The 144,179-nt window shown below is 43.4% G+C and overlaps 7 protein-coding genes across 9 annotated transcripts in view; 3 read left to right on the top strand and 4 right to left on the bottom strand.

The window, feature by feature from the left end:
* LOC116895780 (chymosin-like) overlaps positions 1-6,256 on the bottom strand; it is a 20,423-nt gene extending 14,167 nt beyond the window's left edge. Inside the window, exons 1-2 of the mRNA XM_032896929.1 lie at positions 6,243-6,256; positions 5,733-5,869 (exon numbers count right to left, since the gene is read on the bottom strand). Coding sequence (XP_032752820.1) covers positions 5,733-5,869; positions 6,243-6,256 — 151 coding nt within the window. The remainder of the gene's footprint in view (positions 1-5,732; positions 5,870-6,242) is intronic.
* Positions 6,257-10,903: 4,647 nt separating this feature from the next.
* Prok1 (prokineticin 1) lies at positions 10,904-16,208 on the bottom strand. 2 transcript variants are annotated; one of them, XM_032896664.1, is made up of 3 exons: positions 16,137-16,208; positions 13,755-13,880; positions 10,904-11,084 (listed from the first exon to the last, which is right to left on the bottom strand). In XM_032896664.1, the coding sequence occupies exons 1-3, from the start codon at positions 16,206-16,208 to the stop codon at positions 10,965-10,967; spliced, it is 318 nt and encodes a 105-aa protein (XP_032752555.1). In that variant the 3' UTR covers positions 10,904-10,964. The 2 variants fall into 2 exon arrangements, with proteins under 2 accessions (XP_032752555.1, XP_032752556.1); XM_032896665.1 differs by lacking the exon at positions 16,137-16,208 and adding an exon at positions 15,207-15,230.
* Positions 16,209-54,994: 38,786 nt separating this feature from the next.
* Lamtor5 (late endosomal/lysosomal adaptor, MAPK and MTOR activator 5) lies at positions 54,995-60,086 on the top strand. Its single transcript, XM_032897524.1, has 4 exons — positions 54,995-55,224; positions 56,044-56,105; positions 58,171-58,288; positions 59,921-60,086. Exons 1-4 carry the CDS (start codon positions 54,995-54,997, stop codon positions 59,979-59,981), a joined length of 471 nt encoding a protein of 156 aa, XP_032753415.1. The 3' UTR covers positions 59,982-60,086.
* A 7,114-nt stretch (positions 60,087-67,200) lies between these two features.
* On the top strand, positions 67,201-88,098 carry Slc16a4 (solute carrier family 16 member 4). 2 transcript variants are annotated; one of them, XM_032897522.1, is made up of 8 exons: positions 67,201-67,318; positions 73,264-73,396; positions 74,313-74,456; positions 74,585-74,746; positions 76,869-77,384; positions 79,583-79,794; positions 80,664-80,757; positions 87,711-88,098. In XM_032897522.1, the coding sequence occupies exons 1-8, from the start codon at positions 67,232-67,234 to the stop codon at positions 87,860-87,862; spliced, it is 1,500 nt and encodes a 499-aa protein (XP_032753413.1). In that variant the 5' UTR covers positions 67,201-67,231; the 3' UTR covers positions 87,863-88,098. The 2 variants fall into 2 exon arrangements, with proteins under 2 accessions (XP_032753413.1, XP_032753414.1); XM_032897523.1 differs by lacking the exon at positions 76,869-77,384.
* Positions 88,099-101,581: 13,483 nt separating this feature from the next.
* Rbm15 (RNA binding motif protein 15) lies at positions 101,582-109,559 on the bottom strand. Its single transcript, XM_032897521.1, has 2 exons — positions 105,799-109,559; positions 101,582-101,949 (listed from the first exon to the last, which is right to left on the bottom strand). Exons 1-2 carry the CDS (start codon positions 108,662-108,664, stop codon positions 101,927-101,929), a joined length of 2,889 nt encoding a protein of 962 aa, XP_032753412.1. The 5' UTR covers positions 108,665-109,559; the 3' UTR covers positions 101,582-101,926.
* A 1,748-nt stretch (positions 109,560-111,307) lies between these two features.
* Positions 111,308-111,968, top strand: LOC116896390 (40S ribosomal protein S13-like). The gene has a single exon (XM_032897520.1). The coding sequence runs from the start codon at positions 111,483-111,485 to the stop codon at positions 111,900-111,902; it is 420 nt and encodes a 139-aa protein (XP_032753411.1). The 5' UTR covers positions 111,308-111,482; the 3' UTR covers positions 111,903-111,968.
* Positions 111,969-118,009: 6,041 nt separating this feature from the next.
* On the bottom strand, positions 118,010-118,317 carry LOC116895366 (NADH dehydrogenase [ubiquinone] 1 alpha subcomplex subunit 3-like). The gene has a single exon (XM_032896663.1). The coding sequence runs from the start codon at positions 118,315-118,317 to the stop codon at positions 118,069-118,071; it is 249 nt and encodes an 82-aa protein (XP_032752554.1). The 3' UTR covers positions 118,010-118,068.
* Positions 118,318-144,179: the final 25,862 nt, after the last annotated feature.

Here is a 144,179-nt window from a genome sequence, read left to right as displayed (position 1 = left end):
CAGTGTGACCGTGACAGGATCAAGCCGACGACCTTCCTTATTGAGGAGCAGAAAATTGTTGTGAAAGTGTCAAAGGCCCAGGCACAGAGTCAGAAAGCAAAATTAATGTGCAACGTTTTTAAGAAATAAAAATCAAGACTTGGGGAGAAATAAGGAGTTGTCTTAGTTATGGTTCCTCTTTACAGCAGTGGAACAATGACTGAGACTCCCCACCTTTGTTCAATATAATACTCAAAGTGGTAGCTAGAACATAACACAAGAGAAAAACAAAAGAGATACAGACAGGAGAAGTCAAACCATCCCTGTTTATACATTACAGGATCCCTACTTAAAACACTGTGAAGACTCCATTGCAATCTTAGATGACGAGCATTCAGGGGGCTAGGGAAAAGTTACATGCAAGCATGAGGACATGAGTTCAATCCCCAGCACTCACAGGAAAGGCTGGACATGGAGGCTCAGCAGCTCATGCTTGCACTCTCAACACTGGGGAGATAAAGAAGATAGATCTCTGAAGCTTGCTTGCCAGGCAGCGAAGCCTAATCATTGAGGTCCAAGCCAATGAGACATCCTGTCTCAAAAACCAACGATGTCTCCTAAGGAGCAACACCCCAGGTGGACCTCAGGCCTCTACATTCATCTCCATACACGGGCCACACATCCAAATACACATACTGCACTTACACTCATTCGAACACATATATACATACCTGCACACATTCACACACACACACACACACACACACACACACACACACACACACACACACACACACACACACACACACACACACACACACACACACACACACACACACACACACACACACACACACACACACACACACACACACACACACATACACACACACACACACACACACACACACACACACACACACACACACACACACACACACACACACACACACACACACACACACACACACACACACACACACACACACACACATACACACACACACACACACACACACACACACACACACACACACACACACACATACACACACACATACACACACATATACACACACATACATACAGTAACTTTTTTGCCAAATAGTAAACTTGCCATGAAAGTAAAAGTGAAAAAACAAAAACAAACAAACAAAAAAACAACTATCAACAAAGTTAACCAAAGAAGCAAAGAATCTCCTTAATGAAACCTTCAAAACACTGAAGAAAGAAATCTAAAAAGTTACACCCTGTGCTCATGGATTGACAACACTCACATTGTGAACGTCCAGGATGCGGATCCTTGGTGAAGCAGGTACGATACAGGGCACAGGCTTAGGGGACCTATAGTTTCACCCCAATCTAGTCTACTTGCTCTGCTGCTTCACGTAGATGAAAATGTGATTGGCCAGCTCCCTACTCCTGCTCCTGCATATGGCTCCAACCTCTGGAGCTGTAAGCAAAGATAAGCACTTCTAAAGCTCCCCTTGGTCACGTTTCTTTATCACAGCCACAGAGGAGTAACACAGGCCCTGCTTGGTAACAGAAATGATCAGCAGAGTCAAGTGATGGCCAGCTGTAAGTCTGATGAGAAATTAATGTCTAGAATCTATAAATGGAAGTCTAGAAGCTAAATAATTTAAAAATCATCCAACAAAAAGGGCTGGTAAATTAGGTTTCAGAGAAAAAAACACAATGGCCAACACAAGTGGTTTAACATCCTTAACATCAGGGAAAAGCAAATTAAAATTAAAATGTTCTGGGATTTCCTCTCAACCCTCCAACCCCCATCAGACCTATCACCAAGAAATCAAACAATGGGGCTGGAGATACGGCTCAGAGGTTAAGAGTACAAACTGCTCTTGCATAGGGCTCAAATTAGTTCCCAAAACCACAGACACTATACTTAGGTTTACACACACACACACACACACACACACACACACACACACACACACACATTTTAGGGGAGAAAAGAAAACACATGACAGCAAGTGCTGGAGAGGAGATAGGGAAAGAGGGACTGTTATACAGTACTCGAATGCAAGCTAGCACAACCATAAAGGAACTCCCTATGGAGGCTCCTCAGAAAGCTGCATAGAGAATTACCTGTGATCCAGCTATAGCACTCTATACTCTATACTCAAAGATTTCAAGGCAGCATCCATGGTGAAGGCTACACTATTCAAAACAGCCAGCCTATGGGGCCAGCCTCGATGTCCATCAACATGAACGGATACAGAGATTGTGGTATAAATGCAAGGTGGAATTGTGTTCAGTTGTATAGAAGAAGAAATTATGAAATTTGTAGGAAAACAGATAAAACTAGAAACCATACGATAAGTGACACAAACCTGGCAGAAGGGGCTGTGAGAGAGGAAGGAGCCTAAAGGGACAGGGAGGGAAAACAAGAGAGGGTAACAGAATATAGATGTCATGAAAACAGGAGGGGCTACTCTTTGGGATGAGGGAAGAGGACCAATGAACAAGGAGTAGAAGAGGGTAGAACAGTGGGAGGGGTAGATAAGACAAAGTATGATGATAATGATGATGATGATGAATCAAAGTGTCACCATGAATTCCATTTCTAATGAAAACATATATTCCTTTTAAGTAAAAGATAAAGAGTGCTGGCGGACCATCTTCTACCTCCTGGGGTTTTCTCATAACTGATGAGGCCCTAGAAGGTTCCCGAATGTGTTCTGAGCATGCAAGCTCTTCCTACGCTCCACAAAAGCTCTCATCCTTACACTCCTCCTCCTCCTCTTCTCTTATAACTCGTTTCTTTTGTTGTTGTTTAGTTTTGTTTTCATTTTTTAAGACAGAGTCTCGGTGGGAGCCATGGGTTACCGTGCAGACATGGCCAAGTCCAAGAATCACACCACACACAACCAGTCCCCCAAATGGCACAGAAATGGCATCAAGAAACCCCAGTCACAAAGACCCCAAGTTTCTGAGGAACATATGCTTTGCCAAGAGGCACAACAAGAAAGGCCTGAAGAAGACGCAGGCCAACAGTGCAAAGGCCGTGAGTGCATGAACAGAACCCTCAAGGCCCTTGTGAAACCTCAGGCCATCAAGCCCAAGATGACAAAGGGCCCCAGCCGCAAACTCAGCCGTCTGGCTTTCACGGCTCACCCCAAGCTTGGGAAGAGGATTCGAAGCTACATGCCCAAGGGTCTTAGGCTCTGCCAACCAAAGCCCAAGGTTCAAACCAAGGCAGAGGCCACAGCTCCAGCTAAGGCCCAGGCTGCAGCTCCAGCTCAGGCTCCCAAGGGTGCTCAGGCCCCTGCGAAGGCCCCATGGGAAAGGCTCCTGCCAGTGTGAAGACAGACGGACAGCTGGGACACAACCACCTACACACTGTTTGTAGATAAGATGACTTATGCTGTTTTTACAAATAAACTTGAGGCAAGAAAAAAGAAAAAAAAAAAAAAAAAGGACAGCGTCTCATATAGCCCAGGCAGTCCTTGAACTCGCTAAGTAGCTGATGATGGTCTTGAACACCTGCCTCTTTACCTTCAAGTGCTAGTATGGTGTTTGTGTTCCACCATGGCTTTGGCTCCTCTTTTCTGGCCATTAGAAAACTGTGTGCAGCACAGTTGCTGTTCAGTGTAATCTGCAACTGAGAAAAATGACGCTTGTAAGAGTTGAACTTCCTAACCAGCTGGAAAAACCTAGTAAGTTTGGTTCCCTTCTTTTTTAAATTAAATTAACTCTTTAAAGTATATCACAAGTAAACACCAGGCAGACCAAGATATCCGCAGGTCTGCCCTGCTCTAACACCAGCACAGCCATCGGATAGCAGACACCAGGTACCGGTGGACTCAGGAACATGGAGACACGGCGTTAGCTCCATGAAGGCAGCCTGAAACAGAAATTTCTGGGGCTTGCCATTTTCCAAGAAACACCAAAAATGTGGACTTGGGGGCAAATATGTATCTCTGAAATAATGGTAGACATTAAGTAATATTATACAGACAGAATAAGGTGGGTAGGGCAAAGCCCTCATCCCAGTAACAACCTAGTAATGGGCTTAGCAAACCTCTACTGAAGAAATGCCTTTGGACATGGGAATCAACTAGGTTTTCTCTAGGAGAAGGGGTGGGTGAGAGGGAGGCTGTGGAGGGCAGGCCCAGGCTGGGCCGTCGAACACCAGAGAATCCAACATCAGACTACAGCTATTGCCTTCTGTTAGATCTTTACCTGAAGAGGTTCAATAAACCCCCGTCAGTGAAAACACTGCTCACCACCATTAATTAAGAAGGATTTTTTTCCTGAGATGTACACGTGTTCAAAATATCCGATATTAACCTCCAACATCATTAATTAGTAATATGCTTGTTTCCCTCTCGATGTCTTAGCTGATATCTGGCATAAGTACTTTGAAGCTAATGCTTGCTGCCCTGTGGGAGTCGCAAACAGCCTTGATTATAATCTTCACCCTAAACTGAACGGACAGACCCCACGGGGCAGGGCACAGGATGGAGGGGCTGCCACATAAAGTACTGGATGGGTCTATTTGGGGCAAAGTCTAAAACGTTAAAGCAAAACAGAAATTCAGATGCGATGTTGCCCACCTGTAATCCCAGCACTTGTGATGTGGGGCAGTAGGGTCAGAAGTTCAAGGTCATCGTTGGCTACACAGAGAGTTTAAGGCCAGCCTGGGCACAGGGTGAGTTTGAGACCAGCCTGGGCTACATGAGTTGAAGTGCTCTGTCTCAAGCACCAAGGAGGAGGAAGGATTATGCCCCATTCTTTCTGTCTCCTTTACTATCCTGGTACTTCTTAGTGTGTGTGCTCATACAGGGGTGTACATGTGTGTGCTCATACAGGGGTGTACATGTGTGTGTGCTCATACAGGGGTGTACATGTGTGTGTGCATGTAGACACCGGGGTCAAACTTTGGTTGCTTTCTACCTTGTTTATTCTCTCTCTCTCTCTCTCTCTCTCTCTCTCTCTCTCTCTCTCTCTCTCTCTCTCTCTCTCTGCGTGTGTGTGTGTGTGTGTGTGTGTGTCTGTGTCTGTGTCTGTGTCTGTGTCTGTGTGTCTGTCTGTCTGTGTGTACACACCCATGCACGCACGTCTTGTGTGAGTATGCACTATTGTGCTCATGGAAGTCTGAGGACAACTCTCAGGCCTTGATTTTCTTCTACCACCCTGTGGGACCCAAGGTGTAAACTCAAGCTAGCAGACATGCATTCAAACGCCTCTCTACCCACTGACCCATCTTGCCAGGCTTCTGCTTTGTTTATGAAACAGAATTTCTCACTCTTACCGGGAGCTTGGTAACTCAGCATGGCTGACTGGCCAGCTAGCTAGCCCCAAGGGTCAGCCTACCTCTGCTTACCGAGTCCTGAGGCCACAGGCATTCACCACCACACCAGCTGTTATGGTTTTGGTTTTGGTTTTTGTTTTTTTTTAATGGGAAACAAAATCATGTCCTCCAGCTTGGCCAACACAGGTATTCCTAACTGAGCTAGGCTGGCAGTTATGCTGACCCTTGCTCAGATATGAAGTCCACATTCTAGATAGACTGGAGTTCTAGCTAATGGGAGCCACTTCTGTTTGCAAAGCAGTGTCGATTTTTCATTATTTGTTGAATTGGTTTCCTCCGATGGTTGGGTTGACAAATGTCCTGAGGTGGAGCTTATCGAAGAAGGTAAAAGGTACAGAAGTCCCATATGGGAGTCACAGCTAGAGAACCAGTGAGGGGCCGGGTAAATGCAACTGAAGCCTGCTGGTAACCCCACAATCCACCCTGTGCCATTTGGCATAGCTGGAAACTGCAGGGAGGCCTATGCCAATGTGTGCTCGTGATACAGTTGTGCTGTCCACAATCCGGGAAAAGCCAGGGCGGATCAGAGTCCACTGTGTGGACAGCTCCGTGCTAAAATCGCAGACAGAGCAAACATCGTGCTTCACTTGCAATTGATGCCTCTCCATTTAATAGGGTCTCGAGGCACCGGGAGATACCGAGAGTATATGTCTCTTTCTGATCCCGGCTGTTATCAGGCTCCGCCTCCAGGAACCGGTGTGTGAACTTGAACTTGGCAAGGAATGAACACTGTCTGAACACACAGGGGTTTCTTGCTGTTAGGTTCCTATGTGGGGCCTTTGAAATGTTTGGTTTTCCCAACTAAGGAGAGGCATCCAAGTCTGGTGGTTTAGTAAGGGGCGTGGCACAAAAGCCCCCAGAGGCTGGGCCAGGGATCTGAGAGCTGACTCTTGGTGATGCCTTCGTAAGAATGAAAGATAACTACCTGACCATCCCCATGCTGCGTCCATGGTGGACGATCTCCTGAGCACTTCCCATTCACTAACACTCAATCTCCACGGCCACCCAAGAAGCAAGAGCTGCTGCAGCGACTACTGCTAACAATGACGATGACGATGACGATGACGACGCTGTTGCGACTGCTGCTGCTGCTGCTGCTGCTGCTACCACTAATAAAGAGGGAAATTGAAACACATAAACTGACCAAAGTCCCAAGCTACGAAGTAGCTCGTGCAGGCTGTGACACTAAGCTCTGGACAACCTGCCCCTTGTCAGGAATCAGACATGCAGACTGCAGCAGCTTACTGAGGGATACCAACCATCACCGTGAGCGAAGGAAATGAAGACGACTGCAGGTGTGTCTGTTTATTTAACCTTTGGACTTTGCTTTTGTGACAGAATTTCAGGGGCTCCTGAAGCATGCTCACAGCTCCTTACCCTCCAGCGCATCTCTCTGCCTAGGCAGCCAGCTACAGTAGTCACACTTGTAAGCCCAGCATTTGAGAGGCAGAGGCAGGAGGATTGCTGTAAGTTTGAGGCCCATCTGGACTACAGAAAGAGTTCCAGGATAGCCAAGGCTACCTGACGAGATGAGATGAGATGAGAAAGAGAGAAGGAGGGAGGGAAGGAGGGAAGGAGGAAAGGAGGGAGGGAGAGAGACTGAGGACGTTCAGGGAAATGGTCATATGCCACATGATCTCCCCAAGATCCAAGCACTATGCTAGTCTCCTCAGCTAAGCAGGAGAGATAGAGAAGGTTGAAGCAGTGCTACCTGCGTGGAGTGGGGACACATGGTGCTTTCTTCACAGATGTTGAAGGTAAAGCCATATGGAGGTTGGGGGGCTCACCCTCACCCATCTGAAATTCATTTGCCTCCGAGGTCTAGTGGCTGTCGGCTTCTAGCACTAAACAGCCCCAGCTGGGGAGCAGACAGAGAGGGTACAGCACAGCCTCCCTCCTGCCTAGTGCTCACCACGCATGATGCTACCCTAATGGGTACGACCATCCCAGAAATACACACAGGACTGGGTGCCCATTAACTGCTCCTGCCGAGGTGGGCAGGGCAGCGCCCTCCAGGGAAGGGGAAAAACGATCCTCATGTTCATTTAAAGACACCACAGTCACAGCAGGTTGGCACCCCAACCCTGGCCTACTACGCGTGGTCTAGTACTTTGGTACTACTGATCTCTCGTAGCCTACTGCATCATCAAAACTTCCATTCGGAAAGTTGTTGTCTGAGGCTGAAAACTGAATATTCCAAATATGTAAGGAAAGAGATAACAGTATCCCTGGAGTCCATGGGACTCCCAATGGATACCAAGATCTGAGGATGTTCAAGTCCCTTATAGAAAACAGTGTGGGATCACCATGGACCTGTGCACACCCTCCCACGTGCTTTAACCCTTCTGAGGTTATTTATAAGACCTGACACAATGCCATGCCACATGGTCGTGTGTATGGTTCAGAGAATAACAAGAACAAGCTCAACGCATGTTCAATGCACATGTACTTTTTAATATGTTTGATCCCCAGTTGGTGGAATTCCCGTGAAGAAGCCCCAGGGTTCGGAGGGCTGACAAGCTGTAGTTTGGTTTGTATGATACTATATGTAGCTTTAGTTAATGAGATAAAATGAGTGCTAAATAACCATTAAAAACCATGCTCCTGTTTGCAGGGAAGTCAAGCCACTTTGCACTGCACAGTGCACACATTCTGTTGGGGTAGAAATCTTGGCTCGCATCCGGACAAACCACAACAAGCCAACATGGTTCCACATGGAAAGGTCTAATGAAAGAAGAGGAGAAGATGAGAGGAGTAAAGGTCGGCCATGAGCATGTGGAGGAAGGGGGGAGGGGAATGGCGAGAGAAGGGAAAAAGGAGAAGGGGGTAAGAGCAAGTGAGAGCAAAAGAACAAGAGAATGAGGAGGGGGCAAGCAGCCCCTTTTACAGTGCCAGGCACAGCTGGCTGTTACCTGTTGTAACTGTGGAGGGGAGCATACCTGCCTGTTGCCATGTAACGGTGGGGGTGGAGCTTAGACAAAATGCCAACACTTAGTGTGCCCCAGGCCAGCATGTGCTTCTTCTCTACCTACATGGTAGGGTACGATTTTTTTTTAAAATAAATTCCACACAAAGCCTCAAGGTTGGCTCTTTGGGTCAAAGGTTGAGCTGACCTTGGGTCAACGATTTGGGTCCACTCTGCAGGCTCATCTGTGGGTCAGTGTCCAACCCTGCAGCCTTTCTTCCCTCTCTAATGTTTCTCTTCAACTTTAGGAGTCTCTTGCTCCTCCTTGGTCCAGGCTCGCCCTTGGCTATGGCCTTCAGGAAGCCCTTCATCACCAGGTAGTAACTGGACAGATCAGTAGCTGGCTAGTTTACCAGGACCTTACTCAGAGCGCTAAGAGCCACACTGGGGGAGTTTAAGGATGAACAACAGAAAGAGGAGGCTCTGGCAGCAGATCTGGGAGCACAGTCCCCACACAGTCTCTGCTCTGGCCGTATGTGTCTGGCCCTTTTGTCCTGGGGATATGGGGGAATCTCTAGGCCCTGGCTACCTAGAGACTTGTGGAGACAATGGAGGCAGTCACTCAAATGAGCCAGGGATGAGGAGGAGTCCGAGTGATTAAGTTTCAAAAGCGGCTCTGCGGAGTCTGCTACATCCTGGTGACTCACAGCGGGAGGTTGGGGTGAGGGGCTTATCCACATCTGCTCTCTCATTCTAGAGAACCTGTGAGCAGGAAAATCTGGTCTAAACTCAGCAGGAAGGAACTGAGGCTTCCGTGACCGTTTGTAAGGTGGGGCAGGGCAGCGTGTTAATAAAGCGTTGTTTTTGTGGTCCTTCGTACGGCAGGCTTCTTGGCAAGCACTGTTCCGGATCTCCGATGGAGTCCAAATCATGAAAAACTCCCACTTCTAATTCTGGAAGCACACAGTCCTCTTCACGTTCCTTGCTATTTCCATTTTGTCCACGAGATGGCGCCAGAAACCAATAGTTGAAAAGGAAAGAGTGAGCTTAAGCACAGTCGCTTAAATTGATAATCTTGAGAGAATATCAACTTCGCCTCTCATTCTTCTAAAATATATTCTTCTTAGGTGCATACTAGCTCTGTAGGTAGTTTTTTTATATCCATATTTCTGAAGAGCATATTCCTGAATATAAATATATTTTCTAAGGTTCCTAACCTCTCCACTGTCCTATTTTTTGCCACAGCAGAGAAGACGGGAGACTCATTACACAGTCCTCAAAATTAGATTAATAATGAAAACGAATACAGTCGCATTAAATTGTTGTTTCACCCTATAGTTCTGTGGGTGGCCTGCCCTGAGGCTAGGATGGACAGCCAATATGACAGTGTGCTGGGGGTGCCATAGGCCACCCCAACGTCTTATCTATGGAGCACTGAGGCACTGGCTGTAGACCACTGCACTCAGAGTTGCTCTGTGTGCTTCGAGGGACACAATCAGGACCCGAGGACAGTAGTGAAACCCAGAGACCTGTGAGACAAGGAGCAGCATGGGCCCACAGACTTGGAAGGGAACTTCACACCTAGGAACCAGGGCTGGAACCTGGAAGGAAAGAGATCGTGGTGCGTTCAGGGAAGAGCTGCACAGGTCAGCAGAACAGGTGACAGTGTCTGTCTAAATGAACAAAAGCTCGGAAAGGACCCTGTGCTGGCCAGTGCCCAGGCTAGTGGGCCCTGGATCAAGGACTGAGCAGAGACGGGTAGAGGGCAGGATGGGGGGCGGGGGCGTGTAGCACCCTGTCTTTTCACATTTTACGTTCTTTTAGTGTTTCTTCATTCATTCGTTTGTTTGCTCCATTGCTTGCTTTGGAGAGCTGTCAGTGTGGCCCAAGACAAAAGTGTAAGCTTACTGAAAAAGAGATTGTGTTGTCCTGACTCAATTGCTCCTCTCTGAACTTTGTAGATGGCAACATTTTGTCACAGTGTTGTTGGACACCCTGTGTGTAGAATAAGAATTAGGTTGGGAAGTCAGAGGTACCAGCGACCTGCATGTAGAGAAAGCTCCCAGGCCTGCTTCAGGCTCTGGGCCTTGCCAGCTCCGTTCCTGACACAAATTACTGTCACTAGGCACACGTGGCCTGTGGGTCAAATATTTCACATAAACCCAAAGGGCCTGGACTTCGGCTCCAAGAGTTGCAGTAGGCCCATGCTAAGTCTGCTCCATGGTTTCCTCACCCTCCCATCCCTTCCCAGCCCACCTCACACTCATACCAGAGCCTCTGAGATGCCTCTCACCCAAACTCAAAGAGACCCTGAAATCCTCTTGCTTTAGAATGGTGCCCTAAGAAGTGCTGACTTCGGACTTACTCCTAAAACAAGGAGCTAGCCAATGAAAGAAAATGAGAATGTTGATCTTCCCCCCATGGACCCCGCGACTTAGTGATGCACCCACAGGCCAGTGCCTGGGAGGTGTGGTTTAGGGAGAAGGGCACATGCAGGAAGGGCAGACAATGGAGGAGGTCCCAATGTCATAACTTCAGGCGGTCTGGCCAGGAAGGCCAGGCTGGCCCACTTCTCAAGGCTGCAGACTCCTCTCTGCACGCTGCTGGAGTGTTCCGTATGGAAGATATGCTGGTCTGCACAGACATGGACAGGGTGGGGAGTGGAGAAGTTGCAGGGAACTAAGTCACACAGATGTAACACAAGAGGTCACCCAGTAGGGACCCAGACAGAGTCTAGACAAACTAAAAGTTGACGTTCTTCAAGTCCTGGGAGCAGCGGTACCTGCCATCTGGGAACCTGGAGCACAGCAGGCTGGGTGAACAGGGACAGGTATGGTGTTGGCGTTTCCTAAAGAAAGGGATCTGGAGAGAGAAGAGGGTAGTATGTTAGCCACAGGACAGTGTCGGGGACCGGACGTCGGAACTAAGCAAAGCTAGAGCCCTGCCCTGAGCAGATTCCTGAGAAGGGCTTGACCTTTTCAAAGAACTTGTCCGGGAAGACTGTTGCCTCAGTGTCTAAGGAGGATATCTTGCAGTTTAATGATTCACCTTATGTCCTTGGGCACTTCCTAGTACTCCCCCACCCTAAGCTTCAGTTCCTGCTTCAATTCCTGCTTCAGAGCTGTAAATGCTGTACGTTCCTCTCAATAAACGAGACCTTGACAACAGAACCTTGCTTGGCCTCCTTTTCTCCCCACCTTGACCCTCAGGTAGCGCCTCTTTGGGACCCTGAATAACTGGACCTGCTGGACGGGTCAGGACAGCCTGCAGATGTCCCCTCCTACTCAACAACAATGGTGACTATATTTACCTTGGCACAGAGTGGCTCAATGATATGCCCACATCACACAGCTAGTTTGTGGAGAAACCAGGATTTGAACCCAGATATGGCCAATGCTCCACACTCAGAACACCTGTGGGCCCGTCTGCACACACACGCAGACACTCTCACACCTCTGCTCAGTGAATCTCTCTGCTTCCCTGAGGTGTCCTCAGCTCTGTGGCCAGGTTCTTAGAGCTGTGAAGGGACAAACACCCTCTCTGTCCACCAATTCACGTCAAAGAGCACTGCTAAACACCCAAGGTTTCCTCGAGTTTTGAAAAGTTTGTGTGTATGTGTGTGTGTGTGTGTGTGTGTGTGTGTGTGTGTGTGTGTGTGTGTGTGTGTGAGGGCATAATGGGGAGAGCATATCTGTGGAGTTCATAGGACGTCTTGTCTGTTCCTTTTCCTTCCACCTTTACATGTGTTCCAGAGATCGAACTCAGGTCACCATGTTGTCATAGCAATGCCTTCACCTGCTCAATCATTTCACCAGTTCCCCAGTGGGTTTTAAACAGAGCAATAAGGAGACTAGGTCCAGTACCAGACTACATGGGTTCAAATCCCAGAGCAGCTGTTTACCAGGTTTGTGATAACTGACTACCTATTTTCCCTTGCTATGCTTTGACCTTATCATCCATAAAATGGGTTAATAGTACCTGCCACATGCGGCTATAAAGAAACTGGGACTATATATATATATATATATATATATATATATATATATATATATATACTGAAAACTTACTGCGGAAAAAATGGCATGTAAGAAGCGTCTAGCATTTGTTTTTTATTAATGCTGCTGTCCCTATTGGGACACTAAATCATTCTGAACTGTCTCCCACAGCCCAAGGCAATGAGGATGACAGAGTGTTTCAGCTTGCAGCTTCCTGAGCCTAAGGTGGTTAAGAACAAATCCATGGCTTGAGGGAGATTGGGAGAGAGGCTGCTGGAAAATTCTCTGACCCAAACGAGCACTGGAGCTATGTAGACAAGCCAGCAAGAGCCTGAAAGACGCTAAGAGGAACTGAATGTGGCTGCAGGCCCTGCCCAATAAGATCCCTGCCCCTTAGTGGCCCCACGCTCCAAAGACTATAGGCTGTGGCTTTCTCACCTAACCCTACCAAAACCAAGACCCTCTTGACTGTCCTGTGCCCTCGGAGGCTAGAAACAGACCAAGAGCTAGCTGTGGCATAGAAGAGGGAGTCCCAAACCTCTACGCAAAGAGTACACATGGACAGACCCATGGCTCCAGTTGCGTATGTAGCAGAGGATGGCCTTGTTGAGTACCAATGGGAGGAGAAGCCCTTGGTCCTGCCAAGGCTGGACCCCCCCACCCACCCAACCCAGTGTAGGAAAATGTCAGGGCAGGGAGGTGGGAAGGGGAAATGGTTTAGGAGGGGGAGCACCCTTATAGAAGAAAGGGGAAGGAGGATGGGGGCTTATGGACGGGAAACCGGGAAAGGGAATAATATTTGGAATGTAAATAAAAATATCCAATAAAATATAGGATGAGGAAAAAAAAAGAAGACAAGGGAGTCCCCCTTAAAGAGGTGTGTTGCTCTAAGCTGCAGCCCTGTATAGGAAGCCATTTTCTGTGCTTGAAGAGAGGCCATTCCTAAAAGTAAAGGACACTCACTTCAGGGAGCTAAACTGCTCCCTTTGGTTTAACAGACCCGTTAAACAAGACAGACAAAGAGCTGAGAGTGGCCAGCCTGAAGGACTAGCAGCTTGTGTGATTGGTATCACCGCTCCATCAAAACCAAGGAGGCTGTACCCCCACACCAATGAGCTAGGACTATGGTTGACTTCAGAGAACTCAGTTCTAGTCCCAGCTGTGTGACTTGAGCGAGTCACATGATTTGTTGCTCCTCAATTTGCTATCAAAACTCGGGAATACTTTAAATGATAACTGTGTTCCTTCCGCCTGTCTAGAAGGGGGCAGGTGGACAGTGTTCGAACCAGAACCAGTATCCAAACGAGGTTTGCAGGCCTGCGCGAGGCAGCCGCCTGGAGCAGCACCACCAGGGCTGCTTGCTGGCCTTCCATCAGCCGGAGTCTAGATCCACTGTGGGGGAAGCAGCATTAACCTTCCCCACATCGCCCTCAGAAGCCGCAGACTCCCTGCTCTAAGCTGGCCCCACGCCCCAGGATCCCTGTCTGCTGAGCCCATGCCCATTCACACCCTTGCCCATCTGATGCCAGCACAGTACCTTGTGGCTTCCAGGGTGGCACTCCTCTCCTTCCCGCCCCAGAGGGGTACACAGCCGCAGGCCCCGCAGCCACAGGCTGATAGCACAGCAGGTGCCAGCCCCACACTGGACATCTCGTTCACAGGCCTAAGGGAGAGAGAAAGGGCTAACCCGTTAGCGTCACCCAAGGAAACGAAGGAAAAAGAAGCGCTATGCATCCTTGTCAGGATCTGGAGGAGGTAACTAAGCACCTCAGATCAAGAGGACATCTTGGCCTGGGTCTTGTCTCTTGAGAGGGGCACTTGGGGCTCAGCAGAGCACCAGACTTCAGTGGTGAGGCAGTCCCTGTTCCCCGGGAAACCCTGTGTTAGAAGGCATAGCTTTTCTAATGCCCGTCGACACTGGTAGAATACGATGAGTAAGAACTCTGTGGTGAAAGAGGGACGGTCCTTCATGGTCCAAAGCCCCTGGATGTTCACCGCTGAGCTTGTGTTGTCCTCTGTCCTCCAGCATCCATTATGAGCTGCCTTTCTGTGGGTTCCAGGCAACCCACAGAAGCCTGGTAGACAGTTATTCCCCCCTCCCACTCTCCCACGCTTGTCTGCTGGCCTCCCTAGACCCCTGACATGGATGTACCCTTCTAGGTTAGGCTGCTTGGACCTGCTGGGTTACCAGGTAATGAAAAAAAGTTTCAAACAAGTTAACTTTACACCAAGACCAGGGTCAAGAAAGCAGGCAGAACCAGTTAACCTGGCCACTAGCCAGAGGCCAAGTGGCCTCAGAGCTGAAGTCTGAGGCTGAGGTTTTATTCATTTTCCTCCAGTAGCAGACCACAGAACACCATCAGGCTACCAGCATGGGACATGACAGGACCCGGAAGCTCCAATCTTTCTATTTGGAAGGATGAGGAAGGAAACAGATAGCAAACTTTTCATCACTCAGAGAAGGTATGGGTGGCAGTCACCAGCAGATAATCTCTAGCCCAGCAGGGATGCTTCTCATATCCAAGCCAGGCCCCCTGAGAACTGAGGAGAGGGAAGTGGACCCCACTTGGACTCTTCTCCCTCCACAGTGGTAGGCATGGTACTCTGGGAGGTTGGTACTCATGGTACAGCTGGACTGTCACTAAAGAGCAATGGAATGCAGCAAGGTCAGGAGCTGACTTCTTTCTGAGAGTCAAACAAGGAACATCAAAAGAATATGGGAAACAGAGGCAGCTGGGCATATCTGGCTTCCTCCCCTCGATGTTCAGACTGCGACTGCTCATCCTGCCCTTCCCTCACTCCCTGTGACTGACCCCACCTTCTTCTCTCATTGTGCTCTTCACCTCCATTAGGCCTCTCTACCTGTTGCTATTCTGGAATAGATGTTGGAGCTGGCTTGGTGACACTGTGACTGAGCAGCTCACTGGGTCCTCCGTGTACCCCCATCCCTCACTGTGTGAAGGAATCCTAACCTCTCCTGGATCTGAACCCTGGTCTTCATGATGGCTTTCATCAGTCACACCTGCTGGAGGCAAGCCTGCCCTCACAGCGTTCGCTTGCCCTGCGTGTTATTTTGAATGGAGTCTCTTTCCTGTGAAAATGAGGTTGACTTTTCTGTGAAAATTAATATTTATCCAATTCCAGGAACTGGCTGGCTTTACCTTCCATGTAGAAGGTTGCAGAAAGCTGAAATAAAACTTGATTCTCTCTTTTTCTTCCTGACTTATACCTGGGAGCTCTTAGGAGAAGCACTGTGTTTTGGTTTGTAAATAGGTCCATCACAGGACCGCTGTCATGGAGCATAGGACATCCGAGAGGACACTGTGCTCTGAGTGCCCCTGCGCTGAGCCTCTACTTCAAGGTTAGCATGTTTGGAGTGCGTTCTGCCAATGTTGGTGCCACCCGTCTTCCCCTGGGAGGTTACTAAAGAGTGAAAGGGGGTGTTTGAGCATCCTTTCTAATAGCCAAAGTGGGACTGAAGAGGGACCCGGTGTGCTTGCTGCCCTGAACTCATAGAGTGCTCTGTGCGTTAGCACGGACAAGTGAAAGCCAAGGTGTACACGAGACAAACGGTGCCGGGAGAGCACTAATCTGTCCTGTAGAGGAATTTCCTATGGCACACACCAAGGAATCTCCATTTTACTGAAGACTCAATGTCAGAATCCGATGCCCTCCTAATGTATTTAAAATGCTATTATATTTACCCACAACATCCCAAAGGCCGACTCTGTCTGCCAGAGTGAGGTCTAACCCATCCGAAATCACAGGCAACCCCACTCCCAGGCAGTGACCACCTCCAAAATCCCCCTGGTTTAGGTGAATTGGAGCAGCAAAGTCTTTGTGGTTCTCAGTGCACACCCTGTGCAGAACCCCGATCTTGGCCCCCAAGCCAGGTCTATGGAGAATGCTAGAAACTTACCCCTGTGATCACCGCACAGTCAGATACAGTTGCTAGAAGGAGCATGATGAAGACTTGCACAGCACCTCTCATGATCACTTGGGGTGAAGGCAAACACTGTCCACTCTGGTGTCCCTCACTTCCTTCTGCACTGCCTTGCACTAGACAAGCTAAGAAGGCCAAGCTGTCCTACCTTACCTCCTTCAGATTTATATAGTCGGATCCAGGGCTGCCTCTAAATGCCTCATCTCTCTTCCTCCCATCACCAGCATTATTCAGATGAGCTCAGAGGCGAAGATGAGACCTGAATCTCCAACAGCATCACATCACCATCAGAACGGATACAAATGGACACATTGGGGACTTTGACAGTTGCTCTAACTCTTCCAAGAGCACCACACTTCAAACAGTTGAGTGAGATTCACTTGTTATCCATTTCTGTCTCTGCATCATTCTTCGCTGCTTGGGCTGCTTGGGCCAGGAGGATGGCTTTAGTGATGAATTAAGAGATTTGCAACATTGATTTTTTTTCCTCGCCCACACTGTACAGCCTACAGGAATGTAATACTCTCATACTCAAGCCATCAAGCATTATGTGAGCATTTACCCTGGATTCAACACAGAGGTAGTTGAGAAGACAGAGAGTGAGGTAGTGTCAGTTGCTGAACTTTGAAAAGTTAAAATTCCCAATATAGAGACAGGAACTACATCTGTGGTGTAGGTACTTCTCACAGATACACAGGTGGGGCTGCTCTCTAACAAGTTCTTGACAAATACCTGTGTGATGTCTAATTGATTGGATTCAGAATCACTATGGCAACACACCTCTGGGTACACGCATGAGGGTATTTCCAGCAAAAAAAAAAAAAAAAGAAAGAAAAAGAAAAAGAAATTGAGGCAGAAAGCTCTACTATGGCTGTGAGAACCATCCTGTGAGCTAAGGACTCAGATTAATGAAAAAATGACTGAGCACCAGCAATCAGTCATCTCCCCATACTTCCTGGCTACAGATACAATGTAACCTGACAGCACCTGTTCCTGCCGCCTTGATCTCCCTGTCATGATGGGCTGGACACTCAATCTGGGAGGCAAACTTAAGCCTTTGCCAGCAATGACAAGGTAATTAAAACAAGCAGTAAATGCCCTTGAAACATTTACCAGGACGAGGAGCAGAAGATAAGAAAGCATGCAGATTCCACCCTGGCAGTCCCTGGTAGTGAACTCAGGCCATGCTGGTGATCTTCCAGTAGTGTGGGTGAGCATAAGGGTGGCCTTATCTGCAAGCAAACACACACAGTGGACTCAAATAGCTGGTCAGAAGGTGACTCTGTACATGGCCTTTCTTGCTGTAAGGAAGCCCTCCAGCTTTCTCTACTACAGAAAACCAGAGAGACACAGCCATGGATCTTCTATTGGCCCATTCATCTTCTCTCCACAATAATAAAAGATAGTGTTTCCCAAGGAGTGTTTCCTAATATGTCAATACAGGATGAACTTCTCTAACCCAAAACTCTAAAATCTAGATGTCTCCAAAATAGAGAACTTTCCGACATAATGTGACCCGTGCAAAATTCTACACAGTAGAACCTGGTTGTGTGCACAAAACCATTTAAAATACTATATAGAAAATAGTCAGGGGTTGGGGATTTAGCTCAGTGGTAGAGCACTTGCCTAGCATGCGCAAGGCCCTGGGTTCGGTCCCCAGCTCCGGAAAAAAAAAGAAAAAGAAAATAGTCTTTAGGTATGTGTGTAAGGTGTTCATGAAACAGACAGAATTCAAGTTTAGATGTAAGCCCCATCTAAGATACACCATTGTGTATGTGCAAATATCCATTTTTATGGTGGTTGTGGGGGACCCTCAAACCTGGGACACTCAAGGTCCCTAGAATTTCAGAGCAGAGAAACTCAATCTACAGTGTTGCACGTGCAGTTATTTTCCACAGTCAGAGATTTGGGGGACAGAGTACCCCAACCTAAAGCGTTCCTTTCTGTAGAATTTTTCAGGGTCTTTCATGGCTGTACGGGAAGCAGCAAGTGGGAAACACAAACTGTGGTATTACTCAGATTCATCCACAATGCCATTTTCTCAAAGTATTTTGTGAAAATAGGGTTCTCACATGCAAACGTCAGCAGGCGTCCATGAATAGTGAAAGAATCTGGAGCTCATGGCTGGGAGCCAGAATCCCACAGGCAGACACACTGACTTTTGAACCAGACTGCTTGCTGGCGTCATGACTTCGAGAATATTGCCAGTCCTCAGAGCCCCAGTTTTCTAAGGGCCTCCAGTTCCCACCATCCTCCCTGGTTCCTTCCCAGAACACACAGTTACCATGAGGAAATTGTAACGAGGAAATCTTATAAAGCAGTGGCATTGGCTGAAAGCGTTTTCCTCCCCTTAGATGGCAGTGCTTGAAGAAGCGCCAACTTCATGAGCTGGGCATGAGTGACAGCTGGTGACTGGCACTCGCAGAAGAGACCCTGGGAACTTAAGGGCGGGCTGCCATTGCTCCTTTCTTCAGAAACTCAATTAAGCAGGAACTCATGAGACCCTCCCCTGTGTCAGGACCTGGAGCTGCTGGGCATGGCATCAAATACGCCAAGAGTAACCCTCTTGGCACTGGTAGGGTGGCTTTGTGGCTAGCAGACAGAGAGTGTAAGGTGACCATGGGAACTAAACTGGCATCACCTCAAGGATTCAAAAGCAAGAAGATGAAGATGGAGGTGAAGTGAGTTGAGAGGCGAGTTCGGGGAAGTAGGGGGAATGACGACAGAAAGTGCTAAAAATATGGCTTCCCTTCTGAGAGAAGCAAGCTGATGGAGAAGGTGTGCTGGACAAATTGTTAGCAGATCTCTATGCAGCTGCAGACATGATAGGAGCCGTGGGCAGCAGACAACACGCAGAGGATTTGTGCAAAAAAACCATCCGTATGTGTGCAGATCACAGAGACAGAGAGAGAGGGAGGAAGAGAAGGAAGGAGGGGGGGAGAAGAGAAGGAAGGGGGGAGAAGAGAAGGAAGGAGGGAGGGAGGAAGAGAAGGAAGGAGGGGGAGGGGGAGAGAGAGAGAAGGAGGAGGAGGAATATGAGTGTGTGGTACACTGGTGCGTGTCTGGCTGAAGGATTGGCAAGTATAAACCCTGACCTGGTTTAGGCTCCTGAGATGGTCTTGAGGTCATGGTCACTGGTTTACAGAAACAAGAAGTCTTCCTTTAGGGACCTTGTTTCTTCAGCCTGAACTGTGCCCTATCTCGTACAACATGTCTTACAATGTATCATCTCTGTTATTGGTTCCTTATAGTGAGGTGGCTGTGATACATTTTACAAAAGAGATAAATTAAAAACAGGACAAAGGGAACTCCCGCATCCAGCCTTGAGTTCTTGACCTGGGGCATCTGTCCCCTAAGCAACACAGGAGAACCTTGAACAAAGAGGAAAAAGTCTTCAGTTTCACTAAGTTCCAACTGCATTTTAATTTTTTTCCATTTTAACTTCAGGCCAGAACCTACAAAATGATTCATAGAACCTATGATTTCATCACCAAGAAAAAATATCATTTTAATACCATTTCTACTGCTGCTAACAGCTCAAAATACCCCTTCTGCTCATCACTACATGGAAATTGTGGTGCCTGTCAGACCATTTCTAAGTTCCTGACATGTTAATAAAAAATATTACCCACTGCCACATTACAAATATGTTTTAATAGATACTTTTGATAACTGTATTTCAATATAATTGAGTTCCTTTGAAATCTTACTTTATATATCTAAAACCGTTAAACCAAAACTTTGACAGATGGTACAAACCAGCAAGAACTGCTGAGGTAAACGGCGTAGACTTAAAGAGAAGGAAAAAGGACTTGGCTTATTGTATATAGGATCGTGAACTCAGGCTAGTCATCGGAGAGAATCTGGAACTACACAAAGAAGAAATTGTCAAGAAGCAAAGAAGTGACGGGAGATGGGGAGGAGCCAGTTAGAACAAGAAGGGACCAGACAGGGACCAGACAGAATAGGGACGGAGAGCTGTGGGGTAACTTAATGTTCTACAGCTATAATCAAATCAACCTTAGACTGTGTGATTTATAAACAACACAAACCTACTGCTCCCAATCATGGACTCTAGGGCATTCAAAATCAGGATGCTGGCAAATTCAGTGTCAAGTGAGGGCCCACTCTGCCTCACAGCCAGCACCTCCTTCCTCACTGCAAGCTCTCCAGCATCTTTGTAAGGACACTACCCCATGTCTGAAGGCTCCATGCACCTATCTAAATCACCAACCAACCGATCCACGTCTTTAACTTCTCCCATTGAAGATTTGGTTCCAACATAAGATTTTGAGAAAACACAAACACTGAGACTGTAGTTGAATACGGCATCCACATGGAGAGGTCATGGAAAATACCCCTGGTCTCTGAGCTCCCCACCCCTGGTAGGACTCATGATCCCATACCACCTTATCTTTAGCATTCCTTAGATTTCAAAAACTAAGGACCAAGTATGCTTCAGTCCTTAGAACCTGAGTCCCCACCCACATAACTTTCACCCCACAACCTACCTGAACTTCAAATAACTGCAAGTCTTTTTTATTCTACAATATGCAAAGAGGAGACGGAATTACAGTAGTATTAAAGAACATCAATTTCCTACCAGTGAGAAACCTAGCGACCTGGACTGCCTCCTGGATATTGCCACCCGGCCTACACCTCAGGACCAGACAGTGCAACTCCTCCTGAGCCTGTGGATGCTGTCGGGCGTCTGTCCTGTCCCTGGCACTTCTTCCTTGTATCTCTGCTCAATGGATTTCTAGATAGAACAAGCCCCACTTCCCCTTCCCATTTCCTCCTGGACCTCTGCCAGCTCCACTGTTCCCATTCCCGGGGCAGCTGCCTGTATCACCCTTCACCTTGTTAATGCCTAAAATGCCATTTTCACCATCTCCTCCCTCACTCTGCCTTTTGTGCCCTTCACACAAGTGCCTCCTCTGTCTCCTCGTGCTAACGTTTCCTCTAGGTTCTCTTGTTTTCTCTGAACTCTCCTCTGCTTCCTTCTACCCCTTAAATGACTTTCCTGAAGTTACAAACTCATCCCAAAGCACTTCATAGCCCCCAACGTGCTAATGATCTCAAGCCTGTGTTCCCAGCCACTTGGCCAGAAGCCCCTTGGACATCATCCCAGGTTAGTACCTCTCTGACACCTCTAATAAACCCCTGTCCCCTGGCGCCTCTTCCCGTCTGCCCTCCTAAGGTTGTTCTCATGGCTCATAATTGTAAATAACAGAATACAGCCTGCCTGGTTTAAGTGGAGAAGAAATTTAATGAGGCCCTTAAGAAGCTCATTGAATTGCTGGGTGTCTTGAGAAACAGGATGGAGCTCCGTGTCCAGAACAAAGCCCAGAGTCAGAGCACAGAGCTGCCCATTAAGGACCACATCTTCTGAAGCCAGATCTCTGTGGACAGCCAGGCCAGCAGCTTTTCCCTGAGTGTTGCTCCATTCCTGTGGGAAGCTCTTAAGTATACAATGTAACTTAATGTGGGTCTTGGTTCTCAGCCCTGCCTTGGACAAGGCCAGCCTCCCAGATGTGTGCAGGGAGTATACAAAGCTCTCAGGCAAATGCCAATCATGTTTGCTAGTGCCATGCCTGCTCTGCTCGATTAGTGGTCCCACCGACACTGGTAGATGGATTTCCTAGACCCCTGAATTTCCCTGCATTCCTTAGTCACTGATCTCATCGTATAAACTCCCCAACAGGACCACCCCTCAGCCAAGCTCTTCTGCCATCCATCCTCCTAGAAGCCCAGAGATCTGCTCTCATCTCCCGAAAGCAGATGTCTCGTGGGCTCCCCACTGACCTCAATATCAAACCCAGATCCTGAGCACATTTTCTCCTAAAACCCAGCCCATGGTTTTGAACTACCTGGTCAGACTCTCCTTTTGGCTTCATCTCTGTCTTTCTACCATAACACTCACCTTTCAACAAGATGAAACTGACATCCCTGATCTTTCCCCATCCTGTTCCCCATCTCCAATCCTGGCCAGAGTCCAAACTCTAAGTTTCTGTCTTGGTCCAACCCCTTACTGGTGATGTAAATGTAAACAAATTCATCTTTTCTCTCTAAACATTAGCCATTGCTTCCCCAAAGTATTTGGACACTATAGTGACTGAATAGTAGTTTTCAAAAAAGGTCTTTATGCCATTACAAACTGTGAATTTTTTTTTAACTAATTCCTTTTTTAAAGACAAAGTCTTAAGCCCTGGCTACCATGGAACTCGCTATGTTGATCACGCTGCCTTCAAACTCACAGAGATCTGCCTGTGTCTGCCTCCCAGTGCTGGGATTAAAGGCATGAGCCACCAAGACCAGCTTAATTTTAAGTTTATGTGTGTAGGTATTCTGTCTGCATGAATGACTATGGGTCACATGTATAGAGTACCCTAGATCCCCTACAACTGGAGTTATAAGCTATTGTTTACTGTCATGTGGATGCTGGGAATCAGACCCAGATTCTCTGCCAGAGCAGCATGTGGCCTTAATCTCTCAGCCATCTCTGTCTACACACCACCTCGACCAGTGAATCTGGCCTTCTCTGAAAGTAGTGTTGAGAATCCTGAGAGGCCGCACAGTCTAATGATCTGAGTTTGATCTCTAGAACTCACAGTGTAACGGGAGAACCTGCTTCTCAAAAGTCGTCTTCACATGTGCTTACATGCACACACGAGTGCACACACGCACACACGCACACGCAGACACTAAAAATAAATACAAATAGTTTTTTAAAGCATGGTTTGGGGCTCAGGAAATGGCTTAGTAGAAAAAGAACTCACCACATAAACAGGACACCTGAGTTCAGATCACCCGCTCCAGTGTAAAACAAAACAATGGGCTCAGAGCGCACTGCAACCCCAGAACTGCACAGGCACAAACAGCCTAGCCAAGGTGACAAGTTCATGCTCCAGGATGAGTGAGAGACACTGTCCTAAAAAAGGTGATAGAGAGTGATTGACCTGTGGCCTCCTCATGCATATGTATGTACATATCCACATGTGTGCTAGCACTAATGCACATGTACACACATGCACAAGCACACACACACACACACACACACACACACACACACACACACATCTCACTAGTGGCCTAGAACTCTTATTGACCACAAGAGAACTTCAGCATCCATGTACTCCAAGGACTCCAACTCCTCCTCCAATGATTCCCAGCCTGGTGGGAAGACTCCTAACCCTAGAGGCCAAAGGAGAAAAGTGCTAATGTGCAGGAAGTGTGGAGCAAGAGGAACACAAACTCTTCTGAAGCCATTGGGAAAGATTTCCCCCTTTCAGTGCTGCTGAGAGAGGCCATGTCAGCACTCCTGGGCAGGCTTACCTGGCCCTGCTTCTTCCTAGGTACAGCTGGAACTTGAAGCAATGAAAACAAGAGTAAGGGGGAGGGTGGGCAGAATGTCCCCGGGAGGCCTGAGCCACAATCCCTGCTTCTGGATCTGTATTATGTGTGGTCAGACCCTTCTGACCCTTGGTTTTCCATCACAGCAATGTGAACTCTCATCTCTAAAACCCAAAATGCTTCAGCCGGAAGAAGCTTCGAGATCACCCATGTAGGGTCCTCAGCTCGAAGGAGGCAGAACTCTCACTTGGCTGCATAGTGACCACCATACTCAGGACTCGGGAGGCTTAGTACTGTGGGGACAGCCCTTCCCTCATAGCAGGGACCCTTCTGTGTCAAACCAGGGCTGATGTAGCTTGTCCTGTTCGCCCAGGACAGGTCACAAGCAAAACAAAGACAGACAAGCAGGCAAGGAGACAGACAGACAGACACAGAGAGAAATAGTTCCTGTGTAGCTTCTAGCACTGGATTAATGCCATCTAGTTACTAATCCCTCTGCTCTGCCCTTAAGCAGGGAAACTGGGCGGCCAGAAACCGTAGCTAATTTTTGGAGGCTCCCTGGGTTGAGTCACTGTGGTACATTGTGGAAACCAGTTCTTTCCCCTGGGAGGGAGGGGAGCAGTTATTCAAATTCCTTTAGAGAGGCTTTCTTCTTAGCCTATAAAGGAAATGGCTTTTACTGTTCTACCATTGGTTGGGCCTGGTTTTTCTTGTCCTTTGTTTAACAGCCTCCTAGAGGGAGGGGAGGGTGAGCAGATACCCTTGGAGTCTGTGTTGGTTTCCTCTGTTTGTCATAATAATTTAATGGCTTAAGAGGCAGAAATTTACATTTTTTTCTTTTTGGCGTTCTTTTGTTTTGTTTTTAGATAGAGTTTCTCTATGTGGGCTTAACTATCCTGGAACTCGCTCTGTAGACCAGGCTGGCCTAGAACTCAGAGAGATCTGGCCTGCCTCTGCCTCCCTAGTGCTGAGATTAAAGGTGTGTGTCACCACTGTCAGGCCAGAAATTTATTCTTATACAAGACAAGAGGCCTGACATCTGAAGTCAAGGTCGCCTGCAGCCTCCGGGGAGAATGTTTCCTTGCCTGCAGCCTAGCGCCTCACCTTTGCAGCAGTATCTCTGTCACCTCAGTTCTGTCTTCCCCGTGGGTCACCGCTCTTCTCTTATCATAAGGGGACTTACCATTGGATTTAGGATTCATTTATAATCCAGAGTGACCTCATGTCAGGATCCCATCTGTCTGTCTGTCTGTCTGTCTGTCTGTCTGCAACTCCAGCAGCTCTACGACTGGGTGCATTAGTGTCTTAGCTAACTTAGCTAAACCACCCTCAATTAGCATCCTGACATCTGCATCCTGACCCTGCCACCACATCCAATAAGGTCTCTGTGACTCTGTGGCCTTTTAAAACTCTCTAGGAGCAGGTCTGTAACACACACACACACACACACACACACACACACACACACACACCATTGCTGCCCACTTAATGCCCCAGGCATCTCTGTGTTAGAGAAAACCAGCCTACCCACTGGCTCAGCCTGAAAGCTCAGGAAGTGAATCCCTTCTCACACAGGAATGATGGGCGACAGAGAACAGAGAGTAATGAATGCAGCAACCTACAAAGCCTCTGACCCCTTCTCCTGAAGGTCCAGAAGGAATGCGCCCCCAGCATGAAGAGCATATTCTTTGTTGCATTCCAACTCAGGTCTAGCCCCATTCAAAATGGGGCTTCAAGGTATTCCCAGGGGAAAGTGGGGCTGGCTCTAGCTCAGCCATTCTCGCCTCGACGGTCATGACCAGTCATAAGGTATAACTGACACCCATAAGCAGGAACAGGTTCACAGAAACCACCAGAAAGAGTCGTGCAGTCATATTTGTCCTTGTCTCATGGAGTAGGCTCTGTTATTTCCTGCTCTAGTCTAACCCAGTTCATCCTTTCATACAGTACACAGAAGGGTCACTGTATGAAGGGGACCGTTTACCACATCTCTCTTCCCAACAGAAATCAGTGTTTCCTCTGCTCAGTATCACCTCTCCTCTGAGGAGAGCTCCCCCGGGAGCCCATGAGCTGTGACTGCATTCCCAGCACCAGTGCTGACTCTTGATCAGAGTCGATCAAGCACACAGGAGCTGGATTGGCTCAACCATCAGCAAGTAGAGAGTTTAAAGTCCGAGCCCAGAGCAGTGACTTCTTCACACAGTTGGATGAATCAGAGGAGGAAAGTGTGAAGTCCTATTCTTCCACGGCACCACGAGACATTAGAGGGCTGAAACTCTCTAGAGAGGAAGTTTTAGGGAAAAGTCACTGTTGAAGATAACAAAGCAAAAAAGATGAAAACAGCCAGGCCGGGTAGGTGGCTTGGTTGGCAGAGTGTTTGCCTCAAATGCCAGAAGCCCTGAGTTCGATTCCCTGAACAGTTTGACTCTTGAATCCCTTATTCCCAGCAAGCGAGACACAAGCCCTTCACCTGCCAACTGCTGTGCCCTCCCCAGGTAAGGGTTACAGACTGGGCCCTCTTTTTGTGCTGTCTAAAGCAATGTGGGGCTGGTTACGAAGGGACATCGTTTGGGTGGCTGTCTATTCTGACGGCTAGATTGGGTCAGATATTCATTTCTCCTGCTATTCATACCAAATCCTACCTTTATACATTCCTACGTCTCATAGTGCGTCTGATTTAATCCTGCCCATGCCCAGTTATGCATAGGCATGTGTGGTAAATGGGTGATTCTTCCTAAAAGTTCACTTGAAGGCCAGAATTTGCCTGACTGCAGCAGGCACCCAAAGCAGATTATTTGGAGAGGTGAGTGCACATAGCCTGATGCAGGTAGAGGTTGGGGGTGGGTCCTGAGGTTCTAAGTCATTTGTTTGAAGAGGAGTATACAGATGAAGACTGACAATTACACTACTGCAATAGAGGGTTTTATGCAACCCGAACTAAATAGGATCCAGTGCTAAACTGCCTCCCACAATTGCTACCCTCAGTGGTGTTTGGCATGGGTCCAGCAGCCTCTATAGACCCATAAAAGCTAAGATTAGGTGAGCACTTTCTAAAACCAGAGCCAACCCACTTTGATGGTTGTGATAAGAGCTTCCTGTTAGACTTTGGTTGAGGGAAGACAAATTCAGTAGGAAACTCACGGTTAGCAACAGAATGGGTGGTTGGAACTGAAATGTTTACCCATGTCTGGGCATCCAAAGGAATGGGAAGAAATAAATTGGATCACTGTCATTAGAGGCCTGGAGCCCAGCAGCTAGAAGGGAAGAGAGTATTCAGTGCAGCTGAGGTGTATACCCAGACATGGTTAAAATGACAGGATATGGGGCTGGGGGTGCTCAAATCCTAACAAACCCCCTTGAAAATACAGGCTGACTTCCAAGAGGACCTGAATGGAGTTTAGCACCAGAGGCTGATGGGTTGGTCAAGTGAGAAAAGACCTGAGGCTGATAAGAACAACAGAGCCAGCAGGAGACCACTTCCCTGCCCCCTAGTCCAGCCCCACCCTGGGTGATAGAGTCCAGAGTTCTCCTGTGCAGTTACTCTCACGGGAAACTGTAATGCGTCCGTTAAGTGGCAAGGAGACCACACCTTCTGGGCCCCTAGCTAGGGCTAGGAGGCACAGTAAAGGAAAAATGGTGCCGGTACATCTAGGCACCAGGAGGCTTGGGCTGCAGGACTACACACACTACAAACACACACACACACACATGCACATACACACACATACACACAATACACACAATACACACATACACACATACACACACACAACTACACACATGCACATACACACACACAACCACACACACGCACATACACACACACACTACACACACACATACACACACACACTACACACACACATACACACACAACTACACACATGCACATACACACACACATACACACACTCAACTATACACATGCACACACACACACAACTATACACATGCACATATACACACACACACACACACACACACACACACACACACACACACACACACACACACACACACACACACACACACACACACAGCCCTAAAGATGTGAGGAAGGTGAGAAAGACTACAGGAAGGCATTGTCTCCTGGAGAACACTAACACAGTGGGGCACTAAGCAGGTGTGCCCCTTGGTGTGGGAATGGTGGATGTGGCTGAGCTTGGGAATTGTTTCTGCCTGTCCTTCCTTTCTGGGTGCAGACAAGAGAGGCTGGGTGCAGCAGTTGTCTTATTACCACCCAGCCAGAAGGGAGAGCCCCGTAAATCCAGATGACTAGAAATCCACCCTTTCCTTCAGTCTCTGCTGGCCAACCTGAAGTAAAATTCCACCACAACACCTCAAAATCTACAGGGAATTGGGGCTTCTATTGAAATGAAATGTACCAAGTACGTAGAAAATAAGTGGATATAAAATAAATGTTTTTAAAAGTTCAAAAATATGGGCAAAGAGATATGAGCAGCTCAGCAAGACTGCAGAGACAACAATCTAGCTTCCTGCACCTTATAGCTAGTCTTTCCTCACCACAGAGCATGAACATCACACGTGCACACATAGCACACACACTATACACACACAACACACACATACATACACACACACACCACACACACTACACATACACACACTATACATATACACAATGCACAACACACATACACTACACATACACACACCACACATACACTACACATACACAAACCACACATACACTACACATACACAAACATACACACCACACATACACTACACATACACAAACATACACACACATACACACATACCACACACACACTACACATACACACACTACACATACACACACTATACATACACACAATACACAACACACATACACCACACACACACCACACACACACCACACACACGAATACTACACACACCAGTAGAGCTGCCTATCAGGGACTTTAATCTTTCGAACTGACAGGCTTGGCTTTTTGACAACTATCCCTATTTCCTATCTTTCTTGACAGAAGCCTCATCTCGACTGTAGCCCCGACTGTCACAATGCCCAGGAAATGTTTCAGGTTAAATGCTGAAAGCCAGAGGACAAGGAGACTCATTGTAGACAAGAATTGAGATTATTCCCAACTATATTCATAATTGAGCACCTTCCTTCTATTGTCTCATGCAACCTTCTCAATAACCTCTATGAGATAGGTAGCCCCATGGAAGCCGGGTTCAGGGCAGTGGAAAGAACATCAGCTTTGAAACCAGCATTTGGCTACAACTCCTGGTCCACTCTACACGGCTTAGGAGGGAGGTGGGCCAGCAGATCCCTGTCCAGTAAATATATCCATTGCAGAGACATCAAATCCCATGGTGAGCAAAAGGAATGTTTCATGGAAGAAGGCTACTCAGATAAAAGTGTGAGTGGAGACCACTCAGCAGGCCCAGGAGAAATTGTCCCAGCCTGAATCAAGGTGTTCACTATTGTGGGGGGCACAAGCCCAGCTCAGTGCATGTTGTGGGTGATGAGAATGCATCTTGGAAGTGAAGAACGTGGGCACAAGGCTGGAGGCCTGTATACTGCACTGATGGATTCAGACTTGATGTTGTGGGGGATGAAGAAACACTGGAAGCAGTTAGTGTATTGAGAGACCTGGGGTGGTGAGATGGCCCACAGGAAAAAGTCCTAGCTGCAAACCTGATGACCTGAATGCTGTCCCAGGAACCCATGAGGTAGAAGGAGAGAAACGATTCCCACAAGGTGTGCTCTGACCTCCATAGGCATCTTGCATCTGTACGCATGCACACAGAGATAAATAACTGCAGAACATTCTAATTAAAATAATACATCAAGAGACCTTCAGCCAGAATAAGGTAGACGGATAGTCCAGCCTGGAGATTCTGGGCCAGCTAACATCTCTTTCCTCAGATGGGATAGAAATGGAGAGAGCCCAGACATGACAGAGCAGGATGAGGCTCTAATGGATGGACCTGGATGGCATCTGGGCCCCAGAATAGGTGAAAATATAAAGTGTATGCTTAAAGTTGGGCTGGGACAGCTTTGCAGATGTGGGTGCCATTTGCCAACGTGACAGACACAGGAAAAGAATGTATCGCCGCGTCCCAGCAGGAAACAGAGCCCAGCTGAGCTGGTTACTTTCCTCATTGCTATGACAAAGTACCTAGGAAACGCAACTTAAGGAAGGGCTTGTTTTTGTCTCACGATTTGAGGACACAGTCCATTATGGTACACATGGAATGGCAGCAGGGGCAGGAAGCAGCTCCTTATGCTGAATCTACAATGAGGAAGAGAAGAAAACACTGCAGTTCCCATAGCTTTCTCCTCCCCTCTCCACCCTCTCTATTCAGCCCACCACCCCCATCCATAGGAAGGGGCATGGTATGCTTATGTCTGGCTTCCAACTTCATTAGCCTTAGGCTTCATGTATAAGTCGCCTCTGTCTACCATTCACAGGCATTTTGTTGAGTCTCAGCGTGGGTACTGCTTCTCTCTGGTGGGTAAGGAAGCAAGCACAGGGGAGGTCCCTGGAGGTCACTGAGATTAATCATGATCTAAGTGAAATCTCCAGGAGCTGGTGCAAGTGGCTGCAGCCAGGCCTCCCAAAACAGAAGTCATAACTTCGGTAGCAGCCTTGATCACAGTGGTCTTCATATCTGGAGTACAGATTCCTTGGGGTCATGGAGGCAGCTGGGCTGCTAGCATGACAGTCTAGCTGCTGACCAAAGAAAAACTACTTGATCGACAGTCTCCTCCCAGGGCAGTCAGGCACAAGAGGAGGTCTGACAGTCAGTTAGCCTATGAAGGAAAGATTGAAGGATGCTTACAATAAAGACCCACCATGACATTGGCAAGCTTAGTAGTACTAACAGCACGTAGCTCCTGTTCAAATACTCTTAGGTAGGACTGCCTGGCTCACTCCTACTTGTGTGACCTTGGTCCTCAGAGGGATGTTGGGAACTGAATAATCAAGAATCAGCAGTGGGGGGCTGGAGAGTTAAGAGCACTGACTGCTCTTCCAAAGGTCCTGAGTTCAATTCCCAGCAACCACATGGTGGCTCACAACCATCTGTAATGGGATCTGAAACTCTCTTCTGATCTGTCTGAAAACAGCTACACATAAAGTAAATAAACCTTTTCAAGCGCAAGGCCCTGGGTTCGGTCCTCAGCTCCAGAAAAAAAAAAAAAAAAAAGAATCATCAGTGGAAGTCGATGTCATACAAGGGTGTGGCCGTGATTCCCTATCACATGGCAGAGGGAAGCCTGGGGGAGGTTGAGGAGAGAGAGCTGGTGATGGAGCTGAGATGAAGTCACTGTAGACAGCTATAGGCTCCTTTCTCTGGTGCTAAAGCGTTCTCCCTTCAACTTCTGTCATTAAGACTCCCTTTCCTCTCCCCCCCACCCCCAGGTCTCTGTTGAGAGAGCAAGGTCTCATGTAGCCCACGTTGGCTTCAAACTCACTACGTAGTGGAGGCTGGCCTTGAACCACTGATCCTTCTGCCTCCCTCTCCCAAGTGCTGGGGTTTCACATGCACCACTGCACTCTCAGATTATGCATTTCATCTGCCTTGCTTCCCATGTTCCTCACTTGCAAATGCAGGCACCTTTGTATGCCAGCCTCTGTGAGCTGACATGTTTCTGACCCTACTGGTGGAGAGAATGAACAAATAACACTGAGAGTCCGCCTCTGAGAACCAGGACAGCCACTGACAGGTGACGGAGGGCACAAGATAACCTGGAGGAGGAGAAGAGATGGACTACAGAGCAGAGAGGTGGCTGGAAGACCCTGAGTCAATTTGCTGGACATTCAGTAGAGATCACCATGTGTGAGGTTGTGTTTGGGACTATAGGCCAGAGAATGGAGTAAGGCTCAGCCTTCATACACAAGGACAGTCACCTAACAAAAGCACAGGGTCCCTCCTCAATAGAGCTGCCCAGGTGCCTAAGTACAGACCTCTGTGAGTGTGATGATAAGGTCAGGTATGTTAGAAGTTGTCAATTAGCAAAGACTTGCTTGGCAGGGAGGGAGGGAAGAGAAGAATGCTGACCCAGCGTTTAGGGCCAACTTTTGAAACAGGGAGCAGTGAGACACAGCTCCTTAAGACAGATGCAAGCAGACAGGAGCTGGAGGAGGTGTGAGTGTCTAGACTTGAACTTCTAGATGTTGGGCACTGTTCCTGAGGAGGAGTTGTTTGAGAAGAGCATGGTGAAGTAACTTCTGAGGCAAACGCTGGTGAGGCCTCTTCTGTGTGAGGCACTTGGGTAGTGTTATCACAGTGATTGTGACAAAACTGCTTCTGGGGTCCCAAACCACTAAGCAAAGTCAAAGCCCTGGTTCCCAGTGAAGGCATGAGTTACTCTGACGAACAAAGCCCCTGAAGATTAGACAACCCAGCCCCTACGAATGCAGCACACAGCAGCCATACCCTCTCCTCCTTTTGTGGATATGAGAAAGCTAAGAGGCATACCAAGGCCAAACAGCCAGTTCCTGTGCTCAGTAACAACAAATCCAAGAGATCACCTGAGGATTACAGCATGGGAGCTGCCATGCGGGAGAAAATGATTACTTTCTAGATCCTAGGAAAGTGTTCCAGAACTGCAGGGCTTCATAATCACCCTGGCTGAACCACACGGACACTCAGGGGTTAAAGGCCAAGCTGGTCTTGGTATGATGCAGACAGAGTACCAGGGCAGAGAGAACCTATTCACCTGCCCATCAGAACTCCAAGGTCTTACCCAGGGGAGGACATTACTTCCTTCCAGTTCTGATTGAATGCAGCAATAAACAAAGCTGCCCAGGGAGCGCTGAAATTCAGTGCTTTAGACTAATGATAAATCTGTGCTAGCCAATATCCCACTACGATTACTCAGCCATGCCCCCGCAGAGTCCTCTGGGGGAAGGGGAAGCTTAGTTCAGGAGCTTCACTACCTCTCATTGAAGAATAATCCATCAGTTCCTTAAGCTGCATAGAGAGCCCGTGGGTTAATGTCGATGATGTTATTATCTACTACAAACTTATATGAGCTTTCATACATTTGAAACGTTTCACTAAAATAAATACAGGCAATTAAAAACAATTTCCTCAGTGACAGATTAGAAACCTTCCTCGGAATATTGGTCTTAGCTACTTGCCTTTTTTTCTCTCCACACAAAATTTGGCAACTGAATGTGTATTTTCTTTAGGGGGTGAGACTGCGGGACCTTTCCATTTAGGCTGCATTTACTATGTGTCCTGAAATCCTGAGCCACACACATAGAATCAGTGACAGATCTCCGTCACTTGCTGTCCCTGAAGGAAAGGGTGCTCAGCTCCAGGCTGGAGCTCTTATAGAGGAGGAAAGACTCTCACAATGAACACAATGGATCCCATTACAATGATTGTGAACCACCATGTGGTTGCTGGGATTTGAACTCAGGACCTCTGAAAGAGCAGTCTGGGCTCTTAACCACTGAGCCATCTCTCCAGCCCCAACTCACACAATCGGAAGGACTAGAAACGTCCAGGAGCGAAGGATGTCTGTGCAGTGCCAGCAGATCTGCCCTGTGTCTTAAATCAGAAAATAACAAAGCAAGAAAAAAAGAATCCTCACCTCTCTTCAACACAGCTTCCGCCATCTGCCCCACCCCCTTTTCTCTGTGAGAAAACAAGTGAACAACAAGCATGAAGCCTTCTGAGTATTTTATTCAACAAGAACTTAATGTGCAGTTTAGCCTGTGATTGCAATTAATTCAGAAATAGCAAAGAGTGTCAGTCCCGAGGGCAGTGCCGGTTGGCCCACAACAGATGCTAGAGAAGGAAGGGCCTTGAGACTGAGTCTGAAGCCACCTCTGGGCCCAGTGGGAAGGGTGCCGATGTTAACTATCGATGCCTGCCTGGGGCGTCAACACGCTGGCATACATGAGAATACTCTCTGACCATGGAAATCTACAAAGAAACTACCCATTTATACTGGGGAAAACCCTAATGAGATTAAAAAATATTTACAGGTCCAGAATCAAAGGAATTGTAATTCCAAGTGGCAGCCCCAAGGTTAAATTTTTGCTTAAGATCACAGAAATCAATTCAAGCAATGCAGTTAGCCGCTGGGTTCAGGTTTCCTTGCTGGAGTCACAACTCTTCCTTGGGGAGCTGCCTGCGGACTGATGGTGTGAAGACTTGATTGTCAATGCTTTTCTCTAGGGGTTCCAGAATAAACTAACTTCTGCTTGAGTGTGGTGGTGCATGCTCCCGCACCCGGAGCCCTGAGACAAGTAGGGAGGTTAAGTACCTGGGTTACGTAGCAGAACCCTACTATGCAGGCCTTTAAATACCAGCACTCGGGAAACAGAAGCAGGCAAATCACTGTGAGTTCTAGGGCAGCCACAGTTACATGGTGAGACCTTATCTCAAACAAACAAACACAGTAGAACCCTGTCTCAAAACAAACAGAAACAAGAAAATCAATTGCTTCTTTTTGGAAAAGCCTTTTGGCAATGAGCCAAGATTGGCCTGGGGAGAAAGCCGCTTAGGGGACAGCAAGATGATGGTGACGCAGGGTTAAAATGCTTGCTATACCACCCTGGTGATCTGAATCTAAGCCAGGAACTGCTTTTCTAAACAACGATACAGAGATGCAGGGGCACACCTCTGTGTCCCCAGCACTCATGCAGTGAAAAGGGAGGTGGAGACAGGAGACCTTCCTGAAAGCTAAATGGCCAGCTAGCCTGGGTACACGCAGGAAGAAACAAGGAAGATCTTGTTATGATGTGATGGAAGGCAAGAACTGATTCCCAAAAACTTATTCTCTGCCCTCCACACATGTGTCATGGCACATACATGCCTGCAGTCACACATCATGACATATGAGAGATAGGGATGTGGAGGGTAGGGTGGGATTGACAATACTTCTTAAAAGAATTTTTTAAAAGGCTGCCTAGTGATTCCATCTTTTGGAATATTAGTCTCATCTAGGTCATGTGACCCAGACTCGTGGACCAAACAACTCCTGTAGGGCCTGAGGTTTTCTTTTTTTTTTTTTTTTTTTTTTTTTTTTTTTTTTTTTTCGAGCTGGGGACCGAACCCAGGGCCTTGCGCTTCCTAAGCAAGCGCTCTACCACTGAGCTAAATCCCCAACCCCTGAGGGTTTTTCTTAATGCTGATAGTCTTCATTCTTTCCTGAGTTGATGACTATTCTCTCAATGTGTTTCATTACATCTCTGAGAAAAACAAGACCTAGTGGCTTCACATCAGGGTCAGGGGCTCCCGTCATACCCACAGAGGCCCACGTTTGAGAATTGATTCCCACAACAGGATCCTTTTAGGAGCTGAACTAGAGAGGTCGCAAGGGGTTGGCCACCCTGACAGGGCTGTGCACACCTCTCATCTGGTTCTGAATCAACTGTGGACATGCACATGAAGGGGTACTCTGACTGTGGGGTATCTTTCTGAAGACTACTCATACCGTGGATCCATATTTATTTTCTTTCTCTCTCTGATAGACTTTGACCAAGATAGCAATCCTAGGCTAAATAAACTTTGAAGGATCACGGAAAATAAGGACTACTGAAAGAATGTTAGTGTTTCTGGGGGCACAGACCAGAAACCAGGTCCATGACTAGACATAAGGCAAAGAGGTTGGGCAGCACCCTGTGTGGTTCCATGTTTGTGTGTGTGCACCTGCACGAGGGGGAAGGGGCTGAAAGAAAAAGAAAATACTAATCTTTTATTTTGACATGATAAGACTACCCATGGTTGGGTTGTTTTGATTTTCTCGTTTTCTGTTGGAGCACATTAAAACCAATCAAGCCTTATTTTTAAACGATTATAGAAGGGACGAAAATGAACCATAGAACAGAACGTGAATATTCCAGTCATATAGAGCTGAGCCCAAGGTCTCATCGTTTATGTCTTTGTTAGTTGACGTCCTTAGACAAGTTCTTTAACTCTCCCAGGCTTTTTCTTTAGTCTTTCCTTAAGTCACTGAAGTACAGCATGCTTAAAACAAAAGGCCAGATGGATGGTTCTAAGAAGACATTCTTGGGTTAAAACAGAGGCAGAAGAAACACCCATTCAGAGCCTGCCCCTCATGTGGCCCATACATATACAGCCACCCAATTAGACAAGATGGATGAAGCAAAGAAGTGCAGGCCGACAGGAACCGGATGTAGATCTCCCCTGAGAGACACAGCCAGAATACAGCAAACACAGAGGCGAATGCCAGCAGCAAACCACTGAACTGAGAATAGGACCCCGTTGAAGGAATCAGAGAAAGAACTGGAAGAGCTTGAAGGGGCTCGAGACCCCATATGTACAACAATGCCAAGCAACCAGAGCTTCCAGGGACTAAGCCACTACCTAAAGACTATACATGGACTGACCCTGGACTCTGACCTCATAGGTAGCAATGAATAGCCTAGTAAGAGCACCAGTGGAAGGGGAAGCCCTGGGTCCTGCTAAGACTGAACCCCAGTGAACTAGACTGTTGGGGGAGGGGCGGCAATGGGGGGGGTGGGTGGGGAACACCCATAAGGAAGGGAGGGGAAGGATGTTTGCCCGGAAACCGGGAAAGGGAATAACACTCGAAATGTATATAAGAAATATTCAAGTTAATAAAAAAAAAAAAAAAAAAGACATTCTTGGTTTCCTTTGTGGAGACTGAAGGTCTAGAGAGGGATGAAGCTATTCCCAAGGAACCAGAGACTGGAGTTAGATGTCACTCCGCTGCCATCAGAGCAGCCAGTGGGAAGAGAAGACAAAAGCCTGCAGTCCCCCGCAGAGGGGCACCAGCAGACGGCAGTCCTGTTCTGGGGCCCCTGTGCGTGCTTGTGAGCTGGGATGGGGGTGGGGATCCAAGCCGTGCCTGCAGACGAGTGAAGTAGCTAGACTTCCAAGGCACCGGGATGTCGTGGGGCAGGCGGACACGCAGGGACGCAGCCGCGCACCGCTCCAAAGCCTTTTAAGGACACTGCACAGCCTAGGAAAAGAGGAGGCAACCCCCACAGTACTCCAGAGGGGTCTGCCAGAGGAGCAGCTCCAGCAGGCCTCACTCTGCTGTGTAAATCTCCCTCCAAAGCACTCAAATTAATTTCAATAAGAGCTCCCTAGAGCTCCCAACTGTGTCACCCAGACTCCTCCTGTCCTGAAGACAAACAAGAAAAGGAACAGGCAGAATTTGTCAAGAAATTAATTGAAAACAGCAATGAGAGGCTCATGAATTTGTAATAAGCCGGTAATTTGCTTTCTCAAGGGCAGACTTGAATGCTTGTTTCTCCCCATCTGGGGCTTGCTGACCCAGGGCCCCCAGGCTTCTGGGAAGAGACTTCCTGCCACCAACAAACATCTGTTCCTTGGCTAGCAAAGCCCAGAAATGCACATCCTTACCCCTACCCCAGCCCTGCCCCAGCCCTACCCCAGCCCTACCCCAGCCCTAACCCAGCCTTAACCCAGTCTAGCAGCCAGAGTCACAGGCTGCAAGTAGTCTCTGTCTAGGGTGTCTCTTTCAAGAAAAGCTAGAAATTTTTCTCTGGGTGTTGTGTGAGTCTGAAACATCTATTCATTAAGTTTGGATTACAAATTTGCATTGGTAGTGTCCTTTTTGTGCAGATGGTTAAACCAAACCAGAATCTAAGCACTATAGAGCTAGAAGGAAACAGAGAGATTGGATCCCAGACCAAGGGCGTAGCAGAAAACTCAGGACTTAGGTGCGAGCTTATCATTCGATGCAGAGAAAAGGAGAGTGCTGGGAGCTCACAGGACTGGCCAAGGTCACGCAAACAAGGAGAACACAAGGTTGCCACTCCTGACTCACTCTGCCCTTCCCTATTTAACAAGCCAGTTACGAGGTGAGGAAACAAAGATGAACATGAGACACAGTCCCCAGTCCCAAGAGACCAGTGGGGAAAATGGAGCACAAATGACTGTGATGTTAAGAAATAATACTAATAATTCAAGCCCTGGCAGCGGGGCCATGTGAGAGAACTGCTTGTGCTGCCAACCTCATTTGGGGCATTGTTTCACAAGCCTACCCGGGAACTGCTTAATGACCTCGGGGAATGCGTCTCCCTGCGAGGCCATAAAGCCTCCTCTTTATGAAACTGCATGTTACTTTGTATGTCTTGTCCAGTAAAAAAAAAAATTGTGACTAGAATTACAGAGCAAATAACACCAAGGAATATGAATATATATATATATATATATATATATATATATATATATATATATATATATAAATTCTTCAGTTCTGCTGCGCTTTTTAACTGTTTAATTGTGGTAAATGCACCTAACATGAAAGCTCCCGTCACAGCTGCTTTCCATGTGCCGTTCAGTGGCGTGAAGTACATTGGCATCGTTGTAACAACCATCACCACCAACCCTTGTGGGGCTTTTCCATCCTGCAAAAGTGAGACTCACTTCATTGAATAATGTGTCCCTGTTCCTTCCATCCCTCCCTCCCTCCCACAAACAGCCCCGGGAGCCACCCTTGGGCATTGTGTGTCTGTGAATCTGATTACTGACTATTCTAGGTACCTCATGTTAAGGGAAGCTAGACAGTACCCGTTCTAGGTTACCGGTTTATTCTACGTAGCCCAGTGTTTCTACCATGCTGTGGTATGTGAGAGAATTCTCTTCCATTTTAAGGGCTAAAATACATTTCACTGTACATAATATGTCAATTTTGCTTTTTCATTCATCCACTGATAGACTCTTTGGGGTGCTTCTTTTAGCTAGTCTTCTGATTCATTTTTGTCAATTCAACACAATTAGGGTCATTCTGGATGAAAAAAAAAAAACCCTTAGTTAAGAAAATGGTTCCTTGGGGCTGGAGAGATGTCTCAGCGGTTAAGAGCACCGACTGCTCTTTCAGAGGTCCTGAGTTCAATTCCCAGCAGCCACATGGTGGCTCACAACCATCTGTAATGGGATCTGATGCCCTCTCTTCCGGCCTGCAGGCATACATGCAGGAAGAACATTGTATACATAATAGATAGATAGATAGATAGATAGATAGATAGATAGATAGATAGATAGATCTTAAAAAGAAAAGAAAATGGTTCCTTAATATTAGCAATAGGTAAATCTATGTAGCAAATTTTTAAGCTAATGGTCAGTGTGGGAGGACCCATCCCTCTGGAGCCACGCCATCCCGGGGCAGGTAGTCCTGGATGTACAATAAAGCAGGATGAGCAAGTCAGTGTATATGTGGGGGATAGAAGCAAGCCAGTAAGCAGCACTCCTCCATGGCCTCTGCTTCAGTTCCGGTCTCCAGGCTCCTCCCTTGAATACTTGCTCTGACTTCCTTGAATGATGGCCTGTAAACCATAAGTTGAATCAAACTCTCTCTCCCGCAAGTTACTTCTGGTCATGATGCTTCTCACAGCACCAGAAAGCAAACAAGGATGGCTATTATGAGCAATGACTACATACATACATACTAATGTATACATGGTACACACAAATATGTGTACAAGACCTCTTTCAAGTCCTTTGCATATACCCAGAAATGTAGTTACGGAGTCGTCGAGCAATAATCTTCGTTGGATTTTTCTGGAGGAAGCATTATATTCTCCATGGTGATTTATCATTTAACCTCCCCTCTAACAGTTTTTCAACCTCTTTGTAACAGTTCATTGTTTCTGAGTGTTTAGCGCTACAGCAGTGATTCTGACTGTGGTCTTGATTTACAATTCCCTAACCATTAATGATGTTGAAGGCCGGTCCACATTTGCTGGCTCTTTGTCTACCTTCTTGGAAGGAATGCCTATTCAAGCTCTCTGCCCACTTCAAACTGAGCGCCTTGTTGCTGAATTGTAGGGATATTTGGGGGGTATTCTGAACATTAACCTGTTCTTAGATATTTGACTTACACATACTAGCCCCCATTATGGGGTGGCCTTCTCAATTCCGTGGAGTGTCCTTTGACACACTAAAGTTCTTAGTTTGGCTGTGCTTCCGCTCACCTATTTTCTCTTCTGTTGTTGTTCTTTCTCTCTCTCTCTCTCTCTCTCTCTCTCTCTCTCTCTCTCTTCTGTTGTTTACACAAAACATTGGAGCTCACGTGTTGGATCAGTGAGACCCAATGTCATCAAATTTTCATTGTTTTTATTTTTTTTTTGTAAGAGTATCATAGTTTTAACATGTTCATCTTCGATTCATTTTGAATTTAGTTTAATATACAGGAAACAGGTCTGACTTGATTCTTTGCATGTGGAGATCCAATTTCCCAACACTGCGGTGAAAAGACCATCTTTCCTGCCGAATCATCATGCCGCCCTTGTCAAGATAATCAACTGCATGTGCAAGGGCAAGCAGTTTTGGATTTAAGCTGGAAATTAGTTTCTAACAATTTCCAAATGCACCTTGAACCCTTACCTTCTCATGCCTTCATCAGTCCCTAAGCCCTTGCTAAGCCCTTGTCACGTATCCTGTTCATATCTGTAGGAGAATTGTATCTTTAAATTCTGGCACAGTGCTGTGGGAGTCGGGGCAAAGCTCACTTCTTACTGGCAATTTGCAAAGCTTTCCCTTTGCGATCAGCCTTGTGAGTAGGGAGAAATGGGGTTAGGGGCATATATTTCAGATGCTAGGAATGGCAGAAAACTGTTTCCATCCTATGTTTTCCTTGTCGTGCCCAGTGGAAGCCAACGGCCAACAGAGATAAGCACTGGGGTGGCTGCTCCTCTCCCGGCCGCCATGACTTCCCCTAACCCACAGGCTTAAAAGGGCCCAGTCCTTTCCATCACAACTCCCTCCAACTCCCATTCGGCTTTAGCTGGGGAACCACATTTCCTGGCTGTTTCTACCCACCACAGAGAGCATCCATGAAGTATTTCCTGACAGACTCTAAATGTTACCAACATCAATCTCGGGATAAGCAGCAAACAAGCGTGAGACAGAGCAACCATCTCTGTCTGGTCCAAGGTGGTAATAATTAGGAAACCAGGATGAGACCTGTAGTGCAGGAGTGACCTTGGCTTTGGCCCTAGCCGGGCCCTTTCCTCTGGAGGGAATCTCTCCCCATAGTTGGTATGAAAATCTCAGGTATGCATATTACTTGTTTGTTTTATTTTTAAATTCACAATGTTGCAGTCACCTAAGCTTTTTATCCCATGGCCACAGCATTTCCTCAAGTTCTCAGAGGCCATTGTCTTCTGTGGCTAGTCGTGCTGGAGGCTCAGCTGCCCATTGCTCCTGGTCTCTATTCTTCCCCTAGGAATCCATTACATAGGCATCAGGAAGAAGCTCACCTCGATGAACCCGAAAAGCTGCTGAAATCCTTGGCCTGTGGCTTACCCCTGCTGGAGCTTCTGCTGTGCAGGGTCCCTGCTAAGGGACCTGACAACTAAGAAAGGGCATCTCCTCCTTGAGCTGAGTGAAGCTGGCTAAAGCCAGCCAAGGACAAATGAGTGGAGTGGGAAGAGGACGCAAGGTTCTCCACTTTGGGAGATGCATCGTTTTCACGACTTGTGTGTGGGGAGTGGCAGGCTCACGGTCGACCATCTTTGTCTGGTTTTACTCTTTACTATATGATGAACCTTGGGCAAGGTAGCCTCTTAAAATCTGTTTCTTGGGTCTTAAAATGGTGCAATTAACACAATAACACAATACACGAAGCTTCTGAAACAAACCCCGATGTATGACACAGCGACAGGGAGATAATAAAGTAGCCCCACAATAATGATGGGCTTCCTGTTACCTGCTACATCATAGCCATCTTAACATCTACAGAACATAGAACATGTTCACAGGCCTGTTGTGGTGCTGGTGAGACAGGCTGGAAGTATATGATGTTGGTAGTCCCACAAGATTATACCAGAGCTGAAAGTTTCCTAGTGACATCATCGTCACCTTAGCATTTGAATACAGCATGCATGTTTGTGGTGATGCTGGTGAAAACAGGCCGCTGTGTTGCTAAGCATAAAAATACATACAGTTTGTACAGTAGGTTCTACTTGATGAAGGGGATAGATGAGCGTGTCGTTAGCTTACATATGCACTGCATCATACTTTCCCTTATTTACTTCATTTATACAGTCTGTAGTAAGAGGGCGTCTCTCTTGCTCTGCCTGTTGGGCTCCATGCACCTGGCATTCACCTCCCTTTTGAGCACATCACTTTCCCTCTTGCTTGGTTTAATCCCACTTTATTTTGTTCATCATGTCCCTATATACAAAGGACACTATGAATGGGGCCCATAAGGGGTCATATTATGACAAAGTTAAAAGTGACTTAGGACAACAAAAATGAGTCAACGCGAATCATTCACCAGTCACGCACATCCCACGAACTTTAGCTCTGATCCTGAGGATCGAGAGAGTATCACAAGCCTCGAAGGGCCATGACACCGAAGGACCTGTGTCACTGGACAGTGACACAGACACAACTTAAGAAGGGCCCTCATCAGTGCTGGCAAGATGGATCAATGGGTAAAGGCCTTTGCCACCGAGACTGACAACCTGTGTTCAGTCCCTGAGCCCCACACAAACTGATCTTTACAAGTTGTCTTTAACCTCTACACATATGCAAAGGCATGTGCATGCATGTGTGTGTGTGTGTGTGTGTGTGTGTGCATGTGCAGTGCTTGACAATAATCACCACTTCACAAGTGCCAGCTATTTCCTTAGTGTCACAGAGTCGTTTTTCTTCTATCTGCATGTGTACATACATTAAAAAAAAAAATGTCGGGCAGGTGTGATAGCTCCTGCCTGTAATCCTAGAACTCAGAAAGCTGAGACCACACACACACACACACACACACACACACACACACACACACACACACACACACACATGAGGGGGGGGGCTGGAAGAAAGAAGGAGGATGAAAGGAAAAGAGGAATAGAAGGAAAAGAAGAAAGAAAAATAGCATAGTGCCCATCTTGAGAAAAGTGGAGAAAGGGCCAGAGAACTTGCTGTGTATCTCTGACCCAACTCATAAAAGAGGTTGCAGTATGCTGTTGGAGGGCATGTGCTGAACAGAAGAATACTTGCTGCGGGACACAACAGTGAATGATTTTGTTCTGTGCTTACACTGTGAGTATACAAACCGAGAAAAGCACAACCCTGAAATGATTTATTTATTGCATATTCTCTTGTCCATGGAATGAAAAACTCTCTTTAAAGTGATCCACAGTTCCAGGTCAGCTCTCTCCACCTTGACAGATGGGATTATCCTCGTCTCCCTTCTCCTCCAGCAACTGAAATACCAATGAGACATTAGTCTCCTTGCTTCTGACTTTCTCCTCAGGTAAAATGCCAATGGCCTAGAATTAATGTGGCAGTTGATTTACTGTGTGGTGTCTGAAGGCACCTGCTCAAATCCTCGGATTCCTGGGATGGGAAATGAGAAGGCAGGTCTTGATCGCTTTATGGGACTGACTCACTGGCCTGTGATATTTAAGCTGGCTGAGTAGACGCAGTCAAGGAGAGGCTGACTCACCTCAGATCAACATCCTGAACAGTAGACAGTCCCAGCCTCTGAGTCCCAAGGCCAGGGGCACATTCGCGTTCTATGCCCTTGCCTGATAACCTTTCCATACCTCAGTTAATTTATCCACAATTCAAAGGTGGATCTCAGGGAATGACTGTAGGCTTAAAATGAGATGAGAGGTATGAACAGGTCTGCTTTGAAAAAATCGACTTTCCTCTCTAAATACAAGAGTGGACACCAAGTTCACAGATACTAAGACGGAGACCTAAGTGTGGAAAATCTGTAGCCATTAAACATTTTAGAAAGAGTGTCTGCCTTACTGGGCGTGGTGGCACCCGTCTCTAATCTCAACACTTGGGAGGCAGAAGTAGGAAGATTGTTAAACGTCTGAGTTCAACCAGGTGAGCCAGGGCTACATGAGTAAACTCCTACCTCAAAAATAAAATAAAACACAGAATATTTGTGCTTCTCTGCTGTTGACCCTTGTGGTGGCTGCCCTGTTTCTCCTGGTTCCTAAAAGCTTAGAGAATGCAAGGTACCTTGTGTGTGTTAGGAGCATACAGTTATCTATATTTCCTTGTCGGGACAAAATCTCAGAGAAAGGTAGGTTAAGGAAGCAAGACAGCTAATTTTGGCTCTGTTTGGAGGTACAGTCCGCCATAGAGAAGGCTCAACAGCAGGAACATGAAGCAGCAGCTCACACCACATCTTCAGTCCAGATGTGGGGAGAAGAGCACTGCTGCTCAGCCCTTCCCCCTTTTCCTTCAGTCTGAGACCTTAGCTTATGAAATGGTGATGGCCACATTCAAGGCGGGCCCCTCCTGTCTCAGTTAAGTCTACTCCTCCATGGTCATCTCCTAGGTTGACTTTAAATCCTGTCAGGTTGACAGTGAAGATTAACTGTGTCACAGGCAATAGACAGACACTTCAGTCCAGAAGAGATCTTGGGCCAAGATATCTCTTCTTTTTTATTCCTCCTTATCCCTTCTGTATCCCTCCCAGAGGCAGCCCTGTCCTTGAAAAACAGAGGTCCTGAGCAGCACACCTTAGAATCTGGTGCCTGCAAACAGCTTACTCAACGCTCAATGGAGGATTTGTTTTCATTCTCTAGCTTGCGTGTGCACACATGTGTATGTATGTTTGTGTGTGTGCACACATAAAGGTCATCCACTACCTTAGTGTGGTCCCTCAGGAGCTGTACATTTTTCTGACACAAGATCTGGAGCTCAACAAGCAGTCTAAGTTGGCTGAGCATGGAGTCCTAGAGGCCTGCTTGTCTCTGCCTCCCTAGCACTGTAATTACAAGTGTGCACCACCACTCCTGGCTTTATGTAGGTTCTGAGAGCTGAACTCAGGCCCTCCTGTTAGGCACTTTAGTGACTGAGCCATCTCCCAGCCACATCTCTAACATATTTACTATGTAGAACACAAGCTCCTTGAGGAAGAAAATCTCACTTGCTTTCCTATAACCCAGCACGGTACTTGGCAAACTAGGAGCAAAAGATCCATAAAGTAATTAAGTCTGCAGCGAGGCCACAGCATGAAGCTGGCTCTTTGGCTGGACACACCACTCAAAATGACCAGCTCTATTGAATAGGAGTACTCTCTCTCCTTTGCCTGCTATGCAATGCTGCCCAATAAAGTTGCTCCCTAAGTAGTGGACAGACAACGGACATCCAACCTGAGTTCTCCCCTTATCAATGCAAACATCCCTTTGAGGTGACCCTTAAAGTTTTCTTTCTTAGTCACCGTTCTATTGCTAGGAAGAGACACCATGACCAAAGCAACTCATATGAAGGAAAGCATTTAACTGGGAGTTCAATTCCAGTGTTAGAGGGTTAATTCATGATCATCATGGCAGAAAGCAGATAGGCATGGTGCTGGAGCAGTGGGTGAGCTTAACATCCTGATCCACTGAGCCTGGCATGAGCTTCTGAAACCTCTGAACCCACCCCGTCCCATGACACACTACACCCAACAAGGTTCCCTAATAATGGTTCCTGGTGACCATAAAAATAAGAGTCTACAGAGGCCATTATCATTGAAACAACCACATTTGCTGACCGGAATCGTGTAAATGACATGACGATCTGTGTCCAGGACCTCTTAGAAACATTTGCAGAACGAAGAATGTCTCCTTCACCACCTCCTCTGCAACTGAAGCTTGAGTTTACCTACACTGGACCTCAGCCCAGAGACTCTGGGAGCTTTCTGCTTTGCTGGCAAGGGCTGTAGCATAGAGAGGGTTATGTCCTGGCTGCAGAGGGGCTTCCAGTGCTGAGGGTAGATGTGAGCAGTGCCACGCCTGTGGCGAAGGTATGCCCTTCACATGTAGTTTGGAGTTTTGTGAGTAGGCATTCAGGCTGAGCTCTTTAGTGCTTCCAATATTGCCTAGGCCGACAAGGTCATTGGAGAGATCCGATTCTGTAAGCCACAGCCAGCTCTTAACTGCTTACAACCAAGCCTGATTCAGTTTGCCTCTGCTAGATTTCTTAAGATCCGAACAACAAAAACAGCTTTCATCTACTCTGAATGTGTAAAGCCCTTGAAACTGTGCTTCTGTGTGTACTCTCTCCTGGAATTCTAGAATATCAAGAGATAGGTAGCAAGTTTTGCAGGACTTGCCCAAGGTCTCACAAGAGGGTAACTAGATGCTGCGATGCACGTAAAACCCCTTGACACAAAATGCAGGTTGCAGCGTAGACTGGAAGTCAGGAAGAAAACATACTCTGCTCCATGTTGGAGTGGGTAGAACTGAGCAGGTCATCTGTCTCTATAGCAGTGGGTCTCAACCTTCCTAATGCTGCAACCCTTTAATACAGCTCCTGTGTATTAAACTTATTTTCATTGCTAATGAAAATAATAATTTTGCTGTTGTTATAAATTGCAATGTAAATATTTTTGGAGATAGAAGTTTGCCAAAGGGGTTATGACCCACAGGTTGAGAACCACTGCTCTACACCACCCTTTCCTCTGAGGTAAGAATCAGTAGTTCTTTACTGGGTGGGGAGGTAGGCAGTGAAATAAAGATGTGAAGATATTTCCCTGCCAACAAGGACTCTGGCAGGGCAAAAGTAAGGCTGGATGGCAGTGGTATCCAATTGTTACCCCACAGACAGGGTCTCCGGAACCACCTTGGGCTCACCAGAGTCAATGTCATTGGGTAGAGTGACACGTAGCCAATGCAACATAAGCCTGCTTTACCTAAAAGCCTCACTGCCCAGGCCAGCCCTGAAAATATATTTAATGCAGGTAATTTCTTTTCCATTTATTTTCAAGAACTCATTTCACTTACCCAATTCTAAGCCAATAAATCTTAACATTAAGTCTGATTTGATGTGTGATGCAGACAGTCTAATTAAGGCCAAGGTATTTTATCAGCTCCTCTAAGCTGTCTTTTCTCTGGTCTGCAATTTTTTTAGGCTGGTGTTGATCATCTTTTTATTCATAAGGGCTTCATTCCCATTTGTCATGGTTGCATTAACTGGGCATCTAATGAAGGCTTGGATATAGAAGGATGTAGCTCATTTATCCTTGGGAGCAAAATTAATAAAGCAAAGGGAAAATTGCTTCCTGTTCCAAAATGTTTTTAGCCTACCTTGACTCATCTAAAATATATTTCACTGTGTTTTCTAGAATCAGGACTCAGCTCAGCTTTAGGACACAGTGGCTAACTTTATCCTTTACTTACTGACAGCTGCATACCCTATGCCCCTGCCTACTCCATGGCTGGAGAAGCTTGGATAAGAGTGGCCATCACCCTATTCTGCCACTCATTTGCTCAATACATATTCATTGAGTTCCTTCTATAGCTGAGGCTCGGATATAAAATAGGTTCAAAGAGATGAGGGAATGGCTCATTGGTGAAGCCTTGAAAGCATGACGACCTGACATGTGTAAAAATGCTGGGGGGTGTGGTGATACATGCTTGCAATGAGTGGCAGAGACAGGAGGATTCCTCGGACTTGCTGGCCAGGTAGTCCAGCCTAGTTGGTTAATTACACAACAATGAAAGATGCTGTCTCAAAGTAGGTAGAGAAGGTTCCTGAGCATGATAACACACACACACACACACACACACACACACTATGCACACATAAGCACATGACACATATGTCAATAAAAATTTTCAAAGAAGATTCAAAGCCCAAGTTAAATAGGTTGGCCAAAGTCCAATGGAAGAAAACTATCTTAGCCATAGAACTATACTGGGAGCAAAGTGGAAAACTCATCTGTTCTCTTTTTGCCTCTGAGAGGGTGATCCTTCCAACTAGTACTTTTGTTAACAAACCATCACCAAGTGTCTATGATCCTGCTTGACTTGTGGGCTTTCTGGATTCATGAAGGCCCTCATTCCGCAGGGATGCCATAACAATGAAGCACCAGCTAAGTGGTTTACCCACAAGTCTGGAGGATAGAAGCCCCAAATCAAAATTTTCGCAGAAAAGTTTCCTTCTGAGGACTGTGAGGAAGAGATACGTTCTAGGCTTCTCCTCTTAGCCTATAGACAGCTGTTTACAGCCGGAGTCTGTCTTTCCCTTGTACGTGTCTCTTTATATAAGGATGTCAATTATATGAGGTTAGTGCCCACCCTAATGTCTTCATTTTAACCTGATTGCCATCTCTAAAGGCCCTGTTTGCAAACATGCCCACATTCTAAGGCAGTTGGGGGTTATAGTGCTCACGTGTGAATATGGCAGAGATAAAGGTTTAACTTACAACAGTGACTCTCTCTGAAGCAGTTTAACTGCAGCTCAATAGCATCTGGCAGCACGACGAGGACACTTGGAATACCAGAATCCCATGTCGAAATGAGGTTTACGCTGTAAAGTAGACACCTCTCTTCTCTGAACCTCAAATGTCATGTTTCGAGTAAGAGACGTAGACTGGGTTCCCACAGGCTCTGTACCTGAGTTCCAGGACTGTGTTCAGAGCAGAGTCCGGCAGTATAGAGGGGAGGGTAACAGTTTAGCCCCATCACTTTCAAGCAGGATGATCTGGTCAATGTTTTGTTTAGGTTTAAACAAAACTTACTGTGTAGCTCTGGCTGGCTTGGAACTCTGTAAGACTGCACCCAGCTCACACGCTGTGTGGTTTTCTGAGCTTTGCATCTTTAACTGTAACCAGAAGATAGAAAAATTAGCTTCTACAAAACAACAAAAGGGGGGGAGAGGTGATTAAGAGGGCGTCGGTGGTCAGATGGTTGTCAGCTCCTATACATAAACCACTAATTTCATTAAAACTATGAACAGGAGTCGAGTTTACATCTGGTCTCAGGTCTCAGTGGTGTCCACTCCTGACCCCAACTGCTGACATCCACCAGAGCCCTACAACTTAGAGTAAGACGCTTGAGCTGGCAAGACGTTGGCATCCTTAAGACAAGTCTTCCCTTCTCCACCTCTCCTACCTTCTCTCCTGTCCTACTTGACCCTTTCTCCTTAGAGTCAGGGCCGGAGCTTCAGCTGGTTTTTCTTGTTTTTGTTTTTGTTTTTGTTTTTTTGCTCATTGTACTTTATAATTTTACATAAAACATGTAGTTTTATATAGAAAAATCTAACAATACAATCAATGTAACCATCCCACCTGGCACAGCGTTATAATGAAGCTATGTAGATTCAGCTTCTCCTGTAGATATGAGACTGATGTCTACAGCAATCTCTTGGCACTGTTATTTTCTCATGTGTGTCATCTCGATCATCATCACCCTGAGGAGACAAACAGATTTTCTTATTCAAATTGGCTCTTGTAATGCGCCAACCTCTCTTACATAAGTAATCCATGTAATCCTCCCTACACCTTGATGAGCCAGAAGACAGCACCCCCATATCAAAGGCTCCCCAGAGAGAGATCCCATGGGTGGCCAGTGCCCTGGCCAGAATTCAAATGTATGCCTGACTCCAAGGCCATCCACATTTGATATCTGACCCTTTCCTTACCACTCTCTAACAACTCAGCCGGCTTATACATCCTCCTTCTAGCCCCCACCTCCTACACATGCATATTCTCTCTCTCTCTCTCTCTCTCTCTCTCTCTCACTCTCTCTCTCTCTCTCTCTCTCTCTCTCTCTCGCAGTTTTCTGTGGCCTTGATGCCCCCTAGTGGCTCATTAGGGTCCACTGCACTGAAGGCTTGTGACCAGGACTTGAGTTGTCCACAAGTCAATGAGGTTGGGCCCGGGATAACACATCTCTCTGTACCTAGCTGGACCCATCATTAAAGATCTCTCTGTCTCTCTGTCTTTTATTTTTTTTATTAATTTTTCTGTGTAGCTCTTCAAACTTACTAGGTAGTTGAGGTAGGCTCAGATCCATAGAAATCCCGAGTGCTGGGATTATGGTGGTGAACCATGGCCCACCAATACTGTACCTAATTGAGTCCCTCAGGAAGGCTATGCAGGAGTCAAGGCAGAAGAAACAGCACCAAGATAGTAAGATTGGGTTTCTGATCCTGTACCACTCCCAGGGGGAGCATGTGGGCTTTGGCATTCTCTGTTGTGCCTACTGGTGACTCTCATTTCTCAGAGCTTGTTTGCAGGAAAGGGAGAAACAAAAGAAACTGAAATTAAAGATTTGATAGTCTTTATATCAATCTCACTCTGCAAAAGACACCATCTAAATTCTCCTCTAGAAAGGAGAATGAAAGACCGTACCCCTAAACGGGGGACGTGTCTCTCGCTCCAATTGTGGGATGGGGTGCCCCCAGGAACCATGAGTAGCCATTCTTGATGTAAAAGCACGAGGTAGCTTTATTAACGAGATCCCGGGTCTTAGCGGGATCCCGGGTCGACACGTATCTCACACAGGAGACAGAGGAATCGACCCCGAGCTTCCAAACTCCGGGGTTTATATAGGGGAGGTTAGGGGCATTCGCGGGTTACACATGATTGGTCATTTCAAATGGTGCACAGTTACTTTGCTCAAAATTACATCAGCAAGGAGCACGTGTCTCTAGCAGCTCGGCAGGCAGGTAGGGTGGCTCATCTCACTCAGGGGGGTGGAGGAAGGGGAGGGGGTGGCTACAGATGGTCAATGTCCTTGGGGCTGATAGCTGGTTTGGCAAGTCCTATCTCTGGCTCTCCCTCAGGCATGTCCGGCCCTGCACATCCGGACTCTGACAATGAGTAACCTTTTTAAAACTCTAGTTCTACAAGATCATGGGGGTGGGGGGGATAGGTTTAAAGGAAGGGGGGTGCGGTATAGAATATGCGACTTAAGAGTAGACATTGGAATATTGAGGGTAGAAGGGTACAGAGAGTAGGAGCAAAGAAATGGGGTATAGAAGTTGGGAAGTTGACCAAAGCAAAGTATTGTTACAATACCACAAAGAACCCTGATGCCCTGCATACAAAGATGTTAACAATGAAAAGTGTCCCAGGAAGCCTGTTGCGTTTTATGCCATCCCTTCCCCGTGAAGGACCAGTCACAAGACGACGGTATAGTATGTGGAGGGGAGTTGAGAGGGTAGTAGAAACAGAGAGAAGCAGAGAGACAAAGTAGAAGAGTAGAGGTCAGCCATGAGCATGTGGAGAGAGGGGAGCCATGAGCATGTGGAGAGGGGATGGGGAAAGAGGGAGAAGGGGCAAGAGGGCAGAGCGATAACAAGAAGGCAGGAGAGCAAGAGAGGAGGGGGCAAGTAGCCCCTTTTACAGTTGAGTCAGGCACACCTGGCTGTTGCCAGGTAACTGTGGGGCGGAGCTTAAACAAAATGCTAATATTGACAGCTTCTGTTCCTTCGTGGCCTCACTCCGGAGATGGAGAAGGCATTGTACCCATTTCTGCTAAGTAAACATTCGGAAAACTCCAACCTATCGAGGCCGAAGCTCCTCTATGGTAGGTGCCTGGAATTTCCAGCCACCACTCCAGAACCGGCTTTCAGCATTCAAAGCTGAGGATAAAGAGACATCAAGTACCAAGAATGCTAACGAAAACGGAAAGCAACGCAGTCACAGCTCCGCTGTAAGCACCTCCCATGTTCCCAGCACAGGCTGCTTCCACAGCTTTACTTCCCCTCCACCCTGCTGTGCAGGACAAAAGAAGCAAGACAGAGACAACAGCCTGTGCCTGCCACTTCTGAAATGCCAAATCCCTCCCTCTTCCTGATTTCTTCTCTTCCCCTGAAAGGCCTACCTTAGACTTTAAGAAGCAGCTTAATCCGTAGGCTTTCCCAAAATCCTTTAATCATTTTTCTGGCTTCGAAATCATTTGCGATACCCTGAAGACATATTCGACAATACTGGAGCCAGTGTTCACTCAAGGGACTGAATACTTGAAATGTGGTCAGTGTGAACTGCAATGTGTCAAAGTGCAAAATATACTTCATATTTAAAAGACTTAAGACAGGAGAAAATAATATTTTTTTAATTAATAATATGTTGAAATGACTTCTTAGATACACAAAGTTGTGTTAAAATTAATTTCTTCTGTTTTCATATGTGGCTCCCCGGCTGTTTAAAATTACGAAGATGGCTCACATTGTATCGGTTTAGACAGTAATGTGGTTTAGAAAGCCAGAACTGGGTACTACCCCTCTGGAAATCAGTCTGGAGGTTCCTCAGAAAATTGGCCAGAGTACTACCTGAGGACCCAGCTATACCTCTCCTGGGCATATACCCAAAAGATGCTCCAACATATAACAAGGACACATGCTCCGCTATGTTCTTAGCAGCCTTATTTATAATAGCCAGAAGCTGGAAAGAACCCAGATGCCCTTCAACAGAGGAATGGATACAGAATATGTGGTACATCCACACAATGGAGTACTACTCAGCTATTAAAAACAATGACTTCATGAAATTCATAGGCAAATGGATAAAACTAGAAAATATCATCCTGAGTGAGGTAACCCAGTCACAAAAACAAATAAACAACACCCCCCCAATAAAATCACACATGGTATGCACTCACTGATAAGTGGATATTATTCCTAAAGCTCGAATTACCCAAGATACCATCAACAGACCACATGAAGCTCAAGAAGAAGGATGCCAAAGTGGGGATGCTTCATTCCTTCTTAGAAGAGGGAATGAAAGACCCCCAGAGCGGGGAGACCCTCACTCAAGTCTCGGATCAACAGACCACATGAAGCTCAAGAAGAAGGATGCCAAAGTGGGGATGCTTCAGTCCTTCTTAGAAGAGGGAATGAAAGACCCCCAGAGCGGGGAGACCCTCACTCAAGTCTCGGGATGATGTGACCCCCCAAGAACTCACGTAAGACCGTCCTTGCTGTAATAAACATGAGGTTTATTGATAGGAACCAGTGCACTGGGGTCCAGACTCATATCCCACGCAGGGGCAGTAGAGTTCGACCCCCCCAGTAACTAAGACAAGGGGAATTTAAAGGAAGAAACCTCAACCCCAGCGGGTAGAGAGGGTATCATTGGAAAATGTCGAGAATACCAGTGAAAAATCACAAGGAGGAGCTTCCTGTTTCTCAAGATTGTTTACTTTATGGTCCATCAGTTCATGGGAGAAGCTTCCTGCTTCTCAAGATTATTCTCTAAGATTTTAATCTAACTTTATGGTCAGCTAGTACAGGTAGAGGGCAGGGTCTGGAATTTGAGGTATTTAGGGCTTTTTTAAACTTCTGACTTCTGACTTCTTAGCTGCATTTTTTATTCTTTCAGGAACATTCACAGGAGGTAACACAGAGACAAAGTTTGGAGCAGAGACTGAAGGAAAGGCTATCCAGAGACTGTCACACCTGGAGATCCAGCCCATATACAGCCACCAAACCCAGACAATATTGCTGATGCCAAGAAGTGCATGCTGACAGGAGCCTGATATAGCTGTCTCCTGAGGCTCTGCCAGAGCATGACAAATACAGAGGCGGATGCTCTCAACCAACCATTGAAAGGAGAATGGGTTCCCCAATGGAGGAGTAAGAGAAAGGATTGAAGGAGCTGAAGGGGTTTGCAACCCCATAAGAACAACAATACCAACCAACCAGAGCTCCCAGGGACTAAACCACCATCTAAAGAGTTCACATGGACAGACCTATGGCTCCAGCTGCATATGTAGCAGCAGATCAATGTGAGGAGAAGCCCTTGGCCCTACCAAGGCTTTAAGCCACAGTGTAGGGGAGTGTCAGGGCAGGGAGGCAGGAAGAGGAGGATGGGTGAGTGGGGGAGCACCTTCGTAGAAGCAGGGAGGAAAGGGAGATGGAATGGGAGGGCTATGAACGGGAACCGGAAAGGAGATAACATTTTGAATGTAAATTTTTAAAAATCCAATAAAAATAAATTAAGAAAAAAAAAAAAAAAAAAAAAAAAAAAGCCAGAACTGGGCTGAGGGTAGAGCTCAGTAAACTCCTCAGTTTCTGCTTGGAGCTTAACAGAACAAAACAGAAAGGTCAAACTGAGCAGTCTCAATTCAGTAACATTTTAACCACTCGGGACCCCAGGGAGGCAGAGCTGATACTGTTTCCTTCTGCATAGTGTTTGCAAGGAGCAGGCTTTCTCTGAAGAGAAAGGTGGGTGGGGGGTTACGCCAGCCTCCAAAGGGCTGGGATTACCAGCATGCTCTATGCTATGCAAGTCTAACACTATCTTTCAAGGGTATCTCTGAAGTGCGGTTCTAAAACCTGGACATCCCACATCGTGTTACCTGATAACTCAGGTAATTTCTCCAAAGCACGCACCCCCAAAGCCTGGATTACACCACATAAATTGGAATCCTAAGAAAGTTAGAATACTAGAACCAGGAGCTGGGGAGATGTCTCAGACAGCATTCTTACCTTGCAAATGTGGAGACCTGGGCCTGGTTTCCAGATCCCATGGGTAAGTGCCTGGACAAGGTGGCACACAGATAATCCCCAACACTGAAGAAGCTGAGATGGGTGAGGACATGAAGATTCCTGAAGCTAGCCAGTCAAGCAAACCTAATCAAAGCCCCAGACTATCGATAGATCTTGTCTCAAACAAACAAGGTTAATGGCACCTGAGGATCAAGACAAGGCTGACCTCTGACCTCAGAGAGCACATGCACATACATGCATGAAAATCTACAAACACAGTGAACCCAAGCATACACATGTATCAAGACACACATGAACATACATTCAAACACACAATTCTGGAAGCATAGCCAAGTATGTGGCTCATAGCTGCAATTATAGCATTAGAAGGCTGAGGCAGGAGAATCACACATTAGAGATAAGCCTGAGCTGTAAAGTTAAAAATAATAATTCTGCAAGTTTCATTTTAACAATATGGTAAACAAACAGCGATCAGGTGACCGGGTCTTGGCCTCTTCTCTTATGGGCACCGGATCAGAAAACAGACTGAGTAAATGTCAGAGGTCAGATTGCTAGAGGAAGCTTAGTGCAAGGCATGCTGCACAGGAAGGGGTAGAGATGAGCCATGGATACACCATGGTTTTCATAAAACCTTCGCAGTGAAAACCTTCACAGTGTAAATAACACACACACACACACACACACACACACACACACACACACACACACACACACACACCATTAAAAAAAAAAGCACAGTATCGGGCTATAAGAATATTCAACCAGCACAACAATGGTATCACCAGGGCAGAGGGTGGGGAGGGGACACAAGAGCAACTTAACTGGTCACTAATAAACAGAAAATTCACTTTAGGCATTTGGGGTGTTTTGCAGCTATTATGCATGCAGAGAGAGAAGAGAGGGAAAGACCAAAATGTCTGGATTATGTAAAGAGGAATCTCCGGGGGAAGGGCAGCCCAGACCCTGGGCTGCAAAATTCAGGGCTGGGAATATGGCATGCCAGCTAGGGATTGAGGGATGTTGTGAGAACCTGAAGTCCAGGTATGCTATGATATGTAAAGTATACAGCCCAGTCTCTTGTCCTGGAGTCAGAAACCGAAGACTGTCTTCTTGGCGATTGCCCTATTGCCTAGATGAGACCCTGCCGGATCTGCCTGGTTACTTTAAAACTTAAACAAGATCTACCTCTGGTTAGGACTGGACATTGTTTGAACCAAAATCCAAAGGTTAAAAATCACTAAGACCAAATGCTAGGCCAGGAAAAGGCCCAGGGGCCCGACCTCAGACCTTCTTGCGGATGGAGAATAATCTGAAGGCCCATTACACCGAATCAAATGCCAGCTAACACCGGTTCTGTAGTGGTAGCTATGTCTTTTCGTAAAGAGTGCGAACGCGGCGCCGCGATGAATTTGTTCCCTCTGGAGACGCCGTCCGCGCGCCCGCCTCGGTCAAGTCACGTGACCGAGGCTTGCAGTGAAGGAGGAAGTGTTTTGCCGAGGGGTCTTGGGCTGGGGCGGACAGTGTACGGGATGGAGGCGACTTTGGAGCAGCATTTGGAGGACACGTGAGTAGTGCGTGCAGCACGTCCTGGACTCCGGACAGGGGGCTGGAGTGGGACAAGCGGCATGGACGGCGAGTGTTTCCGGAAGCCTTCGGGGCGCTGGGCGGCGAGCAGGTGACTTCTGCAAACAACTGGGCCGCTCGTGACTGGATATTAAAGTTTTGCTAGGCTCTGTGAGCTTCTTTGTAGAGCTAGAGTCTTGCGGGCCCAAGCGAGAGAGGCCCAATCAGCTGTCGTGTTGAAGTTGTCCTTACAGTCGAGTAGCTCTTCAGAAGTTTGGGAAACGGATTAAGTTTGGGGAAGGGTGTCCCAGGTGTGCTAAACTGAGCCCCCGCGGTGCAAAAGCACACGCACATCGTCCTGTGTTTGTAACCCATCAGTTACTCAGCGCTTGTGAAGTAAATACATCCGTTAAGTTTTTCGGTTATCTCTAAAATTTAAAATTGGGAGGTCTTACAAGAAGACGCGCTCCCTTCAGCTTCTTAATCCCTTCCAGGAGCAATTTCTGTTACTTAGAGTCGTAACAGTTTTCTTAATGAGTTGCTGTCCTAGAGCATGCTTTTATACCAAGGACAGAACCCTATAGATAACTGCATTGTTTGTGGCTTTGTGAAGCAGAGGTACCTGGCTCAGTCTGTTGTGAAAAAAAAAATCCTTTATTTAAACTACTCACAGTTTTTCTTTTGGAAGGGGAAGAAGTTTTTTTAAGGACTGATTTGAAGTGGTTAATATTCGGTGCATAGAAAACCTGTTTGTGCTACAATAATTTGAAGTATTTTCTTAATATCATCTGGTTCATTTTTCTTGCGCTCCCAAAATTAGAATGAAGAATCCATCCATTGTTGGAGTCCTATGCACAGATTCACAAGGACTTAATCTGGGCTGTAAGTGTCTGCTACTAGCCTCCCTTTGGAGTTCACTGGGAGTCTTAACTTACTTTGTTACTATCTTGTAGTTTTATTCCTGTTACTGTTGGGGTACAGAGATTATCTCTAAGTAAGAGTAGATAATTGAAGCCTTTTCAGTTGTTTTTTAAAGGCAGAAATGTTCCTCCCTGTTCTACCGTTGGTTCTACTAAAATGGTTTTGAATAAATTTTAAGTGGTCTGGAAGAGGGCTTTAGATAAGGACAATCATTGCTGAATGCAGTCTCTGTGCAGGGACTGTGCAGTAAGTTATTGTCAGTAAAAATTAGGGATTTCCTAGTTAGACACATTTGACTTCAACCCCATTCTCCTATGCTGTCTGCTAGCAATGTGAGCTCAGAACACAGGGGGCCTCTTGGGGCTTCAGTTTCTTCACTGGGTTGATTTCATATATATATGTGTGTGTATGTATACATGTAATTTTGTGTGTGTGTGTGTGTGTCTGTGTGTGTGTATGTATGTATCTTTGAAGAGTTACATGTGTTGGGCTCTTAATTACCAGACACCCATTATTATTATTATTATTATTATTATTATTATTATTATTATTCCTCCTCCTTTTTTTTTTTTTAAACTTACTCTACATGACCCTGACTGTCCTGGAACTCACTTTGTAGACTAGGCTGGCCTGTAACTCAGAGATCTGCCTGCCTCAATCCCTTGAATGCTGGGAACAAAGGTGTGCACCACCACACCCAGCCAGGCACCATACTTAGTGTTTTGCATTCTAAAACTTAAATATCCCCCCCCACTCCCAGAGTCCTTTATGGTAAAGAAATTAAACTTGGAGCTTAAGTACCTCACCCTGGGTCATAGAACTAATGAATGGTTGAGATAGGATGTTTTTAAAGCTGGCTCCAAAGCTTGAAACACTCGGTACAGAACCAAGATGTGATGTTCAATAAATTGTACCAATTACAAATAAGGAACTAAGTCCAGAAAGGTAAATAGCTAAAGTTAATTAATGTCAGAAACTAATAAACCCAGGAATTCTTATGACTGATGCAGGTTTTCAGAGCTCTGATCTTTTGCTGGTATGATAACTGATAGAAGTAATACAGTTATGTCTTATACAAAAAGCAGCCATTTGGAACTAAGGTAAAAATTTTGAAGCATTTGCCAAGCCACTAATGAAATATCTTTAATGCGCATGTGAAAAAAAACTGAGTAAGTAAAACCTTCACGGTGTGAAGTTGCTATTTCCAGTAGACTTGGAGGCTGCACCTTGGCCTGTGGATTTTTTATGTGGTAATAGTCAATGCAGAATTTCTGCCAGGGTGGTATATTGCCTGCCACCTTAGTTTCAGGTGTAAGCAAGCACCTGGTGCCTTTATTTCAGGAATCTATGATCAGCTTGGTGGTTACCTTTTCTACTTAGAACCTGATCTAATTAGCAATACAAACTAAAGCAGTAACAGTAAAGAATCAGGGGACGTTTGAAAGGAGCCCAGCTTATGCTAGCAGAAATCGTTGCTCACAGGTCTTCACATATGCTAGCAAGGTGATCTTACAACTGGACTTCTGAGTAATGGCTTGTTATTTGAGGTTGAGCATAGGAAAAGAAACTCAGATTTCATTTCCCATAAGGAATTAATTAGTGTCAACAAGCTCCTTATCCATATCGAACGCTTTTTGTCACTCTCGCCTTTGAATTTCTTGGTTTCGGCAAGGTTCCTATAAAATGAAGTTAGGCCCATTGCTGACTTGAATTACAGCTTCCTTGTATGCTTGAGAAGGTGTTTAGAGACAGTATAGTGATGGGAATAACTCTGGAAACTACGTGTCATTTACGACTTTGCTGATTTAAGAACAGCTAACTGCCAGACGTTCTCACTGATGGAGTCAGCTGAGTACCAGGTGGGGATATCATTCCATGTTAGAACTTAACGTAAAAGCAAAAGGCTGTGACCTTTTTTTTTTTTTTTTTTTTTTTTTTTGGCTGTGAGCTTTTTAACAAATAATTCAGGAGAAGGTACTAACATGTAAGTTCATGTTAATTTTAGACACTTTTCACTATTTCCTAGGCCGTGGTACCCTGTCGGATGAGCATGCTGGAGTGATATCTGTTCTCGCCCAGCAGGCAGCTAAGCTGACCTCTGACCCCACTGACATCCCTGTGGTGTGTTTAGAGTCAGATAGCGGGTGAGTACGTGTCAGCACACCCCTTCTTTTTGTTCTGACAACCTGATTGGGCTTCCCGCGCATTCAACCGTGGTTCTTTAGTCAGTGTTCCACAGAGCCGATGGACATCCAGGCCCCATGACAGACAGACCTTCATTCAAATGAGAAGAACGGTCATGAGCAGTCAGTTTGCTCCCCCAGAGGAAAACAGTAAAAACACAAAAACTGATTAGTTGCATAGAATTCCCTAAAGTACTGTTTTAAAGATATTCCTAGATAAAGGTCTTTATTCAAATGCTAAGTGATACAAGAAAACAAAACTGTGGGGCTGGAGAGATCCAGTGCTTAAGATGAGTGTGTGGGCCACAGTCCTGAAGATAGCAGCTCACATTCTACACCCCAGCCCACACGACAAACACCTGTGACCTCAGCTCCAAGCCGGAGAGGCAGAGGCAAGGCTCGCTGCGGCTTGCCGTCTTCCAGTCTAGCAGAGAAACGCGTCTCTGGCTCAGGGATAAGAGCACACAGAAATATCACAGCTCCAGGAATAGATGCAGAGTGATAGAGGACACCTAGCAGCTTCTTCTGACCTCCATGCATGTACATAGGTGTGTGTGCATGCACACACTTGTATGTGCACACTTGCACAGACATAGAATGTATGAACCTTTAAAAATGCATACTATGATCAGTCGGGGGGAGGGGTGGGTGGGAAAGAATTGGGTATTAATATTAATGTATATATAATGTATATGCATATTAAAATTAGAACCAGGAGCCAGCAAGATGGCTAAGCAAATACACGTCCTTGCCAAGTGTGATGACTGGAATTCCATGCCTGGAACCCACATGGTTAAAGGAGAACAAACACCTGAAGTTGTCATGCAAGCAGCACACAAACAGACACCGAAAAACATACAATAAAAATTAGGAGCTGGGGAGGTAGCTCAATGGTTGAAAGCATATACTGCCCTTCCAGAGGACCTGAATCAGTGCCCAGCACCCACATTTGAAAGCTCACAACCACTTGTAACTCCAACTCCAGAGATCTAACACCACTTTCTGGCCTCCTCAGGCACAGACAGACAGACACACACATAACAACTTCTCAGGCACATACAGACACACACATAACTTTTTTTTTTAATTTTTTAATCTAAAAATTAGGACCAGGAAGGAAGTCCGACTAGTGATAGCATATTCAAGGCCCCGGAGTCTAACTCCAAGGATTCCACCAAAAACCTCCAGAAAAAATCAGAATCATGTTGATAGTAGGGTTAAGGATTACTTTGTTTTTAAAAAAAATTCAAATGTGTAAAGGATTGATTTCCTTTTTATGTTATATTTACCCGTGATTCTCAGCTGTTTCATGCCCATCTGTGGTATCTACTTGTTTATTTTATTTATCTTATAGGAAGATGTGCCTCATGGTTTGAGAATGTAGTTCCCTTTATGGATGGGAAAGCAGGCAGAGGTTTTGGCAGGAGTCTGTGACTGGCACTTCTCAACAGGGACTGTTCATATTTGCTTTTGTATGTAGATATAAATTGCTGTTGTTTTAGATCTTAAACTAAATATATTAAATATATTTAATCTTATATTCAAGATACATGTATTAAGAGTGTGCTGAATATTTTCTTTTTGGCTTTTCAGGAATGTTATGATCCAGAAACACGATGGCATCACAGTGGCTGTGCACAAAATGGCCTCTTGACATCTGATGCCAGCTCTCCAGTGGTCTCCCACCGGGATTCAGTCATGCCTGTCTCAGTTAACTTGTAAAACTATTAAAGTTCCAGAAATCGGGCCATTCACTTAATGTCCAATGTGGACTTCTTATTAATATGACAGTTACCAAGACGTCAGTTAGGAGTGTGGTGACCTTGTCTGGGCTTTTGTCACCCTGCTCTTTGGTGAGAGCCACTGTAGTCCAGGATCATATCCCATCATGGCTTAGAACTGTGTAGCCCAGGCTGACTTCAAATTTATGGTCTTCCTGCTTCAAACTCCTAAATCCTGGGATATAGCATTTGTCATGGTCTAGGTCACTTTGTATATAGAACTTTGTTGTGGTCAATAAACCTATTCTGAGGGAAGTTTGCTTCATTTCTGGTCTTTTAAAATTCTTACTTAATGCTCATTTTTCTTTTTTCAGTTATCAAATTGTGAATTTTTTTTTCTCTAAAAGTTCTCTATCCCACACTACTTGCTTCTCTTTCAGTGTCTTAAAATGTCTGTGTTCTTATGCAAGGGCACATGGACCAAACATTTCCCTCAACCTGAGTGACATGGGTAATATTGTAGAGTCCTTAATAAGACAAGAAACTATTTCTCATTATAAAATACAGTAGGTGCTCCTGGTTTTGTATGTAACTAAAGCCTAGGGGTTAGCATAGTCACCATCTGAACTCTTAACTGAGGGGATGCCTACATCCTTTGTTTGGTTATTTGTTTGGTTGGTTGGTTGGTTGGTTTTTCCAAGACAGGGCTTCTCTGAGTAGCCCTCACTGTCCTGAAATTTGGTAGACCAGCTTAGCCTGAAACTCAGAGATCTGACTGCCTCTGCCTGGCAGGGAGGGACTACATTTTAAACATCACCCAGAGCATATCAGAAATAGGCATGTTGGACAATTTTTTTTTAACCATTTGAGAGTAAAAATAATCTTCAGCCTTCAGTGATTCTCAGCAGAGTACTGCACAAGAAGGTGAAAAGGAATTTGTGTGTGTGTTACATTGCTCCATGTAAGCTGTGTGTGAGTTCAGCTTGTATGTGTTAGGACCAGAAGACAGCTGTGGGAGTTTATTCTCCTACCATGGGTCCTGGGGATCCAGCTCAGGTTGTTAAGCAGAAACTTTTACCCACTGAACCATCCTGCCAGTCCTAGTTTGTCTATTTGTTTAAATAGCATCTACTGCTCTTTGGCAATTTAATATTTCCCTATATAAAATAAATTCTAGAACATTAGAGTAAGGTGCTGTTTACAGAATAAGGATTTTGAGTAAGATGCTTGAAGGTCTTAAGCTGGTTCTTAAGTAGAAGGGTAGTCTATAATGTCCTACTTTAGGTATACAATATATATGTTTTATCTGCACCACTGTCAAACCTGCTCTGAGCATGACCTTTGTCTTACATCCGAAGCTCTGCTGACTAGGGGCCAAGTATTGAAGCTTCTGAGCCTGTCAGGACATTCTCTGTCAAAGCCCACACTGGAGACAGACCATTTTCTAGTCTGTACAGAACTAAGGCTGAAGTGTGGTTGCACGGGGTTTTCCCCTGATTTGATGTATTAACTTGATTAGACTATGAGATGCCAAGATACTTGAGTTAAGCCATTTCTGAATGTTTCTGGCCAAGGCCACTTGAATCAATATGTTTGTGAGCTTTCTGTAACCCACTGAGTCCCTGAGTAAGCTAAAGACCTTCTGTTCTTTCTCCCTATTGTTTGATTCTTTGACCTAGGGTACTGTTCCTCCATTCCTAGACTGACTGAAACTTACACCTCAGTTTTGGTGGCCTCATTTGGAATAGAACCTGACCATTGACTCCCAGGACTACAGTTTGCTCATTGCAGATGTTGGTCTTCTTAGTGTCTATAATTATACAAACCAGTTACTTATAGTAAAACTTACTGTCGCCACTTCTTCTGCCAACTGTTTCTGGCTCTGAAGAACATTATTTCTTGGGGAAAGCCAGGCAAATTCCTCAGTATACTGGATGTTTTATGTCAACTTGACACAAGTTGAGGTCATGAGAGGAGGGAACCTCAATTAAGAAAATGCTTCCACCTGGGGAGACTGCCTCTTGTGGCCAGGCAAGAACGCCAGGGGATCAAGAGGGACACCAGTCCACCTACAAATCTTTCTACTCAAAACCTATCCTGTGTATAAGAAATGCAGGGATTGGGGTTGGAGCAGAGACTGAGAGACAGCCGGCCAATAACCAGCCCAACTTGAGACCCATCTCATGGACAAGCACTTGACACTATTAATGATACTCTGTATGCTTGCAGACAGGAGTCTAGCATGGCTGTCTTCTGAGAGGCTCCACCTACCAGCTGACTCAAACAGAAGCAAACACCCACAGCCAAACAGTGAATGGAGTTTGGGGACTCTTATGGAAGAATAGGAAGGATTGCAGCCCCTAAGGGGATAGGAACTCCATAGGAAGACCAACAGAGTCAACTAACCTGGACCCTTAGGGCTCTCAGAGACTGAACCATCAACCAGAGAATATCCATGGGCTGGACCCAGGCCTCCCCACACACACATAGCAGATGTGCAGCTTGTTCTTCACAGTGTTAGCTCCCTAAGGACTGGAGCACGGGCTATCCCAAAAGCTGTTGCCAATATGTGAGCTATGTTCTTCCTGCTGAGCTGCCTTGTCTTCCTCAGGAGAGGAAGCTCCTAGCCTCACAGAGAATTGAAGTGCCATGGTGGAAAGAAAGGAAGGTAGGCAGGAGGACCACCCAATTAGAAGAGGAGAGGGGATGGAGTTAGGATTGTGTGTGTGAGAGGGGGATGTAAAGTGAATAAGTTAAAAAGAGAGAAGAGAAAAGAAGGAAGGAAGGAAAAGAAAATGCTTTCATAAGATATGGCTGTAGGCAGGCCTTTAAGGGCATTTTCTTGCTTAGTGATTGACAGGGGAGGGTCCAGCTCATTGTGGGTGGTGTCACCCCTGAGGTGGTACTGAGTTCTATAAGAAAGCAGGCTGAGCAAGCCAGTAAGCAGCACCCCTCCATGGTTTCTGCATCAGCTCCTGCCTCCAAGTTCCTGTCCTATTTGAGTTCCTGTTCTGACTTCCTTCAATGATGAATAGATATGGAAGTGTAAGTCAAATAAACCCTTTCCTCCCCAGCTTGCTTTTTTGTCATAGTGTTTCCCTAACTAAGATACTTAGGTCTGATGATCCACTAGGACTCAAAAGATTCAGCATTTCCCTGTAATGTTTATTATAGTAAAAGGAGGACCGACAAAGAGAAATGGTGTTTCAGACAAAACGAAAAAAGAAACAGGGCACGAAGTTCCAAGAACTCTCCTTTAGTCAAGTCACATAGAATGCACTTAATTTCTCCAGCACTGAGTTGTGGTAACATTTATGAAATATCTTCATCTGGAAAAGTCATTATACACTCAGTGCCCAGAGGAGGCTGATCACATGAGCATTTTCTACTAGCAAATGTCAAACTTGCAGGTTCCCAGAAGGGAGTGTTTAGCATAAGTCAGATTGTTTGCTCCCTATAGGAACAGTGATGGCAGAGATTCCCCCGAAGGCTAAGTTCACAAATGCCAGCTCAGGCCAATTCTGTAACCCAACTTTTGTTATAGTATGTTATGTTTTATTTATTTATTGGGGGGGGGTTAGGGGTTGGAACAGGGTTTCTCTGCATATACGTAACTGTCCTGGAGCTCCCTTTGTAGACCAGGCTGGCCTTGAATGCAGAGATCTGCCTGTCTTTGCCTCCTGAGTGCTGGATCAATGGCATGTGCCCCTGTGCCCCTGTGCCCCTGTGCCCAGCTTTGTGAGTCAACCTTTTGTTTGTTTTTTGAGACAGGCTTTTTCTGTGTATCCCTGGCTGTTCTGGAACTCACTCTGTAGGCCAGGGTGGCCTCGAACTCAAAAGTCCACCTCCCTATCTCTGCTTCCTGTGTGCTGCCTGGCTCTGAATCAAGTTTTTATACCTAAGGACTGAACAGGACAAGGAAAGCTGGGTGACTTTCTTAACCCAGTAGAGTTGTGCTAAACTCTGAGTCCCAGGTCTGAAAAGTATTCATACGTTATCAGATAGCGGAACAATGGTAGTAAGAAATTATGGTAAATTCTTACCAAATAGCTTTAGGGCCAAGAGTTAAGAGGTTATTGGCTGAGATATTCGTATGTTTAAAGACTCTGTAAACACGACATTGAGTCAGTGGGTATGAGTGCTGATATATTAACTAATATCCCAGATAGCTTAATAATTCTTTCCTCTAGTTAACAAGAGTGATTCGAAATTTTTTCCTTTTTGGAGGGAGAGGGTGGGAGTGGGGGCAGGGTCTGACTTTAACCCTGATTTGCTCAAACTCAAAGCACTCTTCCATACTTCAGCAATTGGTGTGCTGAGATTATAAGTGTGAGCTACCATAAACAGCAGTAAGAAGTATTATTAATCTTAAACAATTTTGCAAAAATAGTATTAGCAACATTTTATAGCGTTGGAAACAAATTGGAAGAGGTTAACTTACTCAGAATTTTCAGACTTAAAATGCAAAGCTGAGATTCTATCCAAACCAGCATTACTCACTAGCCCTTGACAGTTTCTATATAAAAGGTTTATATGAAAGGGCTCATCTCTGAGGACTCCAACATCCTCTTAGCCTGCCTACACATTCCTCTCCATCTCAAACCCTGCCTCAGGGCTCCAGGAGGAGCTATCATATCAAGCTCAATTCATCTCTTCTAACTAAATCATAGGTTTGCTTTAAAAGAGTAGCAATCCTGCCACCAAAGACCTTGAAAACAGTTCCATGGATGGTCACTAAAAACATTTTCTGGGGTGTATAATTATCACAAAGCTCTCTGAAAAGCATGCCTCTTCCTCTGGGTTTTGCCTTCTGCTGAACGTTTATTTGGTCTTTCCCACCAACACTACATATCTGCACCATCCATCCATGATTGTATTCACTAAGCATTCTCCCTAACTAAGCCATCCTTCTTTAAGAATTTTAATAAAGGTTGGGGATTTAGCTCAGTGGTAGAGCCCTTGCCTAGGAAGCGCAAGGCCCTGGGTTCGGTCCCCAGCTCCGAAAAAAAAAAAAAAAAAAAAAAAAAAGAAAAAAATGTTAAAGAATTGTAATAAAAAAAAATTAGAGATGGGCTTTAAGAGGATGAAAAGTCCTGTGTTTAAAAAACAGAACAAGAGGGCAAATTTCCAGATCAAACAAAGAAATCATACTTTGGTTTAAAATATACTCTGGTTTAAAATCTGGAATGTTGGTATTGGGAGATCAAAGGCACTTTTTTGTTGACTTTTTTTTAATGTGGAAGGTGGAGCAAAGAAAGGAAATTGGACTGGAATGTTGAATTATTCAGGTAATTTTCTAGGACTCAGCCTTAACCATTTCCAAAATTCAGTAAAAAAAGAATCATTAAAATTACTCTAAGTATATATCTTCAAGGGAAGTTAAAGTAATTGGGTTCAAAAAAGTAATTAAAATGGGGTCTGAAACCCCAAATTAGTAACCATACTATTTAGTCAGTGAGCACAAAAGAGCACAGAACAAGCTGTGGGTTTGCGACTATGAACTAAACCCAAGTACACAGGTTAAGCATTACGGAGCAGTATCTCCAGCCCCAGTGGTGGTTGAATAAAAAGCTCCCCCACCTCTGGAACAGTTTTGTTTCTCTTACAAAGCAGTCTTGCGACTCCCTGAGGAACTTTGGACAAGTGTTTCAAAAATCTGGAGTCCAATACGCCCTGCCCCCACCCCCACCCCAGACTTGAGATGTCACCGGGAGGATTTTCTCCTTAGTTTACTCCAATGGCTATTGGCCTGGAGTTTAAAAAAAAAATCTACCTTGTGGGCTGGCTGGAAGGCTGGCCTGAGTTGCTCTCAAGTTACAGCCTTTCCTCCTCCCTCAGGAAGTAAAGTCCACTGGCAGGAGTGCCTAAACCTCCGTGCTGCCCTGCTTGACTACAATGCCTGGTTGTTTTCACCAAGTAGCGGAATGAAAAAGAGTAGAAAAAGAGTAACGCTTTAGGAAAAATAACTTAATTTTTCCTCCAACATTTTCTTGTCTTCAGAGGACTCATTTGCTTAAAGGTAAGGTGAAGTGGAGTTGGGTGTTGGGTTGGTCTTCTCAGGGGCCTGGACTGACTAGAATCTCTCTATCCAGCCTAATTAATCATCTAAGAAACATCACACATCTCACACACACACACACACACACACACACACACACACACACACTACACACACACACACAACACACTACACACACACACACACACACTCACCACAACTGGCATATTTCTAATCTTCTAACAGACATTACTTTTTTTGGACACTACACACACACACGCGGACTGCACACATACACACACACACACACACACACACACACACACACACACACACACCAGCCAGCCAGCTTTCACAATAGAGAATGAGAATAACGTCCATTCCTCAGGACACATACATTTTTTTCATTCTTTCTCAATATGTAGGTATTTATTTACTCAACTCCCTATTTGAAGGTAGCACACTGTGACATTCTAATCTTGAATGCTTAACATCTTCTCCTAAGGCGGAGACTAGTCTCCTGCAGATTCTAAGTCCACCATCACAATCAAAATATTTAACCTCTCTATTTAGTACTCTCTATTTCAAATCACTCATATTTCCTAAATGGGTTTCCCAATTTATTTTCCTGATCTAGTATCCTGTTAAGAGATAAGTTACTTTGTTGGGGTATCTAATTCCTTAAAATACCTAAACTCCATATAAAAGGGCTGTCTAAACCCAAGAGCCCCCTCCCAGTTTACTTTTCTTTAGAGTTAAGGGCTACAGGACTGGACTGGTAACACATGGCTTCCTCCAAAATGGGCTTATAGCTGATGGTGACCCTGACACAAGTAGAGTGGTCATTCCCATCAGGGACATGAGATTACTAACATCAGGCAGATTTCACACAGAACTAAGGGGGAACAAAAAAGTAAAATCAAAGAACAATTGGTTTTATACAATGGAGAAAAATAAAATGTAATAGTTTAACATGCACACCTATAATCAAAGCCTTCAGCAAGTGAAGGAAGGACAGCCATGAGTTCTAGGCCAGGTCAAGCTACACAGCAAGACCACATCTTAAGACCAACCAAAGAAACAAATAAAAACAATCCACTTAAGTTTACATCACTTTCTTGACTACTGAATCAACTGTTCTGGATCTGTTCCAGCGATCTCTGTTCGTAACATAAAGGAAGTGTCATGAAGAAGAGGGAAGAAAAGCCCTCCCCTTATACCAAACCACTGGATGGAGGATGGGGATGGATGGTTGTGCTTCATTTTTTCCTGGTAAGTGTTTCTTTCCCCTTTCCAACTACTGAACTGCCTGAAGAAAAGCTCAAAGCAGCTTAACAAGATCACTGAAGAAATCATGAGATTTGAGTAGACAGAAAACCACAAACTTCCCCAAATTGCTAAGATCAGAGTCCATCTTGGCTGAACCCAGAAGATGAGCTGTTCCCCTTGAGAGAAAAAAGCATTCTAATCTAGTCCTCTCCTGCCTGTCTATCATCTCTTAATCAGCTCCAGGCATGATTGGCAGCTCTACTTTGGCAGCATGGCAACTGGGATTTGGGGATATTGTAGTTTTGACTGTGTAAGAGCTAGCACAGGGCATTCCTAGAAAGTACTCCACTCTGCCAGGTGTGAGAGTATGCTTATAATTCCAGCACTGCGTGGGGTGTGGGGGGTGCTGAGTCAAGATGATTGCTGTGAGTCTGAGACCAGCCAGTTATACATGGCAAGACTTTATCTCAAAACTAAGTGCCCACCCACTCAGTATAACATGAACACAATGTTTCATGCTACTCATGCTGTTTTTGTCTGCTTGAGGCAAACCTAGATGTATCTGGAAAGAGGGACTGTCAACTGAGAAACTACTTACATTGGACTAGCCTGTGGCAAGTCTGTGAGGACATTTTCTGGATTAATGATCAAGTTGGAGGGCTGGGGAGATGGCTCAGCGGTTAAGAGCACTGAGAGGTCCTGAGTTCAATTCCCAGCAACCACATGGTGGCTCACAACCATCTGTAATGGGATCTAATGCCCTCTTCTGGTGTGTCTGAAGACAGCTACAGTGTACTTATATATAATAAATAAATAAATCTTTTAAAAAAATGATCAATTTGGAGAGCCAGCTCACTGCCACGCCTAGACAGGTGATCCTGTGTTGTTTAGAAAAAGCAAACTGAACAATCAAGGGAAAACAAGCCAGTAAGCAGTACTCCTCCATAGCTTCTGCTTCAGACCTCACCCTGACTTCGTGATGGTCTGTAACCTGTAAGCTGAAATAATCCCTTTCCTTCCCAAGTATTTTATCATAGCAATAGAAAACCAAACAGAGAAGTCCCCTTCATTAATAGGGGTTGAGGATATTTCAGCCTGCTGCCCACACTCCCGCCATAACTTAAACTCGAATTAAACTCTGTATCTGACATGTATTGTAAGGAAAGACTTCTTGCCCTTGCCTCCTAGCCACTGTTGGGGTTGCTATGCAAAAAAAGCGGTGATGTGCATTATCAACATGTCTGTTCTAGAACACCGGTGGATCCCCTCACTGTTGTGCTGCAAATAACCCTGTGTATAGTGGCACCAGCCCTATAATTCTTTAAGCACCCCTAGATCATTCTATTAACTATGAGACACACTGACAAAGACATTTTCTTCTTCACACTTGATTTACAGTAAGCAGTGCACACGATAGGAGCACAAGTCCAGATGAGTGACAGGCAGTATGAAATTGAAGGGGGAGGGAAACATAATGCATTACACCTCCCTAATGATAGGAAAGAGGGAGCAAGGGTAGATAGAGGTCCTAAGCTAGACCTGTGCATTATAAAACTTAACAAATAAAGTACCATTTGTTAAATTCTGGCTTCATTACTGGAGAATAGAATTTCTTCTCCCCTTCCATAGAAATATCAATAATGGGGAAACTAAAGATGCCTTAAGCATGAAAGCCCTGCCTGACTGAACTGAGAACGGGACCCCCGTTGAAGGAATCAGAGAAAGAACTGGAAGAGCTTGAAGGGGCTTGAGACCCCATATGTACAACAATGCCAAGCAACCAGAGCTTCCAGGGACTAAGCCACTACCTAAAGACTATACATGAACTGACCCTGGACTCTGACCTCATAGGTAGCAATGAATATCCTAGTAAGAGCACCAGTGGAAGGGGAAGCCCTGGGTCCTGCTAAGACTGAACCCCCAGTGAACTAGACTGTGGGGGGAGGGCGGCAATGGGGGGAGGGTGGGGGGGAACACCCATAAGGAAGGGGGGGAAGGATGTTTGCCCGGAAACCGGAAAGGGAATAACACTCGAAATGTACATAAGAAATACTCAAGTTAATAAAAAAAAAAAAATAAAAAAAAAAAAAAAAAAAAAAAATTTCTGGAAAAAAAAAAAAAAAAAAAAAAGAAAGCCCTGCCTGGGTGGATCTTTCAAACAGTGTACACTGATGGCGTGGAAGTCTGGTTCTCCCACCCTTTTCTGCATTATTCTCAATGGATAACAAGTTATTTGATTAGTCACTGCTAATTAAAAGTACCCAATAGTTAGGTTACTAATGTTATTTGAGTCACATGATGATGGTTACTGAAGCACAAAAACATACGAAAACGTTAGCAATGAGCTCAGCTAGCTCACTGCTCATAGAGGTAATAATCATCTGTACAGAGCAATGCATTCATTTCCATGTAACTACAAGAGTGCTCTTCTGTAAGATTTAAGCTCCCAAAAAGCAAAACTATTCTCAGTATGCTTTGTGAGCTCCTCCACCAAAGCAGGTCACACTGTAACTCACCATACATTATATATAACTGTTTCTGGGTTTAGTCTGTGTCTTAGGGTTTTACCACTGTGAACAGACATCATGACCAAGGCCACTCTTGTAAGGACAACATTTAATTGGGACTGGCTTACAGGTTCATAGGTTGAGTCCAGTATCATCAAGGTGGCAGCATGGCTGTGTCTAGGCAAGCATGGTGCAGGAGGAGCTGAGAGTTCTACATTTTCATTTGAAGGCTGCTAGGATGAAGGTCTTAAAAGCCCACGCTCACAATGACACATTTCATTCAACAAGGCCATACCTCCTAATAGTGCCACTCCCTGGAGCAAGAATATTCAAATTATCACAGTATATCTTACCTAACTGTCCAGTGACAGTAGGGAACCATATTCATATTGCTCCTCAGTGTGTGTTGACTATTGTATGCCTAGCCTGAAACACAGTAGCCACTCATTAAAGACCTGCTTTGGCGGGGCTGGAGCGGGGAACAAACTCATAGACACATTTATAAGTAGCCAATGAGATGGATGAAGTCAGAGGTGGAGAGAGGCTACTGAAAACATGTTAAGAGCCACGTGTGATGGTACAGTTGCAGGTCATACTCCTGTACTTGCAGCAACTGGGAGGGGGTGGCAGATGAGGCTGCACAGTGAAATAATCTCAGAAAAATAACAGATAAAGACAACTGGTTGTTGGGCTGGAGAGATGGCTCAGCAGTTAAGGGCACCGACTGCTCTTCCAGAGGTCCTGAGTTTAATTCCCACCAATCACATGGTGGCTCACAACCAATTGTAATGGGATCTGATGCACTCTTCTGGTGTGTCTGAAGACAGTGTCCTAATATAAATAAAATAAATCTTTAAAAAAAAAAGACAATTGGTTGTTCTGAAGTTATGTAGTTTTAATGAGGCAAGTTAACTGGTAAAGTATTTCAGATGAAACCTGGACACAGGGTGTTTATTGGACAAACTACAATAAAGGCAAGAAAACAGGCCCAAAATTTAACACAGTAGTCAGAAGTAACTGAAAATACAGATCTGTGTATTTTGGGAGAACAGACCACTAAGGTTTGGAGAGGAATCTGACAGCAGGGAACATCAGAGTCCAGAGTTGTTAGTTTAAGTACTTTGTTAAGTTTTAAATGCCAGTCACTAGAATTAGGAGGAGGAGGAAGAAAAACTCTGAACAGTTTGACTGGCTTAATCTTGGACAGAGTCTAAAGGAATCTTCTTAGAACCAAAAACATGCTTGCTATAGTCTTTGTGCACCTGAAGTATGCAACCTGTGTGTCCAATATACAGAATTTAACTTTAAGGCAAAAGGGAAAAAACCTCCAGAGAAAAGGGGCACAAGACAAACTCATGGGGGAGATCAAAGTGGGGAAGAATGGAATCATCCACAGAGGAAAGAAAAGCAGAGAACTAGGCAGATTGCTAGAAATTATCAGGAAAAATGATGTATGGACACTGCTGAGGTCACATGACAGAAATGGCAACAATCTGACTTAGCAACAAGGAAGTCTTTGAGAATCTTGGTCAGAACACTTAGATTCTAAGTGGAATAATTCAGTAAGAGGAAGTAGACACAGTAGACTTTGAAGAAACTTATCTATGAAGGTCAGGATAAGCTAGGATAACCTTACAGAAGGATTAGAAAGAAAAGAGAGCTATTATTTTTTTTTAAATATTTATTTTTTTATTTATATGAGTACACTGTAGCTGTCTTCAGACTCACCAGAAGAGGGCATCAGATCCCATTACAGATGGTTGTGAGCCACCATGTGGTTGCTAGGAATTGAACTCAGGACCTCAGGAAGAGCAGTCAGTGTTCTTAACCACTGAGCCATCTCTCCAGCCCAAAAGAGCTATTATTAAATAGAATTAACCCTAACAGGCACTCTAATTTCAAAATGAGTCGCGCGCACACACAGACACTAGGGGCGGGGGGAGGAAGGAAGAAGAAACTTCCAACAGCCAAGGCTACACAGAAAACCTATGTTTTGAAAAATAAAAAAAATTGAAAAACAAAACAAAACACTAAAACTAAATGCTTTTAAGTTGGAAGTCAGGGATTGGACCATTCCTAGGTTTTTGATTGATTTGGAGGTGAGGCAATTACAATGTCTGATGAAGATGAAGCAGGACTGAGTCCTACCAAACTTAATACAAGGCATGGGATCAAGACAAGTCGTTGTCTGCTTGGTTAACTAAGGGAAAGTAAAGATCTTTAGCATCTTTTTAAAGCCTAAATAGAAATTAATTAGAAAATTAAAAGAAAGAGAGCTAGCTGGGTAGACGGTAGAGCTCTGCCTTTGCTTTCCTGATACTCAGTGAATAGCCAACACAGCCTGTTACTGAGCAGGCCACACCCATTTCACAGCTGTCATAGCCAGACATCAAGAAGAGAACAAAGAAAAGTTCTGATTGGAGACCAATAACCAGCCAAATTCAAAAGATTAAGAACAGAGATAAACAGAAGTAAAATGGTAGCATGTCTTTAATCCCAGTACTTGGGAGGCAGAAACAGGAAGATCTCTGTGACTTCAAGGCCAGCCTTGGTCTACAGTGAGTTCCAGGACTACATAGAGTGGCTGTGTCTATTAAAAAAAAAAAAAAAAAAAGCAATCACCAATCAACACACATAGCTCACACATACAGGACAACCCCTCACATTAGTGGTCCTTGTTCACTAGAAGGTACACTGTATTTTGAACTGAAATAGGTCTAATACATTTGATAGTTATATTTGATGGTACAGTTTGATATTTTTTAAATTAATATTATATTGTGGGTGTCAGGAACTGAAACTGGGTGCTCTGGAAGTACAACAGGTGCTTATAACTGCTAAGCCATCTTCCCAGCCCCAAGTTTTGTTCTGTATTTGCTTTCAAGTGAGAATGAGAAAAATGCTTAGGACTCTTTTAACTTTGGAAGCATCCTAGGCAGTTACCGATTCTTGGTCTCTTGCCTCCAAATAAGAAATACCACTATTCTGAAATAAGACTAGAAATGATGATTAAAGTGGGGGTGGTCACAATTCTTTACAATTAGGAATTGAGGAATAGTTGTATACAAACACAAATAGGTTTTCCCTCCAAAAGGCACCTGTAATAAGTAACTGCCAGAGGTAGTATATTTAAAACACAGTGGTGGTGAGTCAAGTCAGCCTAGGGTCTAAGTCTCTGGGCCTGTACCATTGTCAGCAACTTTTCTCTTAAACTTCAACTCTCAATTATAAGACAATATGACATATCCTTTTCATAAGCTTGAAATGGGAACTAAATGAGATATTTTCATGAATATGTCCTGCCACTTTAAAGAGGAATCAACTGCTTCTCCTATCCCTATTATATAACCAGAAAGCACCCATAAGATAAATCGGTAAGTACTGAGACGCTGGAGTTCTAGCCCACTTTGCATCTAACAAGGGCTTTATGCTTTGATTTAGGTGAATGTGTTTGTGATGGGAATGACCAAGACATTTGCAATTTTCTTTGTGGTTTTTCAAGAAGAGTTTGAAGGCACTTCAGAGCAAATTGGTTGGATTGGATCTATTATGTCATCACTCCGTTTTTCTGCAGGTATGAAGCTGGCAATAAGCTTGTCGTCTATGGAGAATGACCACAAAGGTCCATGACAACACTGTCATTCCTTTAAGGCTGAACTAATGTTACATTAAAGTTCATCTGTTAATATGTATTAATATCAATATGTAATAATGAGATGTCAGAATTTAGGTTCTATTTAACTTGGTAATTAAGTGGGAAAAACTAAGGTTAAGAAGGTATTAAAGGGGTTGGGGATTTAGCTCAGTGGTAGAGCGCTTGCCTAGCAAGCACAAGGCCCTGGGTTCGGTCCCCAGCTCCAAAAAATAGAAAAGAAAAAAAAAAAAAGGTATTAAAGACAGGTATTGGTGGTTTAAGCCATTAATCCCAGCACTCGGGAGGCAGAGGCAGGTGGATCTCTGAGTGGGAGAGCAAGTTCCAGGACAGCCAAGGCTACACAGAAAAGACAGGGAAAGGAAAAAGGAATTAAGAATCCAAGTATTTGGGCTGAAGAGATGGCTCAGAGGTTAAGAGCACTGACTGGTGTGTCTGAAGAGAGCAACAATGGAAAAAGAAAAAGAATCCAAGTATTTAATTAATGATTGAAAATCTTCATGCCTTGTGGTTATTTGAGTTATGTCTGGTAAGGCTTTAAACTCAGTGAGCCAAGACTTCAACCCGAAAGTGAAACCATTCAGCTCTAATTATGTGATCATAGTCAAAACAAATATTAAATCTATTTCTCCTTTTAGTTCTAGTTGGTGTTGTAATATGGAGATTAGTGATTCAAATTTGTACTAAACAGAGGCTACTAGTATAAACATCGTTTTATTTAAATTTTGAGTATACAGTATCTTAAACCAATTGTTTCCCCCTAATCAATCACATAACACACAGGTTCTAAGGGATGCCTGAGAATATTAACTTAGCACTTTCCCTTTCTTTTCTCAAGGTCCCCTGGCTGCTATTATTTGTGACATATTTGGAGAAAGAACTACCTCCATTCTTGGGACTTTCCTTGTTTCTGGTGGCTATCTCATCAGCAGCTGGGCCACAGGCATTCCCTTTCTTTGTGTGACCATGGGACTGCTACCTGGTGAGTTCACTACTAACAGTCCCTAAAGGATCAAACAGGAAATCTTCCTACTTCCCATAGACCCTAACTATATTACCTGATCTACAACATTTCAATAATATGATCTAATTTCTAACTTCTTTTTTTAGGTTTGGGGTCTGCTTTCTTGTACCAAGTAGCTGCTGTGGTAATTACCAAATATTTCAAAAAACGATTGGGTCTTTCTACAGCAATTGCCCGTTCAGGGATGGGACTGACATTTTTGTTGGCGCCCTTTACAAAACTCCTGATAGATCTTTATGACTGGACAGGTGAGTCCATCTAAATTTTTAAACTTTCAACACTAAAAATGTAATGTTTAGCCCTCCCTTTGAATACTAGAAGTGTAGGTTTAATAAATTTCTTCTCGTGGATCCAAGGTCACTATGAGACTCTGGCAGGCCCAGAACTTGCTTTGTAGACCAGGCTGGCCTCAAAACTTGTGGCAATGCTGAGATTACAGGCCATCATGCACTACACCACACTGAAGATGAGAGGGGAAATAAACATGGTATTTAATGGAAGCACACCCCTTTCCTTAGGGAACACAAGGGAGAAATCTTCCTCAACTTTTGCCGGCCCACTCAGAATTCTCTTCAGAATTCCATGCATATGGTGCAACTAGAAACACTGTGCAGGAATAACAGCCTTAGAAAAACAATGTTTTCTTTTTCCTCCAATCTTTCACTAAAGCACCCTTCTAAGAAAACAAAAAACAAAACTCTGCACTTAAAAACAAATCTAAGAGATTAAATGGAGTATTTGTAAAAAGATTATGTTCCTACTGGACAGTCTTTATATATATTATCAACTAGGAATTTTCATAAAGCCGTTTCATAATTTTCTACCTGAAGTATTCTAGTGAAATGTATTTGTTTATTTCTACCTTTATAGTAATTTTGACTACTTTCCTATGTAGAGCACTATTCAGTAGTCCTACAGTAAATGGGAACCTCCAGCTGATATGCCTCTAGGAAAGCTTATGCATGCTTGTTCTCTTCAGAAACACTAAGTCATGGCTTTGTTCAGGGCACTATGAAACTAACCAAGTACTCATGGTCAAAGGTAATACTAGCATGTCTAGCATGGGAAAAAAAAAAGTCTAAAAGACTTTCCTAACATGTTTTCCCCATGATTCCTGTGAGCTAATTCTATTACTTCCCACACCAAAATCCAGTCACTAAGATTTATTTAAAATACCTATTTTAAATTAAATTTGTGCCATTCAGATTACCAACCTACCTTCCCATCCCTTCCCGCTTTTTTAGCAAAAATAGCTTCTTTCCAATTTCCTGTTTTTTCAATATCTAAAGTATTACTTCTTTTTGCAGCATGTATATTGTTAATAGATTTACGTGCCTTCAGTTAAAATTTGGGAGGCAAGGAAGGACGGCTCAGTTAAAGGCATTTTGCTGTTCTTCCAGATGACTAGAATCCCATTCTCAGCGTTTACATCAGACATTTCACAACTGCCTGCAATTCCAACTCAAGGGGATCTGATTCTCTTTTGCCTTCAGTGCCCCCTCCCCCAACACACATACAAATAAAATGTTTTTTTTTCTAAGTAGCATGGGAGGTAAAGTAGTATTTTCAAGAATTATTGGTCTATGGAGGTTGGCCTTTTCCGAGCCTATGAATAGACAGACAGTAGCATGAACTGAAAGGTTGTTCTTTAAAAACAACAAACCTAGAGCATCTTGTACTTAGCTAGTCAGAGTTGACCAGGATGGGCTTGAAGTGGGGTTCATTTGCCTCCTAATGTTCAGATGCCCTAGAGGATGTTGGCACCCCCAGCCTCAACAGTACTTTTCTTGTTCCTTTTTCCTCTCCTTCATGACCTCTGTCCTCCCATTCCCAAAGCCTGGATGGGGAGTTCAGTGAAGACTTAGAAATTCTGTTCAGCTTCAGATCCATTCCCATTCTATCCTGTTATCATGGTAATAAGGATGACGAGGATCTAGAGCTGCTGGACCCCTGTGTTTCCTTACAAACTTGAACTGAATACAGAACTGATGGGTTATTATTGTTCACTAAGCCTCAAAGGAAGTACTAGTGGCTACGGACCCACTTCAGGGGCTGCTCAGATGAAGATGACTGGGCTCTGCCTCTTGGAGCTGGCCATCTTGTTGAACAAAGCTGTGAAGTGTAGGAGCAAATGTCAGTTTGAAGATGACAATCTTGAGCTGGGGCAGAGTGATGGATGGCCTAGTATGCACTAAGTCCTGGATTCAATCCTCAGCATGAACTTCAGTGTGTGTCTGTGACCCCAGTACTTATAAACTAAATTTTCTATTTACTTGTAGTGCTATAGATGGAACCCAGGGTCTCAGGAGAATACTGAATGCACCTGACAAGTCCTATCTTTCTTATGTTCTCAATTTCTCTCCCACTTAGGTGCTCTTATATTATTTGGAGCTATTGCATTGAATCTGGTGCCTTCCAGCATGCTCCTAAGACCTGTCCACATCCAATCAGACAGCAATTCTGATATTAAAAACAAAGGTAGCATTTTGTCTGCAACTGGACCAGAGTTATCACACAAGACAGAAACATCAAACTGCAATAAGGCACGAGAGTCTCTCATCAAAGACAGTGCTGTGAAGAAATCTGGACAACCTACAACTTTAACTGTCTTAGAAAATCAAATCGAAGAGATCAGCACTAGGCCTCATAGGAACAGGCCGTTACTTATGAGCAATGACAAAACTTACAAGAAAAAGTTTGTTTCATGGAACTGCAAAGAAAAACTTCTAGATATTTCTCTCTTTAGAAATCCTTTCTTCTACATATTTACCTGGTCTTTTCTCCTGAGTCAACTAGCATATTTCATTCCTACCTTTCATCTGGTAGCCAGAGCAAAAACACTTGGAATCGACATAATGGATGCCTCCTACCTTGTGTCTGTAGCTGGTAAGAAAAACCTATTTCAACCCTACCTACCTACAAGGAAAAATGAACTTAGCTTGTTAAGTTTATTAAATTTTATTTTAAAACAGAAGGAACGAGGGGAGAAAGCAAGAGTGTGAGTGAACTATGGAATGGCTAGGAAAAGCACGTTTTCTGAGGTTAAACAGTGTGCATTTTCTTATGCAGATTTAGCAACTGCTATCTTTCAGATTCTAGTGGACCCTAACTCACCTTACCCACTTTCAGGTGTCTAACAAAGTAGTTATCAATTGTTCATTGGGAAGAAACGTTAATTTCAAATGCTGGTGCTTGCTAAGTGTCAACAGCTAATCTGGGAAGAAAAAATTCTCAGCTAGAAAACATAGTAGCTTGAAGGATTCTAAAGCTTGATTTCCCAGGCCAGGCTCTTGTTCTGAATTCTCTTCTCTTCTCCCCCTCCCTCCTCCTCTCCCTCCCTCTCTCTTGGCTATGTGACCTTGGGTAAGCATTCTCCTCCATGCCAGGATTTCCTTTTCCCATCTATAAGATAGGTATAACACACTGCTTTTCCTCCCAGTTGTCACTATTATGAATGTAATGTATATGTAATTTACTGTAGCGCCAGGCTAGCATAATATTCTCCTGGTATTTGATGCTAAGCAATTTTCCTGTTGAAATAATTTAAGAGACAAATATGACTGTTGAGTTAATCACTAATCCATAAGCTCATGTTTAAAATAGAATATAGGCTTAAAACACAAAACTATTCTATGTAATCACAAAATGTTGGGAGATAAAATACTTAAGTTGTAGATTCTCTCAATTGACAAAGCAGGGAATCAGAAACAAAGAATGAAACTGGATGTTTTGCTCTAATTGAACAATTCTCAGCATTCGACTTACCTTTTCTTCTACAGATTTCTTGGGGAAAACAACTCACCAAGCACTTACAAAGCTGGAGACACCTAGTTTTAAATATTCTCACTGAAGAGATGCTTTAGTCAAAAACTGCTGTTACACAAGAGCACTTTCAGTTAACCTTTGTCTTTTACTGTCTGAGAGAATCCATTTGGATCAAACTAAAGCCATACGGATTAGGCCAAATAGCATAATAGTCTCAATGTACATCCTAGGAAACTACTGGAAAAATACACAGTAGCATCACTTTTTAGGTGCAATTTATGTTTGAACCCCTAAAATTCAAATCAACTGGAGAGGCTACTGTGTTGTTTTGTTTGTTTTTGTTTTTGCTTTAATGCAGGGCCTTACGTATGCAAAGGAAGCACTGGACTGCTAAGCATTCTATCCCCAGCAATATTCATGCTAATTTTTTTCTTTTGTGAGACACAGTCTCACCATGTAGCTCAATCTGTCTTAGAACTTAACCATACAGACCAGGGTGGCCTGGAATTCACAAGCAATCTACCTCTGCCTCTAACTGCTGGGATTAAAAGCATTCACACCACACCAGGCTTCATATTCTTGATGAAGACTATTTTTGGTATTTTTAACTGATATGTCTTAGAATAGGGTAAACAAAAAAAAAAGTGCTTCTTAAACTTTACTCATTACACCATACCACCTATGTCCCAAATAACATATTTAAATGAATTATGAATTTTCAAATTAACTTTAACAACCATTGGAGATCTTAAATTCCAAGCTTCATTAAAAAAAAAAATACAAAAGGGCGGGAGCGATGGCTCAGTGGTTAAGAGCACCTGACTGCTCTTCCAGAGGTCATGAGTTCAATTCCCAGCAACTACATGGTGGCTCACAACCATCTGTAAAGAGATCCGATGCCCTCTTCTGGTGTATCTGAAGACAGCTACAGTGTACTTATATATAATAAATGAATAAATCTTAAAAAAATACAAAATTTTAATTTTTCTGATTTTACCATATGACTCCTCAGGACACTGAAGTTTCATATCACTTGTAGGATCTTTGGAGAGACTATAAGACCTCTTCAGATCATGGTCTTATCAAACAGGGATTCCACATACAATTAGAAAATGCGCATGACAACTTAACGGCTTCATGTTCAGCTGGAGGCAGCATTCTGATATTTTATTAGATATTTAGAGGAAAAAAGTAAGGTACATTTTCCCACATGTATTCTGGCCTCAGGATGGCGTCCTATTACTTGGACAAAGATGTACTTACACACTTTCTTACCAAAGGGTTTAAGACACTGTCTGCCTTTGTATTCACTGTTCCAGGTATCACTGAGACAGTCAGTCAGCTCATTTCTGGATGGATTGCAGATCAGAATTGGATCAAGAAGTATCAATACCACAAGGCTTACCTCATCCTGTGTGGTGTAACTAACCTGCTTGCTCCTTTAGCCACCACGTTCCCACTCCTTATGGCCTATACCATCTTTTTTGCCATTTTTGCTGGTGGCTACCTGGCACTAATACTGCCAGTATTGGTGAGTAGACTCATTCGTTAGTAATAAGTGACTTAGTCCAAGTATCAGTAACAGCCTTCCCAAGAATTCAAATTTTGTATTAACTTTTATGATTAGAAATTATACAGGACTTCAGAAATCCTGCAGCTAGTTATATCCTGTCATGATTCACCTAACCATGTGAGGAATAGAAGCTAAGAGGACTAGCCACACAGGAAAAGGAGGAACACAAAGACCAGCAAGATTCCAACTATCCTTGTGTTTACTCCTATCAGCTCCAGGGGTCTCTAGCTCTTGCTAGAACACAAGTATCTAAGTCTGCTAACAAGAACCGTGTCTGTGTACTGCCTTGAGACCTGTGTACTTTAAGGACATTGTTTGAACAAGTTCTCAATTTTTACCTCAAACTGGCTTAAACCCTGAACTCAAATGGAACTAAAATGGTTTTTAAGTTATGTAGGATAGTGTATGAGGCTTAGGCAAAATCCCTGGTTCTCAAAGCTGAAATCAGCTCCTGTGTTACCAGATCTCATTTAAACCCATGGTTGGTAGTTGGCCATGGCTAGATTTAATATTACCTTAAGCTCAGATTGCAAAATACTATTTCCTACTTGAGAAGGAAGATAATTAAGGTTTGGGAGGTAAAAACACTCGAACCACATAAAAGATTAACCTATCAAGACTAAACACCAATGTTCCCCCACTGATAAACTGACATCTATTCCCTTTCCTAATACTGGGGATGAAAAGCCAACCAAATCATCCCAGGAGTCAAACTATTCAGTCTGAGAGTTTCCTTTTTAAATGGTATTTGCTACTCCCTTTGTAAACTAAGACACAGGAGAAGTTCATCCTTAAAATGGCTAACACTAAATTCTCATTCCCTATAGGTTGACCTATCTAAGAATTCTAGAGTACACAGGTTTTTGGGATATGCCAGTTTCTTTGCTGGGATGGCTGTTCTTTCTGGACCACCAATAGCAGGTAACAACTAAGCCACACCATGAGCAAATTTCAATGAAGAATATAGAAATCTACATCAATGGCTAAGGTTTAAATGCTGTACTTGATTTCACCATGTTTGCTCTACCCTGATCACCAATACAGGAAAATCTGATAGTTAATTCTGTAAATGTGTTGTATTTTACTGGAAATAACCAGTTTCCTAAGTGATATTTTCTGTTTGCTGATTTAAAAATTTGACTTACCTGCATAGAAAAAACTATTCATTGGTAAAAGGCTTAAATGGTAGATTCTCACAAGACTCAAGGTCTCATCTATTGATCTTACTGACTGCTACGGTGTTTCCACTGTCCACACACAACAGGGAACTCACCTTAAAATTACCTTTGCTATTTTTAAATGATTTGTTTTGTTTTTGAAACAAGGTCTCATTTGCCCAAGTCGGCTTCAAACTCCCTATTCACCCAAGGAACCTTAAGAACTTTCTGATCCTTTTGTTCCCGCCTGGGATTACAACTGTGAAATCAATTACCTGGTGTATGCAGTGGTGGGGAAGCAAATCAAGCTCAGGGCACTCATGCTAGACAAATCATCTGCCAACTGAGCCCATCCTCACTTTTGCTACGTTTAGACCATAATTGAAAGCAGTGGTTCTACCCTATCATTTAAAAAACAAACAAAAAAAATATGTATAGTGACATTAAGTTTGTACTCTTATTTGTTTTTGAGGCAGGATCTCATGTAACCTACGCTGGCCTTAAACTCACTACCCTAGAAGATGCTGGCTTTGAACTCTTAATCCTCCTGTATCTGTCTCCCAAGTGCTGGAACTAAAGGCATGTGCCACCATTCTTGGCTTCTATTTCCTTTCCTATTTTTTTTTTAATGAAAAAGAATAGACTACAACACAGAATCATTTTATTGTGATACTTTTATTTCATGCATATACCTAATGCATTATAAAATATATTTGTTTTCAGTTAAGTCAGAAAAAATGTTTATAGTTTTTTTTCTTATCCAAAGTCTAGAATACTTAGAACTATATGTAAGGATAAATGGAACTCCTTTAGCCACTAGTCTTAAGAATTTCACTTGGGCAGTCATAAATTTTCTAAGTTCTAACAAGTCAAAGGTGGTGGTTAGGCCACGGTAAAGGCTCCCATCGATTTCTAGTCAGTGAGTTTGTTGCTCACAGTATCCCAAGTAAGACTACGATCAGACACAACTAAGACATCTCCCTGAGACTGGTTATGTGGCTAAGCATCTTGTTAAAGGGAGAGGTTTCAGGAGGCTTTTATTTCTCTAAGTCATTCCTCTATGAAATGATAAAGAGAACTTTATAAAGACCATTAGGTCTCTTCCCAAGTTCCGACTTCAGCAGCAACTACCAGAGAAATACTGTAAATGTTGGCTTTCAAATAACTCAGTTCTTCGGATTGGAGCTGTAGCTCAGTGGTGGACTACTTGCCTCACACACATGAGGCCCTAGGTTCAATTCCTAGAACTTAAAAACCTAAACTAAAAAAGAGGTAACTTGATTATTGAGAGGTGTGGGAAAGTCACATAGTGACTGTTTTTCCTTTAAATCTAAACGTCTATTGGTAATCTTCAAAGATGTGAGAGACTCTCATTGTTACTTACCCATATCTATTAACAAATGAAAAGCTGGAATTCCTATAAAAGAATATAGGCATATTTAAGTAGGAATCTGGCAAACAGTAAATCCTCAGTCAAAATGTTTGTTTAAAATGGTACCAATGAATAAATAAACAATATACTTCTCTTTCCTGTATGGGAATGAAAAAGAAAAGAAAAGTTAGTTCTTTTTTTTTTTCTTTTTTTCGGAGCTGGGGACCGAACCCAGGGCCTACCACTGAGCTAAATCCCCAACCCCCGAAAAGTTAGTTTTTTTTAGAATATTTTAATAATCCAGGAAAGAAAAAAAGCATAGGAAAACCATAGAGATCATGTATTTTTTTAAAACATGCACAATTAAAAATCTATAAATAGAGCACATGGGCAATATTAATTACTTATATACTTTTATCATCATGAATATGACAAGAAATATAGCAGCAACAAAATTCCTTAAGAATTCAAAGGACAAGAAGCCAAAAGGCTACCCTCCCCACATGTACTTCTCCACAGAACACTCCCTTGGCCCCTTCCAACTAGATTCTTTCTATCCTTTTCTATAACTAATACGAATCCAATTGCAATGAATATGGCTCAAATCAGGCCCAGTTTCCTGGTTGAGGATGGTTACCAGACTAAGAGTAGGTTAAATGTCACACAGCACATTCAAACCTGCTAGTTTTGCTGGTAGATAACATCCAGAATTATACCTTAGTACCAAGATTTTAACTTTGAAAGGTTGTGGGGATATAATAATTAATTTGAAACCTTGTCATATTTCTAGCATCTGCCTCCTTTAACATCCAATATTGAACATCTGATGAAATAGATAGAACCCTAACTCATCTATTTCCTTAACTTGAAATGTGTGTGGAACAGTTCAAATGTTGAACTCGTTATTTCATAAAACTAACCCGTTTTGGACAAACTCAAAGAAAACTTTAAAAACTTAAAAAAATTTTTTTTGGTTTTCTAAGACAAGGTCTCATTGTATAGTGCAGGATTCCTAGAACTTGCAATGTAGTACAGGGTGATCCTAAACATAGAATTCTCCTACTAAGATTATGGGCATGGGTCACCATGCCCTGCTTCAGAAAAATTTTTCTCTCTCTCTTTTTTAAAGATTTATTCATGTATTATCTATATGTACACTGTAGCTGTCCTCAGACACACCAGAATAGGGTGTCAGATCCCATCACAGATGGTTGTGAGCCACCATATGGTTGCTGGGACTTGGAACTCAGGACCTCTGGACGAGCAGTCAGTGTTCTTAACCACTGAGCCATCTCTCCAGCCCCAGAAAAATTTCTAATCCCTAAACAAATATAAGTTGGCTGTGTTTCAGTAGAGGCTAAAGTCCCTAAAGAAATTCTCCATATATATATCTAAATATTCATACACACACACACACACACACCCATTCTCACGTAACATATTCCAACCTTGTATGTCAAAGATGACAAACCCATCCAAGAAGGTTTCTGTCTCTTTAACAGGAATGCTGTTAAAGCTGTTAAGAACTGTCAGGCCATTCCTAGTCCCACTCTATCTTCAGTTCAAACACAATACTGAACAAAACTTCTAGCTGATCCTTGCTCCACCATTTACCAAATTAACCTCAAAAGTTTTATCAGTTATGCTGACTGATAGAATTTCTTAGAATAAAAGATGGCTCAATCTCTGGTCTGTTAATAGTTCCACTGTGGAGACTGGAATGAGTGGAAGACTACTGAGAAGGCAGAGCAAAGTTCTCTGTCTGTACAAATAAAAGGGAAAACATTAACACTGAAGAATATGTAAACTGTTCATTATCAGGTGGTTAATTTGCCTCAAACCATGCCACCCACCCAGCTTCACTCTGACTCAGCATCCCTAAGATTGATGAACATCTATGAAAACACCAAAAATACATTTCGAATAGCTCTATTGTGGCTTAAAAGGAAGAAATTATCATTCTGCTGTTGGAAAGGCCAAGACTAGAGTGTCCAAATGCTAATCCTCTAATAAAACAGCAGAGCCAATGTTTAAGTGTCCCTACTAAATCTTACTGCAAATTTCTATTTTGGGGCCTTTAATGACCTCCTATCTTAAAAAGGCCCCAAGATTTTAATTTGCTAAAGCATATTTCCCAGTATTTATTCATATAACGGTATATACAGAACATATGTTTTACAACACAACCAAGGTAAGAGATAAAACTGCTATACCCAACCAGTGGCCCTGAGAGACAAAAAGATCAGGATCTTACCAGGCATGGTAGTATATACCTTTAATTCCAGTATTTGAAAAGCAGAGCTGATAGATCTCTGTGAGTCTGAGGCCACCCACGCTGGTCTAGACAGCTAGTTCTGGGCCACCAACTGGGTTTATCTGATGAGACACACATCTCAAAATAAAGAAATAAAATCACTGTGTCCATACACCTTGGAAGTTTGCCACTGTGTCTCTTACCCAACAGAGGAAGTTCTCATTAATCTGGCCATTTTCAGAATTTTCAATCTCATAATTGAAGTTTGATGGAGCTTTGGGATTAAGGACTTCCTGGATCTATTTTAAATTCTAACATGATGATAAATGGAAACACAACAGCAGGCCTAATAACAGAAGCCTTCTCTTCTTTTTTTACATTTATTTCTTTACCTTGTGAGAACAGCCTATGGAGTCAGTTCTCTTCTTCCATCACGAGTCCCAGGGATAGAATTCAGGTGGCCAGGTTTTGCGGTAAGAACCTACCCGTGAAGCCATCTTATCAGCACCCTAAAAGGACTCTTAGCTCAACACATTCTGAAACACATGGTAATGAATACTGCTGAGCATATTAAATTCCCTTTCCCACGACTTCACTCATAAAATCACATAGAAAGTTTGTTGGTTGACTATCTTTAAATCCAAAATAATAAATCTTTGGGGTAGTGATATGATGTCATAATGGCAAAATTTCCTACCATAAGTGATTCATGCACAAAAATATTAAAATATTATATAAAATTATCTTTAGGAAGATAGAGAGATGATGGCTCAGCAGTTAGGAGCATTTGACCCGTTCAGAAGGTCCAGATCCAGTTCCTAGAATCCATACAGCAGTTCATAACTGAAACTCCAGTTCCACAGAATCCAATGCCCTCTTCTGATCTGAGGGTACAAAGCATGTACATGGTGCACACACATATACATACGTATGTACATAACATACATTTTACACACAGAGACACACATGCAAAATATACAAACATAAAAAGACGAGTACATTTTTAAAAATTAGTTTTAGGCTGTGTATATAAAGTATACAAAATATAAATAAATTTTCTGTTCAGACTTGGGTCCCATTCCTACCTTATTAGCATGTGTTAAAAACAAAATACTTAAAATACTAGGTATCTTGGATAACCCTTCTTATCCCTTAATAATCAAACTTAGATTTAAGTGGCCCCCAGGTAAGGCAAAAATTCAAGCTTGATTGGTATTAAAACTTGGAGTAGTGAACCTTTGTCTACCATTAAAAATTAAAGATTATATATTTGACTCTGGATCTCAATTAGAATTTTAAAGATGTTGGCATTTCAAATAACACGTATAAAAAGAGGTAGAACATTCAAAGCAAATTATCTCATCCAACTTGAAATATGCCAAGTGATTCCCTTTTCTGATAAAAATATTAAATATTTTAAGCCTTATGTTTCAGATACAACATTCCCTTTTAAAGGTGTATGCAAAAGGAAAGGGTATAATGATTTGCTCTTGAACCAACTGCCGTCTGTGCATCCTTCTACTAGTACTATCTACATCAGTATCAAGAACCCTAGTCCTTTCCTATCATGCTAACATTTGATAACCATCAGAAATTCACAGGACAGGGTTGGGGATTTAGCTCAGTGGAAGAGCCCTTGCCTAGGAAGCACAAGGCCCTGGGTTGGGTCCCCAGCTCGGAAAAAAAAAAAAAAAAAAAAAAAAAAAAAAAAAAAAAATTCAGGACATGCACACATACACAGAAGAGGAGGTGCTGCTGCTCCACCTCCCCTCCTTTCTAGAAAATCCCACAACTCAGATTAGTCACCTGTTTCTTAGGAGGTTATAGGTCATTCATGTCCACAGAATACAAAGATTCATTCTAGCTGACCTCATTCTACTCCCTCAACTAGCCCCTAAGAAACTTAATTTAGAGGTCACTAATCAAATAAAGAATCAGTAAACAAATTACTTAAAAGTTAGCTGAATTTAAAGATCTATAAAGCATGCCAATTCATGTATTACATTAAATTAGAGAACATAAAACTACCATAAAAGGAGCCGGAGTTTAGCTTAGTAGTAAAGCATAGGCTTAGTTAGCATGTCTATAAATGAAGCCCTGGGTTCAATACAGAGAACCAACTAATAAAAACTCCACACCCCAGAAGTCAGAGCTAAATAAGAGAATAAGAAAAGGCAACAAACAATCACACTAAATGGGATTTAGGGGTGGGGAAAAAAAAAACCCAGAAAACAAAAAACATAGCCAACAAAAAACCCCGTAAGCACAGTATTTCCTCCCCTCTCTTCACCAGAATATCATCTGCAGTCCCAGAACCATACAAGCATACGTCACACCACTATCTTTGTAACACTAAGATGTTTCCAGAGTATAGACTTCTATATGAACTGTTAAATGTTGATTTCCTGCTATCACACAGTGAAAGCCATTTCTAAGATGTCTGACTTAGGGTCTGGTATGTGTCATTGACCAAAAGATTTCAAGGCTTCTCCCATTCTATTTTAAAGAGCATCCAGTTAGGAATGTAGCCCAGAGGCAGACTTTCAGGAAGAACTCATTTGCTTTTAAACTTAACATATTTATCAAGCAGTTCTTTCTCTTATGATCACAGTCCCTACCCCTAATCTTCTTCCCTTTATAGAATTTACCAAACATATAATTTAAATGATTAATATCTATTTTCTACTAAACTATAAACTATGAGGGCGGGAACCATGTTTATCTAAGCTCAGTAAAGGAAAGAAGGTTCAGTTTTGTTTTTTTTTTGAAACAAAACAACTTTTTTATGATTACTTTCCTTTTAAGAAGGAACAGTACCATGTAAGAATCACCATAAAATCAAGTGCTGTGTCCCTAATTTTCTCCAATCTCTACCCTAAGACATGTTTTAGAGACCACAATGATTTTTTTTTTAAAAAATAGTTTCTATCCAGATGAAAACGATACAGTTTCAAGTAACACAGTGAGAAGCTCTAGTCCAGTGGCTCACAATACAGACTGAGAACAGGAGGCACCTTCCTTCAAAGTCGAAGATTTGCTTGACAGTTACAAAAGGGTCTCTTCATTAACAGAAATCGTTCCTACCTTGCAGGCTGGATATACGATTATACACAGACATACGTGGGCTCTTTCTATTTCTCTGGCACCTGCTATATCCTCTCTTCAGTTTCCCTTTTTTTTGTACCACTGGCTGAAAGATGGAAACTCAAGCAGTCTGACCTTCTAAGGACTACAATCAAGTAAGAGCCTAACAAAAAAATAATCTAAATAAGCTACTGTAAGTAAAAGCTTAGAAGAAAAAAACTTTGTTAAGAAAGTAAACCATATAATTTTTAAGATTCCTTCCTACTTTATTAGCACTGCCAGGAATGTCCAATTGGTGGAAGGAGTAATAAACGAGTAACAACTTAAACTGTTAGTATTTAATCAAATAAGCTAAAAATTAAATCCATTGAAGCAGCTACTTTACTATTAAATCAATCCAATTTTTCATTTGTGCTATGGTAATTCTGTCATCAAAATTTGCAACAATTGTAAAACTACTTTTCTTTTATTTAAATATAGTAATTGGTTAACCAGAACTCTGGAATCTGAATAAAGCCTTACTTAGTGACAAGAAGGATAATACCCTCTCCAAAACATTTATTGTTGTTTATTTATTATAAGTACTTTATTTTATTACTTTGTCTCTTAAGTTTCTATAATGTACTACTATCTAATAAAAATAAAATTGCTAAAATAATCTTTATTTGGTCATTTGAATGGTATTACTGTCCACTTAAACAGTATTACTTTGTTATACTTAATTCCCTAACATATATACATTAGGCATCTACACGACTCTTCAGAGCTCTAAGTTTCATATGGAAGCTGAAGAGGTGGTTTAGGAGGAAATACATTTACATCAAAAGGGATGTGACATTTATGGCTAATTAATAATGGTTCTTACACTAAGCATTTACATGTGACTAGTGAACTCGAGGCTGTTTAAGAGAATAAAAAAGGGTTTCTGAGCAGGGCATGGTGGCATATACTAGAAATCCCAGCAGTCAGAAGACTGACTTGACACATAAACATCTTGAGTTTGAGTCAGTGTGGCCTACACAAGATAAACTATGTCCAAAATAAAAACCATTTTCTGTAACACAACCTCCTTTAATCTCTTTCAGAACATTCCAACTACTATTTTTGCACCCTTACTCTTCTGTTTAAAACATCTATTGGTTCCTTAATAAAGAAAAACCCTAAACTGAAAGCTTGAATTTGTTCCCAAGATGTGCATTATTTGATACTTTTCAAATAAGCCTTTGTACAAACTTTACCATCTGTACAATTCCTGAGGCTGGCCTTCTTTGACCTGGCCCATGCCTACATATCATTATAATCCAACTGACTCAAATGAACACTGTTCCCAACATATGGAATTTCATCTAATGTCCTTTACAGTGCTGGAGACTGAACCATTAGCACCACAGGCAAGCACACTATCACCAAGCTGCATCTCCAGCACCCTGTCTAATGTTAAACTGGGCACAGACTGAGATGACACTTCAATTTTCTCTACTGGTTTTGTTGATACAATGTTGATGATGTGTCCTAAGGCCTGCTGTAACTCAGGAACCAAATGAGTATGAAATCTCACCTATCTCAAAGATAGTAAGTTGCTCTTATTTAAAAGGCCAGTTTTTACATTTTAAAAAATTTTACTTGTCTATTTTAAATAAGATGTGTACATACACACACACACACACACACACACACACACACACACACACACACACACACACAAACGCCTCAATTTCACAATCTGCTTAAACATCCTAAAAGTATAGGTGGTATATCATCATTACCAGCTACAGGTTTTTACATTAAGAAAAACTGTCTAGTATCCTTTTATTTTTTAAATTCAACACACACCATAACATAAATAAAAATAAGAATATGGTGCTAGAGAGATGAGAGAACCCAGGTTCTGGCAGGTACCCATTTGCATGCTCTCATACACAGTCTGGAGCTCCAAACATAGGGATCCTATGGCTGCTTCTAGCCTCCATGGGCACCAGGCATGCACAAGGAACACAGATACATGCAGGCAAAACACCCATGCATATACAATAAAAACAGTCTAAACAAACAACACACACATACACGCCCACACGCCCGCACGCACGCACGCACGCACGCACGCACCTACCTTTTACAAGCAGGGAACAGGAATCAATCTTGGCTCTACTATTTTCTACCATATGATCTCCTAAATTGTTATCTGAGCCCCAACTTTCTCCTCTGCAAAATGAGAATATGATTACCTACCCACTTATGGATTAGTGTGAGGATTAGATGAAAATATACTTTCCAAGCAAAATATCCTTCATAAAGAGTAATCACTACTTTCCTTTCTTCTGCCTTCTATGTCAAAAGGATAAAACCACTAGGAACCAATCTCAGTTTCCTCTTTCATTTGAAGCAACAATTATTGTCAAAAGACTATAGCAACTTAGAGTCTTTCCAAACCTCAGGAAAATTAAGTAAGACCTACTAAAGAATCCCACATTGGGCTGGAGAAATGGCTCAGTGGTTAAGAAAACTGACTGCTCTTCTAGAGGTCCTGAGTTCAATTCTTAGCATCCACATGGTGGCTCACAACCATTTGTAATGGGATCTTCTGATGTGTCTAAAGACAGTTACAGTGTACTCATATATATAACATAAATAAATCTTAAAAGAACTCCACATTGATTAACTCAGACTGGCTTTATCAATCTCGAACACCAAAGTTTTTCATCCTGCTAAATGATAACAAGGCCCTCAAAACCTTCAACTTCTGAACCTCCTACCACTACTTCCCTGGTACTGGGACTCAAGTATGTGCTACCATACTTACCGTAATCCTTTGTTTGGGAGGGGATAAGGGGGAAGGATGAGGGAAGGGGTAGGATTTCTCAATGTAGCTCTAGCTGTTCTTGAAATTATTCTGTAGAGCAGGTTGTCCTTGAACTCAGAGATCCACATGCCTCTGCCTCCATGCTGGGATTAAAGGTGTGAATGAAACATTACTGCCCAGCAGCCTAGCCTAATCTTACCCTTCATACAACCTTCAAAAGCATTGTCTATAGTGCCCATTCTCCAAATGAATATTGAAAATCAAAGAAATACAATATTAAGTAAATAGAAGTCATAGCTCAAATAACATAAAACCACCCATTCTTCCTTTTTATTATTATCTCCTTCATGGTACCAATAAACTATAAAAATTAACTTCACTGAAACAGCAATAAGTTTGTTTGGCTCAAGACTAACCTAAAATTATACTAGAATGAACCCAATCTTCAAAATAAAACCACACCCATTATCTGCTATAGAGGCTGGAGAGATGGCTCAGTGGTTAAGAGCACCCGACTGCTCTTCCAGAAGTCCTGAGTTCAATTCCCAGCAACCACATGGTGGCTCACAACCATCTGTAACGGAATCTGATGCCCTCTTCTGGTGTGTCTGAAGACAGTGACAGTGTACTCACATACATAAAATAAATAAATAAATCTTAAAAAAAAATTATTTTCTAGTCTCCCAGTGGTAAATGTTCTTGAACCATAGGTTAAATCCATTTTGCTACAAATATTTACTTAGGTTGTTTCACATTTAGCACTTGTGTTCTTTTTTTTTTTTAATTTATTTTATTTATCTGAATACACTGTAGCTGTCTTCAGATACAGCAGAAGAGGGCATCAGATCCCATTATAGATGGTTGTGAGCCACCATGTGGTTGCTGGGAATTGAACTCAGGACCTCTGGAAGAGCAGTCAGTGCTCTTAACCGCTGAGCCATCTCTCCAGTCCAGCACTTGTGTTCTTAACATAGACACAAAAGCAACAGTAACAAAATAACCAAGTTATGTACAATCAGCTTTTAGAACAATTTAAAATTAAAGTTTTATTATGGGGAGTGGGGGGTGTGTGTTAGGGATAATTAGCATTGCCTAGAATCACTAAGAAATATAGGAAAAGTCAATTAAGAAGATGAACCTTTAGGGCTGGAGCACTAGCTGCTCTTCCAAAGGACTTAAGTTCAATTCCCAGAACCCACATGGAAGTTTACAATAATCTGTAACTCCAGTCCCAGGAAAGCTGATGCCCTCTCTTGGCTTACTTAGGCACCAGGCACACATGTGATACACAGAAATACATGCAGACAGGCGGAAAGACAGACACTCATACATAGAAAACAAATTGAGACCAAAGCAGAAAGACAAACCTACTGGTGTTACCTGGAATTTCTGAATTCTGACACAGGAGGATCTTTGAGTCCCATTCCAGCCTGAGTACTACTACATAATGAGGCTCCAACACAGATCCACTTCAGCAGAAGCCATTACACTACAAATTTTTCAATCAGAAAACAATGAGCAGTGATATCTTAGTAGTAGTGTGGTGATACATTCAGCATTCTGAAGGGTGAGGCAGGACTGCCAACAGCTTGAGACTAGCCTAGATGCAGAGAACGAAGTAGAATCGGGGTGACTGGGCTGGTAAGAAGTGAAGGGGCTCCCTAGATTTTTAAAATGTATAGCTCTGTATCTATGAATGTTCTGCCAACGTGTACGTTTGCTCACCGTATTAGTACAAGGCCCATGGAGGCCAGAGAGGGCATCAAATCCCTTCTGACTATTTACAATGTTGTGAGCTGCTATGATGGATAATACTAGGGATGGAACCTAGATCCTCTGCAAGAACAGCAAACGCTCTTAACCACATCCAATCTGCTAAGATCCTTTCATTTTAAAACCAGGACAAACTTAAATAGATGTGTCTGGATGCTCGACAGCAAGCAGTACACTAACTTTCTAGAATTTTTCAAATTCTTGCTTCCCCCTAAAAATCACAAATTTGATTCTGTTTCTACCTTATACAAGCCCAGCTAGCATAACAAAAATTAGTAAAAATCATATAAAAAATTTAATAATAGTCCACTTTCAAGCATGAACTAAGGACTTGTAAAATCTTTTAAAATGAGTTTACTTTTCCCACTGATAAACTTCCAACTTCTTTCCAGATAGAATTTCATGATTTAGTCCAGGCTAGCTTCAGTCTTACAATCTTCCAACCTTATCCTCCAGCTGTTGGGATTATGCTCATGTGTCCAATACTTGACCAACTTTTACAGCACACACTATTTTCACAAGTGGCATATCTAGATGGAAATAAAGCCAAGGACACTCCTCTTTGGTCTGCATAACTTACATTCTTTTAGTGGGAAAAAGATCACTTTATCCCTTTAATAGTATGTAATATTATCCTCTAATATCGCTTTTTAAAAGTGAGAGTTCAGAATGTCCTTCTACCTCAGAGCTAGTCAGATTTTCATGTTATTTAGATGCACCAACCTGTTAGTCACAGGAGTTTGTACTATCAAGTAAACCAACATCATGTCTAAATTCTACAGCTGTCTGGCAAAGTCCTCTGGAGCCACAACCATAGGATGACAATAGGCTCTGCCTAGTTGGGAACAAATGCACCCAAGAGGCACATCCTACTTAACTGAGAGAAGAGGCTAAGAACTTGTCAGTAAAGTAGAAATTGTTTTGCAATAGGAAAAAACTAACAAACAAACAAACAAACTGGACCTCTACAAAAGAGACTTTTACAATGCCCCCTACAACATATTCTATATGCCATTTTTCACTTTCCAGAAAGGTACAACAGAATAGGGTAAGTCAATATTGTGGCCCACGTGAATAAAAAATAAACTGAATATAATCATTCTAATGAGTTCATTATTTAAGAAATATGAAGTCAGAGTCACTACTAGAAAACTAAATCCATATTTAAACCCTCATTATGTTTAATGACTTGATGTCAGTTTCTCTCAAATGAAAATTAGTAGTTTCTTTTTGAGAACACTTTACCACTCACTCTTATGTGGAAACTGATACCAGGTCATAGTTAGTAAGATATGGGTTTATAATATGGAATTAAAAGAAACTTACCCTTTCCCTCTGTGCAGCTCTGACTTCCAACCCAGTTTCTATAGAAACAGGAGGACAATGCCAGTGCCAGAAGTCTGGCAATTAGAACTCATCTTTTAGTTGCTGAGTTATAAAGCCATATCCAAAAGGCAGCTATAGGTTTTGTCAGTAGTTCCTAAAAAGAAACCCAGGAAGAAAAAAAGATGTTTAACTAATTACTGTACTTAGAAGGCTACCTTTAAACCTGGCAATTAAAAAAGTAAGGAGAGGGATTCAATGTTCTTTCTCTATATAAAACATATATAGATGTGTATGTGTATACACACACACACACACACACACACACACACACACACACACACACACACAGTTTCAATTTAGTCATTCCTAAAGGAAAGTAAACAAAACAAGGTGTCTCAAAAACAAAACAAAACAAAACCAAAAACCAAAAGCCCAGATCTCATTCCCCACTAAAAACAAGTCTCTCATTTCTGAGGATAAATCAATCTATAATATCATAAATGAATCTTTGAGAGGTCCCCCAGAGATGCTATTACTGAGACTGATGAAAATTTCCCTTAAATCACATATAAGCTTACAAATAAAAACTATAGAATATGAAAATAATCTGATTACAATTTTTCATTGGATATCAATGTGGCTGCTTGGCAAATATACTTCAGAATCCTTTAACATTAAGAATCTACACATTAAAAATACCATTCTTGCACATAAAACTGGTATAATGAAAATTAAGAGTACCCTTTGAATACTATACTTGGCCATCCGTATGAATATTAATATTTGTTTTCTCCCTGTATTCTTTGGTATTATAGACTGAGTCTTGTTTCTATGTGAAGAAAATTAGCCTGTGAATTATATAATTTAAAGACAATTTAATTAGTAACCACACCTCAATCATGCCCACATCCACCTTCCCAAACTTCTAGGTCAGAGGAAGGAAAGTTCAGTGGTAGAATATTTGCTGCCCATGTAGGCCCTAGGTTCTAACCATAGCAAAAATAAAATAAATAAAAAATGAAACCACAAAATGAAACCCAAAACACTAAATCATAAGACATCAACGCGTGTGTGTGTGTGTGTGTGTGTGTGTGTGTGTGTGTGTGTGTGTGTGTGTCTGTCTGTCTGTCTTGGGGATATTCTATCTCATGATATGCATGAGACAGCAGGAAAAAAAAAAAAACCTAACAACATATTCAGAAATCAACCAAGTAGGATAGGCAAAAAACAGTAATCCTTCCTATCTGTTAACTAAGGCTGGTTATTTTCTGATGACCTTAAGCTGACCTCAATACTCTTACTCCTACTTCCCTTGCAGAAAATAAATAAATGTCTACTTTGTGTGTGTGTGTGTGTGTGTGTGTGTGTGTGTGTGTGTGTGTGTGTGTATGTGTGTGTATGTCTGTGTGTATCTGTGTGTGTGCTGGTTTTCTCCTGGTTTGTTATTGTTTTCCTGAAACAAAGCAAAATAATAAATGCTTCACAGTTAATTTTCACCAATGCAACTTTGAGACTTATACACAAGGAATAAGATTATAATTATTAATTTTATCACACAAAACACTGTATCTAGATCAAAAGCAGTTTCTTAAATTTTGTGTGCGTGTGTGTGTGTACATGGTGCCAGTACCTCCCAAACCCAGGTAAGTATCTGCCAAACCTTAATGTCCGTATGAATTATCTGTAGATTTCCATCCCACCTACCAGGTCTGAGATGAAGCTCTACAATTCTTCATTCCTAACAAGTGATCCTAATGTAATGCTATTCAGCTGGGGCCATGTTTCTGGCAACAAGGATCCTCTATGTTCAACAATATACATAGTGTACTGTACTGAACCAAAATTCTGCTGGTTTTGTTGTTGTTGTCTAGCAATTCTTACAAGGTTGTATATTTCTGAGGATGTATAAACTTTGTCTCTAGAGCAGTGGCTCTCACACTGGCAGCACAGTACAGCAAGTGTTATTTGGCCACTTATACAAAGGAAAAAACAATTCCTGAGGCTTTGCAGAGTCACTCCATCCACCACAATTTAAATCAATCTGAAGAAGAACCTTAGCTATTGGAATTAAAATTCCCAAAGTTCCTCCAGGAGTTTTCATGTACAGTCAGGGTTGAGACCTTTGCTACAGAATGCAGAAAAATCCTACTTAAGGAGTACAGTTTAGTAATGTGTTTCTATAACAAAGACATAAAGGCATATCCCAAGTACTTGAGAAGTAGAGACATAAAAATAGAAGTTATAGGTCATCTTTTAGTCATATGGAGAGTTCTAGGCCTGTCTAGGCTATAAGACACTTTGCCTAAAAACAAACAAAAAGTGTATACTAAACTATAAGATATTCATCTTGGGAGACAAACAAAACTATTAATATTAAATTTCTATATGATAAAATATAATTATCTGGAATATTGATTTTTAAACATTCATTAAAACATAAAAATATGTAACACCTCAGCGTTAAATTTGATGACAGTTCTACTGTTGACAGAGGTGCACTAACAGGCTTACCCATATTAAAAAATGTTATTAAGCCCTTTTCCTGGGTAAAAAAGTAATCCACTAGTTACCTGAAAAATAATATAATAAACTCAACAATTTACACTAATTGCAAAAATCTGTTTTGCATAGATAATAACTATTTAATGGAAAGTCTTTCCTTTTAAAAACAGCCTCACTTTTCATACCTTGGATGGCCTGGAACTTGCTACATAGAGCAGGCTGCCTGCAAACTCAGGCATTCATCCACCTGCCTCTGCCTCTACCTCTGCCTGTGGACTGCAGGGACAATAAAGGCATGTACTACCATGAGCAACTAGACCCTTCAAAGTTTAGAATAAAAATTTAGTTTGATAGCACTAGAAAAAAATATGAATACAGAAAGCGTATTTCAGAAACTATGTATGTATGAATACACTGGAAAATGCTATATTAGTTTAATAGAACACAAACACTATGAAGCAGCAGATGATGTACCAGAAAGAAGACCATTCTGAAAGCTCAGGGTGGTCAACAGGTAAAAGCCTTAAGGAATAAAATCTGAATAACTACAAAAAAAAAAAAAAAAAAAAAAGCACTAAATGAACCTTCAATGGTATAACACATACTTAAAAATGCTGGAAGCCTTGTTTCAATATAAATTTTAAAACACACAAAAGAGGACCATCAAGATGGTTCAGTGGGTAAGGATACTTGCTGTTAAAGCCTGGAAACCTAAGTTGAGCCACATGACTCCACATGAAGGTAGACAAGGAAAAACAACTCTATAAAGTCATCCTCCCACCTTCATGTGTGCTTACACGCACGCACGCGCGCGCACACACACACACACACACCCCACATGCATACTTTTTATGTGTATGGATATCTGTGTGTATGTTTGTGAACCACACGCCTGCCTGGTGCCTGAGGCCAGAATAGGGCATCAGATCCCCTGGAACTGGAGTTATAGATAGCTGAGAGCTACCATGAGGGTATTGGGAATGAAAGCAGGGTCCTCTGGAAGAGCAACCAGTGCTTTTAACTTCTGAGCCTTCTCTTCAGCTCCAAAAAAAAAAAAAGTAAACAAACCCCAAAAGAATATATTCATGATGTTTGTTTTTTGTTTTTTTTTTTTGTTTGTTTTGTTTTTTTTCGGAGCTGGGAACCGAACCCAGGGCCTTGTGCTTCCTAGGCAAGCGCTCTACCACTGAGCTAAATCCCCAACCCCTATATTCATGATGTTTATAGAAATGTTAATTTCCTTTGCCCATTATGGCATGTATGTACATGCACACGCATGTGCACAGACATACACAGAAATGCTTTCAACTTTAAGATAGAATTCAGCCATATTATTCATATTAACATCTGATATTTCAATACCTCTCTAAGTTCCTTGTTATCTTTCACCTGTGTGTGGTGTGTGTGGTGTGTGTGTGTGTGTGGTGCCCGGGGATCAGCCTTATGCACCATACGCTAAGTGCTCAGCCACTGGACTACATACCCAATTCTTCAATTAAATAGTGGCCTTTCTTTTAAGGAAAAATTAAATGGTCAGCAAGAATTAGTACCTTGAAGAAATAACAGATTATAAAACTGCTACTTAAATGACAAATCTTTTGTTTCATTTTGAGACAGGATTCTGCCATGTAAAAGTGCAGACTGGCCTTGAACTTTATTCTGCCTCCTAAGTGCTGAGATTACAGGCATGTGTCACAGCATGCAGAACTTAGGTAGCAACTTTAAGTGAGAGTATTTAGACTTGTTCGGTTTGCTTCAAATAACAGCCAATGATCACAGAACACAGCAGAATTACCTGCGAAGCTTGTAAAGGAACAAACTCCCAGACCATACTGGTCCTTAACAAATCTCAAAGTAGCTAGAATGGAGGAGTAAAAAGCTTACTTCCTGGGGTTGGGGATTTAGCTCAGCGGTAGAGCACTTGCCTAGCAAGCGCAAGGCCCTGGGTTCGGTCCCCAGCTCCGAAAAAAAAGAAAAAAAAAAAAAAGCTTACTTCCTAAATATTGCAAATGTTAATACAATATCATTTGCAATTATATGCCCACACATTTCCTCAAGTTTACAGCTTGAATTCTATCTATGGCTTCCATAAACAAACAAACAAAAACAGTGAGGCAAAATTAATGAGCATGAGAGCCATCTAGCCAGGACAAAGGCCTGGTTAGAATCCTGGGTCCACAGTGTCAGATTAGAATGTAGAAAAGTTAAATAAGGCAACGTGCATACAGCACTTTGCAGAATGCCTGGCATTTAGTAGTTAGGGGTTGCTATCAATGATTTATCTCCCATCTTCTCAAATTGGCTTGCCCTTTGTAATTCCCTATTTTGTTGACTTCTTTTCCAGCACTTAGTTTATACATCTTTTCCATTCACCAAGTTGCTATATTATTTATTATTCATGTGTTTCTCTGACCTGTCTATCAAACTCCTACCACCATTCCTTATCCTCTTCTAATAAACTTTTGTTAAGCCTTTCTTATCTATCCCAACTTGAGAAACCTATTCATATAGTCATATCATTATTATCTATGAAAGAAAAATAAAACATTAGCAACTGACCTGTTACATCTTTTCTATTATCTTAAACTGCTAAACTTTTCCCTGGTGGCTGATTATTTACTTTGTTATATCCAGTTCCTAAAGCAGTACAGCACTCAAGGGGTATAGCACCATTACAGTGGTATAAACTACCTGATATTTCTATTTCCTACTCTCTGAATCTTGGCTCCTAATATACTATCAACATTCAAATTGTTAAAAACTTATGGAAGATAAATATTGCAATCAACTGAGTTGAAGCATGGTAAATTCTCAGCACTCAGAGAAGCAGAGGCAGGAAGATTTTGAGTTTGAGACCAGTCTGGGCTTCATAAGCAAGACCGGTCCCAAAAAAGCCTATATAAACAAAAAGCTTGTAAACTATGGAAATAGCAATTTAGAAAATCTAGGTTGTTTTACTTAAGGCAATGGGTCTTTTCAATTTTAACCACTTCTAAGCTTTTAAAAGTGAACTCAATTCAGAGGTCTCCTAGAATATGCTACATATAGATTATGCTAAAGACATGGAAACCATACAAACAAATTCAAAGAGCAGCTTCTACATTTTAAAACCAGAATATTCCACCAGTTAATTATCCTTCAATGCAGCTAAGAATACTAAATTTCATGAATACCAGTTTCAGAACAGTTGTTACACTGTGTACCTTCTCATTTTGCATATGGTTTTATGTAATACATTTTAAAAATGCTGATTTTAATGTTTTCCCTCATTCTTAAGATGAAGCCTGAGACTTCAGAAAGTTAAGCAGTGCAACATAATTCTCCAGTTAAAATATTTGCCTATTAATTGGCAAACTACTTGACTAAAAAGAGAGAAAACATAATGAAAACTGGCATTACCACCAGGTAAGAACTGCTTGGAGATGCAAGGAGAGCTCAATTAGCAACGCCTTAAGTGAACTACCTCACAAGCAAACTTGGCTTAAAACATTTTTAACTTTTTGGGGAACCTAAAAAGTTCTGGTTTTTTTTTTTTTTTTTTCACTTGTCCCTCTCACTTAACAGTGATACATAGCTGGGGCCCAAACAAACCTATCAGGGAAAGTAGCCAGTATGGACTAGCTACTATAGTTACCAGATTCCCTAAATTTTATGGACAGGATGAATAAGTTCTATTCAAAAATCTCTAAACCCATTTAAAACAAAGTGAGGAAGTTGTATGATATACAAAGAACGTGCACTTGCTTATTTGATTATTGTGCAGGGAGGATGCTCAGGCTACTAGGATAACTGGACAATGAAACTGGCAAGACAAAAGGCAGACTTTTCAACACTGCCCATTCATTTCCCTCAAGCTGCAGTTGCCTAAATTTTATAATCTCTTTGAGGGACAAGAAAACAAATATTAAGACTATTTGGATAAAATATTTATCATTTCCAATAATAATTAAAAAAAACTTAAATGTTTTTATAGCCGCAAGTCCTCTAGTACCATTAAATCACGACGAATGTCAAAAACTTGAGACACCAAGACTCAAGTCTGTAATTAAATGCTAACACTTTGGCTCCCACATTACAATATTTTTTTCAGATAACAAAATATACTCTAAAATAAAGCACAGAAGAATTACCAAGAACAAAGTTGCAGAATTTTATAAATACCTAAGTGAGGGGGGGGAGCTTAACACCCGCAGTGTCTAAAGACTTCCAAGAAGAGAAACATAACCAAAGCATTAAATGCCCTCTCCCTAGTAATTATATTTTTGACCTCTAAAAAACCCTCTTACCTGTTTACAAGTTTATACAGCTGTTAACCACTGGAACACCACCTTGTAGAGTATAACCGTGGCATCCTTGGTTGATAATCACCTGTTGCCTAGCAATCATCATCCCGCATGGAGACAAGACAGCACTAGGGCTCTTCCATCCGAGGTTAAAATTCAAAACAAGCCCAACAAGCCTGCATGTCAAGGTGGTCTTCGTCTGCAACTAAAGTTTAAAACTGGCAAACAACCATGGTGTCTGAAGCCAAAGGTGCAGAACTGCTGGCTTCCTCTTGAACTCCAGCGTTGTCACTGTGCACTGAAGTATCCTGCTGCAAACAGGGGAGTTTTTCTCCTGTACTGGGAACCGGCTTCCAAAGCTCAAGAGCCCCTGTACAGGATAATGCAGGAACTAAAGGCAAACAAAATCCTCCTTAAGGATGCCTCCATTTTTTCCTCACAATCTGTACTACCAACCGAAGTGATTGGGCCTGAGTGTGCGTTCGAACCTATGAAACCGTCACGGTGCATGCGCATCCAAGGCATGTGGAACCACAGGTCAAATAAGGCACAGATACCAAGTAACGGTTCTAATTACAAATGCTAGCTCTCAGGAACTCTTCATCCATTCAGAACTAAACCCATCACTGCATAACTCTGGTAAGAAGCCCCTGGAGACGGAGGAGCTCCTCAAATGTGTCAGGAAAGGCTTTATTAACATCATCATTAACATTTAAAAAGCAACCGGAGCATTTCTCCTTCTTTTGGCAATTTGGTGCAAATGTTAAAAGTGCAAGATAATGCAACTTCAAACTTTTCTTCAAATTAAAAAATGAAACTAAAGCCAAACGTGATGGGTGAACAAAATAAATCAAAACTTAAATTTCAGGAACTCCGGCTCTTCAACCAGCAAAGCCCCCGACTCGTGCACTGTGGTGAGAGGCTTAGAGTGCTTGCCCCGCTTCTTGCATGCCAGCAAACAGCACCCTCATCGTGTGTTGAGGACCGAGAAGCAAAGGATCCCCTTCACTGCAAACAAAGGGGGTCACTGTAACACTATGATCCTTCAGAATTGACACACCGTGATAGTCAAAATGAAATTGATGATCTCCCTGCTTCTTGCTCAAGACATACAAGATCTGAGCAGCAGCAAGTACCCCCTCCGCTGCAAACAAAGGGGTCAAGGTTTGCCGTCAATTCACTTCCAGGCAGAAAAACATTTTCCTCAAAAGAAACAATTTATTTAGAATAAAACAAAAGCAGCTCAACTGTGAGCCCATGTTTGAGTGACAGCTACTTTTAAGCTGTGTGAGCCATAAAAAGGGTTTTTCTTTACTTTTCCAGAAATCTTGTGTACACAGCACAAAGCAAAGAGGTCATTTTTCCACTTAAAACACCGGCATTGGCATCACAATAGCAGATACACAATGTTAAGCTGCCATTTTAGTAAAATGCACAAAATACTAAACAGATTAGCTTTCTTCCATCAGAGGCCCATGTAAACTCCACATAAGCCACTTCTCTTCAAAAAGGTCCATTAGAGCTTTGAATTCCGTATCTTCATCCGATGTTCACCAGTTTTGCTTGCGGGAGGGGGAAAAAAAGGTTATTCAGTACAAACGTTTACAGTATTAAAAATATATATATTTCCCCTATGCCATTATAGATGAACATAGTATTAACAAGACCTTCCTGGATAGTCCACTTTAACTTCAAAAAGCACCAATAATATCCACTGGCACAATCCTTGAAATAAATTTACTATGAGAATACACAAATAACAAATAAAACAATAGGGTGTGACTTTTTAAAAGACTTATCAAGGATTATAGGACTGAAGATATTGTTTATCCTCAAAAAAAAAAAAAAAAACTGACTAACACATGGCCAAATGTTCAGGAAAAAGCAAATTTATAATTAACCAATATCCTCTAAACACAACTAAAAAACTGGAATAGATAGAAAGATGGAGTTTAGACAACTTTTAACCCCTCTACGCTTATTTATATTATTCATATGGAGTGATAAAGACTGCTCCATTACTAGGTAGATAGGGGTTAAAGCTACAAAGCCATTTACAAACCACCTTTACCTATGTTACCAAAGACAGTATAGGTGTTTCTGTTAAGAAAACACACATACAATTTGCTAAACAGTCAGAAAATACTTCAGGACTCATACTTTTCAATTCTGTTTAAGTCACATAAGAACTTTTCATCAAGCTTAACAATTTACTGTAGTTACCTGAAATCATTTCCCACCATTAAGGATATCACTTTAACCAGAAAGCTAACAAAGCTAACTCTGGTTCCTGTTCTCATACCTTACTCCTATTTCAAAACCAGACTTTGTGAAAAAGACAGGTGGAAAAAGGTTCAGAAATTGTCTCCATTTTCTTTTTACTTAAGTCATTAAGGCCCTCTTCAATAGAAGATCTCATAATTCTGTTACGACAGAAGTTTTGATAAATGGTTCTTATATGGATACAAACTGCAGTTCAAGCTGTGCTTGCAAAATGAGCAATTTTATCAGCTAAAAAAAAGCTAACTTAATTTTTTAAAAAAAATTAAAGAAAAAGTCAGTGAACATCTGCCCATAACATAGTTTTTAAGTAAACTACGACTCTGACCCTGAAAAACACCTTTTACTGCTATGTATCAAATGATCTAAGTGAGTCAGTCACATAGTTTACCAAAAGCTTATAGAAGCCAGAGGATGTACATTTTAAGAGGTTAATTCTGAAAGGAAAACTACCTTCAGTTTGATGGTGTACAAGTACACATTAAAAATTTAGGACTCTGTATGAAAAATTCTTTACAGGAAAAATCTCTATTACAACCAGCAAACACTACTCCACAATTAAGTAGAACCATTTGCTAGAAGCTAAGTGATTGCTTAACTTTCCATAAACTTTGAAGCTGTGATCATAAGTTTTAATCTTATTTTTACCACTATATTTAACACATAAATAGCATACTTAAGAAATTTTCTATTCATTTTAATTGGGTTTCTGAAAAGATTAAAAGCAGTTACGCTAAAGTACTTAAAAAAAAAAAAAGGCTATTAAAATGAACATTCAGGGAGGCCAGAGGATGATGTTAGATCCCATGGGACTAGGTGCTGGGAACCAAACCAAGGTCCTCTGGGAGAGCAGCCAGCATGTGGTATGCAGACATACATGCAGGCAAAACGCTCATACGCATAAAATAAAATTTTAGCAATTTTAAAAGAATATCCAATATAGGATTCTGATGTGGCTAATAAAATTAGAAACACTTAGACTTTGCTGTCAATCAGACTCTGAAGGTTTTAAGTGGCTAATTGACAAATATTATGAACCTGCACAAGAGTAGGCAACACAAATAAGATGGCACTCTGTGGGTAAGCACCAAACTAATTTACATATTACATACATTTGGGAATGGCATCAAGCCACTCATGTTTCAAAAATACTGAAGCACTAATTGATCAGATCTAATAAAATGTAGCAGTGTCAGATAAGGGTTCAAATAAACATGGAGCAAACCATTACAACACATTTGATTAATAGTGAAATTAGATGTCACAGACCACTTCAAAAAAACAAAAAACAAAAAATAAATAAAAAACTAAAAAGCAATGACTAGTGAATTATTTAAACTGGAAAAATCTACCTAGCTAACTAAAAACTGTACTTAAACTCCATGTAACAAAGTGTTGCATTTTTGGAGGCAAAAGACACCTAAAGTCTTAGTTGGAGGATTTCAGTATTTTTCTTACAGCACACCTTTGTGCTCAGAAGGTCTAGTACATTCTTTTTCTCAAAAAAACAAAACAAAAACCTCCAAATTAAAATAAAAATCATAAATATATAGTAAAAAATGAAAAGTACGATGTAGTGATGAGGTTTGCATTCTGACATGCTTTATATATAGCCATAATGAAAAACTAAAATTATGTGACCTTTTTCTGGGTTATTACTGATACCATTTCAAGACTACAAGCTTTGAAACAAAAAGAAAACAGTTGGGTCTGCAAGGCTTTGAGTAAGTCATGTTCACAGAATAGAAAAATGACCATGATCCAAAAACTCAAGTTCCTAATCATAATTAAATACTGGGCCCTAGTTGAAGTCCTCAGTACTTAAATCGAGGAAGAAAATCACATTTAATAATGGCCTTAGAAATCACAAGTGGTAGCAGAAGGGCACATAAAACAAACAAAAAAAGTATTATAAAGTAACAGAAGCCCTTATTAAAAACCAGATGTCAAATCCTCAGCTCTCAATTTTGTGGGGAGAGCGCTTGATGGGGGGTGGGGAATCTGTGCAAGGTAAGTTAATTACAAGTACAAGAAAAATCAAAATTAAAAAAAAAATAGTAATAATAAAAAAAAAAGTTTTTCTAACACTGACATTTCAAATTTCTCCAGTCAGGCAACAGTTAGTCAAACATTAAATTTCAAAAATATTCAAAACAGTGTCACCAATATAATGCCACTACTCTTGTTTAAGCAACAACAACAACAAAAAAACCTGAAGGAATTTTCTTCAAACAGTTTGAAGGCATTTCACAATAATCTTTTAAAAATTCTGTAATTTGGATGTTTGACTAGGGGAAATAAAAGGATTACTTATAAACCTGCAGACAACTCTTACTGAAACCAGAAATTTCTTAAGTGGATACAAAAAAACTTCATTTTTGGTTTTGAAGTATGCACAATAGAACTGTATTAACTACACTTCTCAGTCAATTAGAACACTATCCTGCACCTAACTTACCAACAAATTTTCATTTTAAAAGCATTTACTCATTTTTTGCATACCAGTTTAAGATGTAAATGGTTCATAACACAAGTCAACTTTTACCAATTACTGCTACAAACATGGGATACAAAACTCAAAAACTAATGATATATTAAAGCAAACTTTCTGGGAATAAACTGTGTATTTAAAGAAATACGCAAACACCTGATTAAAATAATTGGACTTTGCCAATACCTGATCAAATTTTAGTCACACAATGCTTCTAGTATAAATTATCTATGCACCAATCAAATCATTTTCAGTACACTGTAAATATTTTCAGAAGGTTCCTTTCTCCAAATTATGATTTTAAAAATTGTGGGTTTATCATTTTGAGGATTTTTTTTTTAAAAACTCAAGATTGAAAAAGAAAAAATAAAAAACCTGAAGAAAAAGAAAAATTATCAGGTAAGAACTCCTAATTAAAGCAAATCTATCTTCCTGCTACCTTCAGGGCATCCCTTTCACTTAATAACTAAACTGCCCCATTATCTATTTTAAGGAGGTTTACAAAAATATATATATAAAAAAAACCAACTAAACTAAATGAAAGAAATTTTCATCTGATGCTGTATCCCATTACACATCACAAAACAAGGAACCATGTCAAAGTAGTAAATACAAGTTACACATGGACTTTAGGACGCACCACGGACAATGATCATGACCAGGTAATCTTCTTCAGATTTGGCCAGTGCCTTGGCAGGGGAATCCAGGAACTGCTGAGAGAACTCACAAGGTGGGAAGGCATGAAGAACCCCGGTGTTTTCCTTGTCTTTATTGCCTCCCACAGGGAGGCTGATCACCCCAGCTGCCTGCTTTTGCTTTAAATAGGACACAAGGTTCCTAAGTGGCCTCTGAGTAGAGGCGGCAGTGTCTGATGTGGCTGAGGAAGAGGAGGATCGGCTGTCAGAACTTCCAGGTACAGCTAGGAGAATGGCATAACCATTAGGCCCTGCCACTTTGATGCGTCGAGTTACTTCATCCAACTTGGGCTGGTCCAAACGGAGCCGCTGAGTGATCTTGAGCTGGGCTACTTTGCCTCCAGTGGAACCCTCCACAAGTAGACTGCTAGCAACTTGGAGGTCACCCTGCAATAGATGCATGTTGGAAGGGAAGTTGCTGTTCTTCAGTAGAAGCATGCCCTGCCAAGCCAAACAGAGTTTGGGAGAGGATGCTGCCACAGGAGCTGTCCCTCCATCCTGTTTCTGGGAAGGTGGCTTCTGCTTTGATGAAGAAGTGCTGGCACTGGGTGTATTGCCATCAGATCGGTCTTCCTTTTTCAGAGGGGTTTTTCCCTCTGTGGGAGCAGCTGTCCGGTGCTTCCTATCCCGTTCAGCTGATGCAGAGTTTTTACGGTCTCGTTTGTCACTCTGGCTCTTCTCCAAACTGCCCCGTCTATCTCTGACTGGGGAAGGCCTTTCCAAGAGTAGAAGACGAGATGATCGATCATTGTCACTGTTGTAACGATCTCTGTTACTGCTCAGTTCTGGACTTCGGTCAGGAGAAGGAGTGCAGTGACGCTGTTTTCGAGGCCGGTCACTCTCAGGTGATCTATCAAGATGCCGTCCTCCACTTTCCTCAGGCAGCCTTCGCTTCCTTGGCTGGTCCCTGCTGCTAGGCAAATCCCGGTCACCTCTGTCCCTGTCCAATGACCAGCCATCCCTCCTTCGATCCAAGCTATCCAGTGGCTCATAAGCAGTGACAGCACTAGTTGCAGCCCGAGCACTGCGTTCCCGAACCGGTGGCGGGGGTGGCACCCAATCAGAATCGGGATAAAGGTCCCTATCACGATCTCTGTATAGTAAGGGTGGTGTCCGGTCCCGAGCACTCCTCAAAGGGTCAGGTGCTCGATGTCCAAAAGTATCTGTCACTAGTTCATAATGGGTCAAGGGCAGAGGCTGAAGATACTGCTGCTGGTAACGATGTTCTGTGTCTGCAAAGTCTACCCTAAGGCGACGATCTGGGCCACCAAGTGGGAATCCACGCATATGGGTCCAGGCAGCATGAGCCGCATCCAAGCTTTCATACTGTATATATGCCCAACTGTCACCTTTTCGGTAGTCTATGGTTCGAATGGTGCCAAATCGATCAAATTCTCGTGCCAGGGCAGCAAGAGGCACCCAAGGTCCCAGACCACCCACCCAAAGTCGGGTAGTGGGTGTGGCTTTCCCATAACCAATCTTGATTGGATTCCGAATTATAATTTTGCCAGACATTGCTAGTTTGGCCCTGTGAGACATGTCTAGGTTCTCAAATTTGAGAAAGCCGTAAGTACTGGTCTGGCCACGAGAAGGCCTCTTAATGTCCACTTCTGTGATGACTCCAAAACGATCAAAAGCCCTTCTGAGATCATTTTCTGTCACAGTGATATCTAAGTTGCCCAAGAAAAGTGTCCGGTTGGCACGCTGATCATCCTCAGGTGATATCTCATCCACTTCTCGGAATGGAGCAGCACCTGCTCCAGCTCCCACCCTCGGCTCAAGACTATATGCTGGCCGCACTCTGTCATAGAACGGATAGTCTCGTTCTCTTTCCAGCTCTCGGGGCAATGGTGGCGGGGGTGGAGGAGGCAGGCGGCCAAGAGCCAACTGCTGCAACCGGTAGTCTCTGTATCCCAAAGCAGCACCGCCAGGAGAAAGCGATCTCTGACCTCCACCTCCTCCAGGGGCGTGCCTGTGGCTACCTACAGAGCTTCCGACCACGCTGGACGACGGGGCGTAAGTATCTTTGTCTAACGGGGAGCGGCTGCGGCGCCGGCTCACATACACGGCTTCTATCTTCAGAGGCCGGTCATAGAGCACCAGGCGGCCTCTGGCATGCTTGGCCGCCCTCGCGTCCTCTGGCCTCCGGAAGTTCACAAAGGCTACCCGCTCATCCCCGCTGCCAGAACCTGAGAGATGACTGATTTTGACACTTACATCACCGAAGCGTTTGAACTCGTGAAACAGTCCGTCCTCCACCGCTTCGTCACTCAGCTGGGACCCCAATTCGCTTATCTTCAGGGTCTTGTACTCCACGCCGTCCCCGCCGCCAGGCGCTGAGGAGGCGGCCCCAGAGGAACGTGACTCCCCGCCTCCACCCCGGGAGCTGCTGCGCGACTCGCCCCCGCCTGAGGAATTTTTGGTGCTTGGGGAGCTGTAACTATGCAAGCGGCTACTGGAGCTGCCCCCACCGGTATCATACTCGCGGCTGCCGCCTCGGCTGCTGGACTTGTCCAGATGAAGGCTCCGCCGCGACCCGCCGCTGTCCGTCTTCCCGCTGCTGCTCCCATTGCTGCCGCCAGAGCCCCCTAACTTCTTGCTCCGTTCCCCACGAGAACTGGAGTCCTCACCGCCACGGGAGCGTTTGGGCTTGACTGGCGAGCGCTCCTTTCCTTTCATTGTTGAGGGTCGCCGGAGGTCGTCTCTGCGGAGCTGACTAACCCGCCACCCCGCGCTCGTTTCACACAGCGGACTCGCACGCCGCCATCTTGGACTCCGCCGCGGCAAAGGCTCCCGCCCCGCAGACCTCATTGGTCAATTAATTCACTCTTCAGCTTTCTCATTGGAAAAACTATTTGTCCGTCTTTACATCTCCCCGCGCTCCGGGAAGGCGCCCGCCCCGACGCTGTTATTGGGTTCCCAACGCCCTAATCGCAGTACCTCATTGGTTATATTCGTTGTCTATCTTAACGGTTCCTCGCGCCAGGCTGTAGCTCCGCCCCTCGCACTTCATGGTCACCTGACCCAAAGCCTAGAAGCGTTGATTGGACAAAAAGTCTGCCCTGTAACGGTACTTCTAGCACGGCGAAAGCAGCGATCCCACCTTCTCTTCCCTTTCATTGGTTTATGGCCACGTCCTTTAAATCACTACTTGGGAAGTCTGGACATCAGTTCAGGCGTTTTTCCCTGAGAACTTGGCTCTCTCGGATCTCGCGAGAGACAAAGAGCTCGCTCGCTCACTCGCTCGCTCTCTTTCAACCCCAGTCTTCCAACTTCTCGGGCGGCTGAATAAAGTTTAAATCTGATTGGATGTTGACGAGGAAAATGATTGGATAAAAGCGCTGTCCATCACTCACTTAAAGGAGTAGGCCCATAAACTGAGGAGTCTGAAGGTGAAAGACTCTACCACGCGCTTGCTGTGCGACGTCACTTAGCTGTCGCGAGATGGTGACAGTGAGTCAGGCCCGCCTCCCCGCGCTTTCGGCGTTCTCTTAAACATTTGTTAGGTCCTACGGCGTACTTGCCTGTGCTTCGGTCCTTCGAGTCTGGAACTTGCGGGCTCCGCACTGTCCTGTCTGGGCGGGACAATGGGCTCGGTGGTCCTTCCGGCTGCTGGCCCTCGATCCGCTTAGGCAGCTGTCCCGGGAAGTCCAGCCGACACCATCTTAGTTAGCAGCCTGAAAAAGCCCCACCCCCGTGCGCGAGAAAGCGCCTGCCCGGGTCTGTGCGGCTGGCTGGGGCGGTGAGTTCAGGGTTCACTGAGCCTCGGGTCACGCTGACGCCCTGGGCGGTACCGAGTCACAGCCCGCCCGCGGACATAGGAAACAGAGCGCAGCCCTGGCCGCCTTAGGCCGGGCAGTGACCTACACTCCGGGCTTCCGGGCCTACTGACTGGTCTGACCTGCAGGACCACTTGCAGGCCTTTTTTGCTTCCTGATTTATGTTGTGAAAATGTGTAAGATTTGCATTCATAAAAGATTTGTGAAAGGTAGCTGTGCTTAGCTTTAATATGTAACGCTTCTCACTGTGCGAGCACTACATTTATCTCGTTTCTTGGATCTCAGCACTCCCGATTAATCCATATTAGGATCCAGTAACATGGCCACCTTGTCCCCTCCTAGATCCCCCTCCTTTGACTCCTTTAACCCTGATTCAAATCTAAACGTCTCCCCGCCACCAACTTCAGTGACCCCATGCATCTGTAAGGAGTCTCGTAAGCTTGTGTAATACTGGTGACCATAAGATTAGATGGGTAGGGGTTGGGATTTAGCTCAGTGGTAGAGCGCTTGCCTAGCAAGCGCAAAGGCCCTGGGTTCGGTCCCCAGCTCCGAAAAAAAAAAAAAAAGAAAAAAAAAAAAAAAATAGTCTATACCACTGGTGCTTACCTCCTGGTGAGGGGAAATAGGCTTTTTTTTTTTCTTGACTAGGGGACCGAACCCAGGGGCCTTGCGCTTGCTAGGCAAGCACTCTACCACTGAGCTAAATCCCCAACCCGAAAATAGGCTTTTTGCAGTCTCCCAAATATGTACCTTGAAGACATTAGAAAGATTCTGGTATTCCCATCTTTTAAGACTGAGTTGAGAATGTGTTTTAAAACAGGACATTTTACAAGGTGATAAGAATGCCCCCCCCAAAAAAAACCCTTAATTCTAAATTTAAAAGCTATTTGAAGACTAGATACAGCAACCTGATTAGCCCTATTTCAGCCGATTTGTTTTGTTAGTATATAATCTTGAAATTGGTGAATACTTGGTCCAAAATCTCTTGATCACATCAAAAAGATTTGAAAGAAGCCTGATAGGTAAATTATAAACCCCAAAATACTATAAAGCATAGACATACTTGTATTAAAAGTTGCTGTTGGGGCTGGGGATTTAGCTCAGTGGTAGAGCGCTTACCTAGGAAGCACAAGGCCCTGGGTTCGGTCCCCAGCTCCGAAAAAAAGAACCAAAAAAAATAAATAAATAAATAAATAAAAGTTGCTGTTGTGTGGCTTTTGGAACACCTATATCCCAGCTACTCTTGAGGGTAAGGATCACAAATTCTTCATTAGCCTGAGTAACTTGATAAGTTGGTGAGATTCTGTCTTAAAACCAACCCCACACAAAAGAAGTCTGGAGACACAGTTCAGGAACCTTGGGCACCTAAGTGAAGCTCTAGGTTCAATTCTTAGTAGTGGAAAAAATATTCTTTTTTTTTAAAGTACAGAATAGAGTTTATGGGGTTGGGGATTTAGCTCAGTGGTAGAGCGCTTGCCTAGGAAGCGCAAGGCCCTGGGTTCGGTCCCCAGCTCCGGAAAAAAAAAAACAAAAAAACAGAATAGAGTTTATTCAGGGCATGGGGGGAGTTAAGAGGATAGGAGAGAGAGAGAGAGAGAGAGAGAGAGAGTTGAGGCTGGCCATGAGCATGTGGAGAGCAGGGTGGGGGAGGGAATGGGGAGGAGAGACTGGGGGCAGGAAGGCAAGAGCAAGAGAGGAGCAAGAGAGAACCGGAAAACAAAATATTCTTTTAAAGATTTTAGCAGGTCTGGTGATGTACCCCTTTAATCCTACCACGTGAAAGGCAGAAGCAGACAGATCTCGCTGAATTCAAGGCCAGATTTGCTCTTTGCTGCCAGATCCCCGCCATCATGTACGCTCCGGCAAGGGCCTGTCCCAGTCAGCTCTGCCCCTACATCCATAAGCCCTGCATCCTGAAGTGGTTGAAGTTGATGTCTGATGACATGAAGGAACAAATTTACAAGTTGGCCAAGAAAGGCCTAACTCCCTCCCAGATAAGTGTGATCCTGAGGGACTCACATGGTGTGGCACAGGTCCGTTTTGTGACCGGAAATAAAATCTTGAGAATCCTTAAGTCCAAAGGCCATGCCCCTGATCTTCCTGAGGATCTCTACCATTTGATTAAGAAAGCAGTTGCTGTCCGAATGCACCTTGAGAGGAACAGAAAGGATAAGGATGCTAAATTCCACCTGATCCCGATAGAGAGCAGAATTCACCGGTTGTCTCCATACTATAAGACTAAGTGGATGCTCCCACCCAATAGGAAATAGGAGTCATCACAGCCTCTGCTCTAGTGGCATAAATGCTGTTGTGTACATAAGCACTTTGAGTAAAAAAAAAAAAAAAAAAAAGACCAGCCTTATCTATATAGTGAATACTAGGCCTGCCAGGACTATGTAATGAGACCCTGTCTTTAAATATTTATGTGAGTATCTGCATGTATGTTAGTGTTCTAATCCCCAGAGAAGCCAGAGAGGGTGATAGAGCCCCAGAGAAGCTGGAATTACAGGGTTGTGAGTCACCAACATAGGCCTCTGGGAAAACAAACTGTGTCCTCTGTGAGAGCAGCAAGTACTTTAACCCCTGAGCCACCTCTCCAGGCCTGCAAAAATAATATTTAAAAGACCGTTAGCATAAATGCCATCAGTCAGAGAAATATGTGTATAATAAACTACAATTGTGGTTTTAAAAATTGTGTATTGCATATACATGCTTACATTTTATTGAAATTATTACAGAAATTGCTCTTAGGCGCAGGGCGGAGGCTCTGGAACTAGCAAGAGACTTTTTGATACTGTAAATAAAAATTTCCTTGTAGGATTTAGTTTAAAAATATACAATAGTAGAATATTTTCTGAAGACCACCCCATGTTCTGAACGCAGAGACTCGACAATCATAAGATCATGTCAATCTTTTTTCTTTAAGTCTATCATCTTATTCCCATCCTCGCCTGCTCTATTATTCTATTCCAGGCATGTCCAATGCATTTTGCCTCAGATGTGGAATCCACCATTCCTTCAAAAATGGTTCTCTTTAGTGGAAAACAATACTGAAAAATAAAACTTGGGATATTGGGAGATAAAATAGTTGTACGTATAATCTCTAAAATAGCATAAAGAACTTTTCATGGGTGTGTTCATCTATTTTAAGATTATATGAATACTACAGAAAAGGACATTGGATTAAACTTTAACCTGATTACTCAATGTAATAGTCAATCCAGAAAAACTATGAGTGACTGTTTTCAGCCTAAATCGATTAACATAGTGACTCACTGATGCAAAGGCAAGATAAGGACCAGTCAGTGTAGTTCCTGGACCTAATGGCAGGAGTCTGAGGGAAGCAACTGAGAACTAGAAACTGGAACTGAGAAAGATTGAAAGAGATGAAAAGGGACAAACAGCTCAGTGGCTTCCTTTGGAAGCATCAGGGAGCTTGGTAAAAGCTAGGAAGGCTTCCAAGGGAACTGGAGTCCTTCCTGGAGCCAAGAGGACTGGTAAAGTTAATGCTAACAGCAAAGGCCATCACCTTTTGGCAGTAAGAGTCAAAATATAGCCTGTTACATGTTTGCCCATGACAGAACAGAATGATGACCTAAGCATTAAAAGTGTAATCTTTTTATTCTGCTTGTACTTGACTTTAAGCAAATGTTCATTGAAATAGAAAGCAAATATTGAGAAGACTTGCTGTGATTAAGTGATTTATTTTGTTTTCATTTCCTTGGGTTCTTTGAAGCACTAAGCTGTGTAAGTGAGGTTTAGCTTTACACGTGTACCTTGAGGAGGGCTGAGAAAGGATAAACCTGACCCGTGGTATAAAGGGCAAAGACTTGAAACTCTTCTTTGGGTGTTGTCAATAAAGTTGTTAAGATGCAATCCAAGCTTTCCTCTTGTCTCCAAGTGATCAGTGGCCAGATTCAGGAGGGCAACTGCCCTCAGTGATCATGGTGTTATGACTAGAGTTAAGCTAGCTACAAATTCCCCTAGCACCATAGCAGTGTATTGTCAATCTGTTCTTTTAGTGCTCTGCCAAAATCCAAGAAATAGTGGTGAGGAGAAGCTTTTGTAGCCCACTTTGCTTTAGTATTGGCCCACTGGAGTTATACTACTGGAATCCTTGAGGGAAAGTTACTAGCTTTCTCTGTAAAGTGTTTTCACCATCTCCTTTAAAAATTCTCTTAAATATGAAAGAAAAAAATCAAAAGTATATGCACAACTTTAAAAATATCAGTATAATTTCAATGTTCTTTCCATCTTCATTCTTCCTGGGTTTTATTGTGTTATATCTACACAATTATGCTTGCAATATGAATTTATTGAGAGCTGTTTAATTTCCTGGTATATGCAAACAGGCCTAAAGCTTGAAACTTAACATTTTTCTCTTCCATAATAGTAGATTAAAATTTTCTGTCTCATATCCCGATATAAAATGAGTGATCTCTTGACAGCAAGGTTTGTCTTATCTGATACCAAGAAGAGTACATAATTCTATCTATGAGCAATCAATCATGTTGGGATCTAGTTTGCATTATAAAGTGATGAACTTGTGGTTTGTGGAAAGTTTTAAAATCAGAATTTTATATGGCAGACTGGGCCAGAGGATTGAGGCTAGCCTAGGTTATATTGTGAGTTCCAGCTCAGGTTGGGTTACAGAGAAAGACCTTGTGTCAAAATATATATGTTACTGATAGCAAAAAGCTTACCCATTTAAAGTCAGTGAGTCTTAGTATACTTACAAAGTCTTGCACATATATATATATATGTGTGTGTGTGTGTGTGTATATAAATGTATATACATATACATATATATATATATATCCTTTATTTATATACCTTATAAGGTACTGATGAAGAGCATGAACCAGTCAGTTTGGATCAATGTCAGCTATGCTGACATGTGGGCCTTGGATGGACTATCAGTCCCTCTGGGCTTTAGTTTTATTATCTATCAAATAGGGATTACCAAAGAATGGAATCTTCTCACAGAGGTTAAATGGGTTAGAACATATACAGAGCCTAGAAACTGTATTTGCCACATGGTAAGTACTATATGAATGTGTTCTGTGACACTGGGGAGACAAGAACAAATGTCTACTTACCTTGGATAGGGAACCAATTCCAAAGCAAAGTACAGATCTCACCCAAATCCAGTTTGGTGAGCCAATGAGTTTGATTGGCATTTCTTACAAAAATACCAGTGAAGAGTTAACTAAAGGAAAAGAAATGACTTAAAGATAACTGTGTCACCAAAAAACCAACCCAGCACACCACACAAGTTGCAAAGTATTCTTTCCAGGTAGCTAGCTAGGTTGGCTTGAGTTTCTAGGCAGCTCAGCTGGTATCTTCTTCCAGACATCTTGTTTTGTTTTCTATTATGAGCAGTGAAACTATGAAGATAATTTTATTCTCTAGAGTGGACTGGGTAGATGAAGGATGGAGAATACATGGTGGAATTACTGGATTAAAAAGCGTGTTGAATCAGGTGTGATGGCACATAATTGTAATCCCAGCACTCACTGAGAAGAATCAAGCAGCTTATATGAGTTCAAGTCCAGCCTGGTCTACATAGTAAGTTATAGGCTATTCTGGGCTACGTAATAAAACCTTGGGGTCTGAGGCAATCGACTTTTTCCTCTCTCAGTAATGCAGATATAGGCCAGATTAGACCAGATTAAAAGTAGATAAAGGCAGGTTTATTGGAAAACAGCTCTCCAATGGGTTCACCACTCTCACTTGTGAAGGTCAGTGAAGTCACAAGCCCAGGCTAAATTGAGGTTTTATAGCACTAAGCAAGGATTGTGGTCACACATGGTCAAAAACTGAGCCCCTGGATGGGCTGCAGGAAATGTTCAGATGAGGAGTGATGAAATTTAGCCTGATGTTTCCTCCATGTGGGTGGGGTTGGGGAGAAAGAGGGCAGGTAGGGTTTTCCAGCTTGAGCAGGGAATGAGCAGGTGTTCCAGCCTAAACGGTGGAATGGACTGTGTGGCGATTAGGAAGAGGAGATAGAGTCAGACAGAAATATTGAATGTTAAGTTTCACAACAAAACGTCGAGTTGAATTTTTAAATTTATTTTATTTCTATGTTCTTTGGTGATTTGACTGCATGTATGTCTGTGTGAGGGTGTCAGATTCCCTGGAACAGGAGTTGTAGACAGTTGTGAGTTGCCATGTAGGTACTGGGAATTGAACCCAGGACCTTTGGAAGAGCAGCCAGTACTCTTTCTTTTTTTTTTTAAATTTACATTTCAAATGTTATCCCCTTTTCCGTTTTCCCATCCATAAGCCCCCTATCCAACCACCACCCCCTTCTTCTATGAGGGTGTTCACCTGCCCAACCACCCCCTCTTCCTGCTTCCTTACCCTGACATTCTCCTACACTGGGGCAGGGGAAGGGTCCAGGCTTGACAGGACCAAGGGCTTCTCCTCCTATTAGTGCCCAACAAGGCCATCCTCTGCTACATATGCAGCTGGAGCCATGGGTCTGTCCAAGTGTACTCTTTGGATGTGAGATCTGGTTGGTTAACATTGTTGTTCTTATGGGGTTGCAAGCCCCTTCAGCTCCTTCAATCCTTTCTCTAATTCCTCCAACAGGGGTCCCGTTCTCAGTTCAGTGTTTTGCTGCTATCATTTGCCTCTGTATTTGTCAAGCTCTGACTGTGCTTCTCAGGAGACAGCTATATCAGGCTCCTGTCAGCATGCCCTTGTTGACTTCATCAATATTGTCTAGGTTTGGTGGATATGTGTGTGTGTGTGTGTGTGTGTGTGTGTGTGTGTGTGTGTGTCTGTGTGTGTGTGTGTATACACATACATAGGCTGGATTTCCAAGTGAGGCAGACTCTGAATGGCCAAACTTTGTCTCCATATTCCCTCCTATGAATATTTTTGTTCCCCCATCTAAGAAGGACTGAAGCATCCACATTTTTGTCATCCTTCTTGAGCTTCCTGTGGTCTATGGATTGTATCTTGGGTAATTAGAACTTTTGGGCTAATATCCACTTAACAGTGAGTGCATACCATGTGTGCCTTTTTGTGATTGGGTTACCTTACTCAGGATGATATTTTCTAGTTCCATCCATTTGCCTATGAATTTCATGAAGTCATTGTTTTTGATAGCTTTGTAATAGTCAATTGTGTAGATGTACCATATTTTCTGTATCCAGTCCTCTGTTGAAGGGCATCTGGGCTCTTTCCAGCTTCTGGATATTATAAATAAGGCTGTTATGAACATAGTGGAGCATGTGTCTTTTTTATATGTTGGGGCATCATTTGGGTATATGCCCAGGAGTGGTATAGCTGGGTCCTCAAGTAGTACTATATCCAATGTTCTGAGGAAACACCAGATTGATTTTCAGAGTGGTTGTACCAACTTGCAATCCCAACGATGGAAGAGTGTTCTCTTTCTCTACGTCCTCACCAGCATCTTTTGTTACCTGAGTTTTCGATTTTAGCCATTCTGACTGGTGTGAGGTGAAAACTTGGGGTTATTTTGGTTTGCATTTCCCTGATGACTAAGGATGTTGAACATTTCTTTAGGTACTTCTCAGCCGTTTGATATTCCTCAGCTGAGAATTCTTTGTTTAGCTCTGTACCCCATTTTTTCATAGGGTTATTTGACTCTCTGGAGTCTAACTTCTTGAGTTCTTTTTATATATTGGATATTAGCCTTCTATCAGAGGTAGATTGGTAAAGATCTGTTGGTTGCTGTTTTGTCCTAATGACAATGTCCTTTGCCTTACAGAAGCTTTGCAATTTTATGAGGTCCCATTTGTTGATTCTTGATCTTATAGCATAAGTCATTGGTGTTCTGTTCAGGAAAATTTCCCCAGTGCCCATGTGTTCAAGGCTCATCCCCATTTTTGCTTCTATTAGTTTGAGTGTATCTGGTTTGTTGTGGATGTCCTTGATCCACTTGGACTTAAGCTTTGTACAGGGTAATAAGAATGGATCAATCTGCATTCTTCTACATGCTGACCTCCAGTTGAACCAGCACCATTTGTAGAAAATGCTATTTTTTTCCATTGGACGGTTTTAGCTCCTTTGTCAAAGATCAAGTGACCATAGGTGTGTGGGTTCATTTCTGGGTCTTCAATTCTATTCCACTGACCTATCTGCCTGTCGCCCATGAGCATGAGACATCTTTCCATCTTCTAAGATCTTCTTCATTTTCTTTCTTTTGTCATACAGATCTTTCACTTGCTTGTTTAGAGTCACACTGAGATATTTTATGTTATTTGGGACTATTGTGAAGGGTATCATTTCCCTAATTTCTTTCCCAGTCTGTTTATCCTTTGAGTAGAGTAAGGCTACTGATTTATTTGAGTTAATTTTATACCCAACCACTTTGCTGAAGTTTTTTTTTGTTTTTAGTTTTTTAGTTTTCATATTTTTATTGGAGGGCAACAGGGAAGGGACCGATTCCATCAACAGAAGTATTCACAGGTTCTTGAGCCATTCCAAGCTTGGACCCAGAGGTTCCTGTGGGTGGCTGGGCACATCAGGCATGTTCCCATTATCTCTCACAGGCACTGGGTAGTTGTAGGGTGTGGCCTTGTTGATCATGCTAGCATACTTGGTGTAGGGGCTAATCATGGGCATAATTACAGCGAGGCCCCAGACAGTGAAGGACACCACCGGCTCCTTCGCCCAGGCATTCTTAAGGAAGGCGGAGATTCTAGCAGCCATCTTGGTCTTGGACAAGAGCTTGCTGACGTTGTTTATCAGGCTAAGTAGGTCTCTGGTGGAACTTTTAGGGTCACTTAAGTATACTATCATATCATCTGCAAATAGTGATATTTTGACTTCTTCCTTTCCAATTGTTATCCCTTTGACCTCCTTTCATTGTCTGATTGCTCTGGCTAGGACTTTTCATATTCTTGATTCTAATTCTTTGTAGGGTACAAGTGTAGCAAATATGTTTTTTATGCTTTATCTTTTCATTTTGTTTAACCTTGCTTGCATTTATTTATTTATTTATTTATTTATTGATTGATTGATTGTTTGGTTTTTGGTTTTAGTTTTGAGACAAGTTCTTTGTGTAGCTCTGGCTGTCCTAGAACTCCCTCTGTAAACCAGACTGACTTCTAACTGCTGCCTCTACTTCTTGAATGTTGAGATTACAGGTTATTAAATTTATACTTAATAAATTAATTCATGGTCAAGTTTATTAACCTTTTATAATTACCACAGTTTAAATCTTATTTTAAAAATTCTCATCACTTTCTGGTACTGTCACTGGTATTTGCTTCTTATAAATTTTATAATCAGTTCATGAAGGCTTGTGAACAGCTGTCTGTAATTGCAGTTTCGTTAACTCTATGAATTCATTTAGAAAAATACAATACGTTTTTAAAGGCTTCTTCATTTCAGCACATAGATCTAGCTACCTTTTCATTAGGTTTATTTCATTTCCTTCATCAACTTTTTTATGTTAAGATTATTCTTTTTTTTTTTCTATTTTTTTTCTATTTTTTTTTTTCCGGAGCTGGGGACCGAACCCAGGGCCTTGCGCTTGCTTGGCAAGCGCTCTACCACTGAGCCAAATCCCCAACCCAAGATTATTCTTAAAAGTGTCTTTTTCATCCTTGTTGTTAGTATTGAGATTAAAGCTCATTGACATTCTAGAAAAGGAATACAAAGCTATGAACAGCTTAAGCTTCAGCTGAGAGAGCCTTGCACATCAGACACATCATTAATGTGTTCTATGTGCTATTCCAATGAAAATATAGGGAGAAAATTATATGACATGATCTCTATCCAGAATTTGCTCAGGTAGGCCAAACCCAGGTATACTTAAAATTACCCAGAGTTTAGTTCTTTGTTGCTGTTTGTCTGAAGACAATCTCATGCCTTTTCAGTCTAGGCTGGTCACTGACATATGATCACCCTACCACCATCTCCCTAGTGCTGAGAATATAGTAATGTACTATATAATAATACACCTGGCTCTAAAATATATCATTTTAAACTGGTCCTAAAATATTAGAACTAATACAAATTTAAACAAACTCCGTGTAAATAATTAAAGACAACTTCAGCACAAACCAGGTAGCCAAGAGACTTACTTATATGTATTCCAACAGTTCAGTCTATGCAGTACACATCAAATAAAATTCTGAGTAAGTAATGTTTTTTTTTAAAGGTGCTAGCCCAAAATTGTTCACCGTGTGACTCTTGCATTAAAGCTTGTGTGAGGGTATGTACACAGTAAGAATGTGAGCAAGTGTTGGGGGTGAATCGTAAGATGTGTTGGAAGAGCTCAGAGGCTCTGGAGCAGGACAAACAAATAGTACCCAGGGGCCGAATCATTGCTGTAACTGTGGAAAGAGTTGACTCTTATTTCAAACCTCTTAAGATATAGAGAAGCAATCCTTTCATATAGTTGAAGTTAGTGGTACCTCTAGGGTTCCTCCCAGCTTTGAAATTTCCAGATTCAGGAAACAAACTTCAGTTACATGGGTAAAGGCTGGGCCCAGAGAACATGGTTAAAGATGGGTATTATGCTAGAAAGTTCTTGAACTCTCTTTGGATTAAAATGGCAGATACTCTAGGGACTGGAACAAGTGTTTCTGCATAGTACTTTGTTTAAATGAACTGAGAAGGGAGAGTATCATTTCCTTTCCATCCAGTCTTTCAGGAACAGAGAGAGCTTTCTGGGGAAGTAGGTGGATATCTGTGAATTAACACGTAGTTATTAGTTATGTGTGGGCTTGGCTGCTTTTTCAACAAAGGACTTCATCTAGACACTGAGGGAGTTCTTTTTAGCATCTCTCCTAGTACAGTCCTTTTTTTGTTCAATGAATCATTTCTACACCCTTCCAAACAGCTCATTTGGCCCTAAGGCATTCTGCTAATCCATTCTTGATTTAGCAGTTTAAATGAGTTTTCTAAAACACAAATCTAGTGGCTTCTATACATCTTCAGATAAAGTCATGAATTTTCAATATAAGGCCCTTTCCCACAGGCCCCCATGTAGTGTGACCTTGGTAACCACTTTAGCCTCACAATGCTATCCATCTACCCCACTGACCTGCTTCCTGTCTCACATAGCTCTCCCATTTCAGGTTATGTGTTTGTCACCCTCATCATAAGGTGAACTCATACTCATACCCCAGGTATATCATTTCACTCAAAATCTACCCTCCCCTCATGCAGTTTTGCATATAATCCCCAGAAAATCCTGCAGTAAAGAAACCCTGAACTCATTTGGCTGCAGGGTGCAAACCTGAATTCCCTAGAACATATGCTGGACAACAGTACTGTTTCCAGGAGATAACCTGGATGCCTATATTCGTGCCATACCTGGAAGCAGCAAATGGTGGAGAGAGTTCTAAATGCCTCTCAGAAGGATGTTCCCAATTCAGCTGCCCTGGGAGTCTTAATCAAAAGATTAAGAGTCTCCTGGTTTTTTGAGACAGAGTTTCTCTATGTAGCCCTGGTTGTCCTGAATATGGCTCTGTAGACCAGACTGGCCTCAAACTTACAAAGATGTACCTGCCTCCACCCCTAGTGTACTGGGATTAAGGGCATTCGTCACCATGGCCCAGAGGATTTAAGAGTCTTATAAGAATGGAAGCATAGGCAGGCAGATCTCTGTGAGTTCAAGGCTAGCCTGACCTACAAAGTGAGTTCCAGGACAACCAGGGATCTGCCTCAAAGCAAAACAGAACAAGTCTTAAAGGCAAACTTTCTAAATGGATCTCCAAGTACCGACTGCAGAATAGGCAGCACCTAAGTACTTGCTCAGGGAGTGGAGGGAGAGGGTGTGGAAGCAGACGGCCCCTTAGCTAAGGGTCTCAAGTCTCGTCATAGAAAACAAACCTGCCATTACACCTGGTATTCAGGTGTGAATGAGACCTCTGGAAGCCTGTCAAGGGGTGTGTGTGTGTGTGTGTGTGTGTGTGTGATGGGGAAGGAGAGAGGTGTAGGGGAGGGGACAACTGTCTGGAGATCAACTCAGGGTTTCAGGCAGGGCAGCAAACACATTTACCAAATAAGCCATCTTGCCATCCTCCCACAGTACCCAGCCACTGACTAGATTCTAAGAGCTATGCGGCTGGAGAGATCACACAGTGGTTAAGAGCACTCGATGCTCTGCAGAGGACCCAGATTTGGTTCCCACATGGCAGCTCACGACTGTTGGTAACTCCATTTCCCAGGGCTTAATGGCCTCTTCTGACTGCCACAGGCACTAATATACACATGATACACTTATATACATGTAGGCACATAATAGGAAATAAAGACATCTTAAAAAGTTTTAAGAGTTGTCATGAACACTTCAATAGTAACTAAATTGTGATAAACTTTACAATGAACATTTATTCTAGGTTTTAATTTTAATTTACTTTTTAAAAAGATTCATTTATTTTATCAGAATAGAGCAGCAGGGCCCTTGGAACCAGAATTATGGATGGTCATGAACCCCATGTGGATACTAAGAAACAAATCCAGGTCCTCTGCAAGAGCAACAAGTGGTCTTAATGACTAAGCTGTCTTTTCAGGCCCCATTAACTTCCTTTTTTTATCAAATCTAATGTTTTCCTTTCTTCTCCCCAGCGCTCACTTCCTTTCATCTTGGTAGTCTTCAACAACCCTTCCTTCTTGCTTCTCTCTGTCCTTGTTTCTTGACCTGTACTTTGAATTTAATTTCATTTCAGCTTATTTATTGGCCACCTCTGATGTACCCGACACCAGGCTATCACCATTCGTATATTAACTCGTTCATCAACCTTAATTGAGTTCCTACTGACTTTTGGGCAGCATGCCAGAGACCGGGATATACAGATGAACAAGCCGTAGTCTCTGGCATAAGAAGCTGCTCCTCCTGGCGAGGGAGAAGTGCTAACTGTGTCATGGAGTGGTGAGGTGATGAGAGGGTGGAACTCAGTGCCTGGGGCCCTCTGAAAAGGAAGCAATTACTTGTCTACAGGGGACGTGGCTCCAAGCATTATGCTTGGCATGTGCCAACCTTTCAATAAATATTTATTACACAGACAAACCCTTCAAGGCAAAATAGTAGCACAAGCGGGGCCATCAGGGAGACCTTGCTGGATAAGTAGCGACTTCCAACTCAAGGGGCAGAGTATTGGGAATGGAAGGGGATGGTGATGAGGATAATGTTTATCAGAAAGTAGCATTTTTCAGTTGTTACCACTTGTGAGTTTTGTGCAAATACACGTTTAAAGCTATATTACATACAATATTAATTTATAAATCTAATGTAATACATTTATAAATTAATGAAAAGAAAATTACTATTTTCATGATACAAGATACAGAAACTAAAATAGGAAAGCTGATATGTAAATATATACATTACAGAAAGCTGATATATAAATATATACATTACAGAGTCTTCAGCAAAGCCATGGTCATCTTCAAGCTGATGGTGAGAATTTTTTTTTTTACATTTAACAAAACTGGGAATGAATTGCTGGGTGGTAAAGTAATGGATTTGTAGACTAAAGTTTGGCACCCATGCTAGAAGCAAAATCACTTAAGACCTTGTTTTTAAAAAGAAATTCCTGAGCTCTGCCCTCTATAGTCACTGGGATCCAAAGAAATTAGAATGGATAAGAAATACCATGTATATGTATGTAAAAAAAACATGGTATATGGTTAATTAAACCACACATATGGCATGTATATGACATATATGCTTTTATTATATGTAATACATATTGTTACTTATAAGGAATTTGTTCAAGGAAAATTTGGTAAAACATTCTTGTAATCTCATTTACATAGAAGGATGAGGCAAGAGGGTTATGAGTTAAATTTCCTTCTGGGCTTCATAGCCAAATTCCATCAAAAACAAACAAAACAAACAAACAAACAAAAGTCTGGTTGGCACAGCTATTTTATGGTGGTTGAGAGCTCCCAAAACCTAGTCTTGAGGCACAAGAAGCCAAGGATGCTCATGCTGTACTGAAAGCTGCTAGACTTGAGACCCAACAAAAATGAATGCTTTGGTTTGGATCTGAAGGCAGGAAAAAGCTCGTGCCTATCCAACACCCTTAGGCCGGAGTAACCTCTTAGCCTTTTTATTCCACTCAGGTCTGTTGTCCATTAGACCCCTCCCTACCCCTACATATACTACACTGCTTTACTCTGTAATTAGTTCAAATGTTAATGTCATCTTTTTAAAAATCTTCACAGCTACATCCAGAATACAGTTTGACCAGTGGCTGGATGTCCTCGGGCTCATTAAAGTTGACACATAAAACGAACCATCCACAGTATAACCATCCACAGTATAACCATCCACAGTATTAACCACCCACAGTATTAACCATCCACAGTATTAACCATCCACAGTATTAACCATCCACAGTATTAACCATCCACAGTATTAGCCATCCACAGTATTAACCATCCACAGTATTAACCATCCACAGTATTAACCATCCACAGTATTAACCACCCACAGTATTAACCACCCACAGTATAACCATCCACAGTATTAACCATCCACAGTATAATCATCCACAGTATTAACCATCTACAGTATAACCATCCACAGTATTAACTACCCACAGTATTAACCACCCACAGTATTAACCATTCGCAGTATTAACCATCCGCAGTATTAACCATCCGCAGTATAACACATATTAAAATTTGAGGCCCTCTGCAGGCCACTTAAAACCAGATTTTCAAGGGAGTGATGCAACCATAGTACCTGGTAACTACTTAAGAATAATCCCTGGCAGCTAATGGGAAGTAGAAGCCAATGGAGTAGGGTAAATGGGGGGCAGGGAGTAGAAGAAGATGGAGGTTAGGAGGTCACTATGCAGGGCACACTGTTCCCCGTACTGGTACTACATAGCAAGCTTTCCTATCTGTGGATCAGGAGTTTGGGAAAGACACTATTTCACACTTGAGCTCTTCCGTGTCATTGAGGGCAGATGTTGGCTGGGGCTTTAGTTATCTCTTTCAGGCAGAATATTCACTCGTGGACATCATTTGGTGCCAGCTGTCATCTCATGTACAGAACCTCTTCAGCACAGTCATTTGAGGACACTGAGACTTCTTACATGGAATCTGGCATCATTCCAAGGGCACAAGGCAGAAGCTGCCCAGCTTTTCTGGCCTAGGCTCAGAAATCACACAATATCTCTTCTATGCCCTCTCTTGAGGGAAGCAGTCAGAGTCCTGTCCAGATCTAGCAGGGTAGGGATGAGACTCCGATTCTCGATGGGACCCAGCCAATTCACACTAGAGGAGAATGTGAGATGGTAGACATTTGTGCTGATGATAATGCGTTAGTGATCAACTCTGAGACATCGATAATGCTTCAGTGTTGCATCAAGGAAAGAAACAAAAGCCCTTCTCCCAGGAGTAGTTTAACCAAGAGTGAGTCCAGATTTGACCTCTCTACTTCATGCTCCCTATATCTTCCATCCTCCATCTTCCTGTTGTGTGAGTCTGCATCTGTGCCTGCCTAATGGTTCTGTGTGTCCCTGTGTGTCTATCTGTGTGTGTGTGTGTGTGTGTGTGTGTGTGTGTGTGTGTGTGTGTGTGTGTCTAAGACACTGGCTCCAGAGATCCCAACTAACCAGATGACAAACATCATTGTTTATCAACTAATATCCATAAATGGCTGATTTCAACCCTTATGATAGATTTTAGGAAGTTGTTTTCAACTTCTCTGTTTGCTGCTTTCAACAAATTACCCAATTACCCAACAAATTAGCCTAATTACTAGGGTGGAGGTGGGGTGGGAGTGGAGTGGGGGTGGGGGTGGAGGGTGGGGCATGGAGAGTACACAACTTAATATTACAACTGTGCATTAGCTTGGGTTTTAAAAGTTGTTCACATGGGAAATCCAAGGCAAGTACGCTTGGTTGTTATTTTGTTCTCTTAAAGGCAAGTTAAAACAGTCTGAGGTCACAGTAGGCTAGCAGCCTTAAGTGTTTCTGTGACCTTAAGATGTATTATTAAATCTGACTGTGTGGTCCAGCAAAAGTTTCAGTCTGTTAGAATGTAAAAGATATTTTTGGAATATTGCATCACCACAGACACTTTGGCCCATCTTTGGGAAATACAATCTGACACAGCTCCCAGTTGACCTCTTCCGATCTGACCTTTTATCTTCTTTTCTGTTTTTTTATATACAACTTCCTACATGATTTCTCCTCAACTCAAATTCAATTCTAAAATATAATTCATCATAACAACACTCTTATTATTTTCTTAATGTGATAACTTGGCAAAATAAGACAAAACCCTTTTATCTTTGAGTTTCCCTTTTTGAAAAAATGTGACCTTTTCTTTTCTATTTTCTATAAAGAGCATTTTTATTTTATTTATTTACTTTTAGATTGACTTATTTATACATTTTATTTATACGGGTACTTTTTCTGTATGAACATCTACACAGCAGAAAATGGTATGAGACATTATGAAATGTCATGTTGATGCTGGGAACTGAACTCGGGACCTTTGAAAGAGCAGCGAGTGCTCTTAATCCCTGAGCCATCTCTTCGGCCCGACCTTTTCGTTTCTTATTCTTTGCTATTGGTTTGTGGCCTCACTTCGTCTGATGCCATCACCCTGGTGCAGCTCTTTCTCACCTTAGTCTTCCTGATAGCTTTTTGCATCCTCCTTCCCCACTCATTTTATATGGCCCTATCTATTCAGTCATTCCCAAATCCTGCATCAAACTTTTCTACCTCTTGACCATTCCTAATGGAAGCCCTATTCTTCTAACCTTCCACTATTGGGTCTCCTGGGAAGTGATCTCTGAGGCAGAGTTTATTATGCAGGGTGGCTTAAGGAGTGTCTTTGAGATGGACACCTGTAGAAGGATAGGAAAAGAATAGAATCAAGAAGAAGAGATGAAGTTGTCAAGTAGACCCAATCACAAACTCAGCCAGCTCCTTGGAGGCTTTCATGACATCCATCCCTTCAGAGATGTCCTGGGATGAGAAGACCAAGAAGGCTAAGTCTGTGTGTTTCTGCTTCACTGAGCCTTGAGCTGGACCACTGTGGCAAAGAGCATAAACTTGTTGGGCACCGTAGCTCTGTGCAGTTGAGGAAGTCTTATGTGGAGGATGTTGGCTGATTGTCCACTCTTAGCAGTCCCAGCAACCACAAGTCCTCCCTTCATTCAATCTTCAGCAGATTCCCCCTGGTCTCTCTGCTCTGGCCTACTCTCTAATCTTTATCATTATTATTACTCCTAGCGGTAGTAATAGTTTTGTGTGTGTGTGTGTGTGTGTGTGTGTGTGTGTGTGTGTGTGTGTGTGTGTATTTATGAGTGATGTGTGTGAGCGCAGGTGCCACAGTACATGTCTGGAGGTCAGAAGAACTTTCATGAGTCAGTTCTTTCCTTCCACAGTGGGTTCCAGGGATCAAATCAAGTAGTCTTGTGCTGCAAACACTCTCACCTGCTGGATCATCTCACAGGCCCAACACCCTACCCTCATTTTTTTTTTTAATGGACATCATCTTGTTTTCCTCCCATCTCTAACTAGGTTGTGAATTATTTTCACATGATGGTCATCCTAGGAGAGAGAACACATACATTTACAGTCAGGGCTTAGGAGATATTCAGGGCCAAGATAAGAGTGGATATTGGAAAGGTTGTCCATTATACTTGAACTCCACCTCTCTTTACCCTGCACCCAGCCAGGATTCTTTTCGGTCTAACAGGTTGATGTGAGTGTTTAACTAATTAGTGGCTATAGAGTGTTGCCTAAATGCCAAGTATAATTACAGTGAGTAATTGTTTTTGCCTAGAGGGGGAAGCATTCCAGTTGCTGTGGAGTGAGGGAATGATAAAGGATAGTGTATTCTTTCGGGCCTGTGGGAGCAGGATCTGTTTTCCTGCCCTCTCAGGGTCAGGCTCTGAATGCAGGTCACACACAGGGCACTCCAGGCAGTACATGTCACATACTTATCTTTTTCTTTAAAGATCTAATATTGTTTGGGGAAGAGGTAAGACATTCTGAAGCACACTGCTTGGAACTGCCACAGACTGACATTCATGGGGACCTGTCCTCCTTTGGGACCCAAGGGGTATCTCTGTCACTCCACAGTGTCTAAAATTTAATAATAGCCTCCACTATCATAATAACATATTAGAAATAAAGCACTCTGGAGCTCCCTAAATGGAATTTTTACGTGGTTTTTATATTTAGAGTTCTGTTTCTCCCTCTGGGCAAATTTTATAAATAACCATTGGGAATGCTGAACAGAATTCAATTTCCATATTGATTCTGTTTCTCTTTCCATGTAAGAAACACCAAGAAATTTTATATCTGTGACCTTTCTCCCAGAAGGCTTATAGAATTATATAATGTAAAGAGATAGGGAAGGAATGTAAATATATAGGGTAGAAAGCAAGGAAAGAATGGTGCAAAGAACATGTAAACAATTGTTTGATAAGAGAAACTGAATATATACATATATTATATACATATGTTGAACCAAGGATTTCACATATCCCAGTCAAGTAGTCCACCACTGAACTACACAGCCATTCTCCCTACTACCATGTAATATCTGGAGATAAACCCAATTTGTTTTAATATTACCTATCAAAGTAAAAGGTGAAGGAAGGCTGTACTATTCACTATCAACTGAATACTTATCAACTGAATATGTGTGTCCAACATAATTCTAAGCTTATACGTGTTACCTCAATTACATCTCAACTTAGCCTTGGAAGTAGCTACTACTGTTAACCCATTTCACAGAGAGGAAACTGAGAGACCACAGGGATTAAGTAATTGATCCCCAAGTATCTGTCTGGTTCCAGAGCTAGAGCTCTTTGTAGCTCTTTGCTATAAGCTGAAGCACACTATAACATGTAGGGCATCTTATTTCTATAAAGGAGAACCAGGCAGGATAAGGTCCTGGGTCCAGTGAGGATAACCTTGTCAGTTATCTGGAAACTGGGAGGACTTCTGATTCTTCCCTTTTAAAAATCATATTGAAGATTAAATACTAGTCCTGTCCTAGGGCTGAGTCCCAGCCCCTGGGTGGAGCTTTCCTATGCCCAGGAGGTCGGACCTAAGTACTAGTCCTCGGCGTGACATTTCAGTCTGTGTTCATTGTTTGTTCTCACTCAGGGATGGCTTTTGGCAAAAGTTCTCTCTGAAAAGGAAGATGTACGTCTCTTCTGATGCATGCCCATAGTCTGGAGACACTCTGGTACCGGTCACGCACTCCACTAGCACGTTTGTCCAGTATCTCTCAGCCTCAGCCAATTGTAAAGCGTCATGGGGGCGACATCTGAATCTGTGTCACCCTGTGTAACATCCCAGGACCTCACACAATGGGTAGCATAGATCAAGTTCCAAATAGCTGCCAGGGAAGAAACGAATACTGTAAATGGCACACTTTGGTCATGCTGGTAAAATATTGCGCAAGCTATAGTAGAAACGCACTTTCCTGAAGCTTTATATATCCAGTTAAATTCAGATACAGATTTTTTTTCAGTATACTTTTTAATAATTTCTGAGCTGAGAGTAATGACCAGCATTTTATCATAGTTAAGAATACCAGGCGTAGGGCCGGAGAGATGGCTTAGTGGTTAAGAACAGTAGCTGGGGGGGTTGGGGATTTAGCTCAGTGGTAGAGCACTTGCCTAGCAAGCGCAAGGCCCTGGGTTCGTTCCCAGTTCGAAAAAAAAAAAAAAAAAAAAAAAAAAAACAAACAAACAAAAAAAACACAAAAACAAAAACAAAAAACAGAACAGTAGCTGTTCTTCCAGAGGTCCTGAGTTCAATACCCAGCAGCCACATGGTGGCTCACAACCATCTGTAACAGGATCTGATGCCCTCTTCTGGTGTGTCTGAAGACAATGACAGTGTACTCATATATAAAATAAATAAATCTTTAAAAAAAAAGAATACCAGGCGTAGCTGGGTGTGGTGATATACACCTTTTATCTCAGCACTTGGAGGCAAAGACAGGCAGATCTCTGTGGGTTCAAGTCCAGGACAGCCAAGGATACACAGATTAAAAAAAAAAAAAAAAAAACAAACACACACACACACAAAAAAAAAAAGAATGCCAGGCATGGAGCTGGTTGGCTGGGTTCTTTCTCTGACTTTTATCACTTGCTGCATTTTGGTAGTTAAGGGTTGAGTCCTTGGTATGTTCATTTCCTCCTAGGCAAAGGGGGCTAACCCCATGGTCAAAGCAATGGCAAAAAGTAAAATGAGTCAGCCTGAGCTTCAGAACTAGATCTGGTGTGTGGGAACTTCCCCTACGTCAGGATGCTATCAGCCTGGGGCTCAGTCAGGTCTGCTACAGATTTCTGTTGTCCCTGAGTACGGGATAGAAAACCAAACGAAGGCCAAGCATGATGGTGTCTAAGTTCTATATCTCTGTTGAACACTTTCCTCAAGAGGCCACACAGAGGGGTTGGGGATTTAGCTCAGTGGTAGAGCGCTTGCCTAGAAAGCGCAAGGCCCTGGGTTCGGTCCCCAGCTCCGAAAAAAAAGAAAAAAAAAAAAAAAAAGGCCACAGAGCCTTTGCCATCCCCAGGTGTCATTCATTCAGTGCACCATGACCCTCCTCTTGGGAAGCAGAGATTTCCTGGTCTTCTGAGGCCTCTGGTGAAATGCCTGCTTGATCAGCTGCCTGGTTGCAGTATATGCTCCAAAAAAAATAAATCCTTCTGATTTAGAGAAACTGTGACTTAACACAAAGGCCAAGTCCCACAGCAAGTCACTCAGCGCCTGCGTGAGTCACTTCCTCTCTCCTCCACTTCACCCTAGTTCCCTTCTTCCTCTGGATCTTAGCATTCTTCCCATATGCCTCCACAAGATGGCTACCACCTTACCTTACTCCCCAGAGTTTGTCACTGCTATCTCAAAAGACCGAAGACTGCATAATATTTATAATTTATAATTATAATATGCATAACATTTATGTCCCTGGGTATTATTTACTCAAGTCACTGTAAAAAGCCAGACACCGTGGTGCATGTTTGTGATCTTTAGGACATGGGGACAGGAGGATCAGGAGCTCATGTCCCTATGGGCTATAAACATTCTGTCTCAATCAACAACAAAGAATGAAGTGAAATTGGTGCCTACTTTTAGCGGATTATGAAACTGGGTTTGAAGAGAGGTTGAACAAAATGTCGTGTCTAGGGTCAACACAGCAGAGCCAAGATATGAACCCGTTTCTAGACTACCCTTTGATAATCATACTAGACCAGGATGTTCTCCCACTCCTATTCCCTAAGGAAATTCTCCTTTAGCTCCCTCACGGCACCAAACGAAAGGCAAAGGGAGAGATTCACAAAGGTGTATGCACGAATTCAGGCAAGAGTGGTACAGCTTGAGTCAGTTCTGCAGTTGGGGTGGATAGGGTTGTAGGATCAAGTCCACTGTGGACAGTACCATTTCCTGGGGAGGGGTCTTAGGCTGTGTAAGAAATGTAACTAAGCAAGAGCGTGTGAGCTAGCACCCTAGTGAGCATCGTTCTCCAGTGGTCCCTGCTGGACTTCCTTGGCTGTGTGAGTTCTCTGGTCAGATGTAATGCTACCAAAAAAAAAAAAAAAAAAAAAAAAAAAAAAAGTCCTGCTTTCAGGTTCCTACCTTGACTTTCCTCCCTTTTGGACTGTGACTAGGAAGGGTAAACCAGATGAAACCAATCTTTCCTTAAATTTCTTCTAGTCAGAGTTACTTATCAGGAAATGGTACCTGGAGTTCCTGGATTCTGCCCGGCTGGCTAACAGTCAGGGATCCACCCATCTCTACCCACCCCACTCACCCCACCCTAGGCTTAAAGACACACTACTGCCAGGCATGACTGAGTGTTACCAGGGTTCTGGGGTTCTGAACTCAGATCTCATGTTTGCACCACAGGCCCTTTGCTGAGTGAGCCCAGCCTCTAAGTATAGTTTTGATATACTAACTGTGGGAAATCCAATGGGAAGAATAGCCCATCCCTTAAGTTGTTGTTTGAACAAGTTAAATACAGCATATGACTGCTTGATTCTTTTTCTCTCCGCTTTACTTCGGTTTTGGTTTCTGTTCTTCCACATTTTCAAGATGCAGAATCAGCAGTGTTTTTGGAATGAACACCCGAGGTTTGGGGATTGGAAAGCTGAACGTGAGCATCATTGTCTTTCTCTTCCTGAATAATCATGAGAGAAGTATTTTCTTCTCTGTGGCCCCACTTTCCTCATCCTTAAAATTAGTTTAAAAAAATAACTAATTTCATTCTCTGATATGGAGCCTGTGAAAAAGCTCCGTACATTCTAAATAGAAAACATAGTATACATTGAAATTATATGTATACTATGTATAATATAATTTTATTTTATGTATACTATATGTGTAAAATCAGCCTCTCTGGTTCTGTTACCAAAACTACTCAGAGGGCTGCCATGAAAGGCCTTCAAGACCCACAAAATCGTTAACACTAGGTGGTCCTTTGGTGAGTCTTCTAGACTTTTTGGTTTTCAAGATATCTTTATCGATACAAATCTCTGAAAAGTAGAGGGCTCCGAGCGGGCTTTCCACATGTGTTTGGGGAAACAGAAGTCTCATGGGTGTGGCTGCTAAAGTGAAGGCTTCGAAAGGCGGTCAGGAGGGCAGACAGGTCAAACTTCCAGTAGATGTGTCAGCGACAGATTCAGTATCAAGTAAAAAGAGTATTCTGAAGAAGCCACAAGAAAACAGAAGCAACTACTCGGACAGGAAATGAGGTAATCAGGGAGGGACTTCAGATCGCTTTAAGGAACCGGTCAAAGGTAACGCAACAGGTGGTGGAGCAGCAAGACTTGGCTTCCCTGACTCAGTTCTCCTTAGCCAGGCACCAGGCCTTGAGAGAGAGAAGAGGACGAGCCTGTGGGGTGGCAAAAGGAAAGCAACGGGAGAATGGGGCCTGGTTTGGCTGAGGGTAACCAGTTAGTAGAGCAGCAGTCCTGACTCTGGCCTCTTTAGGCCCCAGAGCCTAGAATGGTCCACGATCCACTTCTTCTGTTTACTCAGCAAACATTTACAGGCCCGGAGAGTCAGTTCCCGACAATAGACACTTGTGGGACTGCCAGCCTTGGCGAGCCTCTTGCCTAGCGACCAGCAGAGGGCAGAAGAGACCCGCAGATGCCAAACTGCACAGCCTGCTGCCTAGCTCCTCCGAAGGGGGGCCAGGGGAGGATGGGGGGGGGAGAGAAACTAGGTCACTTGCTCCTGCCAAGTGGCAACATTGCCAGGGGTGGACACGTTGGGGCTCACCACAGAAACTGTGAGGCGTCATACACCACTTTGCCAAGGCTACTGGAGCACTCATGCCTCTGGGCTTGCAGAAGTCACCCCTACTTGTAGAAGGAAGGATGAGATAGAGAATGGGGGTGGGGTGGGGTGGGGTTGTTTGGTTTATTTGCTTGGAATAGCTTGCTGCAGCACTTGTTTTTTGTCTGTTTTTTTTTTTAAGATAAATTCTCACTACAGACGCCAGGCTGGCCTGGAACTTATGGTCCTCCTGCCTCACAGTGATGCACCACTACATGTGGGATAGTTCAGGGTTGGGGGAGAAAGCTCTTTCAGCAAACAATTAACTAGTAGGGTCACCTCAAGCTGTGTGTTAGAATAAAAGGGAGGCCAGACACAGGCAAAGCACTGATGGGTGGGGCAGGTTGCTTCAAGAGAGTTTACAGAAGGTCAAGGTCCTCTTTGGTCTGAGAGGAAACTTCCATTTGGAGGTGAGGAGGAGGGCTAAATGGACGGATGTGGGTAGGTGAGTGCCAGATCACATTTCTTAGTGGTTAGGAGACAGACTTGGAGTCAGATTGGCTCTTTGTCTTAGTCTTGCCGACCAAATGTCATGGAACCTTGAGTTGGTCATTTTCCAACCTCGTTTTTCTCCTCGGTAAGCTGGGGGACTGTCATAAAGGCGAAGTGAAAGCAATCCCCGGTGTGTGAAAGTGTCGTTGAGTCTCCTCCCCTTCTTAGTGGGACACCATGTACCAGAATCATATCTGTGACAGGGACCTCCTGTGCTGTACAGGGAGAAGGGATGCCCACAAGGCTATTAGTCCTTCAAGTAAACTCTCCCTTCAGGCACGTTGTTATGGTAGGGCCAGGAGGCTACTCTTCATCTATGCACATAGTACCTTGCTATAAAGATATGTGGGTGTCTGGGGCCAATGTGTTTCTGGCCCCTCAAGTCATAAGGTCTTTGAGGGTCAAGGAATTATTTAGGAAGTTGAAATGGTCTGGAATGAGAGGAAACTTAGAGACAAGATGATATACTCCATTCCGTCTCGTGGACTCTGTGAAACTTAGAAGGCCCATCTGAATTCCCAGTCTAGGGTGTTTTATATGAGTGATCCTGGAAGACATTAAATGAAACCTGCCAGGCATGAAAGACAAATACTGCTGGTTCTTTTTTTTTTTTTTTTTGGAGCTGGGGACCGAACCAGGGCCTTGCGCTTCCTAGGCAAGCGCCTACCACTGAGCTAAATCCCCAACCCCTACTGCATGCTTTCATATGAGGACGCTAAAAGTCGTCGATCTCACTGAGGATGAATGTAGGATGGTGGTGACTAGAGGCTGGGGAGGGCTGGCTAATGCATACCGTCGTGCAGGAGGAACACATTCTAGTGTCCTATCGTCACAGTAGGGGAACATAATTTATTGCATATTTCAAAATAGCTAAAAGAAAGGTTTTGGAATGTCTCCAAAATAAAGAAGAGACATATAACTGAGGTGACAGATATGCTAATTACTTTAATCCAATCATTAAACATTGTATATAGTATTATAAGTATCACAATTCCCCTCATAAATATGAATAGTTATTTTGAGGGTTTTTTTTTTTTTTGAAGGAGCAACTTGGGAGTGTTTTCTCCATTAGGCCCTGCAGGAAGACCTGTGCTGCCCTTTCTATCCCAACAGAAGGCAGTCAGGCATGAATGCGCTTATGTAAAAGGGCTAAGCACAGTGTTCCATACTTACTACTTGGCAATGAGGCAAGAACCTTGGAGAACTAGTTTGAGTTTTTAGTGATCAAAAAAGAAATGAAGACGAGGCTCAGAGAACCATGCAACCAGGGAAAGGAACCTTCCTGGCCTTTGCCATGCTCCTAGCATCTTTCTCTGTGACCATTTGGCCATTTGTCTGGATCTCTGCCTTGGAGTCTCTGCCTCTGGGAGAGGCTCTTCATGAAGTCCTTCCATTCAAATCCAGTCGGTGACTGTGTTACCCAGCCTCAGAAGAAAGACATTCGGAACTCTTCCAGTCAGACCAGCCCTGAGTGCAGTAAGTGCTCTAAGGCTGATAGGTCCTGCATTAGGCGCGTGGTGGTGTGCACATGACTTGATAAACAAGTCATCTGATTTAGAATCCCAGCACTACTGTGGAGGTTATGAGACCTGATACAAGCATTCAAGCTTCCCACATCAGTGTCTCCATCTTTATGGAGACAATAATAGTATTTACTGTATTTACTGTATTTTTGTTTTTGTTTTCAGTTCCTCTTAATCCAATGGTTCTCGTCCTTTCTAATGCTGTGACCCTTTAATACAGTTCCTCATGCTGTGGTGGCCCCCAACCATAAAATCATTTTCGTTGCTACTTCTTAACTGTAATTTTGCCACATGAACCATAATGTAAATATCCGTTATGCAGGATATCAGATATGTGACCCACATGAATGGGTTATTTGACCTGCAAAGGGGTTATGACCCACAGGTTGAAACCACTGTCTTAACCTGAAATTAGAAGCAAGTATATACTGTTTATCTTTCTCTTTCTCCTAGAAGTCAACAGCAGGATCCAAAGGGTCTGAGGTGGTCTCTGTCATCTTCTAGTCCAGGCTGGGAACTGATGAGAAGACAAATAACCCAGGGCTGGGAAGCAGGACCAGGACCTGGCATCTCTGTGGTCCCTAACTGCTGTGGGACCATGTCTTAGCCACTGAGCATCCTAGAGCCTTAGAGGCCTCGCTGGATAAGGGGAGCATGCTGACCTTGAAGGTCATTCAGTCATGTACCTGCTGAGACTCGCTGGGACGGCCTTTGGTTTTCTGAATATGTCCCAGGCCTCACACTACCCCGGCTGCTGAGGAGGGAGCATGTTGACACTGCTCTGGTCTGCTTCCCAGAGGCAGGTCACCAGGCCCCAGGGAAGCCCCTGGTTACTGGTTTGGATGCTGCAAAGGACCAGGCAACAGAAATGTTGGCCTTTTGGCATGTGTTTACAGCCAAAGCTTTTCAAGGAAAGAGGAGGCCGGACAGCAAGGCTGGAAAGGCAGTGAAAAATAACCCAGAACTCCCATTCTGTGGCCTTGCTCTGAAATCTCCAACCTCAGCCTCCTGGGAAATGGGAAATGAGGAGTCTCTGAAAAGAAACAGTGCTCTGGGAAGTTTCCCATTTGAAATGGCCTGGGTAAGGAATGAGTTTCATTTGGGTGTAAGGGAAGGATAATGTAGAAAAGGCGATGATGGATGGGAGCTGGTACTCCATCCCTGATTCAGCCAGTCAATACTGAGTGACTCAGTGTCTGGTCTGATGATGTGTGGCCTTGGGTGACAGCTGTGTAGGTGGAATCAGAGAGTTCAGGTAAAAGCTTGCTAGGATTACTTATGCTCTATGACACAGGATGTGGTTTGGAATCTAAATAGGAAGTAGGTAAGAGTGGGGAAGGGAAGAGAGGGGCTCTAGCAGGCCTGAGCATGACAGGCTGGGCTCCTGCTGGCCTTGCCCTTCCCCCATTTCCTCTGCCCTGATAAAAACCAAAGATTACTAGCCACCAAGGTCTATTTCCTTATTTGGCCACTTCCTCCTTTTGAGGCTGACTACCAAGGTTCAGCTATCAAAGTATTGACGTCCAGCACTCAAAAGCCCCCTTTGACCTCTCTAACTAACATGTCCAATCAAAATTAACCAACTCATCCTAACATGGGCGTTCTCTCCCCGGTCTAACCTGCCATTTGCCTGAGGGCCACATCTGTTTTCTCTCTATCCAACTCAGCCCTTTGTCCCTCTAGGGCAAATGTTTCTTTCTACCTTCTCCCTTGTTCTCTTCTCCCTCATCCTCCATCTCCTGTCTTCGTCTCATTCCCTGAGCTTTGTCTCTCTGAGATAAATCTCCTTTGTGCTGTGAACTTGGTCTTGGGCTGTCCTTCCTTTCAGAAAGACTCAGGGGGCTGTGAGGGCCATGGGAAGTGTCCGGGGCTGAGTGCTGTTAGCAGGGGATGGGTGCTTTTCCTCCGTTAGGGAGGGAGCTCTCCCAGATACCTGATTCTGACTCTGTGACGTACATGCTGCTAACTTATTAAACCTAGTGACCTCTGAAAGCACAGAGGCCAGTGTGATTATGATCTTCCTTGCTTAAAGACAGAAGACCGGGAGTTAATCATCAGTGCACAGTCTTCCAGCTGCTGAAGCTTAGAGCTGAGGCCTGTCGCCCTCTGTTTTTTAAGTCCTGCATCCATTCCAACAAAATGCTAACCCCATGTCCCCCAATAGCCTCATAGTAAGGATGGACAGCACCCATTTTTCACCCATGCAAAATGGACAGATTTTGGTAGAAATGCAAACATTTTCACGGAAAACCAGATGTTCAGGTTGTCCACAGGATTGCCAGAGAAGTGGCCAGTGGCCTTCCCCTAGGGTCACCCACAGATTCCTGTACATTTCAGACTGGCACTTGCTGTCCCCATTTCTACTTGGACACTCCACCCTAGGACTTCTCGGTGACTCGTGTAGAGGCAAACTCCTGGCCTGGCTTACGTAGGCGGAGGCACTGTAATGCGGGTGAAGGTCTTTCCTCCTCTCCTTAGTCAGATGACCTTGAGGTAATTTCAGACCTCTGGGTCTGGGCTGGAGTATTTCTTAAAACACTGACAATCGCCCACATTAAATAAAGCATACAACTTTGCTCTGGGAATTGAGTGAGGTAACCCATATAAGGGCAGTCAATATGAGCTAATTTTTATGGCGTAGAAATGTGGAACTTCAGGGCTGGAGAAATGGCTCAGTGGTTAAGAACACGGACTACTCTTCCAAATGTCCTGAGTTCAAATCCCAGCAATCACATGGTAGCTCACAACCATCTGTAATGAGATCTGATGCCCTCTTCTGGTGTGTCTGGAGACAGCTACAGTGTACTTATAATAAATAAGTAAATAAATAAATAAATAAATCTTTAAAGAAAAGAAATATGGAACTTCATTGCAAGAAAAAAAATTATGAGAACAATCCCTGAGCTCTTAAAATATGCCGGTTGTTCTCAGTTTCTCATTTCTATGTATGATCTCAACTAAAATAAGTACTCCTATAAGGCAGGGCATATAAACCTCCCATTTTGCAGATAAAGACACCAAGGCTCTAAAAGGTTAGGCTGTCATTAAAGGTCAAGGTACTCAGAGCTCATTTGCATGATCCATGCACAGCACCAGGGACTTAGACTTGTTGAGGGAAAGAAGAAAAAATAAAGACAGATACACAGAAGAACAGGGGTTGGGTGGTCTGGGCTCTCCTCTGGAGAAGCTGCAGCCTAGAAGTTCAATGTGTTTATGACACAGAGCTGAACTTCAAGTCAGGGTTATTGCATATAGGTCAACAAGAAAGCAGTATTATTTTATATGGATAAACAAGGAGGCAGGATTTATGTATACAGCTGAATGAAGGAGACAGGTTTAGCTACTCTTGGTAGAAGCAGTCTCTGCAGGGGAACAGTCTCCAGGCCATCAACATGGGGTGTAGTATGCAGAAAGCTAGCTAGTAGACATTTTCTGCACATACTATCAACATCCACAACATCCAACAGCCACCAGAGGAAGGCTTTACCATTCCCTTCTAAGCCTCCTGCCAGGAGGAAGGCTTTGTCGTTCCTTGAGAGTCTGAGGCTATTAGGTCCTTGGGATGGCTGTGCCTATGTCAACAGCACACATTCACTCAGGGCCCTCGCCCCCTACACCGATGAGCTGAATATCTAAAATGACCTCATCCATGTTTTCCTGTGATAACTGCAGGACCATTTCCAGAAATGAGCTTCCAAGCCATCGTCAGTTTGTTTGTTGTTTTATAAGACAGGATCGTTCCTAGGCTGATCTCAAACTCAGCATACTGCTGCTTTAGCAGCCAGGGTCTGGGGTGGCGAACATGCCCGAATAAGTTTGGAGTAAGTCAGAGCCTTCTGCAGGGAGCATTGTATCCCTGTGTGACTGCCTGCCATATCTCTTTAGAGCATGTAGTTATGTTTCTCACTTTCATGTTCCATGCGATGCCTCTGCATGTCTATTTCCTACACTAGGCAGATGCTCTTTGGGGGCAAGGACAGAATCTTATTCTAGTTCTCTTTACTTTCTTCCCATGAAACTATTACCCTGGGGCTTTGCATGCAGTGGCTTCTGATCAATGCCTGTTGAGTTGAGGTGAGTGCTAGACAGAGTGAACTGAGCATGAAAACCAGGTTGAAACTCCTGCTTCCACGGCTCAGGGCTCGAGGCCAGTGACTTAATCCTTGTCCTTCAACCTACTTACTGTGAAACGGGATGACAATATGTACTGCCATGGGATTGTTGTGAGGAAATAAACCGAATGGAAAAATCCAGGCACAGCATTTGCCCAGTACCTGGCACACATCTTATATTCAGTCAGCCGTGGGTGTTCTAGGGCCTGTTTGTATACTTGATAAGGCAGATGGCCACAATGAGGAAAACAAGAGGTACTTTGGGAAACTTGGAGAATCAGGGAAACTAGTAAAAAGCAGAGCTGTTAGTGTCCTAGGGGATGGTGGAACAGAGATACAGTGCACAAAAATGAAGGAGGAGTTTTTAAGGAACATTCAGGAACATGGAACAGCGCCAATAAATGGGTGTAAGGCTGCGTGGACAAGGGAGAAGAGGCCTGGGCAAGGAGAGAAGACTGGCGCAGCACCCCTGATGGTCAGAGTGAAAAGAAGGCCTGTAGAGGAGACTCATCATTACAACTCAAGAAAATGACTAGGTGTGGTAAGGACAAGGCCAGAGGGAAATCACCATGTGTCAAAGTCAGAGGGAAATCACAATGTAAAGTGGCTGTGGAAGGAGCAGCTTCTGCCTAGATCCAAAAGGAGAATCCAAAAGCCAAAAAATATGAATAATCCAGGCATCAGGCTCAAGGCAAGAGGCAGCTGTTCTTTTACGGTTTGATGAGCACTTGACTAAGCCTCTCAGGCAGTTTAAGAAAGCACTTCTAATGCAGTTAACACTGAGATGTCTCATGATGGGGCATGGGGACTGTTGAAAACCCTAACCAGGAGGAATCAAGAGCAGAAGAAGCCTGAGGGCCTGGGACCCCTGGACACATCAGGGGAGAATGAACCCCACTTATCCCAGGGGTGGGGGTGGGGCAAAGGAAGGGCAGAAGAAAGTTACTGCAGTGTGGGGGAAGCCCTGGGCCTCCTTAGCAAGTCAACAAGGTTCTTTTGTGAGAACCAACTAGAATTTCTACACCTTGAATCAGAACTTTACTGGCACAGATAGTTCTATCTGTGAGACACTGGGATGGAGAGGTTCAGATAATATAAAAGTAGCTGGTTGGTCTCTTCTAATGTTTCTCCATGGCCTCTCCACCCAAGAGGCATGGACTATTGACCAGTCCCCAGGGACAGAGTAGTCTCTTTTGGCCTTAGGATGTAGGTGAAGTTATCCAGAGCCATCTGCAGACTACCTTAAAAGATGACGAATATGAACATGGAAGTATCTAGAAAAACAGAAGTTTCTTTTCCAACCAGAGCACTGAAGCAGACAGACCCCTCCCGGGGATCCAAGTGGTTATGTTTAGCCATCTCTCACCAAGACTGCCATGCAGTTCAATATTTTGCAGGTAGAAGAAAATGTGAGTCAACCACTGGGTGTTTTCATGGGCAGAATTGGAGGCAGAATACATCGCCGTATTCCACTGCTCAGAACGCTTTCCAGAGAACACAACCACATTGGGAAAGAGGCTCAGAAAGTAAGTTTGTCTGTGTGTCTGTCAAGAAGATGGCAGTGGACACTGGCCAGTTAGCAACCTTTGCCCCAGGCCCAAAGCATGCAGGTGATTGCAAAGAGGCAACAGGGAACTAGACAGATTGACAAGTCAAGAAAGGCTTGGATTCCACTCTCCCTGGTAGCCCTAGTGGCACCCACTTCCTTGCCACAGGACAAGGGTATCCTGAAGGGAAAACATGGCAGATTCACAATAGAAAGCCTCCTGGACTAGGAGGCTCTTGGCCTGGTTGCTATGGAGGCCTAGAGTATGTGCCAAAGCAAGGGCAAGGGCCTGATCACTCTGGAAAAGCTTTGGACTCAGGTGGGAAAGGCTCTGAGAGGCTTGGAGCCAACTCAGGTCACCAGGTAGGACAGAAAGCAGAGACTCATAATCCACACTGCAGTGCCCAGCTGGTTCTCCTGTCAATCACCTATGTGGGAGGGGCTACAGAGCTAGGGCAAAAGGGTCCAAAGAAAGGAGGAGTGCTGTATGGGAGACAAGAGAAGCACCCAGCAACGAAGTCCATTCTACACATGGTGCAAAAGACATTGGTTTATGTGTGTTTTTTCATACGAGGTGCTGCAGTCCTACTTAATAGCACTTCCTGCTGTAATAGCAATGCTATCTATGCATACTGTCCAATATGGAAGCCATTAGCCACATGTGGCTGTGGAACACCTCAGGTGTGGCTAGAATGACTTGGGGATTGAATTTTGCCATACTTCATTTTAATTAAGGTAAACCCAGATAGCTGCCTGCGGCTAGTGATTGTTGGTCTGGACACAGCAGGCACACTTAGAGCCCTATGGAAGGAGGGTAACATATTCTCATCCTTTGCCTGTCATTGTCCTTGGCCCTCAGCTCTGAGAGCTCAGTCCTGTAGGAAAGCCTTGGTAGACGGGAGTCTAGCTTTATCCTCAGGTTTGGGCATGCTTTGGCCTTGGTCTCTGGGATTCTCATGTCTCCCCGAGGACTTCTTAGGCAGATAGATTAGCATGGGGAAGAGAGATTTGGGTGGAGCAGTGAGCATCTAGAAAAGCTTACTGAATCTTTATGGAATAAGTTCTCAAGCCCTAAAGGGGCTTGAACACCACACTGTCTGTCTTTGTCTTCAAAGAGGTTTTTTTTGGTGGGGGGTGTTGTTTGCTTGTTTTGTTTTGTTTTCCGGAAGGTCTGAACCATCGAGGCATGGCTGATGTGCTAATGTTCTAAAGGATGCTCAGAGAAGGTGCCACAGCTCAAGGATGGGGAATGTAATTGCATCCGCCACTCCCCTGTTCTATGCCTAGACTGTCTAATGCCGCTTGCCTGGTCCATGGCCAGAATGTGTAAACACCTAGTGTTGTGTGAATGCTGCCCCTGCACCCTCTCCCCAGCATCATAGTGAATCTAGAATACGTCCTTACTTTTCAGGTGAGCAGGACCAGGTGATCAAGCAGGTGATCACCTTCATTCTTCCTTTCTTTTCAGGAGTACATGATCAATAGACATGAGTCTCCATTAGTGTTTCCCTTGGGGCCCTAGTCCTGAAACAGCCTTGCTCTGAAGCCAATACCTAAGTCCCTGGAGTTTGCTCTTTCTTCCAGACTGCCCTTTACCCATGGGGGCAGAACTTCATCGAATCCTTTCTTTCCACACTCTCTTACTCTGTTATCTTCCACGATGGGAGAAGCCGCTTTCACTTTCATTCTCTCTTTGGGAGACAGAGTTGGCCGGTGAGAGGGCTTTAAAGAGTGAGAGCATGCAGTGTGGTATGGAGCCTCCTGTGTGCAGGGCTGAAACTCAGACATTACTCGTTCAAACGATCTCTCCCTCCCTCCTTCCCTCCCTTCCCCCTTCCCCCTTCCCTCCCCCCTCCCCCTCCTTCCTTCTCTTCCTCCTCCTCCTCCTCCTCTCCCTCTCCCCCCCCTCCTTTCCTTCCCCCCCTCCTCCCCCCTCTCCTCCCCTTCTCCCCCCCCCTCCCTCCCCCTCCTCTCTCTCTCTCTCTCTCTCTCTCTCTCTCTCTCTCTGTCCCTCCTGAAGCTTTCTCCAAGTCCATATCCAGGCCTTACAATCCCAGCCTCTTAGCAGGACTCCAGACTTCTCAGCAGAGGCACCAGAGGATCTTTTCTGAAGTACACAGCTAACAGTCTTCCGTCTGTGTGATGTCTTCCAGAGGGTCCTCAGTGACTCCCAAGAGGCCAACTGCCTCAGCATGATGGGAAGGGTCTCTGTTCCTTCTTCTCCTCTCAGTAGACCAGGGTGACAACTTTCCCTTTCTCTTTCAGGAGACCTGACAGGCGTTTGGAAGCCTCGTCCTCCAGGCACAGCCAAGGATATTCACGGGGCGTATGAATATGTTTCAAGCCTGCCCATCTCTGTTCTTGAACAAGAAGTTAAGTCTCTTGCTCTGAAGCACCTCTCCCATATGCTCAGGTGCCATTTCTGTACAACATCCCCTTACACTGTAAGTTATGATAGCCCCACCACCACCCAGTCTCCAATGCTGGAGATAGAATTTAGGGCTTCGTGCATGCTAAACAGGCTCATCTGAACTACAGCCCCAGCTCCTAGTGCCAGGCAGCAGATTTTGATAGCCCCCCTCAGTCCTACTGAAACACCTATGTAAGGTTGTATGACGTTAGTTTCCTTACCTGTACACCCATCATCGTATTGGCTGCTTAGATGGATGGAAGTCCACCCTAATCACCACCTTGGCAGGCTTGCTCCCCATCTTAGAAAGATGAGAGAATGAATTCAGGACCCTCAGTAGGAAGGCTATCCAGTACTCCTGATGAACTGTCTACTGCGGAAGGCAACCATTTCTCACAGGTACCCTCAAAGGAAAAGCAAAGACCCAGGAACAGCCAGCGTGGTCTCTCAGGGAGCTGGTGCCGCATACCTAGTGATTGGATGATACATTTTCAGCCCCCAGCTCACAGGATGAAGCTGGGTTCACACTTTGGCTTCTTCGCTATTGTTCTTTTATTCTGGGTTGGTTTCTAGCTTGTAGAGTCTCAGGCAATTCTTGGAAGCTGCTTTTCCATGCTCACGGTGCCCTTTCTGAATGTGGAATCAGAGACTTCAAAATTGGGGCTAGTGTGCTCTCTCATCCATCCTTGGACTGCTCTCTTGAGACCCACCTCCCACGGCCTCCCCCAGCCCCACGAGCAGCTGAACAGTCAAGGTTTCTTATTCACGGATGCTCCTTCAGTGCAGGGCTTTGACAGTGGCTGCTTCTCCATCGTTTGCTCAGCCAGGGCCCTGCCAAGCCTCCTCCTCCACACCTGATGGTGTACCTGGCTGGGTTCTCAGCCCCACTCAGGATTGCTTTATGTGGTTCCAAGCCCGACTGTCTTCCCTCTTCTTTAAAAGAATACCCATGGTGCCTGGGCCACCACCAACTCACTAACCAACTCCTTTTCCTTTGACCCCTTTATGGGACACCTCCTAGATCCCTTGTTGGTGTCCTCCATATGCTGTCCCTCTGCCCTAAACCACACCCAGACTCCTTGAGCCACAATTATGTGGGTGTGTGTGTTTTACCCTCCTCAGTTGCGGTGCATTCCTTAAGAGCAGGCTTTGGCTAAGTACAGCTTTGTACCTCCCACATTCTCCACATTCTCCCAGAAG

This window comes from Rattus rattus, chromosome 3 (assembly GCF_011064425.1).
Source record: "Rattus rattus isolate New Zealand chromosome 3, Rrattus_CSIRO_v1, whole genome shotgun sequence".
NCBI classification, from domain to species: domain Eukaryota; kingdom Metazoa; phylum Chordata; class Mammalia; order Rodentia; family Muridae; genus Rattus; species Rattus rattus.
Note: the sequence above shows the minus strand (reverse complement) of the source record. Positions and strands in the feature narration are given on the sequence as shown.

Coding starts and splice junctions, on each gene's coding strand:
- Prok1 (XM_032896664.1), bottom strand. CDS start 16,208: ATGAGAGGTGCTGTGCAAGTCTTCATCATGCTCCTTCTAGCAACTGTA. Junction 13,881..16,136: donor ACTGTGCGGTGATCACAGGG/GTAAGTTTCTAG, acceptor TCTCTCCCTTAG/GCCTGTGAACGAGATGTCCA. Junction 11,085..13,754: donor GCCACCCTGGAAGCCACAAG/GTACTGTGCTGG, acceptor TTCTCTCTCCAG/ATCCCTTTCTTTAGGAAACG.
- LOC116896390 (XM_032897520.1), top strand. CDS start 111,483: ATGTACGCTCCGGCAAGGGCCTGTCCCAGTCAGCTCTGCCCCTACATC.
- LOC116895366 (XM_032896663.1), bottom strand. CDS start 118,317: ATGGCTGCTAGAATCTCCGCCTTCCTTAAGAATGCCTGGGCGAAGGAG.
- Lamtor5 (XM_032897524.1), top strand. CDS start 54,995: ATGCCAGCTAACACCGGTTCTGTAGTGGTAGCTATGTCTTTTCGTAAA. Junction 56,106..58,170: donor ACAAGGACTTAATCTGGGCT/GTAAGTGTCTGC, acceptor ACTATTTCCTAG/GCCGTGGTACCCTGTCGGAT. Junction 58,289..59,920: donor TGTTTAGAGTCAGATAGCGG/GTGAGTACGTGT, acceptor TTGGCTTTTCAG/GAATGTTATGATCCAGAAAC.
- Slc16a4 (XM_032897522.1), top strand. CDS start 67,232: ATGAAGAAGAGGGAAGAAAAGCCCTCCCCTTATACCAAACCACTGGAT. Junction 74,457..74,584: donor GACCATGGGACTGCTACCTG/GTGAGTTCACTA, acceptor TTCTTTTTTTAG/GTTTGGGGTCTGCTTTCTTG. Junction 79,795..80,663: donor CACTAATACTGCCAGTATTG/GTGAGTAGACTC, acceptor CATTCCCTATAG/GTTGACCTATCTAAGAATTC.
- Rbm15 (XM_032897521.1), bottom strand. CDS start 108,664: ATGAGGTCTGCGGGGCGGGAGCCTTTGCCGCGGCGGAGTCCAAGATGG. Junction 101,950..105,798: donor GGTCATGATCATTGTCCGTG/GTGCGTCCTAAA, acceptor CCCTCCCGCAAG/CAAAACTGGTGAACATCGGA.